Here is a 144,179-nt window from a genome sequence, read left to right on the forward strand (position 1 = left end):
GTGAGTGCGATTTCTGTGCGAAAACGTCACTCGAGGGGTTTTCACTTGATTTCTGCAGTAATCACACAGTGAAATATTCCCCAGGTACTTCCCATGTACCTCCTTTTCCTGTTCCTTTAAGGCTAGCCTTTTTCCTTTACCTGTGCCGTGGAATCAATATACCCCAGTCTCAATATACCCCAGTCTAAAGGGCAGGGAAGGCGAGGATCAGCCGGGTCGTTTCTTTCAATGGGTACCCGTTTCGCCCCTTCTGATCGTCGTCTTACCTGGCCCGCTGAGTGGTGGCAATCAAGTCCTCAAAAGACTTCGTTTCTGTTCCTTCACTGTTGATTCAGATCCCGGACGAGCCCCCATTTGTAGCAGCAGGTTTGTTACCCAGGATCAGATGAATGCAATCAGGAAGGAAGAGAAGGGAGACAGCAACAGATTCCAGGCTTTTTATTCAATCAGGCCTGATTGGGTGTTCAGAATACAATATCTGACACACACTGGAAGTCAGATTTGCTCCAGCATTTATAGCATGATTCTCAGGGTTACACATGCGCAGAAAAGTCCTGACATTTACACAATCTAATCAACATCCGTTTGTCCTCGAGGAATCGCAGCCAAGAACATTTGTTGGCAAGATCCACTATTTTCCCTTCCATCAGCTGACTACATTCCCAGAGGACTTACATAATCTTTAGAATGAATCATCATTTCATATATTTCTCTTCATACATATGTCTTCATATATATCTCTTTAATTTATCCAAAACAAGCATTTTCCTTATTAATTCTCCTTAAGTTCCCCCATAATACATTCACAATACATTCATAATATATTAGTTTTTTTTTCAATTGCTCCATTTAAAAGGTGTATTTAATTGCCTGCTATTTACATCAACCAGACAGGAGGTGGCGCTGTTATACCATATCTTCAGATGCTCGCTTCTTCCCTGGATTAATAATTATTAACTTTGTACTTGGCACTAACCCTAGTAACACATTTAGCTTCAACCTTGGCTTATTCAAATATTGACATAAGATAAACCAGCCTGAAAGGTTTCTGAGTCATCTGTAAAGTTTCCCTTCTACCAAAGATTCTGCTTTCCTTTTCAGACAGGTAACCCCTCACTTCTCATTATTTTTATTTCAAATTATAATTATTATTTTTCTTCATACAGCCACCACACAACAATCTTTATCAAGACCATTACTAACGATTATGTCTGGTTTGACAATCTGGATTATACGGCGCTGTAGAAGGGGCCTCAGTGTAAAGGATGTGAGATGTTTGCCTTTTGGTTTTCCTCTCCTCAACTGCATCCTAAAACGTTCAATAAACCAACAGTGAGATAGTGTAGGGTTGCACTCAGTAGATGTGCTACCATTTGGCTCTTTCATAAATGAAGTCACTACAAAATATTTTGTTCTTTTGGGGTGGTTATTGAAGACTGAATGCGAAAGGCATCCTGTGCTTGAAATTAGTTAAGCAATTCCCCAGATCTAATCATGTGTGACAGAAACGCCCACTTAATGTGTGCCAACTGACAAGAACCACACTAATTGCTTTTGCGAAATAAAGGGCATTTCTTGTTATAAACCTGGGGGTGTTTCCAGGAAGAACAATGACTGGGAAGTAATGCAAAGGTTACATTGCTCTTACTCTTTGTTGTTTTTGCTGTAAGAGACTGCCCCAGAAATCTCCCTTACTTTTAGCGGGGTAAATACTGTCAGAATTCAAATATGAAAATACAGTCAGTCCGCCACATTTGCTGGGGTTATGGGCACAAGACCCCCATCTAAGTGAAAAAACAGCAAATAAATCAATAGTTATTTTGTTTTACTTGAGAAAACAAATCTCTAGGTATTTCTAGGTCTTCCATCATGGAAGCAGGACATAGACTTACACTGGAAGACCTATAGATTCCTAGAAAGGTGCTTCCTCTGGTAGTCGCTAGGTCCCCAGCCATGACTGGAGGAGATTGACCACAGAGTCATACTGAAGAATCTGGAGATTTCTAGAGAGAACATTCTGAATATTCAGATTCCCAAAACTCAAAGCTGCAAATGTGGAGGGAAGACTGTACCTTGGAATGGAGAGCTTCTTTAATACTAATCTTACTCAAGTCATGCTCAAGATGCTCAAGTCAGCTCTTAGCCACTTGAACTGTCATGGCTCAATGCTGTGGGAGCAATTGCCTCTCAAGTTTCCATAGCATTGAGGCAAGGCAGCTAAAGTAGAGTGAAAGTGCACTAATTATACAGTGTAGATATACCCACTGAGTGCATCTAAATGGTGCAAAGTAGTAGTCGCTATTTATTGGTGGCCCCAGCTTGAGGAAATCAGCAAAATCACTCCTTAACAACCTCAGATTTCATTTATTCTATTTTCTGTCCTGAGTGTCTGTTATTTCATGTCTTTGGCCTAAGGGAGGTGGAGTGCCACCACTCCATGGGCTCTGTGTCATACAGGTATGCACATCTTATCGTCACCAGTGCAAACTTTCCCCCAAAAACGTGTTCTTGTGGGCTTCAAATGCTGCCAAAAGTTCTGAACACACATGTGTTGAAATCACTTGGAACGCAGACTCCTGTATCCAGCATTGTAGATAATCTACCTAATAGCTCTATGATTACAGACCACTGTCTCCACAATCTCTCAGATAGTCATACACCAGTCTGCAAAAATAATGCCATCAACCCTGTTTTTATTTTTTATTGATGACTGCTACTGATGGCCTTTCACTACATGGTTTGCCGTCAGCGTTGGTTTCAGCTTCTGTAAACCTTTTCATTTATCTTCACACATTACTCTCATCAATTGTCGTCTTTTGCTATACATATTTTTGAGCTTTCTGTGGATGGCGGCAGCAGTAAATCCTTTTTAGGTCAAGAACTCAATGAGTACTCTTTGTTTCTGCTTCATATTTATGATTATGCAACACCCAGAAGTATAGAAATTGTGTCATGCCATGCAGCATGAATTGCTCAATCTAGTGGCATTATGGCATCGCATTTGGATTAAAACTGCCAGAGAAAATGGCACACAGGCTTTGTGAAGGGCTAAACTGTGGAAAAACTAGTTCAACAGAATGCAAATCAAGTAAGCCTTGAAAGCCAACATGGAACAGTAGTGTGCGTGTTAGACTAGGACACTGGGACACCAGGGTTCAAACCTCTGTTCAGCCATGGAAACCCAATGTGTGACCTGGGATAACTCATACTCTCTCAAGCCTTAAAGGAAGGCAAAGGCAAAACCCCTTTGAACTAATTTTGTAAAGAAAAACCCAGGATAGGTTGGTTCACCTTCAAGGCACCATAACTCAGAAATGACTTGAAGGCACATAACAATAATGAATTTAAATCTTGAACTTGCAAGCTACAACTTCGTACTGGAATGAAAGCAAGGTTGCTTCTCTAATCCATTGGAAAGGAGAATCTTATAGATGCTAAATGCTAGGAGGAAGAAACTTATATTAATGCTGACATTTATGTATATAGCTTATGACTCGATCCTGTGAATTCGTTTGTTATATAATAGTCAATTTCTTGGTTTTACTGCACCTTGTCCTACAAGGCACTACTGTACTATATGAAAGTCTTGAACAGCTCCAACCACACATGATGGCCAGAGGAAGAGAGGCAAGCTGTGTATCTCAAGTCATTTCCGATATATGGTGACCCCATCATTGCGTTTTCTTGACAAGATTTGTTCGGAGTGGTTTGGCACTGAATTCCTCTGAGACTGAGCGAGTGTAATTGGATCTGCATTATGTGGTCAGTATATATATATTTTTTTATTAATTTTTATAAATTTTCTTATTTGTACAGAGAAAGAGTGGGAACAATATATTGGATAGAAAGGGTGGGAAAAAAGAGGATAAGAGAGTGCAAGCCGAGGCTTGCTTAGTGTGTGTAAAGAAGGGAAGGGGGGTGGGGAAGGTTGAGGGTGAGGAAGGGAAGGGGAAGAAGGGGGGGGTGAAGGTCATCTGACTCCCGTTCAGTCTGCAGGGAAACTTGAGTTGTCTGCGAGTCTACTTTCATCTTCCATATTCCTGGTTTTGCTTCCACTGTAGCACCTTATATGTCTAGTTTGATTTGTGTCTTAAGATACTCTTCCAATTGACTCCAATTTGTTTGTTTGGTTTTGTCATCTTGTTCTAAAGCTTGTGAGAGCTTGTCTAGATTCTTGAAGTCCGAGATCTTTTCGATCCATTCCTCACTAGTAGGAATTTCCTTGTTTTTCCATTTCTTTGCAATCAAGATTCTTGCTGCGGCGGATAGGTAGAGAAATATTCTTTCTTGATTCTTGTTAGCACTTATACTTATTATATTCAAAAGATAAAGTTCGGGTTTCATATCAAATTTCATATGTATTATGTTTTGGGTGTGCTTATGAACTATTTGCCAGAACTTTTTAATTTCTCTGCATAGCCAGAATTGGTGGTAGTAAGTTCCAATTTCTTTTCTACATTTCCAGCAGATTCCGTCGTTCTTTTTATTGTATTTAGCTAGGTGGGCTGGTGTTAGGTGCCATCTATAAAAGACCTTGTACCAGTTCTCCGTTATATTGGTGGCCTTCGTGAATTTTACTTTGTTTCTCCAAACTTGTTCCCACTCACTAAGTAGTATTGTGTGGCCGATGTCCTTGGCCCATTTGGTCATGTTTTCCTTAATCAGTTCTTTCTCATTTTTCCATTCTAGTAGTTTATTGTACAATATTTTTATTAATTTTTTATCTTTTTTCATGATAGTATCCCAACATGTGTCTGTTTCATTAAAGCCGATTTTTAAGTCCGTTTTGAAGTGTTCTTTGATCTGTAGGTAATGGAGCCAAGTCATCCCACTATCTATTTCCTTCAGCTCTTCTAGGGGTCTTAGTTGCCACTCACCATTGATCTTCCTGAGTAGCTGCTTGTATTTAATCCACTTGTTTCTGGGGATTTCCCTCTTGTGGTAAGCCTCCACTGGTGATATCCATGTGGGCGTTTTTTTGTAAAAGAAATTTTTGTATTTCGTCCATATTTTTAGCAGGCAAGATCTTATGTAGTGGTTCGTAAAATTCCTTTCAATGTTCGCTTTTTCATACCACAGGTATGCATGCCATCCCCTTCTGATATTAAACCCTTCGAGGGTTAATATTTTTTTCTGGTCCAGGGTGGCCCATATTTTTGTCCATGATAGAGCAGACGCTTCATAGTAGGTTTGAAGGTCTGGTAATGCCAGACCGCCTCTTTGTTTGGCTTCCGTGAGGTTTTGAAATTTGATCCTGTGTTTCTTCCCGTCCCAGATGAAATTCGAAATGTCTTTATTCCATTTCTTGAAACATAGCCCAGTTTTTATGATCGGGATCATCTGGAATAAGAATATTAGCTTCGGCAGCACGCTCATTTTGATAGCAGCTATTTTTCCTAATAGGGATAGATTGAGATATTTCCAGCTTTTTAGTTTTCTTTTAACTTCTTCCCAGACTTTTTCATAATTTTCTTTAAAGAGATGACTATTAGTTGAGGAGATCGCAATACCTAGGTATTTGATCTTTTTAGTTGTTTCTATTCCTGTATCTTTGTGTATTTTGTCTTTCCCTTCCTTGTTTACATTTTTTGTTAGGATTTTGGTTTTGTTTTTGTTTATTTTTAGTCCTGCCAGCTTTCCAAAGGTTTCTATCTTATCTATCCATTTGATGGTATTTTGCACCGGATTTTCTATTATGCATACTAGGTCGTCGGCAAAAGCCAGGACCTTGTATTCCTCCGATTGGATCTTCAAACCCATGAGTTCTTTATCTTCCCTGAGCTCTTCTAGTAGGATTTCCAGCACCAGTATAAATAGAAGGGGGGACAGGGGGCAGCCCTGTCTTACTCCTTTCTGAATTTTTATCCTGTCCGATTGCAGGCCATTGACTGTTATAGTCGCAGATTGTTTTATATGGATAGCATTTATGGCATTTTGGATGGAATAGCCAATATCCATTTCTCTTAGTACCGCTGAGATGAAGTCCCAGTTCGTGCGGTCAAAGGCCTTTTCCGCATCTAAGAATAGTAGGCCTATATTTTTTTGTGGGTTTTTCTCATAATATTCAATAATATCTGTCACTATCCTGATATTGTCCCTCATTTGCCTATTTGGAAGAAATCCCCTTTGGTCTTCTTTTATTCTTTCCTGTAGTAATTTCTTGAATCTCTCTGCTAGGAGACTTGTAAAGATTTTATAATCATAGTTCAGGAGGGAGATGGGTCGGTAGTTTTTTAGATTTGTAGGTTCGGTGCCTTCCTTGTGGATAAGAGTTATGTTCGCTTCGTGCCATGTCTCTGGCATTTCCCCTCCTCCCATGATGTTATTCATTATTTCTTTTAATTGGATGGCTATTTCTTCCTTGAAAGCCTTGTAATATTGGGCTGTGAGCCCATCTGGACCTGGTGTTTTGTTAGTCGCTAACTTGCTTATACATTTTAACACTTCATCATCGTCTATCGGTTTGTTCATATATTCCCTTTCTGAATCAGAGATTCTTGAGATGTTTTGCTTAGAGAGGAATACTGTTATGTCTTCTTTGGATATCGTATCTTTTTTGTAGAGCTCTTGATAGAATTTCCTGAATTGCTCAGCGATCTCCTTCTCCTTGGTATAGTTTATATTTCCTTCCTTGATTTGGGTTATAAATCTTTGTTGTTTTCTTTTGACTAATTTTCTTGCTAAATATTTCCCTGGTTTGTTCGCCTTTGCGAAGTGTTGTGCCCTTAGATAATTCATTTTTCTGGCCATTTGATCTATTTGTGTTGATTCGATTTCTTTTTTGATTATCTCTATCTCCAATTTTATTTTTTTGTTTCCTACTCTTTTCTTGAGCATGTCTTCTTTTTCTTTCAGCTTTTGGTCTAGCTTTATTACCTTTTCTCTTCTTTTCTTGTTTCTGATGGCTCTTTGTTGTATAAAATGGCCTCGCATGAATGCTTTGCTTGCTTCCCAAACAGTTTCAATTCTTGTTCCCTTGTTGAGGTTGTTGTCGAAGAACTCTTGTAATATTTTTTTATTATGTTTGATGTCTTCTTCTGATCTTATTAGTGAGTCATCTAGCCTCCATATTCTGGGATGCTGATTTATTTGCATGTCAATCTTTAGTGGGCAGTGGTCCGTGTGCGTCCTAGGGAGTATTTCAGCTTTAGTAGTTTGGACTATTAGGCTGTTGGTCGCCCAACACATGTCTATCCTAGACCATGTGTCGTGTCTATTGGAGTAGAATGTGTAATCCCGAGTTTCGGGATTTTTGGTCCTCCAGATATCTCTTAGTTGGAATTCTTGCTGTAAGTGTAGAAAATTTAGTGGTAATCTCCCCCCTTTGGGGTCTCCCCCTCTTCCTGTTCTTCTAGATTTGTCCATTTTGCAGTCTGCTACCCCATTGAAGTCTCCTATTATTATTAAGTTGTTATAGGTGGCTTCTATTATTTTCTTCTTTAGATATCTTACAAAAGTAGATTTAGCTCCATTTGGGGCGTAGATGTTACAAATAAGAATGTCGGAGTCCCCCGCTCTGATTTTGGCCGCAACTACTCTGCCTTCCTCATCCCTGAAGGCTAGCTCTGGGTTGAAATGATCTTTTATGTACATTGCAACTCCCTTTTTCTTTTTTTGGGAACATGAATAAAATAATTTCCCTAGTTGTTTGTTTTCAAGGTGTGCCACATGTTTTTGCATTATATGCGTTTCTTGAAGAGCAATTAAATCACATCTCAGACTCTTAAATTGGTTGAATATTAGTTTTCTTTTATTGGGGCTGTTAAGCCCATTCACATTATTAGATACAATCTTTATTTTCATCATCAGGTATTAAATCAGATAAGTCCTTTATGCCTTTATTTTTGTGTATTTGTTTAGCATAGTCTTCTGGCGACGTATGTCTAGCTCTCTTTTCACCTTTTCCTCTTTCATTAGCTGGTTCGAACTTTCCTGTTAGATCCATCTCCTCCTCCTCTGATTCCTTAGATTCTTTAGATGTCTCTCCTCCTCCTAGATGTCTCTTATATTGATCTTGTTCTTGCTCTTTTTTTTTGATCTTCTTATAAAAGTTTTTTGCTTTGTCAATTGATGTGATCCAGTGTTTTTCATCTTCATACATGACCATTATTCCTTCATATTTTTCCCAACGGAATTTGATTTGTCGCTTTTTCAGCTCATCCGTTAGAAAGTAATATTGCTTTCTTTTGGTCATCACAAATGGTGGTACCTCTTTTAATATCGTCACCTTCTTTCCTCTATATGTTGTCGATTCTTTTGTACTTTTTGCTAGGATTAGATCTCTCAGGCATTTCCTTGATAGGTGTACTACGGTATCTCTTGGAGTGCCGTTTTTTTTGGCATAGGTCGTCTGTACTCGGTATACCCGATCGATATTTTTGTCCATCTCCTCGCAAGGGACATCTAGTAGTTTGGCTGCTATTTCTGTCACTATGCTTTTTATGTTATCCTGTTCTCTTTCTTCAATATTCCTGATTCTGATTTGATATTCTGTTTCCCTCAATTCCATAGTTTCTTGTAGTCTCTTCATTTTGGATGTTAAATCCTCCATTTTGTCCATTCTTTTATTCACTTTGTCGACCGATTTTTTCTGTGTTTCATTTTCTTTTTTCATGTCGTTAACCTCCTTTTGAATTGAGCTCATGCCTGATTTAATGGTTGTGATTTCTTCCTTGATTTCCTCTCTCACTTTTCCCATCTCCTCTTTGATCATTTTTTGTAGTTTGGATTCCAGTTTTTCCAATTTCTCTTGGGATTTTTGTATTTTTTCCTGAGCTTCTTGCATTTTTTCTTGCGTTTCCACTATCTTGGTTAATTCTGCCATGATGTCTTTGGCTGTGGGTTCTTTGGGTGTATCAGATGTAGGCTCTCCCTGGAGTGAGTTTCTTCTGGGTGTAGGCTCTCCCTGGAGTGAGTTTCTTCTGGTTGGTATTCCTTTCACTAATTTATTGGGGATGTTCTTCTCCATTATGATTCTCCGCAGAAATTAGTTGTCTAGATGTATGCTGCTTTTGTGTAGGGAAGTCAGTTGGTCTTTTATATCTCCTTATTTACCTCTTCAGACTCTCATTTGATTGAATATTGCTTTGGTGATCTATCCTATATCCTGATGTGAGTTCGTCTGTGGGTTTCAATTTTACTTTCTCTCCCTTGTTGTTGTTGTTGTTGTTGTTTTTTTTTTTAATTTACTGGTTTGCAGCTGGTCCTTAGTTGGTGCTCTTAATATTTTTTATTGTAGCTTGGTATTGTCAAAGAAATCCGGAGTCTCTATTGGTGTCAGTTTCCTCTTAGCAGTACATATAGGGATGTATTATTACCATTGAAAAGTCAATATACTATGTTAGTGGTGAATTAACAATAGCTAACTCTGCTGTGATTACAGCTAATCCTTTAGTTGGGTATTCTTAAGTACAACTTACTACCAGATAAGGACTTACTTAGCACTCTACATTTACATAACACTCTAAAATACTTTACACTACTTTACAATATTTTGGCAGTTTAAACCATTTAGGTACTATATAACATGTAAATTCACATAAGTATATAAATTACCCTACTATTACAATGAAGGAACTTAATAAACTATAAGTAAAGTGGATATTACCGCGTTGCCAAGCTTAGGTTCAAATTGGTGAGGTTGTCTTTAAATACTGTCTTTAAATGCTATAAATTGTGAAGATTCTTTCGAGATACTAAATTATATAAATAAGTATAAGCACTCTAACTGTGCACTTTACCTTGGACGCTGTTTGGTTGCTATGTCCCTCCAAGTTTCTTGTTCTAGAATTAGGTTGAGTGATAAACTGGGTGTTAGGAGGGTTTCCTCGGTATTTCCTCGCTGCTTTACGGCGGAGTTTGCGGCGGATTGCGGCGTTTTGCAGCTTCTCTCGCTGCTTGGCGGCCTCGCGGCTTGGCGGCTTGGCGGCTTGGCGGCTTGGCGGCTTGGCGGCAGCGCGGGTTGGCGTTATGGCGGTGTTTGCCTCTTCTCCTTTACTCTCCTCTCGCCTCCTTTACCCTTTCGCCGGTTCCTTCTTGGCCCTTGTCCGCCCGCCTCTGTCTGGGCTTACCCTCGTCCAAGAGCAGCCTTGTGTTACTGCTCCTGTATACCCTGCTTCTTCCACTCTGTTCCTCGCTCGCCTCCACCTCCCGTCCTCAGCGAGCTCTCCTCGTCGTCGTTCTCCGCCTTCCTCCACTTCTCTCGGCCTCCTGATCTTGTCTCGTCAGATTCCTCTGCAAGGTGGGTTTAATTCCATACTTTATGTATATATCTCTTTAGGATGCTACCTTGATTGGGTTTGTTTTTCTTCTTTCTTTTCCCTGTTTCCTTTATCTTTCTTTGCTTTCTAATGTTAGTGTTGCTGCTTTCTTACATATATGAGGGCGGTAGGTTGCTTGCCGTTCTCTAAGAGGTCGGCGTCCTCTTCCCTGGGTCCCGTCGCAAGTGAGTTGGTGGGTTGGTGGGGTTCCTTACGGCCCCCACTTTCCCACTTGTACTCCCTGCGGAATTGTCTCCAACCCGGCCTTGTCCGTCGGTGTTGGGGAGATTGTTCGGTCTCCAGACCCTTTAGGAAGGGTATCGGCTTCTGGAGCTTCAGGAAACCGTTGCTTCCTCCATCTTGCCCTCACCGGAAGTCAGTAGTGCATTATGTGGTCAGTATAGACCAGGCATGGGAAAACTTCATCCCTCCAGGTGTCTTGGACTTCAACTCCCACAAGTCCTAATAGCCGGTAGGAATTGTGGGAGTTGAAGTCCAAAACACCTGGAGGGCCAACGTTTGCCTAAGCCTAATATAAACCCATATAATGCAGTTCAGTGCAGTTCAGACTGTATTGTATGGGTCTACCCTGACCATACAATGCAGATTCAATTCTATGGCAGGGTAGATCCCAGCCTCTGACTTGCCCAAGGTCACCTAATGGGTTTCCATGGCTATACCATGTTGTCTGACTAACACTGTACAAAACAAACATTGTAAATGGGATGGTTTTTCTTGCTCTGTTATTCACAAAGTGGTCTTTTCACCCTCGTGGCCTTGGGATAGAAAAGGATACAAAATAATATGCATTATTCTATAAGGTACATTTATACAAAAGCTGAAAGGCTTTCAAAGAAACATTTGAATGTGCAATTTTTTATTCGTTCTCTTTTATTACCACCTGATGCTTTCAAAAGAAACACAATATTTTCGACAGGTATATACAAAAATATCTCCCTAACTTTTGAGGTTAATGGATCCTTCCAACCAGACCAGTTTCGATTGAGACAAGGCATTGCGAAGATGCCATCTCTGAATTGCAGGAAGTATCTGGTATCAGTGGATTTTGTAGCAGATTTCAGACATACTTCCTTTCAGCAGACTTCATAATTGTAAATAACTTGAGATCACCTGGATTGAAAAGTACATTTTTAAAATGTCCAGGTATTCTAGGAATGTATTTATTTCATTCAGCCATGACAAGCAACTGTTCGCCAGAAGACTTTTCCCATCCGCTTGAAAAAAAAGGAAATAAACTCTCTTTTTAATAATCCCTTCTATAATCTTTCAAATCACATAGGATTTGCAGAAAATCCATAGTCAATATTTGAAATAGTAAGACTATTAAATATCCAAACAATACATGGAATGTATGCATTTATATAGATAAAAGAGATGAAAGTAGGAACTATATGAAGATAAACCTCCAATTTTAGAAAGTGAACTGGAAGCATCTGGGAGAAAGAGTTGCTTCAAGTTACAGAGACTGAATCTACTCTAGTCTTAACTAAAACCTGTCAACAAATTTGGAAAACAAAACAATGGCCCACAGATACAAAATGTAAATATACGTTCCAGTCCTCAAGAAAAAAGGCACCAAGGATTGCAGCAACCATAGGATAATTGCATTAATTTGCCATGCAAGTGATGCTAAAGAAGTACAGTATATGGAGCAAAAAAAATGTCAGAGGTCCAAGATAGGTTCAGGAATGGAAGAAGTACCACTGATCATATTGCAGACATATGCTGGATAATGGAAGGCACCAGGGCTGTATACTCTCATGCTACTATTCAGCTTATATGCAACATGCGGGGCTTGATGAATCCAAGGCTGGAGTTAAAATTGCTGGACAAAACATTAACAACTTTAGATGTGCAGCGAGGAGGAGCTGAAGAGCCTTTTAACCAAGGTGAAAGAAAAAAGTGCAAAAGCTGGGTTGTAGGTAAATATTTTTAAAAAACCAACATTAAGACAGCTAGATTAATTGATAACTGGCAAATAAAGGGAGAAAATGTGGAGGTTGCGACAGAATTTGTATTTCTAGGTGCAAAAATTACTGAAGACACAGACTACAGCCAGGAAATCAGAAGACGTTTACTATGTGGGAGGAGAGCAATGGCCAATCTTGATAAAATAGTGAAGAGTAGTGACATCACACTGGCAATGAAGGTCTGCATAGTTAAAGCAATGGTATTTCCTGTAGTAACCTATAGATGTGAGAGGTGGATCATGAGGAAGGCTGAGCGAAGGAAGATAGATGCTTTTGAACTGTGGTGTTGGTGTTGGAGGAAAATTTTGAGAGTGCCTTGGACCGCGAGAAGATCCAACCAGTCCATACTTCTGGAAATAAAGCCTGACTGCTCATTGGAGGGAAGGATATTAGACGCAAAAATGAAGTACTTTGGCCACCTAATGAGAAGACAGGAAAGCTTAGAGAAGACAATGATGCTGGGGAAAATGGAAGGAAAAGGGAAGAGGGGCCGACCAAGCGCAAGATGGATAGATGGCATCCTTGACTGGCTTGATCTTGAAGGAGCTGGGGGTGGATACAGCCAGCTGACAGGGAGCTCTGGCGTGGGCTGGTCCATGAGGTCACGAAGAGTCAGAAGAGACTGAACAAACAAACAACAACAACATAATAATGTATATAATAAAAAAGTATGGTCTACTCTTAACGTTATAGACATGCCACCAAATTAATTGCCTAATGTGTATCCTGTACTCAGGACAACAGGATATTATTAGAACAGAACAAATGAATAGAAAATCCGTGGTTTCCAATTGGTAAGGAGGCCAGGAAGGCTGCATTTTATTACTTTATCTTTTTAACTGGAATGTGGAATACATGATTTGTAAAGCAGGGCTAGACTCAGAGAAAGGAAGCATGAAAACCAAAGGAAACCGCATTAACGATTTAAGAGGCGTAGATGTCACCATAGCAAAGGCTTGGAACGATTAGTGAAGCAATTCAAGGCAAAAATGCAGATTTACAGCGGAACACGAAGAAAACAAAAATATTGGCTGCTGTTTATCTAGTTTAATGCAGATGATAAAAGATATTGGAAAACCAAATTTCCATGTTTTTACTTCAGTCGTTAACCAGAATGGAGACATCAGTCAACTCATCGGAAGACTAGGATTTGGCACTGTGTCTATATAGGAAGTAAGCAAGACCCTGAAGTGTAAATATATATAATTATCACACTACACCAGGCATGGGCAAACACCGGTCCTCCAGGTGTTTTGGACTTCAACTCCCACAATTGTCCAAAACAGCTGGAGGGCCGATGTATAGTTTCACTCCAGCTGCTATGGCAACATTGGGTGGAATCCTGCTTTTTACAATGAGGTTCAAGAACTTAAACTTCAAACCCTCCTTAAACTGCAAACCCCACCATTCTGTGCCATGTCGCCATGGCAGTTGCTGTAGAATAACAATGCTCTACGTCACCATTTCTCAAACTGTGAGTCGGGACCCCTGGGGGGTCACGAGGGGGTGTCAGAGGGCTCGCCAAAGAACATCAGAACACAGTTTTTTCTGTTCATCATGGGGGTTCTGTGTATGTGGGAAGTTTGCCCCAATTCTGTCGTCGGTGGGGTTCAGAATGCTCTTTGATTGAGTCCACAGTGCTCTCTAGATGTATGTGAACTACAACTTCCAAATTCAAGGTCAATGCCCACCAAACCCTTCTAATGTTTTCTGTTGGTCATGGAAGTCCTGTGTGCCACATTTGGTTCAATTCCATCATTGGTGAAGTTCAGAATGCTATTTGATTGTAGGTGAATTATAAATCCCAGCAACTACAACTCCCAGATGACAAAATCATTTTTTTTATTTTGTGGGGGTTGCGAGGGGGTGTCAGAGGGGTCGCCAAAGAACATCAGAACACAGTATTTTCTGTTCTTCAGAATGCTCTTTGATTCTGGTGAACTATAAATCCCAGCAACTTCAAATCCCAAATGTCAACGTCTATTTTTCCCCAAACTCCACCGGTGTTGACATTTAGGCATATGGAGTATCCATGCCAAGTTTGCTCCAGATCCATCATTGTTTGAGTCCACGGTGCTCTCTGGACATAGGTGAACTACAACTCCAAAACTCAAGGTCAATGCCCACCAAACCTTTCTGGTATTTTCTGTCAGTCATGGGAGTTCTGTGTGCCAAGTTTGGCTAAATTCTATCATAGGTGGGGTTCAGAATGCTCTTTGATTGTAGGTGAACTATAAATCCCAGCAACTACAATTCCCAAATGTCAATGTCTATTTTTCCCCAAACTCCGCCGGTGTTGACATTTGGGCATATGGAGTATCCTTGCCAAGTTTGGTCCAGATTCATCATTGTTTGAGTCCATGGTGCTCTTTGAATGCTCTTTGAATGGTAGGGTTCAGAATGCTCTTTGATTGTAGGTGAACTATAAATCCCAGCAACTGCAACTCCCAAATGACAAAATCAATACCCCCAACCTCACCAGTATTCTAATCCAGGTGTATTGGTTATCTGTGCCAAATTTGGTCCAGTGAATGAAAATATATCCTGCCTATCAGATATTTACATGAAGATGCATATCAGTAGCAAAGACAATAATGTTATGGTTGGGGGTCACCACAACATGAGGAACTATACTAAGGGGTCGCAGAATTAGACAAGTTGACAACCACTGCTCTCAAACGTCGCTCCTGGGGTGCGCCTATTCCTCCCTCTCTCCCTCCCCCTCCCTCCCTCTCTCCCCATGCGCAACAAGCGGAACAGGAGGTCAAGCCAACGGGGAGCCCTCCCATAGGCTGTTCTGCTCGCCATGCAAATAAGAGGGGCGGAGCCAAACCTTGAAAAGTGAGGAAACGCAGTCCATCTCGAGTACGCAGAATTTGAAAACTTGAAAGCGGGCGGAGCTTGGTATGTAAATGAACCCGTCGCTGGCTGAGCTTGGGAAAGAGGAAGGAACCTCTTGTCTCCTTCCCCTCCTCCCTTCCTTGGGTGGGCGGGGCTAAGATATGCAGATAGGGGTGGGCGGGGTTACGCGCGCGGCGGCGGCGGCTGGAGCCGCCGTCTGAGGTGAGCTCAGTTCTTGCCGGTGGAGTGAAAGGGTGGCGCGAGGAGGCGCTAGGAGAGGGGTCTTTGGGCTTCGGAGGCGCGCGCTGCGGCGGAAGTGCCCGCGGGACGGTTACAAACGGCGCTTCTTCATTCAGTTTGAATTAAAGTCGCCCTCGCGGAGGAGGAACATGGCGAGTGAGAAGAACGGGATGGAAGGGACCAGCGGAGGAGGAGGAGGAGGAGAAGAGGTAAAGCTGTGCGTGAGATGCGTACGTGTGTCAGCCGGCGCCTCCTCAGGGGTTAACGGGGATTTCGTAGGCATACAGAGAGAGAGAGAGTTGTAGATGTTTAGACATATATTATTCCCCCCTTGGTTCCTGAGGGGAAATAACGAACCAGCAAATATGTATATATGTAAGACACACACATACATATATACGTACATATATTTTGGTAGTTCGTTATTTCCCCTCAAGAAACAAAAGGGAGTAATATATAATTAGATAATATACATCTATCTCTGGGTGTATATATAAAGTTTGGAAAGGTTTCCAAACACAGCATAGTGACTCTCGAAAGCGCCCCTTCCTTTCATGAAGTAGTATGCCTGCCTTTATCTTGCAAGTATTGGCAGAATTTGTAAACACAATAATAATAATAATAATAATAATAAAATAATAATAAACTTTATTTGTACCCCGCTACCATCTCCCCAAGGGACTTGGTGCAGCTTACATGAGGCCGAGCCCAAAGTACATCAAACAAAACATCAATAAACACAACATCAATAAACAATATTTATTTATTTTGGGTACTTCTACCCCGCCCTTCTCAACCCCCCGGGGGGCGGGGGGACTCAGGGCGGCTTACAAAAAGGCACAATTTGATGCCTATACAAGATACACATACGTACAAAACAGCAGTTAAAACAATTATCACAGTTAAAAACAATCGGTACATAACACAATCCGTAAAACAATCAAATACAAATCATATAAATCACATAAACGAAAAACAATCAATAGTGACATAAACAATTTTAAAAATGGCTGGGCCAAATGTAATAGATTAAAATTGAAATTACTATTATTTGGTTCATCTACACTGTAGAATTAATGTAGTTTGACATCACTAGCAGCCATGGCTCAATGCTATGGAGTACTGGGAGTTCCATCTTCACCTCTATTGTTATTTATTGATTCCATATCTTCTACCATTCTCTCACTAGAGGTTAAGAAAAATTCCTTAATTTCTCCATGCGCTCCGTATAAGAGACATGCTGGTCAGTGGTCACTGGCATGACCAAATTCTGTAACTGTCTGTGGTCCTTAACCAACTGGTCAGCCATCAGAAGAACTGCATCTTTACTTTTTAAATGTGTGATATTTTTCTTTCGTTCCTATCTACTAGATTCTTTCTCTTCTTTCGATATTATTAATTACTAACTTGGATACAAACAACAAATCAATCAACACAATAAATAAAACAACATCAATATAAACTTATAATAACTAACCAATAATAACCAGAATGTAAGAACTTAAATCAACATAATATATCACATTACACACATCATAAAAAAACTGAGCACCTAACATGCAATAAAAATATGGAGTGGTTTACTGCGACCGACAGGGTTGAGATAGATTTTCAGTATCTAAACGAAGGTATATAATTAAGGTGTTCTAATCCTCCTTCTCTCCATATGCTAACATGCATAAATAGGTTTTTATTGACTGAGATGATGTGCTCCCAGGTTGTTCCTTGAATGAAGTCAAAGATCAGGTCTAGTGCTGTTCATGTCATGTCAAATGTTAGCAGCATCAAATGGAACAGAAATAGGCTTCCGCTGCTGAGGTCAAGGAGGGTGAGGAGAGGCCTTATGTTGGGAGCAGAGATGTTTCCTTCTGTTCGTTAGTTCTTTCTTTGTCATCCTCACTTTCTTGTACCAACAAGTGCTGCTGCTGGTCCTCCCATTTGGGAGGATGATAGAGTGGCAGGTGGTATTAGTTGTGCAAAGGTTGGGTGGATCTTGCTACACAAATACAACCTATGTGCCACAAGATGCAAAATTTGGTAGTCAGGACATGGGGGAAAAACTAAAAGAATGTATCAATAAAGAATTGGTTAAATAAGATGTGGGCTATAGCCCTCTCAGAAGAGCTAATCTATATAAGAAGGTAATTTAGTCAAAAAAAGGTAAGCATTAGAAAGAAGTAAATGTGGTAGCTTTGGATAGGATAGGGAAGGGTGAACACTCCTGTGGTGTTTGTTTTGCTGTCTGAGCACCTGCTTGGAAGATTTCACCTCACTTTCTGTCCCTGTATTTGGAAAAAACTGGCTTGTTGTGGAAACAAGAATTGGTGAGAAAGCGTCAGTGGAGACGTTTTTCTCCCATCATGATAGCTCTTTCAGGAGTGAATTTCCCTTCCGAGTGGTAGATTTCTCTCACTTCCTGTTGTCTCGCCCTCATTCTTAACTATCCGTTGTTAGTAAGTTGGAAGTTTGTAACTTGGGGACTGCCAATACAAAAATAATGGAAAATTCAAACCACCAAATGATCAAGAAAGATTGTAGATGAACAATTAGAAAATGTATTATAATAATTGTAAGCAATGAATGAAATTAAAATAAATAAAAGTAATAGAAATGACAGAACTGTATCTTTTAACGGTATGTGTATATTTTGGGGGGATCTGTATAAATCTGGGAATAGACAATACAAAGAAAAAGACTAGGAGGATACCTGCATCACATGGGTTCTAGGGAAACAATAACAGCAGCAAGATGAGAATTCCATCCTGTTGAGCATCTCTTATCCAAAATGCTTGGGACCAGAAGTATTTGGATTTGAGGATATTTGCAGGCATCTTGGAGATAGGATCCAAGTCTACACATTACATTCTTTTATGTTTCATACATACCTGATCCACAGAACCTGAACACACTTTGAGGCACAGTACAGCTTCAGAATCCAAAATTTGAAATTGTTTCAGAGAGGTGAATAAAATAGTGATATATTTCATTTCCAGTTCAGTATACAAAAACTTTGTACAAAATATTGTATATTGTGTGTATATATGCAACAGAAATAGATCTTAGACTTCGATCCCATCTCAGAGATATCTCATTATATATGTATATGCAAATACAATTATTTGGGGGGGGGGGGTCTCCAAAATCTAAAGTACTTCTAGCTTCCAGAATTTCAGATAAGGGATACTTTGCCTGTTTTTTAAACATAATTTTGTGCATGAAAAGTTTGTGTGCATTGAACCATCAGAAAGCAAAGGTGTCACTATCTCAGCAATTCATGTGGACAATTTTGGATTTTGGAGCATTTCCAGATAACAAATATTCCGCCCATATTACCGTTAGTGGAGCAAAGTAAAATGCATTGTGATGAATTTCGAAGCTTCACAGGCTTTACAATTCATCAGGTAGATACGGTTAAAGAATATACAGGAGAAATAAAATGATAATAGTTACACATGTTATTAATAGCTTATCTCACATTTTAAAAAATGAGGTTGAATGAAGCTAAGGTTCCTGAATTTCTTTAAAATATATGTATTTCAGAATTGCACAATAAGAATTAAAAGTGACCTGCTATGGCATCTTAATAAAGAGTAGGTTATATAGCTCCCTTCAGAGTGGGGGATGATGATGATTATAACAATAAGACATACTTAATGCCTCTTCTTGTAACTAATATTTTCAAATAGCAGGCTACAAACAGGAACTCACAGAATGATTCAGAACTTCTGCCTAACTCTAATTGTATGCTCGGGACAACCCATTGCTATTTAAGATGTAAAACTGACAATTAATACCAAGTGCTCTCTTTTGTGTAGATAGTGTTGTAAATGTCTGCCTAGAATACCTCTATGTGGACAGCTTCTTGAGGCAAAACTAACATAGCACTCCTTGAATTATGAAATACAGCACTCCTTAAATTATCACTAGAAATCATGCCTGGAGCAGTTCTAAGTAGAGATGAACCTGTTTTTTAAAATGGCCTGGAATGTCTCTTTTCACAACAGCTGTTGCAGTTTTAGTTTCTTATGGAAATAGAGAGCTGGAATACCATCTACCAAGACCACTTCACTAGCCCAATTCTTGTGTATCTTCAAGGAGTTACCAACTTGTAATGGGCCTAAGGTAAACCTATCATTGAGGTTTTTTGGCATAATTTGGGCTGTATCCACATTGCAGAATTATATCCGTTTTATATAATCTTAAGTGCCATGGATCAATGCTATAAAATCCTGGAATTTGTTGTGTTGTGAGATATTTATCCTTCTCTATTAGGAAGCTCTCATGCCACAATATCCTGCAAATTCTGGATTCAACAGGATAGAGTCATTGCAGTTAAAATGATGTCAAACTGGTATAATTCTGGGGTGTGCCTGGTCTCTTGATCTGGGGGGATCTGCCTTTGCCTTCTTCGGAAAATGAAAAAATATGACTTACCCAAGGGCACACAGTGGATTTCATGGCTGAGAGGGGAATTGAACATTGATCTCCAGAGTTATTATCCAGCACTCAAACCACTACTCAACCTGTGGGTCCCCAGGTTTTTTGGCCTACAACTCCCAGAAATCCCAGCCAGTTTACCAGCTGTTAGGATTTATGGGAGTTGAAGGCCAAAACATCTGGGGATCCACAGGTTGAGAACCACTGCACTATACCATGCTGGATTGCAAGTCTACATTTATTTATATGAACCCCATTGCCAAGATGATAAGCAACAAAGAGCAGCAGGAAACAATGCTTCTTGCTAGAGATCGTTTGCATAATTCAAAAGATGGTTTTGCAAACAATCTGGATCATTTGATCAAGTGACCCACATTTAACATGGAACCAAACATTGTGTACCTTTATCCTAAATAAGATGCCCTATTGGTTTTAGAACATGTATTGGGGGCAGTTTTTGTTGTTTTGTTTTATGTTCTGTCCCATATATGTGCCATCGCTGGTTCTCACCCAAGAACATTTAATTCAAAATGTGGCATCATGTATACTGTAACATTTATAGAGATGATACCACATTTTTGCTATATATCATATGTGGTTGCAAGGTAAGGTTGTGAATTTACTGCCTTGGGTAGTTATAAAATAAATAAATGGTCCTGTGCCCCATCCAGCAGAGTTGCAACATAAGTACTGTATATATATCTTCCTTTCTTTCGTGGCTGACAGCTCTTGCATTTCTTTTATTTAGTTTTACTGTGAACCTCCTTAAGCCTCATTTTTGTAAGAAAGGTGGGATATATGTCTATTCAATCAGTAAAAATGTGTTAAGGGACTTGTTTAAGCAAGAAAGTTGACTAAACAGTCATGCCCAAGTACCTTTTAGGACAGTGCACCTGACTTCCTTTTAACTTGGTGAATTATTTGGCATACTCCTGCAAGTTCTTGTCTGAAGAGGGATGATATTTTGACTGATTTTTTGGTTATGTGTGATTTCATCACAAACATTGCATTGCTTGGGTGAATACTGGATATTTGGAACTTGAATAATAATGCTAGTGTATAATGCAGGAATATAAAAAAGTAACAATAACAATATTAATTGCTTTAAAATTGTGGCCTCTGCATTACCAAACAAAATTGCTCTGTCAAGTTCTCTTTTATTCTATAAATAAATACAAAATGTATGCACCTTTGCACTAATTCACTGTATTCTGAAGAAGTTTATATGTTCTGTTCTCAACTGTGCTTCCACTTCAAAGGATCAGGTTTCTTGTGGGACTTCTCAGCCAGGAAGTTGAAGCACAACAATTTATCTTGTAGTGTATTCACAGAGCCAAGATCTAAATACATCCTTTCATCTTTCTGTGTCTGTTCATGATATATTTTGCTTTAGTTCTTAGTACAAATCTTTAGGATTGGCGTGCCCCAACTTGTTTTCTTCTTAAAATGCCTGTCTTCTTATTTCTTCATTTAGTGATACTATTGTATTATAGGGAACAGCATCTTCCCAAGCTTGAGTTGAGTTGGTTGAACTGAAGGTTTAACGTGAGCAGGGAAGTTGCACTCTACACATTTTTTAAAAAATTGTGAACCACTTATCCCAGTGCGATGGGGATTTTTTTTCTCTGTGACTCTTCCATGTTAGAAATAATCCTTATGATTAGAAAAACTGCTAAGATGAAATAGTTTAGTAGAAAAATAGGAGGAAAGGGGAAGATTTATTTCAACTTCCCAGTATTGTGACTAGTTTTAAATGACCCCTTCTGCTCTTGTGAAGTGGCACCAGATCCCATCTGATATTGGAAACTAAGCAGGATCAACCCTATTGATTGCTTGGGTGGGATACTTCTAAGGAAAACCAGCTCCTGAAGGCTATATTTTAGAGCAGGGATCCCAAACAAATGCCTGTGGGCTGGATGCAGCTTACCAAGATAATCCCCCTCCCGCCCTACTTAGGGTCACCCCAAGTCTGAAACGAGTAAAAGACACAGAACAACAACAATCCAAATTCTCTCTCTCGTCAGCCAAAAGCAGACCCACACTTCCCATTGAACTTACCCACAAGTAAATCAATGTTAGTTAAAATTGTTCTTCATTTTAAATATTGTATTGTTCATGTTTTTTTCACTACCTATAACATATGTACCGTGTGCATAGGAATTTGTTCATTTTTGTCAAACCATAGTTCACTCCTCCCCTCAGCAGTTTGGGGGACCATGGACCAGCCCTCTGCTTTAAAAATTTGAGAAGCCCCGTTTTAGAGGAAGGAACTGGCAAAACCACATCTTCTTATTCCTTCCCTAAGAAACCTCTATAAAAATTATTGGGGTTGAAGGTCTACTCACGTACAATATTATTTAAATTCAGTGGCCACCTGACTCATTGGCTGTGTTTGGTCTACCATATCTTTGCTAAGTAAACTGAGATTTTCCTGAGTTGTTTGCATGTATTACTTGTCCCTATGTTCCCCTTTCTTTCTATCTTCTTGATAAGCTCACCAGGTTTTCAATTTATAAAAGTTTTGTCTAAGCCATGGAACTAAAGTTTACATGTTTCGTACAACTAGGATTGTAAATTTGTTAACACATGGCTTGATGTTGTTTCCTACTTATGGCGACACTATCACATGTTTAGCTGGGTCTGAGAGTATGTAGCTTACCCAATGGGTTACCATGGCTGAGTAGGGAATTGAATGCTGATCTCCACAGTTATAGTTGAATGCTCAAACCACTACAGTGCACTGGCTCTATCAGATCCTAAAGATTTGATTTTTTGTTTTGTTTTCATAGTCATGGCTTTGTCTGAACTTGTTAAGCATAACTTCCTGGTTCAGATCTAAAAAGAGACCATGGTTGACTAAGATTTGCATGTTTCATAGAAGATTGCCAGAAAGGGGCTGCATCTGAGGTTTGGTATATTAAATGAAGATATACTCTTTTAGATGTGGCCAGAAACACAACTATGTCCCCATAAAAATCTAGTTTGACTCCTACCTTAACAATAAGAAAGATTGCAGTCTGATTTTTTCCAACTTTAGTATGAATACTTTTTTTTAACACAAATGAATTCTTCGAAATAATAAGTTGCAAACTTATTCTCAGGATGGCAAGGAGGAGGTATTTATAGAGTTCAGCTGTTAATGTGAATTTAAGAGATTATATCTTTCAGGGCGGGCTTTGAGGACACCAATTGAGGCAATTACAGAGTCAAAGTAATTAAATAATAGTTACCAAACAGATACTGTGTTACTAAGAATTAAATTTATAATATCTTGGGGAAAGGTGTAACCAAATTATACATGTACACGAACCCTTCAGGTTCACTTACAGGGAATATTATTTTATTGGTCTTTTTCACATCAATAACACATATAAATTTGTTCAACAACAGATTGCTCAAATATTCATATGTGTCTGATGTTTATTTTAATTGATAGTTTTTTTTAGGAGTAAGGCTATACATTATATGTAACAAATCCTCAGCTTTAAAATGAAAAATAGCTTTATGTCAGCAACTTCTGTAATCTTATTTACAAAGCTGATCATAACTGCAATTTATTCTTAAGAAGCAAAACATCTTGCAGGACAGAACTTGGAAACACTTCAGTCTTAGTCCAAATATGAGTTTTTGTGTATTTGCCTTCTCTGGCTTGTGTAAACCTCCTCTGGCCATGCCTCTTTCTTCAGACTATACCTCATGTAGCTGCCCAGCAGTCACTTCTGTCTCTCCCAGGATTCAGAGAAGATGGCAAGTCTGGGAAGTAACAGCAACTCTCTATCCAACAGCTGATCATTATACTTTGAGGCTTGGAGAACAGCTGTGGCAAGATAGTCTGGACAATGACATTTGGACCCTGGGAAGGCACGAATACAAATGGTACCAAATCCATCTGAACAAATTTTACAGGAATTGAAAAAAAGTGCTGAGGGTATTCATTTTTTTGGCTATAAATGCATTGTTCAAACCCTGTACCAAAGTGATTTGATAGGTTTCAATAGTTTTTTTGATCTGTACATAATCTCCTAGCCAACAATGTAACTGCCACCTATAACTCATTTTCCTTTTGTTTTTTATTTGGTATATTTTAGAAATGAACGCCACAAATGTTTTTGTTTGTTTTCTTTAGAAACCAAAATAATTTTAATGTCTTCATAAATATGTGGTTCAACTGCTTTCTCTGAACAAAAAATTAAAAAAGTTGGCTGTAAGCAGATAGTAATAAAATATAACTATTTTAATCCGGTTGTGTTGTTGATGCAACTTTTTTGATGTTTACATTGTGGAATTTTTTTTATTTCTCTGTATTTGCCATTTTGGCACTTTTTGTAAGTATTTTTAAAACTACTGTACCTGGAAATATGTTATGTTACAAACCCGTAGACAATAAATCAGGGCATTATTATGAATGCAAGTATTCCAATAATTGTGTTACTGATTTTATTCCTTTAAAGAGTTGTATGTGAACCCATAAGATCTATCAATTTTACACTGCCTTGAGCACAGTATTCTCATGAGAATTTTAAGTATTCTGTAGCTCTGGTTGTACTTTTTGGGGTTCATCTTATAAAATGAAGCCGTAGAATATAATTGTGCACACATCTCTTGCTTTAAGTCAGTTTCAAATGAGGCAAAAAGGTTTTTGTTTGAAATCAAAATCATAGGCTAGTCTGCCCCAAAAGCCTAACAATAGGACACAAGGATCCTGAATAGGAATGAAAGAATACTTCAAACAGTATTTTTTAAAGCAAAACTGGATATGCAGTTTTCTTTTTCACAGGAATGGAATTTATAGACATTTTCCTAAGCTGAATCATAACTGACATCTCTCATTCAGTTGTTCTCAGTTGTGGGCTGACAGCAAAGCAGTATGGCTTTTTGTTTTGTCTGCAGGATACAGCTCCAACTGTAGCCCTGCATGTTGTGCTTGTCAGGTTCTGCCCATCACATTGTGATGCCACTTGTTTATGCCATTTTACTATCCCACTGGAATATATTATTTGCTTTTGATCTATGCCAAGCAATTCAAAGAAAGAGATCAATAGAGACTAGCATGGTTCATTTCATGCAATGATTGGCAAGGGAAAAGTCTAGTTCTAACTCTTGCAAAATAATAAAACTCATTCCCCTATCAAAAAAATAAACATCATCAGCCTGTTCCAAAATGATGCTATTCATTTTTCGACGTTTGCTATTCAATTATGAACTTTATGGGTAATTTTTAAAACCCTAACATGTAAATAATAGGTAGCAAACATAACATTCTTCATATTTTCCTACCATTCCTTTTAATGCATATTGTATTTACGTGCAACCTATATATATATATATATGGAAATTTCAAGAAAAAAGAAAGTATCATGAAAATAATGAAGGTAAAGTCAAGTAAGAATGTCAGAAGTTTAGTTCATGATAAGCTGGGAAACCTGCAGAAAACAGACAGAAAACTAGTTGAGTCGAGTAGTAAATAATAAACCATGAGATGATAGAGACAAGGAGATCGGCAAAAAGATGAAAGTATGGGAATAAATTGCCATTAAAAAGATCGGAATCATGATGAATGCATGATATAATACCTGATTAAGAAGTGTTGCAAGTCTAACATGAAATAATGTTTTTAATTAAACAGGGTGATTTAAATGTATTACTTAAACAGAACATTAATAGATATGATAGTAGCTGAAGTGGGATATTCATATCTAGAATTTTAGTAAAAGATACAAGAAGTCCACAAACACACAATGTATTAGCTCTTTTTATTTTAGTCACTGAAGAGCATGACCAGAACTTCGGGTGCATACATTTTTGCTCTTGCCTTTCTGTTCTATGTAGAATTGTCCTTTAGTAGAACAAGTTGGTTTTACTAGCTCTAGGTTAGTGGGGTGTGACTGTATGGTAGAATTACTGTGGTTTGGCACCACTTTAATTGCCATGCTAAATACTATGAAATCATGGGAGGTGTAGTTTGCTGAGTTACTTACATTATTTGGCAGAGAAAACTAAAGACCTTGTAGAATTACAACACCCATGATTCCATAGCACTGAGCTATGACAATTAAACTGCATTAATTCTACAGTGTCAATGCATTCTAGGAAAGTTGACTGCTGAGGGAATAATACATGATATGGGCAGAACTTAATTCCCAGGAGTTGAGCACAGGTAGTCCCCAAGTTACAAACATCCAACTTACAAACAACTCATAGTTAAGAATGGGGGCGGGGGGGGGGGCAGGAAGTGAAAGAAATCTACCTCTCAGTAGGGAAATCCACTCTTGGGGGAAAAGTATCTTCTCTGAAGCTTTCTCAACAAACCTTGTTTCTACAACAAACCAAAATTTATCTGATGATCTGACGATCATGGGGACAAAAAGTAAGGTAAAATTTTCTGAACTGGGACACAGGCAGCAAAGCAAACTCCACAGAGGTATTAACCATTTTCTGTGCTATCTAAAGCTTGTGTGTGTGTGTGGCTGGAGTTACACACTGTTCTGACTTATAAACAAATCTAACTTAAGAACAAACTTCCAGAACCTATCTTGTTTGTAACTTGGGGACTGCCTGTAGGTATCTGGATGAGCTTGGTTAAAGAAGTAGACCAGCTTGGGACACAGAAGAGGGCTAGGAGTAGAAAAGACCTGAAGGTATAATGGAATTATTAAATGGTATACTCTATCACAGGTACAACTATCTCAGACTATAGTGTAGTGGATTGCTAAAGTTTTGAGTTTAGGAAAACGATACATGGGCTAAAGATGTACAGTTGTGTCTACACTAGAAAAGTCTTTTTAAAAGATGTTCTTGTACCATGAATCTGGCACTTCAGTCATATCAGTTCTGACTTTTGCCTGTTGTGGTCTTTGTAACCAATATCCTGCTGTTCAATAAATCTGTCCTTTCCTCTTGCTCATGTTTCATCCCATACGAATTACAGTACTGTAATGCAGAGAAGTATTTCCACTTGTTTAAGATAATAGAAAAAAATGCCTTATGGAATGAGAAGAGCATACCTGGAATTTGAGCTGACAGAAACTTGGGACAGTATTTAATGCGGAACAATGATGATAGGCATACTTCATATTCTGAGCATGGCACAATTAATTATTCTCCTACCTTGCTTTTAGTGACGATAATGGTCATTCTGTAACATATATTCCTACACATGGAGAATAGTAAATATATAGTAGAAGGCTTTAGCAATGTTAATATATTATAGACTTTAGTCATTACTAAAGCAAAGATTTTGTAAGATTTATTACTACAACAAATAAGGCATTGTATTGTCGAAGGCTTTCATGGCTGGAATCACTAGGTTCTTGTGGGTTTTTTCGGGCTATAGGGCCATGTTCTAGAGGCATTTCTCCTGACGTTTCGCCTGCAACTATGGCAAGCATCCTCAGAGGTAGTGAGGTCTGTTGGAATTAGTACAATGGGTTTATATATCTGTGGAATGGCTGGGGTGGGGCAAAGAGCTCTTCTCTGCTGGAGCTAGGTGTGAATGTTTCAACTGACCACCTTCATTAGCATTTGAAGGCCTGGCTGAGCCTGGGAAAATCTTTTGTTGAGAGGTGTTAAGATGTGCCTGGTTGTTTCCTCTCTGCTGTTTTGCTGTTGTAATTTTAGAGTTTTTTTTAATACTGGTAGCCAGATTTTGTTCATTTTCATGGTCTCTTCCTTTCTGTTGAAATTGTCCACATGCTTGTGGATTTCAATGGCTTCTCTGTGTAGTCTGACATGGTGGTTGTTGGTGTGGTCCAGCATTTCTGTGTTCTCAAATAATATGCTGTGTCCAGGCTGGTTCATCAGGTGCTCTGCTATGGCTGACTTCTCTGGTTGAAGTAGTCTGCAGTGCCTTTCATGTTCCTTGATTCGTGTTTGGGCGCTGCGTTTGGTGGTCCCTATGTAGACTTGTCCACAGCTGCATGGTATACGGTTAGGCATTGATTAAAGGGCATTGATTAAAGGGATTAGTTGCACATATTAGAACTAATTCATGTCCAGCATTTTAAAAAAAATTAATCATTACATTTGGCCCGACCTTAGTTTTAAATGCGTCGTGGTGTTATTGTTTAATGTTTACTGCTAGCATTTTAATGTTTAGTGTTTTGTTTTTATGAGTTTATTTATTGTTGTATTTGTTATGCTGTTGTTTTATTGATGTGTTGGGCCTCGACCTCTTGTAAGCCGCACCGAGTCCTTCGGGAGATGTTAGCGGGGTATAAATAAAGGATTAATATTATTATTGTTATTGTTATTATTATTATTATGTTTGAAATTGTATTTTTGAGAGATGTACTTCCTCCTTTAAAACAGAACCTTTATCCTCAAATGTTGTTGGATAAAGCAAAATAAAATATTAATTTTTGTGAAAAGTGTAAGGTTCTAATTCCTAACAAAATTGACTTGCCTACTCTTAAGACCTTTTTTAAAAAAAATGAAGCATCATGGAAGACACAATCAAAAGCACCTAGGCCATATAGGAAATTACCCATGAACACTGAAATTGAAGTACAAAAAGTGTCCCCTACACTGAAATGGAAGTATAAAAAGAGTCCCCTACAAACTTATTCAAATAATAATACTAAAAGATTAAATACTTGGTAGGTCATGTCAATTCACACAAAGACACTACCCATCTCAGGCCCCATCTACACTGCCATATTAAATCCAGATTTTCTCCTTTGAACTGGATTATATGGCACCATAGACTCATGTAATCTAGTTCAAAACATATAATCTGGGTTATCTGCTTTGGTAATGTGGGATTATATGGCAATGTAGAAGGGGTCTCAGACTTTTCAGTGTACTGTGCCTAAATCTACTGTTTTTTTTCCATATGGTAGCTAAGATTGACCTGGTCTTTTGTTTAGACAGGGTGATCTAAATTTGTTGCACTTGAGACACAGAAACACATAGAAGAGATATGTTTATTTTCATTGATTTAGTGTGTTTCCTCTAGGTAGGTCTGTGGCCAATACCAATGTAAGTAGGCAGATTTTATGTTATTCACTTACATTTGTTTCCAAGACTAGATTCTCGTACTTTAGCAAATTGTTGCTCATGGAAACTATATGGTAAAAAAAATCTCCTATTTAAAAGATACATCTGGAAAGATGGGAGCTAGACCTAAATAACTTCTATTTTATGTTCAATGTGTAAATAAGAATTTCAAAAAAGAAAATGATAAACAACTCTTAGATACACCATTCTCTGTTACAATAGTCAAAACACACAAGATAATCGCTTCCAAATGAAGAAGAAAAAGAAGAAGAAAAAGAACTTTTTCTCCCCTGCTGCCATCTCCCCGAAGGGACTCGGGGCAGCTTACATGGGGCCCAAGCCCAAGGCAGAATACAATTAAAAACAAAGCAAAGACAATTAAGACAGCATAAAACAACATAACAATAATAGCAACAACAATAACAGCAGACTAATTTTGGAGGGGGGGGAAGAAGGAGAACAAAATAGATGGAATTACAAACATCAGAAAAAAAGGCAAATTGCCATTACTGTGTGAAATAGGGTCAAAGGTAAATGACAGGTCAAGGAGGGGCAGGCTGAGAATAGAGTGCTAAATCTGTGCTTTAGAAAGGAAGAGAGGTCACTGTTGCGCTGAGGCTCAGCATTTGATTACTTCTCACCTGATGTGCATTGTAAATTTTTCGAAGTTTTTTCTGTTTCAAATTATTTTGCTCCAAGACTACTAGGTTAACCTCACTTTCATATTCTCTTCTTCTGTTCAAATTTGAAAAACAAATAAATTGTATATTATAATGTCATTTGACATTCACAATGTCAAATACTGTGAAATACTGGTTTGATTTAGATTCAGGATGCCTCAATCTTTTATGAAACCATAGCCTCCTTTCTTAGGCCCAGAACATCAAATTTCTCAAGGAGTCTCTGTGTTGCTACATTTGGAAATGCCTTTAAGTGCTGTCTAGGTAAAACTTCACAGTTCTAAAAATTAGAATTATTGTCTCATACAGAAAACTTCTTACCTTTTCTGAAGGCAGAAACCTTAAATCGTTATGTCCTCATGCCTATATCAGGGCAGCAGAACTATCACTTTTTTTATCTTTCAAGAAGCTCAGCACAATATAAAGATGGTAGTTTTATGCCAATATTGTCTTTTGTAGTCCTTTTAAGTTGGTCAGTCTGTGTAACTCATTGGCTTATGTGACCATTCTTTCCTGCTCCAGCAGCATTCTGATATTTCTGGGAGTGAAATAGAATGTATAGTTCCATTTGGAAGCTAGTACAAACATTTGATGCCTTGAGAATGTTTTGAAAATGGCCCTCTGTAGAGTACATCATTATGTCAAATGTACATTTTCCCAGTGCAGCAAGAGAGGTTTCACACTTTCTTAATTGGCCTTCAGGGGATTTTGCTGCAATACAACTGTGAGTGGCTTGGCATAAAATAATTGGAAATCACATTGAACTGTACTCTTCTGCCTTGGTTGAAAATACACATATGCTGGCCTCTGGGAGTTGTTATTAAAAGACTAGTTCAAGATTTTTTAAATTTTATTTTAATGAAGGCTCTAAATGGTGCAAACGGTATCCTTCTGTGTAACCAAGTCAACATTAAATGAAATGCATATTTACTAAAAATGAACAAGTCACCTCTTTGACTTTGGTGAAAGTTGTAAGTCACCATTGTAGATTTAGAACCCATCACAACCATTATAAAGTAAAATTCAAAATATAAAGGACCTTAATGTATTAAAGGAAGATTGCATGACTATGTAAGGTATATAAGGCAATACTATAAGCTACACATAGTGCTGGTTAGACAGTGATACTAGATCAAGAAACTTTCATGTAAATAAACATACCTCTCCACATGATACTTTTTTCTTGTTTAACTGAAATAAAAATGTCATGACTTTTATTTATCTATCCTTTATACTATCCTTTAAACCTGACAAGATGCTCTCTATAGATAGAAATTCTGTACTTTTGTGTTTGGAAGAAACAAAAAGCAATCTTTCATGACACTGGTTACTTTAGTTATTGAATCATAGAACCATAAAATACTAGAGTTGAAATCTGTGGGAGACAATATTTCAGGAAATCTAAGAACTATCTCCTTGCAACTGGGTTGGGCAACTTGATAGAAGCCAGTCCTCACTGGCCTTGCATTCAGCAACACTTCAATCAACATCATGTAATATTCAGTTTCCATTTTGTCTTTTTTTTTTTAACTTTTGAAGGTCAGAGGGCTTGGTGGTGAGAGATATAGGGAGATTCTACATGGAAACTATCCTGGGGTCACTCCAGAGTGTCAAATTCTGGATTGGTCCTAGAATGGTTCTTACTGTCAGCCCGTTCTCCTCCAGTTCCCCTCCAAACTCAAAATGGCTTGTGGTCTTCATTCATCACATTGACCCGGGGGAGGAGGGGGTGTGTGAAAGGATTACTTCCTTCTTTCTCTCTTTCCTCACCAATCACCCTTGCATTCTGGCTGACATCACTCCAAGCAAAGAGCAACTGTCACTAGCCACTTCTCACTCAGTGTCTGCCACTACAATGAAAACAGGAAGGGTTTGTAAGTACTATCCGTGTACCCAGCCTGCCTGAGCCCAGAGAATATCGGATGGCCACTTAAACAGTTGTAGCCATTCTGTCTTCTGTCTTAGAACAGGCCCAATGTTAAGATAGGCCCAGAGTCTGGATTTTTCAAATGTTGTGGAAACTCTGGAGCAGCCCATTAATTTCGTTAATACAGTTCAAAGCTACATTAAGCAGCCTTAGCCCTCATTAATACAAATCGGCTCTGTGTGACATGCAGCTGCCACAGAGCTGATTTGCCTCCACTTCGGGATAAAGTGTCCATGTAGATGTGCCCTTTAACAGTTGTATTCGCAGCAGGTTCAGGGTTCTTTTGGCCAGTTTTGCTGTTTTGGAGTATTGTGCAGTGGTTTGAGCATTGGGTTGTGACTGTGAAGTCTAGAATTCGATCCTCCACTTGACCAAAGAGAGCACTATAGGGTAAGACACACACTCTGAGCCCCAGAAAACTCTTTTATGGCTCAGGATTGCCATAAGCTGGAAATGACTTAATGGCATACAACAATAACTGGGAGCGGCATATGAAACAAGTTCCCCAATCCTTGCCTTAGCCTACCCCAGATACGTTTTTTCCCATCTAAGATTAAGTTGGGACTCCTTTCTTTGGAAAGTTCATCTAGTTCTCTTGCTTTATAGTGCTGATTTGAAGGGTGTGAATTATTGAGTCGGTGGAAATGGAAACTGCTAACATGTAGGGTCAACTGTACATCTTAAGAAGTATATATGCCATAGTATTATTGCTTTGAAAGCTGGGCAATGAAGAAAGCTGATGGAAAAAAGTCAACGCATTTGAAATTAGATGTTGGAGAAGAGTTTTACAGTCTGAATACCAAAAAGATAAACCAATGGGTTCAAGAACAAACCAAGCTTGAATACTCACTAGAAGCCACAAGAATTAATCTGAAGTCCTCATACTTTGGAAACATCACAAGACAATATCACTCATTGGAAAATAAGATAATGTTTAATAAAGTGAAGCTATTAGGAAAAGATGAAGATGATACCAGGGAAGCCATGCCCCAAGTTTGCAAGACCTAAGGTGGGCTGTTAATAACAGGGTTTCTCGGAGATCTCTCATTCATTAGGTTGCCATGAGTAGAAGCTGAATTGATAGTACTGTTAGCTGTTTTTAATGGAAGGTAAATGAATATGTCTAACATGGATCAACAATGGAGTGTTGAACCCCTAAAAAAATAGAAAATAATATTTCAGCAAATTTGGAGCCAAATTTTATCTTTAGACCTAATCAAGAAACCAACACTAGATCTCAAATATGATAAAATTCTTGATTTATTAAATATATGATCACACATAATAGCAAACTAGCAGAAAAATAAGAAGATCTGGATTATATTATTTTACAGTTGCATAAATAAATATTTTTCAATTGGCTTTGGATAGTTTTTGTAATGTGGAGTCAAAAACATATATCTTTCCCAGACAATTGCTAACAGCTCTATGTTGTCCACACGTTAGATAACAATTTAATATTAATTATTCAAACATCTATTGGTAACCTAGTTTGTTCTTTCATTTAAAATACTGAATTTTTCCTTTTTTGTATGGATAAAATATATCCTGATAAACAAGGAAATGCAGAAATATTATATTTGCTACCAGTCGCAGAAGTACAAAACAATTAACAAGACATAGTATGGCAGCAGGTCTGGCTTGACTTAATACTGTATAAGAAGATAGTGTACGATCAACATGGGATCCCAGACACCTTCACAAGTGCAGAATACAGCACTGTAATATACTGTGTATGTATAATCAGAGGACTGTAGCTTATCCTGTGCACACTTATCTGGGAATAAGCGTTACTGGTCATAGTATGATTTACTCTGTATATATAGGCAGTGGCTTGGTCCAAACAGCTATAGTCAGAAATCTGCTTCTGGTTGTGGGCCCATTTGTGCCAACTATTGCAGCTCTGTGTCACAATTGTGATTTTCTTCTTCTTGAATTGCATTCTTTAATCTCAAAAGAAATGATCTAATTAGAACATTTTGAGTTAAAAATTTCTGAAATTGCCTTGATCATTTCAAGCTAATTCTAATATGCATAATAGGAAACCACTGTGGTCTGGTTATAAAATTATATATTTTAGAGGAGGAATTTTCTTTCAACAACACAAAATATGAATGTGTGCCCATAAATATTTTGCATTAACATGCATGCTCATCTCTTGGTGTAGCTGAACTAAATTTGCCAGTTCATGCTCCATCTCCAGCTTTTTTGTTGTGGCTGGTTTATGTGCAAAATATTAATAGCTGAGCATATTTTATGTCGTTTCAAGGAATATTCAAGTTTTATCATATGGTTAAGAAAATGGATATAAATCACTTTTGGAAATCATGTTTTAAGCATGAAATTCAGGATATTACAGTTTTATTAGAGAATAGACTTGTTTTTCCAAGAACTGTCAACATAATTGCAAGAGGAACGTGTGATTGGATCCAGAAGCAGATGGCTGACAGTGTAAATATCAAAAAGGCAAATCCACATCAAGCAAAGAGAAATGAACTCTTATCAGACTGACATTGTACATTGAATGCCTTTAAAATCAACTAGTTATTCTGTGTTGTCTCTTGACAAAATCAAAGCTGTGTCCAGATATAGAGCTTTAATCCAAATTACATTAAAAGACACAGACACTGAGCTGGAGCCATCCCTTTCCTCAAGGTTTTACAGAGACTTTTAGGCTTAACAGAACAGCTTAATAGTGCCAGCTACTTTAGTGCTAAGTGTCAATTAGTTGCACACAGGCAGGTAAGTTTAACTGGATTTTTACAGTTGCATATGCTCTTCATACTGATTGTCTTCCACTTGCCGAATTCAGACCATTATAACACATTATTCGATAATAAATGGACTATATTTTAACATGTAGAATTTAATACCTTCATTCCTATTACATTAATATTTTTGAAAAAGTGTTTTGAGCAAAGGCTATGTTCAATCAGTTCTAACTCAACAACCTCTAGTATACAGACATGGGCTTCATGATAAAACTTCTCAAACACGTGTTTTATAATTTTAAAAAATGTCAATAACGAATTTAACCACTCTGATGTTGATCCAGTTGAATGTAATCCAGTTTTGAAATCTCATTAGAATTAAACACATGCCCAAATCCCTCCCATTGTTGATCAGTGGGGCTTAAAAGCAGAGCCTTGCAGTTAAGTCTACAACAGTAGTAGCCCACACATTTCTGCTAGTCCTTTAATACATTCCAGCTGAAATGTGAAGTGTAAATATATGTATACATTTTAACTTCGGTTTAAAATGAAGTGGCAAAAAACAGCCACATGTTGTCTCGCTTCTTATCTAAGGCATCAAATAACATGCCACTGAAAATCACTTTGCCCTTAAAGATGCTATTTGCCTTGGAAAAAACTTACACCTTCTAATTGTGAAAGCACATGCAATAGTAAATAAGATTTTTCTTTAAGATACCATTTCTTTCTCTTCATAATTCTTATGGCTCTCTTTGGAACTCTCCCCAATTTTCAATGTTCTTCATAAACCTTTACCAGTTTTGAATACAAAGTTGAATATATATGCAGAGCAAGTATACAGGTTGGTACATCCAGTGCCAGAAGCTGGTTTCTAGTGCCTAAGTCAAGTGTTCCAAACTGAAAATAATGCCTTGTAGTTTGGCTGCTTACCTGATCTCTTGAAATCAAGTGATAGACATATATCAAGTATTTTGCTATTTTTGCTATAAATATATCCATAAATTAACAGTATATTTTGTAACTTGAAAAATAATCATATCTCAACATAACTCAAAGGGTCAGACAAGTGAAAGAAGAATGTTGCCAATGTCTGTCTAAAGTAACAATTGGATATTGCCCTTGGGTGACACAGTCATTCAGCTGCTGGCACGCCAAGAAAAGGTATTCATAACAGATTGTGTCATTGGTCAAGTTCTTAGAATTGCTCCTCTTTTTAGTGCATGTGGCCTAAGTTCACAAGAGGTGAAATGGAGTCTAGGTAACAGAGCAATGCATTATCCTATTCTGCCTTTAAATACAAAAGCAAACAAATCCCAGATTAGTTGTGTGTCCTTAGCTTGGTATTCTTTCATGAAGTAAAAGTGGGTTTAAGCTAGAGACCTGTGGTCTAAAACAGTAGACATTGGCTTTTTGGACCGGCTATCGTTTGTTATAAACTTTCAATTTCAATTTTCAGGAATTTGGAAATGATACTCTGTGAAGTATTACAGTAAACCAAGAACTTCACTTTTCTTCTTCATTTTTTTTAGTTTGAATTGGATGTGTAAACATTCCCACTACTTAACTGCATATTCTATGTGAGTTTAAATAAGATCTGTTGATGTGGTCTGAGTATTCATATTCTGAACTTTAGGGATACTTAGTACTGGTGGCTTGAACTTGTTTTCTTAAAATGTTAAGGATTCAGCTACACTTTTCTTGTACAAAACCATGTTCCTCAAACTCTGTTCTAGGTAATGTGAATGAGGAGACATGTTGGTACCTATCTTCAGGTTTTTTATTATCCCAGTTCCTTATGACTCTACAAGTTTTGGAATCTTTTTGTTTTGTTAATGGAAATTTGAATAGGTAAACATATGTAGGCATAACATTTCAGATTTTAATCAATTTATAGAATCATACTTGCTTTATTGAATTGCGGATCTATAATAGACCTTTGTTTGTTTTTTTTAAAGAATTCTTTTGAAATTATCCTCTAATCTGAAAGGACTTGCTTGGATATGTTGCATGCTGTTTTCTCCTGCTTACACAAATTCAGAGTCCCATATTCTCTTAACTATAAGGGGCTTGACTTTGTCCATATTTGGCCTTTTGTTTAATAAGCAAAAGTAAAAGTAATAAAAAGAGCCCATATAAGTTAATAAGCAACTTATATCTGCATCACCAATAAAGATACATATTTCCCCAAATAATAATAATAATAATAATAATAATAATAATAATAACTTTATTTATACCCCACCACCATCTCCCTGAAGGGATTTGAGGCGGCTTATATGAGGCCAAGCCCATCAAATACAAATACAACAATACATCAACAAACAAGCAAGGAAATAAAACAATATAAATAATACAGTTAGAACATATAAGCAATGACACACAAAAGATTTTAAAACATTATGGCAGGGCCAAATGTAGATTAAAATTTAAAAACCCTAGGCATGTACAGAGTAGGATATGTCTAGGCATGGGGTTTTTAAAGAGTGATGGGGGGGAATCAATCCAGTGGATAGATAAAGTGCTTCAGAGGACATATAGAAGGAAATTTGTCAGATCAGGGATTATTTCCTTCATTCAATTAGAGGGGGAAAGGTGTTTTTTAAAAGTAAATGGATATTTTCTCTTGATTTTCCTCTTTCTATAAATCTTCTTTTAAAAAAATATCTCACTTCAAAGCATTTTCTGTTTATATCAACGTCTACTAATATATACAAAGGAATAAAGGATACAGTATGATACATTCAATGAGTGTTTGCAGTATTTTACTAGATGGGATCAAAATATTTTGTTAAATGAAAATAATGCAATATACTTTTTACATTGCTACCACTATTTGTTGTATTTATTAAAATATTTCTACCCCACCATATATTGGACAGATCTCAAGGCAGGTTACAAATAAAATATCACACATTTTTACACTTAATATGATACTTTCACTCAATTCACACTGGAAAAAAAAAGCTTTTGTGTGAATATAGTATATATACACAAAAAGGAAAAGTACATTAAGTGTGGATTTAGTCTGTTGTATATAAAGAAAATCTTGGTTAATTCTTTATGTAATAGCAGAATGATTCACATACATATGTATTTTTAGCTTACTAACTATGTGTTCTTGCCATTTTTCAGGAGAACTTTGAAGATGCCTTTGAAAACATCCCAGTGTAAGTATAATTTTATTATCCCATTCTTCCAGCAGAGATGAGGGTAAGGAGGGCAGAAGTTGGAAGTGCCATAGCATTAAATGCAGTTTGATCTTTTCTGTTTTCCCCACATCCTTTGTTGCCAGTACATTCTTCTTTTATAATAAAAATGTCCAACCAATTATTTGGGTTGAATTCTGGGAGCTGAAATCCAAAACATCTTGAGGGCCACAGATTATGCAGGCCTGTTCTAGAGTAATACACAGTCAACCACTGCATCCCTATACCAATAACAGCTGATGTATGTGGAAATAAATACGCATCTGCAGTTGGGCACTCCAATAAGTTTGAAGTCCTTCATGTCACATACCCAACTCTTTTTCAGAGTATAGTCTTTGGCATGCTATCACATTCATCACAACATTTTAGGTGCAAAACATTCTTGAGTGCATTTCCAATATGCTGGTGATAGGCAAAACAGATACAAATGTCTGTTTACATCAAGAAAAGCTTTTGGTCACCCCAAATCACATATCCAGACAACCAGGCGAGGGACCTCTTCGAGATGTTGCAGCATTGAATTTGTTCCAGTATTTCATGGATTTGAACGCATGGCATGCTGCTTCCACTAATTTTAAATTATTAAGAAATTAATGTATGCAGACCAGACTATGCACTGATATTGTTAGAGGACTGAACATCCTGTTTCACTATATAGAAAAGCAGAACATTGGCATGGAATAAACAAAACACATTTCCATGTTGCATTTCTTCTAGCAATGGCAAAGGCCTCAAGGCATATTCCTGCTAATATCCTGATGCTATTGACAGTTTTAGTAATTTGGAGTGATAGAATCCAGTTGTTGGGCAAAGTAAATGAACAGCACCTATTTGGGGGAAAGTCACAATGCTTGATGAATATTTCATCAGCACAAAATATTATTTCTCAGACAGAATGAATTAGGTGCAGAGTTCCAATTAATTTCAGTGGGTCTACTCAAAGAATGAGTAAATGAAGGTTTAATATGCATCATGTATTTGGGAAGACACATATTAGAACAGGTATTTCATAGAGATCCAGAGCTACCAGCTCTTGGAAAACTTAAGTTTTGAAAGGAAAGCTTAATAGTCATCTATAAATTGATCTTGTATATAAATCAAGGGTAAGTTTTTGGGCCAAAATTACAGATTTTGAAATTTTCTGTCAAGGATCCTTCTGTGGAGAGGGGAAAGCACCAATACCGCCTGAGGGGATCTGTTACTCTTGGCTGCTGCTGTTATTTCCCCAGCTAGGCATTCATAAAGGTTAGAGGCAGCATCGTGGTACAAAGAGTAGATGGAATCAGTGTTTCTTTTAGGACAGACCAAACTCTTGCCTCCTGCCACTCTGCTCAAAGAAGGGGATGGTTACTTTTTAAATAAGTGTTATTGTATAGTATTCACATGGACCGTTGATAAATTGACCTAGGTTTTTTTATTTAAAAACCACATAATCACTTATACATAGCGTAAATACCATTGGAAAGTAAAGTGAAGACAATTGAACATGCTTTGTAAAAGTGCTGTGGACTGATAGTCTATAACTTTAAGAAGGCAGGTAGAATCCTATGTTACTGTCTTCAGTTATGTTGTTCTTGGCCATCATGAGGGAGCTATTTTCAGGTATTCAACTTGGATAACAGTAGTGACATAGGGTCACAGAATGAAAACCCCATAATCCGTACAAATATCCAGCTTTTCAATGAAGAGTATTAATAAAATATGATCATTACTATATTTTATTATTAAAATACTATGTGTATCAATTTGAATATATTACACATGTATTTGCTAGCTTATTTGGGGGCTGTTAAAGTTTGGTGTTAATATTATTGTGAAATAATGCAGATTCTCCCACACGGACCAAATTCTTTCTTGCCTCAAACAACTAGCCTAATCAAAAGTTCTTAAATAATGCAGATTCTCCCACACTTGAAATGGTTGCATGCATTTTCTGGCCTTTGGATTGTCCCATTGTTGCTTTTGATATAAATTATTTTTCAATGAGAGTGTTTTATATTTTTAACAACATGCTTTCCAGTTTATTGGTATTATCAATTTCACTTCAGCTATTGTATAAACCAATCTAAAGCAGTTGTTCAAAAGGATGTGCTTGGTCTTAGATCCCTGTGTTCAATAATTTCTGGTCTTTTTCTTTGCTTGGAAAGAACTTGGACAATTGTATTAAAGTATTAAAGTCTCATGCTACTAAATATGTTCACACAATATTTAGTTGTGTCTCACACAAGTAGGAAAACAGCTTTTTGCTCACAGACTCGCAAACCTCATTAGACGCACTTTAAACTAGGTCCACCGGGGGAGGGGGACAACAGCCTTGCGAACACTACTTTACCCACAATATCTGGGAATCGCCAGAAGGCTAAACGGAGGGCTGCACAAACACAACAAGGACCAAGTACCCAAAGCACAATAATCCCAATTAAACAGCTCAGGGGAAGATCTCAGGGGCTCACATGTCTTTACACTAATGCACAGAGCATGGGAAATAAACAAGACGAACTCCAACTTTTAGCACAACACCACAAATATGATATCATAGGGATCACTGAAACCTGGTGGGATGACTCCTATCGCTGGAATGTAGATATCGAGGGGTATAACCTCTTTCACAGAGACCGAACAAAGGGGAGAGGAGGCGGAGTAGCCTTATATGTCAAAAACTCTTATGCTACAGAAGAGATTCAAGACAGCAATCTGGGAAACCAGCTTGAAATCATCTGGATAAGAATCAAGGGAACTGGGACTCAAAAAGATGTCGTTGTAGGCGTCTACTACAGACCCCCAAGCCAGGAGGAAGAACTTGATGAAGTCTTCTGCCAACAGTTGACCAAACATGCACAGAGAAGAGATGTAGTAGTCATGGGCGACTTCAACTATCCCGATATTTGCTGGAAAACAAACTCGGCCAAGAGTACAAGGTCCAACAAATTCCTCACTTGCCTTGCAGACAATTTCATGGTCCAGAAGGTAGAAGAAGCAACAAGGGGATTGACTACTCTTGATCTCATCATAACAAATGCGGAGGACCTGATCGATGCGGTCGAAGTGGTAGGATCCTTAGGGGCAAGTGACCATGTGCTCCTGCAATTTGAGGTACAAAGGAAGGCCGAAACTAAGACAAGTCAAACCCGCATTTTGGACTTTAGGAGAGCTGATTTCCAAAAAATGAAGGAAACGCTGAGCAGCATTCCGTGGACACAGATACTAAAAGACAAGGGAGTTACGGATGGATGGGAATTTCTCAAGAGTGAAATACTCAAGGCGCAATTGCAAACTGTGCCAACAAAGAGAAAAAATAGGACAAGTGCAAAGAAGCCAGAATGGATGTCCAAAGAACTTCTAACTGTGCTAAGACACAAAAGAGACATGCACAAGAAGTGGAAAAAGGGAGAAATCACCAAAGAAGAATTCAAACAAATAGCCAACACCTGTAGGGAAAAGGTCCGCAAGGCTAAAGCAAAAAACGAGCTCAGACTTGCCAGGGACATTAAAAACAATAAAAAGGGCTTCTATTCTTATGTCAGTAGAAAAAGGAAAAACAAGGAGGCGATAGGACCTCTTCGAGGAGAAGATGGGGCAATGCTGACAGGGGATAGGGAAAAGGCAGAACTACTTAATGCCTTCTTTGCCTCGGTCTTCTCACAAAAAGAGAGTCTTCAACCTCAGCAAGATGGAGTGGATGAGGGTTTGGAGGACATCCAACCCCAAATTGGGAAAGAAGTCGTCCAGGAATACCTGGCCGCTCTTAATGAGTTCAAGTCCCCAGGGCCAGATCAACTACACCCCAGAGTATTGAAGGAACTAGCGGAAGTCATTTCGGAACCATTGGCAACCATCTTTGAGAGTTCTTGGAGAACGGGAGAAGTTCCAGCAGATTGGAGGAGGGCCAATGTGGTCCCAATCTTCAAGAAGGGAAAAAAGGACGACCCAAACAACTACCGTCCGGTCAGCCTCACGTCGATACCGGGCAAGATTCTGGAAAAGATTGTTAAGGAAGTGGTCTGCAAACACTTAGAAACAAATGCAGTCATCGCTAATAGTCAACATGGATTTATCAAAAACAAGTCATGTCAGACTAATCTGATCTCTTTCTTCGATAGAGCTACAAGCTGGGTAGATGCAGGGAATGCCGTGGATGTAGCGTACCTGGATTTCAGTAAGGCCTTCGACAAGGTCCCCCATGACCTTCTGGCAAGGAAACTAGTTCAATGTGGGCTAGGCAAAACTACGGTGAGGTGGATCTGTAATTGGTTAAGTGGACGAACACAGAGTGCTCACTAATGCTTCCTCTTCATCTTGGAAAGAAGTGACAAGTGGAGTGCCGCAGGGTTCCGTCCTGGGCCCGGTCCTGTTCAACATCTTTATTAATGACTTAGATGAAGGGCTAGAAGGCATGATCATCAAGTTTGCAGACGACACCAAATTGGGAGGGATAGCCAATAGTCCAGAGGACAGGAGCAGAATTCAAAACGATCTTGACAGATTAGAGAGATGGGCCAAAACTAACAAAATGAAGTTCAACAGCGACAAATGCAAGATACTCCACTTTGGCAGAAAAAACGAAATGCAAAGATACAGAATGGGTGACGCCTGGCTCGAGAGCAGTACGTGTGAAAAAGATCTTGGAGTCCTCGTGGACAACAAGTTAAACATGAGCCAACAATGTGACGTGGCGGCAAAAAAAGCCAATGGGATTTTGGCCTGCATCAATAGGAGCATAGTGTCTAGATCTAAGGAAGTAATGCTACCCCTCTATTCTGCTTTGGTTAGACCACACCTGGAATATTGTGTCCAATTCTGGGCGCCACAATTCAAGAGAGATATTGACAAGCTGGAATGTGTCCAGAGGAGGGCGACTAAAATGATCAAGGGTCTGGAGAACAAGCCCTATGAGGAGCGGCTTAGGGAACTGGGCATTTTTAGCCTGAAGAAGAGAAGGCTGAGAGGAGATATGATAGCCATGTATAAATATGTGAGAGGAAGCCACAGGGAGGAGGGAGCAAGCTTGTTTTCTGCTTCCTTGGAGACTAGGACGCGGAACAATGGCTTCAAACTACAAGAGAGGAGATTCCATCTGAACATTAGGAAGAACTTCCTGACTGTGAGAGCCGTTCAGCAGTGGAACTCTCTGCCCCGGAGTGTGGTGGAGGCTCCTTCTTTGGAAGCTTTTAAACAGAGGCTGGATGGCCATTTGTCAGGGGTGATTTGAATGCAATATTCCTGCTTCTTGGCAGGGGGTTGGACTGGATGGCCCATGAGGTCTCTTCCAACTCTTTGATTCTATGATTCTATGATGTTGTTGGGAAGACAATAAATTACATCTTGACATTGTTCCATAGTTCATGGTAGTGGCAGACCATTTTTTAAAATAAACTTGATATGTTTACATTTTTTGAAATTTAGCCTAAGTGTCATTTGGGATTGAAATTAATTCTTCCTTCATCATTCCTGTTTCCTCATTGCTGATATCTAGGAATGAATTGATTACCAAGTATGATATTTTAATAAAAAAATCCTGGGATCTATATTATATCTAAAAAAGTACAGCAGAAAGGAATTGCCAGTGCCAGTGTCAAACACATCAATGGGTCGGTAAATCTGAAGATACATTTATATAGCATCCAATCTTTGGCTGTCATCCTCCCAATTGAAGCAGCAACTTCCAACAAGTTTGTCTTAGCAGGAAGGCAAGAGTTCTGCTGGGCCATAAGAAGCTAAAAATCCCACGATATCCATGTCTTCTTAAAGGAAAAGACCACTCCCATCCAACATTTCCACAGAGACGTAGATGTGGAACCAGTACAAGAGTGGGTTCCCTTTCCCTTTGTCACTCCCTGATCCTAGGGGTTTAAAAGATTTTTTCCTCTCCCAGGGAAGGGGAGGGTCAAAGAGAGAAATAGACCAGTGGTGGGAGCATGGCTTCTTTTAGCCCTTCATCATGAAGCCGGCAGGTACCACCCAGGGATTGGTCGACCGTAAGCTGTAATATCCGCCTCTCCTCCTCCCTCATGTGGATTCCAAAGACAAACTCCCCTTCACATACACTTGTCTGACCTACCACATTTCACCAGTCCTGCTCCCTCTTAGTGGACAGTCAATACCTCTCCCTTCAGAGTCCTCCTTTTTTATCTTTTTGTGATTCCTTGCTAATTTACACACACAGAGCCAGGAAAAAGAGGACTCTGAAGAGAGTTGCACTAACAGCCTGCTTCAAGTTATCTCTTTTCCCTTTTGGATAGTGGCAAGAGGAAGACATGCTTTTCTTACAGTCTCTTTGCTTAAGGAGGAACACCCTGACTCCTCTCTCTGTTAGGACTAGAGCCAAGAGAATGTGGCAGTGCCTCTTAGACCCCTTGGTTTTGTTTTGATAGGGAGGCAAGCAGGAACAAGAAACTGACCAAGTCATAATCATTGCTGCTGCTTGCCAGGATGAACCTAACTGCTCTCCCTCTTGCTGTCTTGCATTATAAAAACCTTTGAGGACTTGCTTTTGAAATCATATTTTATGGTTTTATAAAGATGTTGTTGTTCTCTCTGACTTACGACAACCCTATAATGGAGTTCACCCCAAGATTTATTCAGAGGCCTTCCTCTTATGGTGAGAGTGTGAATTACTTAGTGTCATCCAGTAAATTTCATTGACTGAATGAAGATTTGAACCCTAATCAGCTGTAGTCCTAGTCCAACACCCAACCATATTGGGTCTCTAACCCTGATTTTAGCTTACCTTGTCAAGAGAACCATGGGTGTGGGTACAAGTCAAAACCTCAAGCAAGAATGCAACTTCTCTACCACTATTATCCAGGTGAACAATGCTGCGATGTGTATATTCATAACAATATTTAGCGTTAATGCATGTGCTAGTTTTTCCTTTGTGTCTTCTTCCCCATAGGAGTTTTAATGAGACCTCAGAAACAGTCTAAAATAATAACTGCATAACCATTTGATATTTTTATGCCAACAAATTTCAATGAGAAGGAACCTTTACCCTTGAAAGGGTAGATTCAAAATGCCTTACAAGACAGTATTTCTCCTGGCTAATTTTCATACTTATGTCCTTCCCATTGCTGTTATGTGAAAAGGTACTATAAAAGTTACATTAATATTTTTGTAATGATTACTAAGAGTGCATATAAGGCAGTTTCATACTTGAAGAAATGTGCAATATAAATGCTATTAGCCTTTATTTCAAAACCATTTGATGTAATAATTTATGAGGTAGAAATATAAGTATAATTCTTCTAAAATAATGGAATCTCCTGATGATTACAAATTTCAGGAGTTGGTGTGAAGACACAACAGTAATGCCCTTCCTTCCCTGTATTTCCCCTTTCCACAAACTGAAGCTGGATATTCTTAATCCTTGATCCTACCAAAGCTGCTCTGTCTGGTATTATTGCAGAGATGAAAGCCAGAAGTATTTAGAAAAGGTTAGCCTTTTAATCTCAAAACTGTGGTTAAAGATTTCACTATTATCTCTTGATAAAGGTGTACAGAATATAATTACAATTAAGAAATTAAAAGAAAACTATATTTAGAGAGTTCTCTCAAAAGTATAGAAAGTAAGTAGTTTAAGATGCCAACAGAGATGACTTAACATTTTCTGTCTATAATTTAAAGTTAAGGACCTTGTTCCCTGCGTCAAAGGTTGTCAGTGAATTGCAAAGATGTGGCAAGGGACAAGATCCAAAAATGGATGAAATCCCCTCCCCTTTTCCAGACATACTGCCCAACTGCTGTTCTGCTACTAAGATTAGAGAGAAAAATCATTCAGCTACAGTATGTGGAGGTCTTCAGTTTGTTCCAATGTTCCTCGACATTTTCGGGGTGTACTGTGGGTAGATGGTCCTTGAGTGCTGTTTGGAGATGGGCTCGTCTGGAGGGCTCCTGAAGGGCTTGGGTGTTCATTTTGCGCCTTGCCTTCCTTCCTTGGAGTCTGCGCTTGGGGGCAATCTTGAGAGCCATCGAGGATCGAATTAGCCTGTGGTCAGTCCAGCAGTCGTCAGCACCTGTCATGGCTCTTGTGAGGAGCACATCACGGCGGTCTCTGGCGCGTGTGATTACATAGTCTAAGAGGTGCCAATGCTTTGACCGGGGGTGCTTCCATGATGTCTTGAACTTGTTTTTCTGGCGGAAGAGCGTGTTGGTGATGACAAGGTTGTGCTCTGCACATTGGGTGAGAAGCAGGATGCCATTTGAGTTGCTGTTTCCAACCCCGTCTTTTCCGATGGTCCCTGGCCACAGGTCGAAGTCTCGCCCGACTCTTGCATTGAAGTCCCCCAGGAGGATGATTTTGTCCTCCTTAGGTATCTCCGATAGGACGGTATCCAGATGACAGTAGAATTTCTCCTTGATGTCTTCGTCAGCATCTAGTGTTGGTGCATAGGCACTTATGATGGTTGCCCGTTGGTTTTTGGCAAGATCGATTCGGAGGGTTGAGAGTCGTTCGTTGATGCCAGTGGGTGCTTCGGACAGATGTTTCACCAGATCATTCCTGATGGCAAAGCCAACTCCGTGCATTCTTTGGTCTTTTTCGGGCAGTCCCTTCCAGAAGAAGGTGTAGCCTCCTTTTTCTTCCTTCAGCTGTCCCTCTCCTGCTCTCCGGGTCTCCTGAAGGGCTGCTATGTCGATGTTGAATCGTCCCAGCTCCCTTGCAATGATGGCAGTTCTGCGTTCGGGGCGTTCACTGCCACTGTTGTCCATCAGAGTCCGTACGTTCCACGTACCGAAGTTCATTTTCCTTTTTTGGCCGCAGGGTGGTGACCCCACTGGACGCGGCAGTCCAGTCAGGGATAAGTGAGGCAGACTATGTTTAGGGCACCTTTTCTAGCCCCCTCCCCATGTGGGGTGAGCAGAGTGGGTCCTCAATAGGGCTGCTCAGTCACGGATACAGCTGCCGAACTACTCAACTGCCTCGGACCTTGAGGTAGAACGACTGAGTCCGTACTCACCGCCCATGTGCCAGTCTGTGACTAGGGGCTTCCAGATTTCACAGTCCTGCCCCCGTCGCCACTCGCTGATCGCCATGGGACTTTGGTTGCTTGGTTTTTGTTTTCTTTGGAAGACGCCTGTGCGTGGGTTTTTTTAATGTGTGGAGGTCAGTGCACAACTGATCAACACACAGACTTCACAGAGTGAGGTTCCACTGGTGATGTAGTTTAACACAATGACCGTGGCTTCTCAGTCTGTTGCAGCCTTCTTCCGCCTTCGCAGCCGTTGTAACATGTGCCATGTTATCCTCCGCCTGCTCCGCCGTTGAGGTCTTTGGGTCTTCGGACTGTGCTTGGTCTGGAACCTCCCCCGCGGCCACTCCTGGGAGTGCACGACTCCAGTTGTTGTGCCTACAGGTTCATTGGAACGCGCAAGCCCCCTCACCACGACAAGGTGACAGTCCATCGAGGGGGCTTTAATACTTTATAAGTATTAAATACTTATATTAATATTACTTATATTAAATAGTTATATTAAATACTTATTAAGTATTTAATAAGTATTAAATACTTATTATTTAATAATAAGTATTAAATAGATAATATCAGTGTTGCTAAAAATTAATATTTCTCAGATTGCATTGACTGAGCATTTGCTTCTTGGCAGTGTGAATTACTTTTGGCCAGTTCTAGAAATCTTCATCTCATGGATAGCATGTAATTGAAAGAACCTGCAGCCTTTACAGATGGAGTGAAACTCTCAAAGGCATCTGCATGTTCAGTGTAATTAACTTAAAATGTTATATTCTGATAAGAAAAAATCTGTCAACTTCAGTTGTGTGGTTATTAGTATATTTATTTATATCCCACTTTACCTCTCTAGAAAGCAACTCAAAGTAGCCAACAATGCTAAAAACTAACTTGTACAATTTAAAACCCAAAACATACAAACATTAAAATTGAATTGAACACAGACTTATTTAAAATACATAGTTACCACAATAAAATCATGCTAAAATCTGTTAAACTGACCGCATCTCGGCCTATGAACCCACCAGGACTTTGAGATCTTCCGGGGAGGCCCTGCTCTCGATCCCGCTGGCCTCCCAAACACAGTTGGCGGGGACGAGAGATAGGGCCTTCTCGGTGGTGGCTCCTAGGCTGTGGAACGCCCTTCCTACAGACGTTAGGTTGGCACCATCTCTCATGGCATTCCGAAGAAAGTTGAAGACCTGGATGTTTGTGCAGGCGTTTGAGTAATTTAGTGCAATCTGGTAACCAAACATAGGAATGGAACAATGGACGACGAACTTGGATCATGCATGAATGATAGGGCGATTGGGTATGGGTTTTTGTTTTTTTTGTAATAGTTGTGTATTGGGATTGTTTATTAGTTGTTAATGGAAAATGTGTAAGTTAACTGTCATTGTTGTATGGAATTTGTACAGAAGTGTTTATAGTGATATGCTTATAGCTGTATTTTTGTTTGCATTGGTTGCCCTAAGGCTGGAGCGGCCTAGCTGTGAGAAATGTGTTACCATGGAAACGAGGCAGAAGAGGAGGTGGGAGGAGCTTAGAGAGAAAAGGTTTTAAAAAAGTGACAGTTAGTGTCAGTCAGGGGGGAGACTCTGAGAGAGCAGCAGAGTCAGTTTTTAGACTCTGAGGAGTGAAGAAGTGAAGAGTCAGGTTTTAGTGTTCGTGAATAGTAGAGATTTCTTCAGCTAGGAAGCTGAAGGGGAAAACCTTGTTAGTTGCTTTAGTTAGAAAGAACTAACAGAGGCTTGTTAGGATCGCTAGTCGGGGGAAGACTGGAGATCTGTGATTTGATCAAGTATAGATCAAACAGAGAGAGACTATTCACTGCAGGGAACACTGGTTAATAAAGCGCTTCACCACAGCAAGAGTTCATAAGTTGTAACATCGAAAGTCTGAATTGTATCGCAACCAAGTTACATGTAACCATCAAGTATTTGCCAAGCTTAACATCTTCATACTGCAACCATACGCTTTGTTTAAAAATAAACTTGTTCTCTTTGGTTTTTAAAACTGCCTCATCTCCATTAATTTTACGTTCTGTGCACCCACTCTACCAAAATTACCTCACAACACAAACAGAGCCTTTAATACCAGAGCCTTTTACAAATCAGTGGCTCCTCTCTCCTAAACCTAGGCGCTTCCTCACTAGTTGGTAGCGTCTCTCTACAATTGGGTGGCAGCTTCATTACCAGAGGCGGAGGTTCTTTACAATTTTGGTGGCAGATGACGGGATACGTTTAACAACTGATCAAGTGCCTTAAGACTATTTTAAGAATAAGTTGTGAGGTAAAAGTTATTGGAATATGGCTACCAGGCGACAGAGAAAGCTTGCTGAGGAAACAGAGGGAGACCAAGAAGGAAGTTCGGGCTCTGAGGTGGAAACGGAGCCAGGGCCTGTGTCAGAAATGGCTTATAAGTACAAACTAGAGATGAAACGATTGGAGATGGAGAGAGAGGCGAAACAAAGAGAATTTGAAGAAAGACAGAAAGAGAGAACAGGAGATAGAATTGAAGAGAATGGAATTTGAGCTGCAGAAGCAAAGATTGGCTTTGTCTCAAACATCCAGTGACATCCAGGAAGGGAGATCTGGAGTGGATACCCCAGATTTGATAAAGAGATTCCCTAAATTTACCAAGGATGACGATGTAGAGAAATTTTTGATCTCTTTCGAGAGATGTTGTAAAGATTTTGGGGTTGCTAAGGAAAAATGGATGATATATCTAAGGCCACAGATAACTGGAAGACTTTTACAGATTTATGGAGATTTGCCTGAGGTGTCTTATGGAGATTATGATTTATTTAAGAAACAAATTCTACAAGAGTTTCGATTAACTCCTGAATTCTACAGATTTAAGTTCAGGACCCTAAAGAGAGATAAAACCCAAAGTTTTGCTCAGGTGGCCTCTAAATTGTCTCAACTGTTTGATAGTTGGCTAAGGACGTCTGAGGTGGAAGATTACCAACAGCTGAGAGAACTTTTAAAGTTGGAACAATTTTTTCAATTAGTGCCTTATGATATTCGCTGGGTGATTCAGGATCGCAAACCATCCACTATAGTAGAGGCAGCGGTTATGGTAGATCAAATAATAACCCTAAAAGAAGGATTCAAAAGGGAAGATCTGCCAAGTGATAAAAGAACAAACAGGCAGCCATTTTACCAACAACAAACGCGCCCACAGCAAGAAAAAGGTTCTGACATAGAAAACACCACCTGGAGGAGGCAGGGTGTAACCAGACAAACTGCTCCTGAGGGAAAAAGAAGGTGCTTCCAGTGTGGAAAGTGGGACCATATAAAGTATCAATGTCCCCTGTTAAGAAAAGAGAAAACAACCCTCTTTGTGAATAAAGTAAAAGAAACACAAAAAGCAGAACCAGATACTTTGTCAAAGGAGAGTTCAGAATCAGAGCCTCAAGAGAAACAATGTTTGTTCATCTTGTCAAACAACCCATCTAAAGATTACTTAGAATCCATTTCCATTGACAACAAAGACGTAAAAGGACTTTGAGATACAGGCTCCGAAGTGTGTATAGTACATCCAGAAATAATACCTCAGAAATTTCAGCGGCCTACCTCTGAAATAAGATTAAAAGGTTTGGGACCTGCGATACCAACAGCAGTGGTGACTTTGCCAATAGAATATGGAGGATGGAAGGGCATGTGGGATTTTGCAGTCAGTCCTGACATACCATACAGATGTTTAATTGGAAATGATCTGGCTAAGAAGATTGAAAACTGGAGGATGACGTGTGAGGAGGAAGAATATAATAACAAAAGCCCTGATCAAAAAGCCATGTGTTTTGCCATACAACAGGATGGGGATGAGAGTCCGGAATCCAGCGCTACGGTTGCTGAGCTTGTTAAGAAGACGGGAGGAGTTGGAGAAATTCGGCAGGAACAAGGAGCCGATGAATCTCTAAAACCTCTGTTCGCTTTGGCTCAAAACCCCACAGTATCGGCAAAAGGACAGCCCTCCGAGTTTGTGTTAAAGAATGGTGTCTTATATAGAGAAACCAGAAATGTGAAGTCAACAGAAGGATCAGTGACATGTAATCAAATTGTAGTGCCTCAAAGTTTTAGAGAACAGCTGATGAGGGTGGCACACGAAAACCCTCAAGGTGGACATTTGGGTGTGAGGAAAACCACAAAGAGAATCACTAAGAACTTTTATTGGCCTGGCATGTTCCAGAAGATCAAAGAGTTTTGCCAGTCTTGTGATATCTGCCAAAGATTGAGTATTGGAAGGGATAAAATTAAAGCTCCTATGATCCCTATGCCGATAATTGGAGAACCATTTTACAGAGTGGGCATTGACATAGTGGGTCCTCTTTGTAAGCCAAGCAGACGTGGTTACAGATACATTTTAACCATGATTGACTACGCCACAAGATATCCAGAGGCTGTAGCTCTAACTAACATCGAGACAACAACGATTGCAAATGCACTGTTATCTATTTGGGGAAGAACTGGTTATCCTAGAGAATTGGTTTCGGATTTGGGAACTCAATTTACTTCCAGACTTATGTCGAAATTGCTTGAGTTATGTGGAATCAGACACCTGACTTCAACAGCTTATCACCCACAGACAAATGGACTAGTTGAAAATCTGAACAAGACTTTAGTCAAAATGATAAAGTCTTACAGTCAAAAGAAGCCATACGACTGGGACGTCAAATTGCAACAACTGTTATTCGCCTACAGGACCGTCCCTCATGACAGTACTGGCTACAGTCCATTTGAATTGCTATATGGAAGGAAGGCTCGTGGTCCATTAGACCTGATAAAGGAATATTGGGAGGAAAGTCCGGCAACAGATCCAGTTCCAGTGTCGGAGTATTTAAAGGATCTTCAATCAACAATGCAACTGGCTAGGGACATGGCACAAGAACATTTTCTTGCGGCTCAGCAGAGACAAAAAGACTATTATGATTCTACTGCTAAACGAAAGATCTTCAACATCGGAGATGAAGTTTTATTTTTATCTCCCAACAAAACCAACAAACTTCAATTGGATTGGTCGGGACCCTGGAAGATCACCAGGAAGCACAACCAAATAAATTATGATATTTATGATGAACATTCCAATGTAGAAAGAAGAGTTCATGTAAACATGTTAAAGACTTATGTTGGAAGGTCTGCTAATGTATGTTTTGTTGTTTCGGAAGAAGAATCCGGTCCCTTCTCTTTTTGGGAGGGTGATCGTGAACAGTACAAAAATTTGGATCGAGTAGAAATGAACATAGAATTGTCCCAACCACAGCGAAGAGAGGTTGTGGAAGTTTTGAGTAAATATAAAGACATATTTTCAGATTTGCCAGGAAAGGTCCAGGGAGTCCAGCATCAAATAAACACCGGTGATGCAACTCCTATAGTATCTCCACCCTACAGGGTCACGGGGAGAATTAATGAGTGTATTGAAAAGGAGATTAAAGAAATGTTGGACCTAGGTATCATTGTTCCATCAATTAGCTCTTGGGCTTCACCCATAGTGTTAGTACAGAAGCCAGACAAGACAATTAGATTTTGCGTGGATTATAGGCGGTTAAATAAAGTAACCCAGACAGATACTTATCCTATGCCACGTTTAGATGATCTGCTAGAAAGGATGGGGAAGGCCAACTTTATTAGTAGTATAGATCTGACTAAAGGATTTTGGCAAGTGCCCATGGCACCACAGGATCAACACAAAACCGCCTTCCGGACCCAAAGTCGGTTATTTGAATTTTCCGTCCTTCCCTTTGGACTAAAAAATAGTCCAGCCACATTTCAGAGATTAGTAGACAGAGTTTTAAGTGGGCTGGGGTCTTTCTGCGTGGCTTATATCGATGATATAGGGATTTTCAGCGATTCATGGGAAGCTCACCTTGAACATTTGGATCTGGTGTTAAGCAGGTTGAGAGAAGCAGGGTTAACTATTAAAGCTTCTAGGTGTAAGATAGGATACAATATTACCAAGTATTTAGGACATTTAGTGGGAGGAGGTCATATTCGACCTGACCCTACTAAAGTGGCAGTTATTCACCAGTGGCCAGTGCCTAAAACAAAAAAACAGGTTAGGACATTCCTTGGATTGGCTGGATACTATCGCAAATTTATTCCATCTTTTAGTAATTTGGCAGCCCCTCTTTCGGATCTTACCAAAAAGAAGAACCCGAACCAGGTAATTTGGACTCCAAATTGTCAAACTGCCATGGATCAATTGAAGAAATCCATTACATCAGATTCTGTCCTAATGGCGCCAGATTTTGATAAACCTTTTATTCTAACATGTGATGCATCAGATACTGGGCTAGGAGCTGTCCTAAGCCAGTTAGATGTAGAGGGTGAGGACAGACCTATTTTGTTTTTAAGTAAAAAATGGCATTCTAATGAATATAGTATGTCAACAATTGAAAAAGAATGCTATGCCATCATCTGGTCAGTTAAAAAACTAAAACCATATTTGTGGGGGAGAAAGTTTACCTTACAAACGGACCATGCTCCATTAAGATGGCTAGATAATGTGAAAGGTACGAATAACAAATTGTTGAGATGGAGTTTATGTTTACAGGATTTTACATTTGAAATTAAACATGTTTCAGGTAAACGGAACATAGTTGCAGACGCCTTATCTAGAATTTCGTAAGGTTAAAGGTTTGTATGTATGTATAAATTGTAATGTATTTAACCATAATATGTTTGCCTTTCAGAAATGGTGTGTATGTATATATTGTTGGATAATATGTGGAATTATTTTTGCCATTCCGGGATTGAGAATGGTCCAAAAATAATTTTTCTGGGGGGGAAGGTGTACAGAAGTGTTTATAGTGATATGCTTATAGCTGTATTTTTGTTTGCATTGGTTGCCCTAAGGCTGGAGCGGCCTAGCTGTGAGAAATGTGTTACCATGGAAACGAGGCAGAAGAGGAGGTGGGAGGAGCTTAGAGAGAAAAGGTTTTTAAAAAGTGACAGTTAGTGTCAGTAAGGGGGGAGACTCTGAGAGAGCAGCAGAGTCAGTTTTTAGACTCTGAGGAGTGAAGTAGTGAAGAGTCAGGTTTTAGTGTTCGTGAATAGTAGAGATTTCTTCAGCTAGGAAGCTGAAGGGGAAAACCTTGTTAGTTGCTTTAGTTAGAAAGAACTAACAGAGGCTTGTTAGGATTGCTAGTCGGGGGAAGACTGGAGATCTGTGATTTGATCAAGTATAGATCAAACAGAGAGAGACTATTCACTGCAGGGAACACTGGTTAATAAAGCGCTTCACCACAGCAAGAGTTCATAAGTTGTAACATCGAAAGTCTGAATTGTATCGCAACCAAGTTACATGTAACCATCAAGTATTTGCCAAGCTTAACATCTTCATACTGCAACCATACGCTTTGTTTAAAAATAAACTTGTTCTCTTTGGTTTTTAAAACTGCCTCATCTCCATTAATTTTACGTTCTGTGCACCCACTCTACCAAAATTACCTCACAACACAAACAGAGCCTTTAATACCAGAGCCTTTTACAAATCAGTGGCTCCTCTCTCCTAAACCTAGGCGCTTCCTCACTAGTTGGTAGCGTCTCTCTACAATTGGGTGGCAGCTTCATTACCAGAGGCGGAGGTTCTTTACAACTATTGCTGTTTTTATTGTCTTTACTCCTTGTGAATCGCTGTGAGTCGCCCTCGGGCTTGAGATACAGCGGTATATAAGCATAGTAAATAAATAAATAAATAAATAAATAAATAAATAAAACTACATAAAACACAGCACCCCCTGACTCAATTTTAAAAACATTGTTATTTAAAGGCCTGTCTGAAAGGAAAGGTTTTAGCCTACTGCAAAAGGACTCCCTCTTCTCTGGCCAGCTATTTTGGAGATATCCCACCTTTCTTTGATATCCCACCAATAAATATAAGCAATGTTTAATTCTGCTGCCACCATACAATGTAAACGAATGAATCCGTCAGGCAAGGGTATTTGAAATATCTTTGCCACTTTTTCTGCTCCTTTAAAGTAGAGGTTAGAAAGTGAGAGAGACTTTGCTTAAAGTAAAACAGTAACTGTTGGTTTATTTGTTTCCTTTTCGTAACAAAAGCATGATGGTTTCAGAAGTATAAATGCTTGGTGGTTACAAATGAGGTAAATATTCTTTTATGAAGATGTTACAAAACAGTGTTTTAGCGTGACTTTCATTCAAGCCTTTCCTCTTTCCTAAAAGGCTTTTAGTTTCAGGTAACACCCCTATTGGAGGTTTGTTTCTTTGTCAACCTTGTTACCACTGCGAGGAATTTTGCCACTCTGAGAGTCACCTCCTGTCTGGTTCTTTGTATATGTCTTGCTGGGATAGCAAGATAAGTAAAACTGTCTTTATGCCATAACCAGGCCTGAAACCAGATTAAAACTGATTTACTTGCAGAAACCTTGGAGTTGGGAGACTGTTGAACTCTCAAGTAGCTTATTCAGAAATAGAAGATTGGAGACTGGTCTATAATTGTCCAGGAATGTAATTGCTGTGTTTTTTTAAATAATCAGCATCTTAATGTTTGTTGTCATTGTCTACCTTACTGATGTTTGACTTGGTTGAATTTAATAAAAAGAAAAATATCACCCTTTCCACCACTATTTTAATTTTGTTTTTTTCATAGAAAATCACAGAATCTGAAAGTTGGAAGGGGCCACAAAGACAATTTAGTCCAAAATCTTTCTATACATGGAGTGTATTTGTTTTATTCAAGTTCGGTTAGAACTTATTTGTGATTAAGCCTTGTTACAATTTTGAGAATGCCACAGTATGAAAGTAACAATTCTTTAATAATGCTCAAAGATAAATGTATTTCATGCCCCTTGATTGCGGGCAAACAGATTAATCAGAGAACGATCCCTTCTGTTCAGAGACAGTTGTTTCTAAAACATCTATTTGTAGTGTTGTATGTGAAGATCCCTTACCTTGCCAGCCTGGGTGGCAGGGCCTAGGAGAGACAGGCTAGTTAGTTTCAGCTTAGAAGGCCTGGCAGAGGGCAGCAGGAGCCATCTTAGTTTAGGGAAAACTCCATTTCAGAGAGGGGGAGTGGCCTAGGCCTGAGCCAGCCTTGGAGCAGCCAGGATTGGTTTGTTAAAGGGGGGCGGAGTTGGACTGTTTGGAGGGAAAGAAAGAAGCTGTTTTAGTGAGTTAGTCTGGTTGATGTTAGAGTTAGAGCAGGATTACAGTTTTAGGAGTTCGTGATTAGAATAGGCAGTTTGCCTGAAGTTTGCCAGCCAAGTGAGCTGTGGCAAACTGGGTACAGCTATTTAGAGAAGGAATAGCTGGGTTTTATATTTGTAACCAAGAAGGAACCATTCTCATGTAACCGTTACGCTTACAAGAACAAGAACATTTTATCTGTAACAGCCAAGCTTATTAAACTGCATTCACTTCATTCTGTACTATATTTAAATAAACTTTCCTTGTTTTTTTGAAACTTAAGCCTGAGTCCAGTGTGCCAGTTTGTGGCTATAGTCTTTTCATTCAACCTCAACTTGTTTTCCTTCAAAGAAGCCCTTTTAAAAGACACAGTGTTTGGGTGGTCCTAGAAGTAATTTTAATAGTTTAACCAGCTAGAGGGATCCTGTTCATTTGGTTTATGGTGGCAGCGAAAGTTTAAATAGAGAGACATCTCCTCAAACGTTCTATAGATGCCAGTGAAGTCTTTATTTTAGAGGGACAGGTGGTGGGATTGTTTGACCCCCTGCCCAGACAGCCATAAAGAAGTTATTATATTGTACAACTGTTCAATAAAAAGGCATATGGATATAAACATCTTGCAGCTTTTATCCATAAATTAAGTATGATAAGATTTTAAGAAGTAGACTACTTTTAACCTTTCATTTTAACTTAATGTAAAATCTTTGTTGCTTTATAAGATGATGCAATTGTAATGAAAGATTATTGTTGGTATTAGTTTTGGAGGGTATTGCATAGTATTTACACAAAATATTTCCAAAATATTTTGGGGTACCATTCATTTGGAGGGATATTTGGACCATCTTTTAGTTTTAAATTTTTAAAGAAATAAGTAGTTATTGACACATTAGTAAGCTGTTACTCATAAAGTAATGAATGAATTATTAATTAGGTAGATTATACAGTAGAACCTCTAACATACGAATGTCCCAACATAAGTACATTTTAACTTACAAATCCTCACTCAGCCTAGAGTGATGTTTTGACATCCTGTTTTGACCTACGAACAGTGCAAAAAAGGCCACTTTGCCCCCTAACCCAGTTCTAACAGCAAAGCAGAGAAAAACAAAACCTGGACTGGATTCCTAGCTGGAGTACCTCTGGCTCTTCATGCAATGCAGAAACTCCAGCTCCATGTGATTGCTTCCCCTGAATGTTCTGGGAGAAATCCAATCTGGAGATTCCACTCCAGATATTGCAGTCCACCCTAGTGTATGTAGCAGAGCCGCAGCCTAAACAGTGAATACAGGGTTTCCAGGAGACTGGAGCAGCCATTGTACTTTGTGGCTCAGTTCCTTAACCTGCGTGCCTTTGCCTGCGTGCTCTTCTCCATTTTGGGAGATTGTTGTCCACTGAGGAAATTTGGGTTAGATCACTTGTGTGCTTTTTATTCCTGGTACTGTATGTTTTGCTTCAAGGAGAAAGAGAGAGAGAGAGAGAGAGAGAGAGAGCAAAAACGAGAGAGGAAAGAAAGAAGGCTGGCATTACAATATGATGAAAATGATGCTTTTTTGCCTTGCTGTCACAGTGGCCAACACATATTTTGTTGCCTCAAATGTCCTTCTTGTCGCAGTGGTTGTATGAAACCAAGCACTGCTTATCTTTGAACATTTTATACATTATTTATAATTTATAAAGTACATTTTCTTATTTAAAAACACATTAAAATGGGGTGGTGTTCAGGATGCCAGAACGGATTAATAGCAACCCAATGCATTTAAATGTGAAAAATTGCTTTGAGATAAGAATATTTTGACTTAAGAACATAGTCATGGAATTACTTTCTTAAGTAAAGGCGTTACTGTATATAATTATATTTTGGGGTAATATGTGGTGTGTGCTTGCTCTAGGAAATAGTAATTGGATACGGCTTCTCACATGCCAGTCTTAGGAATAGATGTCAAAAAATATCTGCAGATATGTAACTATTTGCATATAGCAAACTGTTTTGCATTTTATCATGCTTTGAAACTACTTTTAACGCCTAATATTGTATATTATATCAAAATCAGGTTTGTTTATTCACTAATGTTACTTAATGTTTAAAAATATTGCAAACTTTACTAAATCTTCATTTGTAAATATGTGCTTTCGATATAGCTATTGAGCCCAATGAGGAGCTGGGCATGTTCAGCATAGACAAAAGAAAGTTTGAGAGAGGACATAATAAAAAAAATAAGTTTCCCAGTTTCCAGCAGACCTCACCTCTGAGGATGCTTGCCATAGATGCAGGCGAAACGTCAGGAGAAATGCCTCTAGAACATGGCCATATAGCCCGAAAAAACCCATAAGAAGTGAGTGATTCCAGCCATGAAAGCCTTCGACAATACAAAAAAATAAGTATTTGAAAGGATGGCACATTGATGAGAGGGCAAGCTTGTTTTCTACTTTTCTAGAGACAAGGGCACAGAGCAATTGATTCAAATTGTAGAAAAAGATATCCCAACTGATGGTATGACCTGGTCAACCATGGAATATCCTGCCTTAGAGTAGTGGAGTCTTCTTCTCTGGAGGTTTTTAAGCAGAAGCTGGATGGCCATCTTATTTTTGTCAGCTGGGATCCTGGAAGGGACGTTGAAGCAGGAAATAAAAATTGGCATAGAGGGAATGAGCAAAGGAACAGGAATTGAGTGTGACAATGTGTACATATACACATACCTATACAATATTTATTCCACTCATAACATATTATTCCTCTTGGATTCCATGAAGTGTAAAGACTGTCATTATTTTAAGTCTTACATACTTCCACAAAACTGACACTGTGCTGTCTCACTTGGGTGGTTGAGAGAGGTTCAACGAAATATGTTTTCTCATGTGACCACCTTGAGTAGTCTCCTCAGAGGTATTCAAAATGGCCAATATTTTAATCTGCTATTTTTTTCTTGTATTTTAAAATAAGCTTTTCGTTTTAATACAACTAAAGACTTGGCAAGTTCATGCACACACTCACAATTTTGTGAAGGCAAAGGAAGGGAAAATACAAAAAACGTAAATATTTTCGAAATGCTTAATTCCTTGACCATATATTGCATTTTTCCTTACTTCAACTGCTAGATATTTTCTAAAATGCATTGGTATAATGGCTAGAGTTACACAAGTGGCAATGCATGAAGAAGCAGAAACGATGATAGAAAAATAAAGATAAGATGAAATAAAGGAGAGTTGGGAAATGATAAGATAGTAAATGCTGTTGTCAATATAGAAAGCTCACACAAGAGAGGTCTGAAGGTAAACAAAATATGAGGAAAGGAAGAATTTAACTGACTAAAAATATATGATGACAGGTACCATGATGCTAAGTACCGCAGTGCTGGCTTCCCCTTCTTCTGCCAATTTCATATAAGTTGCCCATTTCTCTTTAATTTTTTTCTCTTTTGTCCTCTTGTGAACCTTCTTGGGTTATACATGCAATAATATCTGATTGCACCTGCTCAAATAAATAGTTATTCCAATTTTCCATATTCCTTTTTTTTTCACCTCTCCATCGTCAGGCTATTACCGCCTTTCCTGCTAAAATCATTGCTTTAAATAGGTCTTGATTCTTCGCAGCAATGTTTTTATTCCCTGTAATTGCCATCAACATAAATTCCATATTAACTTGAATTGTTATTTTGAAAAGTTTCCCCATTTTAAAAATGATCTTATCCCAAAAAGTTGTTGCATTTAAGCAGTCCCACCACATGTGTGCATGCCAGCCTTTCTCTACTTTACAATGCCAACACATTGGGTTTAGTCTTGTTCCCATATTTGCTAATTGAGCTGATGTCCTGTACCATTTCCAGAGATTCAATCAAAGCTCAGAAGATTTCTTGTAAGAAGAATAAACATAAGATTCCAAAGCCACCCATAAGTGAGCAACAACAAGATAAGATTCTAGGACTCAAAGCATAATTCCACCATTGCATAGTCATGGATGGCACTTTATTATATTCTGGAATTTTCCAAGCTCTGGATGCAAGAAGCGGCTGATGAATCACCTTGGGTACAGAATATTATTTGAGAACACAGAAATGCTGGACCACTTTAACAACCACCATGTCATACTGTACAGAGAAGCCATTGAAATCCACAAGCACGTGGACAATTTCAACAGAAAGAAGGAAATCATGAAAATGAACAAAAATCTTGACTACCAATATTTTAAGAAAACCCTCTAAAATTAGGACAGTAAATAAAGAACAACACTAAGAAAACAGGGGAATTCCAGACATGAACATCTCCCCAGGCAGGAAGCAGCCAGTCTTTGAAGCTGCAAGGCCATTCAGTGGTAATCAAGGTGGCCAATTGCAACATTCACACCTGCCTCAAACAGACAAGAGTTCTTTCTCCCACCCTGGACGTTCCACAGATATATAAACTTCGCTTGCCTAGTTTCCAACAGATCCATCAACCTCTGAGGATGCCTGCCATAGATGTGAGTGAAACGTCAGGAGAGAATGATTCTGGAACATAGCCATACAGTCTGGAAAACACACAACAATCAGTAGCAGCAGCAGTAAAGATGTGGGTGGTGGACTGTGTGCAAACTCATGAGCCAATGTATCCATAGCTGTAATCCAAATTGTGCTATTCATATTCATCTTGATCACAATCTAATAACCACATATCTAGAAGGGATCTCTTTTGAACAGAAGAGAAATTTCTGATTAGACATCGTAAATAATCACAATGTGCAATCACAGAGTTCAATTATACTTTTGTCTTTTAATTTATACACACACACACACACTTCAAAACAGTATTTTCACTCAAATTCCTTATTTTTGCATGCTCAGGTGGCTTAAAATGTACCCATTTTGACTTTATTCTTCACATATTAATGACATAATATTTATATTCCCAGTACAAAACTTTATTGGCCACCTTATATTTTAGTTTTAGAGTATTGCTTATAACAGTCATTGTCAGCCACAGTATCTGTGGCAATTCCTCAGTGACTCTCACAGTGTCTGCAAAGCATGCGTGTTTAGAGCATGTACCAAATGGCACGAAAGAGAAGGGAAATGTTTTTTTAAGTTCAAGGAAAATGTAAGGAATAAGTGTAGCAGACTGAATTTTCAAATGACATTTGGTGTTCTCAGTTTATAAAAAGCTATAGAACATTAAGCAATTAATCTCTGAATAGCAGCGTTCCTCGCTCTCTGTTCTTTTAAGATAAACTATAAATTTAGGCTGCCTCACCTTTTCATTAGATTCAAAATAACTGAAGCACACAATTCTGAGCTAATTTTCCTTTTCCCCCTCTCCTTCACTGAATTACTTTTGGTCTCCATTTTTCTTCTTTTGTAGTTAGGCGAGGATGGATTAGAATTAGGTTGCAGCACAGATTGTGAAAATCTCCCAGCATCCTCTTCCTGCAGAGGCATCATCTACCAACAGTGCTTTAGCTGCAGCAATTCAACTGACATTTCTTTTTACATTCTGATATGGAAGACTCCCGTGATGACAGCTCCTGCCGTCTCAACTTTTAACTATATATTTTCCAGTTTGATAAGCAATAAGCTTGTGGGGACAGTGGAATAGAACAAGGAAATGGAATATTCTCTGGAATTGTTTTTGTTCATTTTTATGTGTCTAGAAGAAACAATACACATCTGAAAGAGGCATAGATTCCTATAGCAACTGCAATTATTCATCCAAAGTTACCTAATTTAATTCTGTGAGTATATTATGTCTTGTCTGCTAATTAGCTTCTAAAGTGGTTTGCATAAATCACTGCATTTGCAATAATTTTATGGAAAAATAGCTTTGTGTGGTTAGTTATTAAAGCATGTATAATGCTTTGTAATGAAATGTGCAGGTCCAGCATGTCTTTGCAGATTTATGGGGAAGATTAAGATTCTGAATTATTTCAGAAATGATTTATTTTTCTTTTGCCTTATTGAACTGTTTCTTGTCCTTGTCAGTGTGCGCCTAGTGATGTCAATGAATGACATTGTAGATTGCAGAATACTGTAGGATGTGTATATTTGGGATTTCTTTGTGAAACGGTCATAACATAAAATAAAATTGTTTGTAGTTAGATACATTACACACTCTAAAATGATAGTTTTAGAGTGTGTAATGATTGTGATATTTTTGGTTTTATTTGCATGTGGTCTCACTTATTCATTATGAATCTGTGGTCTGAAAAAATAGTAAACTGAGATAATACTTATAGGTAGGGGGGTGTGTGTGTGTGTGTGTGTATATATATATATATATATATATATATATATTATTCGAGGTTGTTGTAATGGTTACGTAAGCTTCAGGTATAACAAACTTCCTGTGATTCCCCAGTAATTTATATGAAGCCCTAGAAAAACTATTAATCATGAATCTGGATCTGAGCCAACCTTCGAATGACGCAGTCCCAGTACCATGAACATCTGGCCTGGTTTTGTAGCATCCTGTGCTAACGGGATTTTCTTCCCTTTAAAGAAATTCTGACATGAGTTGAGCTGTGAGAATTTTTCCTTCAGAGCTGTTCATCAATATTAATGTAAGCCTGCTTTTGTTGTTTTAGCTTTATTCTTAATTTTCTGTTATTCTTAATTGACATACTAAGTTTGCATGTAGGTATGTTGTTATTGCTGAAAATGTTTGATACTGGTTGGGTATCCCTCATCTAAAATTATTGGGACCAGATGTGTTTTGGATGTCGGATTTATTCAGATTTTGGAATGTCTTTATTTCCATATCTGTACATAAAGAGAGTAATTATATACATAATATTTTGATCATTTTGTGCATGAAGCAAACTGTGTACATTGATCAGAAAGCAAAGATGTCACTATCTCATTTACACATGTGGACATTTTTTGATTTTAGAATTTCAGTTAAGGAATGCTCAACCTGTATTACTGGAAGATAGACAGTTTTTTGTGCAATTGGTCCTGTAACAATTGTTTGGTCTCTTTGTTGTGGTTTAAAGATCAACAAACCTCTGTGTGTGTCTTCTTCTATGTAATGAGGGCTACAGAACTCACACAGCATTATTGTCACTAAAGAAAGTGCTAAAGTAATACTAGTGTTGTATGAAAATATTTGAGGAGCTCAGACTTTGTGGACTGACTTGACCAGTACCATTCAGGCTAAAATACAGACCAGAATGTAGTTTTCCAAAACATCCTGAATTGCCTATAGCAGGAATTCTCAAACTCTTTCAGCCGTGGAGCCCTTTTTGAAACAAAAATTTCTTGTGTGGCCCAAGAAATGTTTATATATTATATTATATATAATGTATATATATATCTCAGGCATGGGGTGAGCCACCGACAGATGGATGGAGAGTGTTTGCATAAACCGCCCTGAGTCTGTGAACCTGCCTGAGTAAATTGTGAACTGTCCTGAGTCCCCTTCCGGGTTGAAAAGGGCGACATACAAATATCGCAAATAAATAAAAATAATAAATAGAATAATTCACACAGTACAAGAAGGAAAGAAAGAACAATACAATATTTAAAATGAACAATTTTAGCCAACATAAACTTAACAGTATTTCAGTGGAAGGACCCCTGGGGCCATCCAGTCCAACCCCCTTCTGCTATGCAGGAAAAACACAATCAAAGAACCTCCAACAGATGACCATCTAGCCATAATAATAATAATAATAATAATAATAATTATTATTATTATTATTATTATTATTATTATTATAGGCGACAGCAAGATTGAAGAGAAACAATTGGAAAAGCTGACACTACCTCTGGCCTTTTTGATTTATTGGGTGGGAAAATGGCAGCAGCAGCTACATTGGCACTTTCCATTCTCCTTGGAATGATCCTCAACTTATGCAGGGGTCATATCAAAATCTGTAATTTTGGCCTCAAAAACTGCCATCGCCTTATGCGTGAGGTCCACTTATACACAAGTATCTATAGTAAAAGATAATTTTCCCTCTCCTCATGCATTCTCAAAACATGGTCTGGAAGGCTAGTATGCCATTCAAAGCAGGTTTTCAGCTGGCCCAGAGAACTGCAGTGAGGGAAAGAAAGAAAAGTTAATCATATTTAGTAATGTAACATTATTTTCTTTTTAAATTAAAGGTTATGAATATTGAAATCCCAGAAATTTAGGGCACAATCTTCCCTGGTTCAGCATATCACACTATCTTACTCCCCCACAGCCATTCTGTACCTGGTTGAGAGTGTGCATGAGGGTTCAGGTTAATTGGTTTATTTTGCTATAGTCAACCATGAACAGATTACATCATCTACTGAGGTCCTCAGGGATCATCCAGAAGTTTCAGTTGCTGATGTAATCATTTCCCATGTAGCTACAGGGACATAACCAAGTGCTTTTGCAATTTGCATGCTCAGCTGCTCTCCAAGCATTGAATGGCCATGTGTTCAGTGAGGGGTTTCAGCAGTTCTGCAAAAAGCCCAGGGAGAGAGGAAAACGCAATATAATCTCTGTGGTGACCAAAAATAGACATATACAGGCATATGGCTAATGGGATGCCTGCCTTCTGTGTCATGTCTTCTTCCTGTTTGTGATATCTGTTCCACACACAAATGTGTTTGCATGTGTACACAGACTTCATTTGGAAAGTTCTAGAGGTGAGTAGCCTGGAGGTGAACCTGCCCCCTGCTGCCTGTCACACATACCATGTATACATCTATACATTTTAGTTTTTTAAAAAACCAAAAAGCCTAGGATGACTTATCCATGAGTCATTGTTAGTACTGTAATTTAAGTCTTTTCAAAAGGAATCATATTCTCTCTGAGTGGTGAAGGTAAGAACTTAATTTGCCACAGGAGAATCTGAAATAAGCAGCACCTGTACCCACTCTTTCCATCATCGTGCTGCTTCTGGCCTTTTTGAATGCCTGGTGGGAAAGTAGTAGTGGTTTTTTTTGTTTGGTTTTTTTTTTTTTTTGTCGTGTCAGGAGTGACTCCTGGTGTGAGAGAATTGGCCGTCTGCAAGGACATTGCCAAGGGGACGCCTGGATGATTTTGATGTTTTTATCATCCTTGTGGGAGGCTTCTCTCATGTCCTCGCATGAGGAGCTGGAGCTCATCCGCCTCTCCCCGGATTCGAACCTGTGACCTGTCGGTCTTCAGAGTTTAACCCACTGAGCCACCAGGGGCTCCTATAGTAGTAGTAACAACCAGGGTAACAATCTGAGGTGGCATTGGTGCTTCTGTGGAAAGACCCTCAGTGTATACAAAGGTTTTGGATCCTAAACCTGCTCTTGACTTGTACATGATGTTGACCTATACATGAATATAGACCAGTCGTTCTCAACCTGTGGGTCAACTCCCGGAAATCCTAACAGCTGGTAAACTGGCTGGGATTCCTGGGAGTTGTAGGTCAAAACACCTGGGGACCCACATGTTGACAACCACTGATAAAAACTATATTCCAACCCACCTATAGAGTTAAGATATGCTGTTCTCCAGGTACTTCAGGGAAGAAGTTGCTCACACTTGACTTTATACTTGCAGAAACTAAAGAGGTTCCCAGAGTATTGTCTTGATAGGTGTTCATGGGATCAGTTATTGTGGATGGGGTAGTATGTTAAGGGAAGGTTCCTCCTGCCTTGGAAAAGATGGTGGTGTGTCCTTCCTTGAAGAAGACCTCTGTTTCCAGGGGTATGTGAGAGCTACTATCTGCTTGCAAATTTTCCCTTTTAGGAAAAGTGCTTGAGTACATTCAGGTGTTCTTGGAGGAAAAAGATTATCTGGGCCCATTTCTGTCTAACTTGAGCTGAGAATACAGCACTGAAACAACTGTATACTCAAACTGATAACCTACTCCCGAAGTGTTACTCTGTTGATCTACCTGAATCTCACAATGGCTTTTGATACCATTGTTCATAGTATCTTACTGGACCAGTTCTGTAAAATGGGATTAGGAGGCATTGTTCTTCTGTGGTTCTTTTCCTATTTGGAGGGCCTGTTCCAAAGAGTTGCATTTGGGGATTCCTGTTCAGTACCATGACTGTTAAGGTATGAGGTGTCACAGGGTTTCAACTCATCCCCCATGCTGTACAGTATCCATATGAAGCAGCAGGAGGGAGATGCCATTGGGTGGTTCTTGAGTCATTAACTGGGTCACTAATTGTCTTGGATGAACTACTCCCCATGAGAGAGCAGGTTTGGAGCTTGGGAGCGCTCCTAGAGTTTAGGACTGATACCCATCCATGTCACTGGAGGCCCAAGTGGTCTCTATTGTATAAAGTGTAAGGCACTGACTGGTGCACCAGCTATTGCCATTACTCGATGGAGATAACCTAGCCACAGTAATCCATGTTGGACTGCTATGATGCACTCTATCTAATTCAACCATTTAAGACTATGTGGAAGCTGCAGCTACTGCAAATTGCAGCAGCTCAGTTTGCTGATTGTAGTACGACATTGTAACAACAACAACAACAACAACAATTTATATACTGCCCTGTCTCCCTGGGGAGACTCAGGGCGGTTTACAACAAAAGTAATAAAGGGACAAACATTCAATACCAAAGCGAACAAACAACAAATCAACTGGAGCTTCCGTGGCCTGCTGAAGGCTGACGACGAGCCCTTCTTGGACCCGGCCTGCTGAAGGATGATGGCGAGGCCCTCCAGGGCCCAGCTTGGTGGAGGGCGATGACGAGGTCCTCCTTGGGCCTGTCCTGGTGGAGGCCGATGATGAGGCCTTCTTGGGCCCGGCCTGGTGGAGGGTAATGACGAGGCCCTCTTGAGTCCAGCCTGGTAGTGGCTGATGATGCGAGACCTTCTTGGAGCCGGCCTGCTGAAGGGCAATGATGAGGCCCTCTATTGTAGCAGTCTTTAAATGAATTGCATTGGCTGCCAATATATTTCTGGTTCAAATTCAAGGTACTTGTAATGACATTTAACACCTTAAATGATTTGAGACCTCAATATTTGAGGTCCCCATATATGCCTGTCATTATTGAGTTCCAGTGTATTTCAGGATTATCAGTGGTATAGTGAAGAAGCCCCCTGTGGCGCAGTGGGTTAAACCCCTGTACCGGCAGGACTGAAGACCGACAGGTCGCAGGTTCCCTCTGTCAGCTCCAGCTCCTCATGTGGGGACATAAGAGAAGCCTCCCACAAGGATGATAAAACATCAAATCATCCGGGCGTCCCCTGGGCAACGTCCTTGCAGACAGCCAATTCTTTCACACCAGAAGCGACTTGCAGTTTCTCAGGTCGCTCCTGACACGACAAAAAAAAAGAAAAAAGAAAAAAAGAAGTGAAGGGGTTATATTTGTTGTTGTTGTGTGCCTTTATGTTGTTTCCGAATTATTGCGATCCCATGGCAATCCTATCATGGGGCTTTCTTGGTTAGATTATTTTAGGGGAAGTTTACTTTTGCCTTTTTTTGAGGCTCAGAGAGTGTGACTTGGCCAAGGTCACCCAGTGGGTCTCCATGACCAAGCAAGATTTCAAACCATGGTCCTCAGAGTCATAGTCCAATGCTCAAAATATGCTACCATGATGGTTCTCTTACAGTAGTTTGGAAATTCAGAGTAGACCACAAGATCACATACATCATTGCAACCCTTCCTATACGGAACAAATTCCCTCTAAATGTGAGATATCCTGTTTTGAAATCATAAGAAGTGAAGTGTTCAGACTTCAGTGTGATTAAATAGTTGCAAATGCCCCGTACACATTTTTGCAACACACCCTATATGGAACAAATTCCCTCTTAATGTGAAATATCCTGTTTCCAAATCATAAGTGGGAACCCTGTTTAGGTATCGATGTAGTTAACACTATTTCAAATGTAATGTTTTGCGGCTATCAAGTAGCAAAGGAAGGTTGTAGTCTTAAAAATACCAGAAGATGGCAATACCATGGCTCACATTTAGTCTCACACAGCTCTGGTCTCAACCAAAAAGTAAAAAAAGCTTCAAGAACTGTTAAGAATTTCCACTTTTTTTGTTTTGACTTTAATTGTATAATCCCAGATTTGTATCCAAAATCTTTCTTAAAATGTCCCAAATTTTCTGCAGCTTTCTTCACTTTGCTCTTCTTCCTCTCATGCCCGCTGAGGAATTGTCGCTGCTGTTGCTGCTGTTGTTAGTATTATTACAGGTTGAGCGTCATTTTAGCCTGCAAAGGTGGGAGTCTAGTGTCTGGATCCAGGAAGGACATGCTTCCCCTCTGCTCTGCCTTGGTCAGACCACACCTGGAATCACACTGTGTCCAATTCTGGGCACTGCAATTGGGGGGAGACGTTGACAAGCTGAAATGTGTCCAGAGGAGGGAAACTAAAATGATCAATGAGGAGCATCTTAAAGAGCTAGGCATGTTTAGCCTGCAGATGAGAAGGCTGAGAGGAGACATGATGGCCATGTAAAAGAGGGGCCGCGGTGGCGCAATGGGTTAAATCCTTGTGCTGCTGAACTGCTGATATGAAGGTTGGCTGAACTACAAGATGGGGTGAGTTCCAGTCTGTCAGCTCCAGCTCCTGCCAACCTAGTAGTTCAAAAAACATGCAAATGTGAGTGGATAAATTGGTACCACTTCGGCGGGAATAGGCAAAAGAGACACTCCAAGCAATCTTGCCGGCCACACAATCAGGAGATGACAACACAGGCTCCTCGGCTTAAAAATAGAGAAAGCACCTCTGCAGAGCCAGAGATGAGCACTACCTCCAGAAGCTGGAAATTAAAGGAGAAGCCTCTGCCTTGGTTTGTGTTTGTGTGTCTCATTGTATATTATTGTAAAGGCATTGAATGTTTGCCTATGTATGTAAATGCTGTAATCCGCAGTGAGTCCCTTAGGGGAGAAGTGCGGAATATAAATAAAGGCTGTTGTTGTTGTTGTTGTTGTTGTTGTTGTTGTTATTGTTGTTGCTGTTGCTGTTGCTATTGTTATTGTTGTTCCAAATTTCAAAATATTCCAAAATTGACCACATAGGTGGCTGAGATAGTGACACCATTGTTTTCTAATGATTCAATGATGATTCAGGTCCCTTCCAGATAGACCCTAATGTATATCCCAAGATCTGATCCCAGGTTTTTTGCTTTAAACTGAATTATATGAATCCACACTGCCAGATAATCTGGAATATAACGGGCCCTCAATGACACAAACTGTGTTTCATGAAAAAAAGTATTTAAAATAGCATTTCCCCAATTGTTTTGTGGAATCGTAGGGTTCTGCAAAAGCATTGTAGAGCTTCTGTGAAAAATCTTAAAATTTGAATTTAAAATTAATTTTTAATTAAATTAAAACCACACGAGGCCAACTATTTTATTTAAACTCTCTGTAATAGCTATTTTGTACTACCAGATATGTAGTTACTGACTTCTCATTTCAACATTTTATTGATTCACATGTAGAGTTTTCACATTTCTTTTTTTATTTTTTCTTTCTTTCCAGTTTTTGAGATGAAAAAAAAAAGAGATACTGAGATATTATCCATAGTAGATGTTATATAATTTCCTGTATATTGGGAAATATATTTGAATGAGCATAAAATGATCTAGAATATAAATGTTAATTAAACAAGTCAGGGGTAGAGTTAGCGTTCTATGGAAAATAAAAGTCTTCAGAAAGGCTCCATGAAAAGGTTTGGGAACTGCTGATTTAAAGTATTCTATAAAGTGTTCCTCAATTATTTATGTGTATGTGGTATACACACACACATATACACACATACACCAGAATAAAAATAAATAAATAAATAAAACTAAATCCAAAGCACTTCTGAGCATTTCAGATGAGGGATACTCCGCTTGTCTTTAGACGTTACAGTGAAAGTATGACCGTGTTTTAGAGACATTCACAAATTAAACATGGCATCATTTTATTTTGGTGCAATCATTCCTCTTAGCTTTGCTTGATCTCTGTTGAATCAATCTCCTGGAAACAATTGTAACATTTTTTTTTTTTACTGGAGGCTGCGATCTAGCTAGTGCTGGAATAATGCAAATAGACTGCCAGTATTTTAGAAAATACCCAGATTAATTTAAACTGGCTGGTGAATCATAGAATGATAGAGTTGGAAGAGACCTCATGGGCCATCCAACCCAACCTCCTACCAAGAAGCAGGAAAATCGAAGTAGGAATGGAATTCCAGAGTTTGTAATGCCAGAGTTTCCAGGAAAATATATCAGTATGAAGAAAACATTTATTAGGATCTCCAAAAGAAAAGATATGTATACAGGAGCAAATCTGATACTTCCGTGAGTTTTTGCTTGTCAGGAGAAGCCCTCCCCATCCTGTCTTAATTGTTGTTTAGAAGGGATTCCTTATTTAAAAGATCTGAAACAAAATAGTATATTTGTGAGAGATGGTGGAAATGAGAACGGAGAGAATAAGGAATGTGACTATAAGTGAGTTCAAGCAACAGCTGTTGAGTGAAGTATTCCAAGTACAATATAAGAGTGTTTTTCATTTTTTCCCAAAATTGGAATTGCTTTCTTAGTGCCCAAATTACTCAATTTATCTATCAAATAAGTGAATTTCATTTTGTAGTTAACGTCTGTTGTAAATGATTTAGCTACAGTGATACATTTATTTATTTATTAAAATCTATTTTACTTGTTCATCAAATGTAGAGAACTGAGAAAGATTACAAGGGCCTAATACTACTCAAGGTTATCTTAGAATATAGTAACAAATACACACAACTCACCAGCCCTTGGAATAGTGTGTATTTTCTGGAAGGGAAGACAAAGTGAACCTCGTTCAACTACTTGTCTTTCATCCAGGTTCCCAGTGATTATATAGACTTTCCCCAAGATAAGTTCTGTAGGTTTCTTCTTAAACTGAATTTGTATGTAAGTTGGAAAAGGTAAATTTTTAAAGTGTTACTCCAGCCACATACACACACAGACACACACACAAGCTTTGGATGGAATAGGGAAATGTTAACACTCTTGTGGTTCTTGTTTTGCTGTCTGTGCCCTTGTTCAGAAAATTTGTTTTGCTGTCTGTGCCCCTTGTTCACCTCACTTTTTGTCCTTATGATAATTGGATATTGAGAAATGTGGCTTCTTGTGGAAACAAGGATTGGTGAGAAAGCTTCAGTTGAGACATCTTTTCCCATGGTAACTCAAGAGTGAATTTCCCTTCCTAGGAGTAGATTTCTCTCACTTGCTGTTGTCTCACCCCCATTTTTAACTGAGTTGTTGGTAAGTTGGATGTTTGTAACTCAGGAACTGCCTATATATCCCGAGAGATAGGAGATGACCTTCCAGCCCCCCTTGATACTGTGCCTGATGGCAAAAGCAAGAGTGCATTTTGTTTCAGCTTGGTTTGGCAATCTCACACCAGGCAAAATGAATGCATTTCTTATAGGGGAAGATGAACGCTTATGGAATCAAAACAATCAAACTCTACAATTTTCCACACACTGATTGAAAATCTATTTTCAACATACTAGTAAAATTATTCCCTATTTGTTGTTCATTCGTTCAGTCGTCTCCGACTCTTCGTGACCTCATGGAACAGCCCACGCCAGAGCTCCCTGTCGGCTGTCACCACCCCCAGCTCCTTCAAGGTCAGTCCAGTCGCTTTGAGGATGCCATCCATCCATCTTGCCCTTGGTCGGCCCCTCTTGCCTTCCACTTTTCCCAGCATAATTGTCTTCTCTAGGTTTTGCTGTCTCCTCATGATGTGGCCAAAGTACTTCAACTTTGTCTCTAGTATCCTTCCCTCCAATGAGCAGTCGGGCTTTATTTCCTGGAGGATGGACTGGTTGGATCTTCTCGCAGTCCAAGGCACTCTCAGAACTTTCCTCCAACACCACAGTTCAAAAGCATCTATCTTCCTTCGCTCAGCCTTCCCTAAGGTCCAGCTCTCACATCCGTAGGTTACTACAGGGAATACCATGGCTTTGACTATGCGGATCTTTGTTGCCAGTGTGATGTCTCTACTCTTTACTATTTTATCGAGACTGGACATTGCTCTCCTCCCAAGAAGTAAGCGTCTTCTGATTTCCTGGCCACAGTCTGCATCTGCAGTAATCTTTGCACCTAGAAATACAAAGTCTGTCACAGCCTCCACATTTTCTCCCTCTATTTCCCAGTTGTCAATCATTCTTGTTGCCATAATCTTGGTTTTTTTGATGTTTAGCTGCAACCCAGCTTTTGTGCTCTCTTCTTTCACCTTGATTAGAAGGCTCCTCAGCTCCTCCTCGCTTTCGGCCATCAGAGTGGTGTCATCTGCATATCTGAGGTTGTTAATGTTTCTTCCAGCAATTTTCACCCCAGCTTTGCATTCATCAAGCCCCGCACATCGCATGATGTGTTCTGCATACAAGTTAAAAAGGTTGGGTGAGAGTATGCAGCCTTGCCGTACGCCTTTCCCAATCTTGAACCAGTCTGTTGTTCCGTGGTCAGTTCTTACTGTTGCTACTTGGTCCTTGTACAGATTCCTCAGGAGAGAGACAAGGTGGCTTGGTATGCCCATCCCACCAAGAACTTGCCACAATTTATTATGATCCACACAGTCAAAGGCTTTAGAATAGTCAATTATTCCCTATACTCATGTCCTTAAAAACATGTTTCTCAGCAAGTTTGTAAAATGTCTTGGAATGTTGTCTTCAGTGTATTTCTTATATCTATAGACATAGATTTGACAATATATGTATGTAGAACAGAGAATTAAAATCTTTTAACATCAAGCAGCTGAAACGTTCTGTAGCAATTGAATGCTGAAGTGGTTGTGTAAACATAATATAAAATCTAAACTATTTTCCCCCACTGTGTACTTTATTAGGGCCACTAGCATGGATCTTAAGTGTGCTTTGGAAGAATGTTCAATGGCACTGAATTTATTTCTAAACAACAAATTCTCAGAAGCTCTGGAATTGCTGCGTCCATGGTGAGTCCGTTTTCTTGCACAAGGCTGTACAGAAAGATGTTGTAAGACATGCCATCTGGTAGCCGGAGATTAATTTAAGGCTTTGAATTTGCTAGCCATTGCTGTATTCTGTTTCTTTTCATGTTCCAAAGCAAGTATTTGGTAACTGTTTCTTTAACCCCCCCCCCCCCTTTGAGTGACCTATATTTTTACTTCGGTAGAATTTGGACTGCCTTATTTAAGATTTGATGTTTAATTTGTACTCAGAGAATAGAGAGACCTGGCATAAGCTCCATCCATTATAATATTACACAGCCCAACCAAAAACAAGTTGTGGTGTCTTGGTTTTTAGGCTTATTTCTGGGGTTATTTGAGGTGCACTAATTCGGAAAATCACATTGGATAGACCGTATCAGATTTAGCTTCTTAGATATGGTTATCATGGGGTGTTTGTGGTTGGCATCTTCAGGAAACCACACAACACCCCAGTGATTCCAGCTGTGAAAGCCTTCGACAATACATGGTTGTCATAATTTTCTTTGGGCAAGCAGATGACAACTGGTATATGGCATATGTTCTGTAGCTCAAAAACTAGAGCTGATGGGAAAAACTGGTGCCATTTTTTAAAATCAGCAGGTCAAATATACCACAAAACAGGTCTAACATTTGACACACCAAAATGTGTGTTCGCCAGCGTGACTGGGTACCAAAATCAAGAGTTGTAAGGCGTTTTACAAAGAAATGCAGCTCTTTGGGGGGTGGGAGTGAGGGGGGAAACAGCTCCCTAGTCTGCACAATGTATTGATCTTTATCTTTGAAGAATATGGAACTTTAAAAAAACATTTTTATTTTTGTTTATTTAATTTCAAAAAAGGTCTAAAGGCAGTATGTACCACGCACTGGGATATAGCACTATTTTAGTCATGCAGGCTGCGATGACATTTGAGCAACAGGATATCCAAATGGGGATTGCTACTATGAAAGAGGCATTACAGACTTGCCAAAAGTAAGTATGAAAAAGTTTTATGTTTTTAAAAAGTTTTAGCATTTTATATGATCACGTGTATGTTCATCAAGGAATAAGAGGGAGCTTGCACCTATTCCACCATGTGAATATCTTCCTTGAGTGGTGGTGCCCTGAACTGAATGCAATATTCCAGATGAGGACTGACCAAAGCAGCATAAAGTGGTACTATTACTGTTGATGCAGTCTGAAATTATATTGGTTTAACATTGTTGACAAATTAATTAATGAATGAAATTTTATTTACTGTATACTCTGCCACCATCTCCCCAAAGGGCCTCAAGGTGGCTCACAATGCACTAAATTGTGCACCAACAAGAACATAACAAGAGCATAATACAACAAGAACATAATAATAATAATAATAACAACAACAACAACAACAACACTTTATTTTCTGCCCTTCTCACCCCAAAGGGGACTCAGGGCGGTTTACAGTACACATACACGGCAAACATTCAATGCCGCTTTTGTATAGACAATACAGTGACAGACAGAACAGAACAGGAGGTGTCATGGAAGGTTGGGCTTGAGTCCAGGTGGTGCTGTTGCTCCATCCTCTATGACGAAGAGCCGTCAGGACTTCCTCCTTCCTTTTGGTCACCCAGCATTCTCTAATCTTCCTTCTTTATGGCGTCGTAAAACACCATTGCTGCCTGCGCGTGCAGGAAGTATTACCACATGTGTAAATTCACAGGCTACCACTCGGGAAACTATGTTTACAGGTAAGCAACCTATATTTCCTTCTTTATGGCGTCGTAAAACACCTCACCCGCATTTTTTAGCGGTACCTAATTTTTCTAATCACAGCTAAAGCTGTTTTTGAATTGCTTAGGTAAACAATGAGCTAGGGCTGACAGTTGGCCGCTCAAGCCAACGCACGGCTTTGAACTTGCAACCTTTTGGTTGATAGATCTTACAATTGCTGATATTTTACCAGCTGTGCTAAACCTCTTACAATACAGTAAGATGCATAACTGACCTTCTTTTCTGGGAGTTCTAGTTCACCCACAACCAGAGAAACTATGACCTCCATAGATGATGAACCTGGTCCAAACTTGGCACACAGAACCTCCATGACTAAGTCAAGCTACTGGAGGGGTTTGAGGGAACTGGCTCACCATAGTGGGAGTTGTAGTTTACCCTACAGCCAGAGATCATACTGAACTCCACCGATGATACATCAGAGCAAAGTTGCCCAACATAACAAACTTTAAGTACTGAAGGAGTTTTTCAGGGTTAACCTGGCATGATGTGAGTTTTAGTTCATTCACAAACTTATGTATTTTGTACAATTAAAAAAATCAACTTTTTCAAATAACCCAGGGAATGCTAGGTATCCAAGCTAGTAATTAATAATATCAAAAGAATAGAAAGAATCTAGCGGATAGGAAAGAAAGAAAAATACCACAAATCTTAAAAGATCCAGTTCTTCTGATGGCTGGCCAGTTGGTTAAGGACCACAGAAAGTTACAGAAATCTGTCATGCCGCTGACCAGCATGTCTCTTATACAGAAGGCATGGAGAAATTAAGAAATTTTTCTTAACCTCTAGCAATAAAATTGTGGAAGATATGGGATCAACAACAGAGGTGAAGATGTACTCCCAGTACTCTATAGCATTGAGCCATGACAATTTGTGGTGTCAAACTGCATTAATTCTACAGTGTAGATGCACCCAAAGTTTCCTAAATTTGGTTCCAAATCCCATTTTAAAATTACAAATTCTAAGTCAAAGGGTAAACCAGGCTTCACTTTCATCAGCAGCTTTAGTTGAGCACGAGACGAGAACAAGGAAACAAGGAATTTAAAGGGCATGCTTCAACAAATGGAGTAATTGTACATACCAAAGAAGCATAAGACACCACCATTTGTGGGATATTTAAAAATAAGTTAACTAATCAGTCAAGTGTGGAATTTGTTAAAAGAGATTTGCATGCACCAGGATTGCAAAATTCATCAGATAAGTAGTAGTCTCCAAGTACAAACATAAGAGATGAAAAGACAGTATAAACCCCTAGAAAACAAGTGTCTTACAGAATAGAGATTCCACCTGAGATATTTAGGAAATTAATGGAAAGTGAATGTTTAACACCCTTAAACTCTAAAAAGTTACTGTCAAGAACAGTACACTTTTAGGTATAGCTTTCAGTAGATTGAGGAAGAAATGCAGAGAGCTTTGATTATTTAAAGAACCCTTCTAAAGGTTAAGCAAGAAAGGGCTCATGTAGTATTAATAGCATAGCACTAGCCCAAATGACCTTGGTATATGCTGCTAATTCAGTTGTCAGTGGAACCACCAAAGAGGGTACCAAAAAGGACAAACATACTGGCACATAGCCCAATGTGTTGTCCAAATCCTGTATGGTTGAATTTAACTGCATGGATATTGAAAGGAAGGATTTAGAGTTATGAGACTACTTGGAGGAAGTTGTGAACACTTATTGTTTCCAAAAGGATGTCAGCACAAACTATTTACAACACAATGTGGAAACCATTTCATGAATGTTTTTTTTAAAAGGTATTAGTGTCTATTAACCATATTGCAATTCCCGCATTACAATTTGCAGAAGGAAAGAAACACAAGCCATCAAAGACCTCAATTCAGATCCAGAATTCATCGTTCTCTCAGCAGACAAGAGGAATGCTATGATAATAATGAAAACAGAACAATACAAAGAAAAAAAACCAGACAATTCCTGGATTCCACAACATACAAAAAACTAAAACAGAATCCAACCAACAAAATCAACAGAAAAACCAATACTTTAAGAACTCCTCAATTCATCTTAACATACGCCAACATCTATGCAAATCAGAAGACCTCTCTCCTAGGTTTTATAGACTCCCAAAAATCCAGAAGGACTCCATTCCGCTCAGACCCATCATGAGCACCATTGGATCCCCCACATACAATTTGACAACATTTCTGGCCGAACAACTACAAACCTATATTGGGATCACTACAATTTACATTAAAGACTCAGCCCACTTCATAGAAAAATCAGCAATCTCAAACTCAACACCAGTGACAAACTGATCAACTTTGATGTGGACACCATCACATTCATTAACCGGAATTTCCCTGAAGACATCACAGCCCTGTTTCAGTACTGCCTCACCACAAGCTACTTCCAGTGAGACAATGAATTCTAGGAACAGAAAGATGATGTAGTAATGGGGAGCCCTCTTAGCCCTGTCATAGCAAATTTTTATATGGAACACTTTGAGAAACAAGCCCAGAACACAGCACAAAAATCCCACTATATCGTTCCGATATGTGGATGGCACTTTCACCTTTTGGAACCATGAAGAAGAAGAACTAAACAAGTTCCTAGACCACATCAACAACATCCACACAAACATCCAATTTACCATGAAAAAAGAAAATGCAGGAAAACTACCATTTTTAGATGCCCTAGTTGTCCGCCAACCAAATCAACCATTGGGCCGCACAGTTTACAGAAAACCTACACACATTGATAAGATAGCTACATGAAAACTCCAGCCATCGCCTAGGTAAAAAAGAAGCAAAATTAAAGCCCTGGTAGACTGTGCAAACAGGATTTGCGAACCCCACCTCCTCCAAGGTGAACTGAACTACCTAAACTGGGTTCTATATGCTAATGGGTATTCCACAACAGACATCAGAAGAGCAACAAGACCAAGAACAAGTCATGAGAATAAAGGCAAAGATCCGCCAAGAGGAAAAGTGTTCTTACCATACATCAAGAGAACCACTGACTGCATAAGGAAGTTGATGAAGAAACACAACTAGCAAACAATCTACAGACCTACCAAGAAAATACAACAAATGCTACGTTCAGCAAAGGTAAAGGTAAGGTAAAGGTTTTTCCCTGACAGTCCAGTCATGACTGACTCTGGAGGTTGGTGCTCATCTCCATTTCTAAGCTGAAGAGCTGGCATTGTCTATAGACACCTCCTAGGTCATGTGGCTGGCATGATTGCATGGAGCGCCGTTACCTTCCTGCCGGAGCGGTATTTATTGATCTACTCACATTTGCATGTTTTTGAACTGCTAGGTTGGCAGAAGCTGGGGCTGACAACAGGAGTTCATGCCGCACCCTGGATTCGAACCTGCAACCTTTTGGTCACCAAGTTTCAGCAGCCCAGCGGTTTAACCCACTGTGCCACCGGGAGCTCTAAGTTCAGCAAAGGATAAGAGGAATCCTCTAACCACTGCAGGAGTCTACCATATACCATGCAGCTGTGGACAAATCTACATAGGGACCACCAAACGCAGCGCCCAGACACGAATCAAAGAACACAAAAGACACTGCAGATTAATTCAACCGGAGAAGTCAGCTATAGCAGAGCACTTGATGAACCAACCTGGACACAGAATATTATGTGAGGACACAGAAATGCTGGACCACTCTGACAACAATTATGTCAGACTACACAGAGAAACCATTGAAACCCACAAGCATATGGACAGTTTCAACAGAAAGAAGGAAACCATCAAAATGAACAAAATCTGGTTACCAGTATTAAAAAGCACCAGAGTTAAGACAAAAAATAAATAATACCATTCAGAAACAGGAATAGTCCAGATAGCAAACAATCTAGTGCCAGTTAACACCTCCCAAACAGAGGATGCCTCCAAGCAACAAGGCCCAGGCTACCTCTATGCAGATACCCTCACTGATTGACTTTACAGCTTCATAGCTACTCAGTTCTATTCAAGCTTCCTAACTGCAACATTCACACTCGCTTAAACAGACAAGAATTCTTTCTCCCACCATGGAGAATGCTACCCTTATGTATGGATTCTGTTAAATTCCAATAACTATCGATTGCTCCTCCATCTTAAAAATCAGAGGTTGTGAGCTTACTTTGAAAATTTATTCTGAGATGGCAGGTGGAATAATGGGTATCCACAGTACAGTCTCGCTCATCCAACATAAACAGGCCAGCAGAAAGTTGGATAAGCAAAAATGTTGGATAATAAGGAGGGATTAAGGAAAAGCCCATTAAACATCAAATTTATGTTATGATTTTACAAATTAAGCACCAAAACATCATGTTTTACAACAAATCGACAGAAAAAGCAGTCCAATACATGGTAACATTATGTAGTAATTGCTGTATTTACGAATTTAGCACCAAAACATCATAATGTATTGAAAACATTGACTACAAAAACATTGCTAAAATTGTTTTTGTAGTCAATGTTTTCAATACATTATGACATTGCTAAAATTGACTATAAGATAGAATTGCATAAAATGAACTTACAGTAACAACCTTGTTGGAAATTAAATCTGTAAAAAGTTCAATTCTGTGCCACTTGTTTGGGAGCGTGGCTGCACTTTTGTTGTTGTTGGGCTGGGAGGGGCAAGATGTGGCCGGCGCAGACTTTTCCTGTCGAGCACAGCGTCCAGCCTGTGCTGGTTGTGTCTTGCCCCTCCTGGTGGGTGCCCAGCGCACGGAGAGGCCTGCTGCGTGTTGCTGCCTAGAGAAACACCTGTGGATCCGGGCAAATCAGCAAAGCTTGAGTTAAGCGAGACTACTGTATATAGATGGGTTGGGGATCAGCTGGTTTTCCCTGTAGTAGGCAGTAAGAGCACCTAGAGCTTCGGAGAGCTTCTGTTCTACAGTCTCAAAGCTCCCTGCTTGAGCAGTAATGGCACGATCATCAGCATAGATGAGACTCTCTGTCCCTTCTGGCAGTGGCTGGTCATTTGTGTAGATGTTGAACATGGATGGAGCAAGCACGCTCCCTTGAGGCAGGCCATTCTTCTGTTTCCGCCATCTGTTTCTCTGGCCCTGGAACTCAACAAAAAAGCTCCTGTTTTGTAGCAGGTTTCCCTGCCTACTACAGGGAAAACCAGCTGATCCCCAACCCATCTAAAACACAGACATGTGCCTTTCATCTCAAGAACAGAGAAGCATCCCGAGCTCTGAAGATCACCTGGGAAGGAATCCCACTGGAGCATTGCAGCGCACCCAAATACCTGGGAGTCACTCTGAACCGTGCTCTTACCTACAAGAAGCACTGCCTGAACATCAAGCAAAAAGTGGGTGCTGGAAACAATATCATACGAAAGCTGACTGGCACAACCTGGGGATCACAACCGGATACAGTGAAGACATCTGCCCTTGCGCTGTGCTACTCTGCTGCTGAGTATGCATGCCCAGTGTGGAACACATCTCACCATACTAAAACAGTGGATGTGACTCTTAACGAGACATGCCGCATTATCACGGGTGTCTGCGCCCTACACCACTGGAGAAATTACACTGCTTAGCCGGTATTGCACCACCTGACATCCACCGGGAAGTAGCAGCCAATAGTGAAAGGACCAAGGCAGAGACATCTCCAGCTCATCCCCTGTTTGGGTATCAGTCAGCACGCCAACGACTTAAATCTAGACATAATTTTCTAAGATCTACAGAGACACTCGCTGGAATACCTCAGCAAGCGAGAGTCCAAAAGTGGCAGGCTCAAACCAGCACCTCAACCAATGGCTGATACCAAATGAGAGACTCCCTCCTGGGCACACAGAAGACTGGGCGACTTGGAAGGCACTGAACAGACTGTGCTCTGGCACCACGTGATGCAGAGCCAACCTTCAGAAATGGGGCTACAAAGTGGAATCCTCGACATGCGAGTGTGGAGAAGAGCAAACCACTGACCACCTGCTGCAATGCAACCTGAGCCCTGCCACATGCACAATGGAGGACCTTCTTGCAGCAACACCGGAAGCACTCCAAGTGGCCAGATACTGGTCAAAGGACATTTAACCAACTACCAAACTCACACGTTATGTATTTTTCTGTTTGTTTGCTTTGTTATGTTAGAAATGTAATATAATGGACTGGTTGCTCTGACACGACAAATAAATACTGTATATAGATAAAGGCCACATTTTAGCAGGGCTACATAATTTAACTGTTGAAGCAGGGGAGAGACCCAAAAGTAGAAAGTGGTCCTACTTAATTTGATTGGGAAGCAGAGATGGGCCCAATTGTGGTAGCTCACTCTCCTTGCCATGCCAGAATCAAACTTTATCATTAAGTCTACCCTCTAATTAACACAGATACGGAGACGTTTTGCTGTTAGAATAGTACCAGACACTTTTTTGCATTGATGCTAGGATTAGTGCAAATGATTTTGTAAATTTTGAATATATCAATACAGGCATTATTAGAAGTTGTTGATGGAATAATGTTATACCCTGTTTTGTTTAGAGATTTGTCTGTTTGGAGTTGGCTTTTTGTTGTTTCTGAGGTTCCCTTTTTTCTTAGCTTCAGCAAAGTTTTTGTGATATATAATGTTAATGATTCAGTTCCTTTAGTTAAAATGCTTGTCTCTTTCCCGTTCCTCTTAATACAGATTCAGGAAAAGAAACACAGTGGTAGAATCACTGTCCAGCTTAGTTTCGAAGCAGACTGTCGATCAGCTGAGTGAAGGTAAGAAAAGCAAAAAGAGTGAAATGTCTTCTTTCAAAAATTATTGTAATTGGTGTTAATTTGGTGAAAAACCTGCACAGTTTATTTTGTGTGAAACATTGTGGGATGAAAGAGCAAGAGTGTTTGGTTTTATTATCCTTCAAGAGATTATACTGCTAAAGGAATCTGTAATAGTATAAGACATTGTTTAACTGAAAACATTTGACTGAATGTTCTTGATTGTCATTTTTTGAAACAAGGGTTTCCTATGGAAATATGAATGGCATACTGCTCTTTTACCTTCATAAGCTTATTTATTCTTGTTTTCTAAATGTTTAAATACAAAATCTCTGAAACGATCCCATTTTCTTGAGTTAATTCTTATTTATACATGTGGGTATGTTTTCTAAGTTTTTCCAAGACATGGAGTTCCTGGTATAAATTTTGCCTCAAATTCTATTACTAGCTGGCCTTAGATAAACCACTGTTCTCTCACTCCTAATCCCTCACTTGGTAAAATTTTAAAATTATCTTTGAATTTATTGTATTTTGAAACTGCCTTTCATCCTGCAGATAGCAGGCTGGTGTCCAGGAATATGATGAAAGACCCCATTCAATATTTCACAAAAACAATACCATCAAATAGGGCAGTAAATACAATAGACAAGTTTGAATGAGATGTTTTGATTAACAACTGGAGGCAATGATAGTGGACTAATAATGAAAAATAAGTTAAACCATTCGGCTCTTTCAATGAACACATATGGTTGAAGGGCTGATTTCGATGTTGGAGGATAGATCAGGTGTGGTCAAACTTTGGCCCTCCAGGTGTTTTGTACTTCAACTCCCAGAAATCATCCAGTTTACTGGCTGTTAGGAATTGTAGGTGTCGGTCCATAACACTTGGAAGACTGAAGGTTGCCCACGCATGGGATAGATCCTACAGAATGAATGGGACTTGTCACAACTAACTTTTGTTGTTTTGAATTCAACAGGTCTATTCTAGGTAGAATTAATGTTGGATTTAGTAGTAACTATGGAAATGCTTTTATTTTGTGTTTGGGCATTTAATCACATTCAATGCTATTGTACTGGTAATGTATTTTTTATTACATCAAGGTTTTTTCTTGTTTAATAGAGGAAATGCATGCAGAAATCTGTTATGCTGAATGTTTACTACAAAAAGCAGCACTGACGTTTGTACAGGTATGTTTTATATATCAACAGTAAATATAGGGCTTTTAGTAATGCTGGAATACATTTTATTCATCTTATGTTGTCACCTGCAAATCTCAAATGAGCTTGCACTTATATTGAGCTTACACAACCTATTTGGAATCTTCCACAAGATGATAAAGAAAGAGATCCAGAATCGAGATGTGCAATGTGCATAACAATGAAATATCTTTTCCATGCGCATTATGCAATTATCTGATTGTCTTTATCATCCCTTCTGTTACCAAATGCTGCAGTGCTGAGTGACATGAATCTTTTTGCTTAAGATTATCTCATTTTATATATTACATTGCAGACAAATATTCCCACCTGTTTTTCTCTCTCTTTTGAGATGAGCATTCATGCCTAAGCAAAACAGATCTCTAAAATGTTTTAGAAAGTGTAGTCCCCCCCATAGTAAAGGAATATATTACATCTCTACCACTGCAGCTCTTGCCTTTCTGTTTCTTAGCAGTAATCATATATGGAAATACTTTTGCTCTTCCATAGCCTTTTGGGATGGGAAAATTGCAGTTAACTGCCACATTTGTTATGATGTGTTACAGCAACATACATTTGCTTCAAAAAGAGTCATGTGATTTAATCTCTGTGGAGAATTGTAAATGCCATAATTGTTTCTATCAGAAAAAGTGTATAGAGTACAATCAACCCAGAAGACTCCAGAGAGCAGTTTTGGGAGACAACTCATGAAAAGACTAACACTAGTAGAGAATGACTAGTTCAGTGCTCATTGAACAGTATGGCAAGCATATAGTTTGATGCTAGTTCAGCTATATGACTAGCATACCTATGGCTTTGTTTGTACCAATTAACTCTAGCTGAATAACTGCTCATCTGAAACACAGAGTGTGAATCACTGTATGCTGCAACTTGGCAGCAGCAGAAATCTATTTGATTGAAATGGGAAAAGTAGCAACAGGCCAAATTCTGGCAACAGGTCAGAATTTTTCTCATTCTTAGCAAGTATCTTAAATAATAACTTAGTGGATTGTGTTAAAACAGGGTTGTTGATTTTTGTGTTCTTTGGAAGCTGATGTTTAGTTAAATTGCAAGATAACTACAGGTTGAGTAGCTCTTATCCAAAATACTTGAGAACAGAAGCACTTGGGATTTCAGATTTATTTTCAGATGTTGGAATACTGGCATTTGCATATACTTTATTTATTTATTTATTTGAAACCTTTATATTCTGCCCTTCTTACCCTGCAGGGGACTCAGGGTGGAGTCCCCTGGCATATGGTTTTATGCCAGGACATAAAACCATAAATATACACAAACATTAAAATTGCTTATATCCACTTTAAAATCAGTTGCTTAAAAAACATCTCAGGATACCATTCATCCCACAGCATAATGAGATAACATGGAGATAGCCCAAACACAAATGTTTCATGTACATCTTATACACATAGTCTGAAGGTAATTCTATATTGTCAGCTCTTATAGCCATGGATTCTGCATTCATGGCTTGAAAACATTTCTTTTTAAATCCTAAAAGAAAACTTTGATTTTGCCATTTTATATAAAGAATACCATTTTTAGTGCTATTGTACACAATGGGATTTGAGCAGTGGGAGAGCCTAGGACCAAAACTTCAACAGATACTAAAGGCTCATAGTGCACAATATTTTGAGGAAATTTATGCATGCAACAACATTTGTACACATTGAAGTGTGCACAAATTTTGTTAAGAAAGGTGTCACTATCTCAGCCATCCATGTGGACAATTTTGGATTGGGGAGAATTTTGGTATTCATGAAGAATACTCAATCTGTATTAATACCTATTGACTTTTTTGAATAGTTTATTAAAAATAATGAACTTGTGCTCCTCCTTATGCTGCTGCTCTATAAGCCATTGTATAGTTACTTCTCTTGGGCACTATATAGTATATTCAGCAGTGCATGCTAGAGAGTTACATAAATTGACATTTTATATATTACTGTAGGTTGTTGTTGTTGTTGTTCATTCGTTCAGTCATCTCCGACTCTTCGTGACCTCATGGACCAGCCCACGCCAGAGCTCCCTGTCGGCCGTCACCACCCCCAGCTCCTTCAAGGTCAGTCCAGTCACTTCAAGGATGCCATCCATCCATCTTGCCCTTGGTCGGCCCCTCTTCCTTTTGCCTTCCACTTTCCCCAGCATCATTGTCTTCTCCAGGCTTTGCTGTCTCCTCATGATGTGGCCAAAGTACTTCAACTTTGTCTCTAGTATCCCTCCTTCCAGTGAGCAGCCGGGCTTTATTTCCTGGAGGATGGACTGGTTGGATCTTCTCGCAGTCCAAGGCACTCTCAGAACTTTCCTCCAACACCACAGCTCAAAAGCATCGATCTTCCTTCGCTCAGCCTTCCCTAAGGTCCAGCTCTCACATCCGTAGGTTACTACAGGGAATACCATGGCTTTGACTAGGCGGATCTTGGTTGCCAGTCTGATGTCTCTACTCTTTACTATTTTATCGAGACTGGACATTGCTCTCCTCCCAAGAAGTAAGCGTCTTCTGATTTCCTGGCCACAGTCTGCATCTGCAGTAATCTTTGCACCTAGAAATACAAAGTCTGTCACGGCCTCCACATTTTCTCCCTCTATTTCCCAGTTGTCAATCATTCTTGTTGCCATAATCTTGGTTTTTTTGATGTTTAGCTGCAACCCAGCTTTTGCGCTTTCTTCTTTCACCTTGATTAGAAGGTTCCTCAGCTCCTCCTCGCTTTCGGCCATCAGAGTGGTGTCATCTGCATATCTGAGGTTGTTAATGTTTCTTCCAGCAATTTTCACCCCAGCTTTGCACTCATCAAGCCCCGCACATCGCATGATGTGTTCTGCATACAAGTTAAAAAGGTTGGGTGAGAGTATGCAGCCTTGCCGTACGCCTTTCCGAATCTTGAACCAGTCTGTTGTTCCGTGGTCAGTTCTTACTGTTGCTACTTGGTCCTTGTACAGATTCCTCAGGAGAGAGACAAGGTGGCTTGGGATGCCCATCCCACCAAGAACTTGCCACAATTTATTATGATCCACACAGTCAAATGCTTTAGAATAGTCAATGAAGCAGAAATAGATGTTTTTCTGAAACTCCCTGCCTTTCTCCATTATCCAGCGGATATTGGCAATCTGGTTCCTCTGCCTTTTCTAAACCCAGCTTGAACATCTGGCAACTCTCACTCCATGTATTGCTGGAGTCTTCCTTGCAGGATCTTGAGCATTACCTTACTGGCATGAGAAATAAGGGCCACTGTACGGAAGTTGGAGCAGTCTTTCGCATTTCCCTTTTTTGGTATGGGGATATAGGTTGATTTTTTCCAGTCTGATGGCCATTCTTGTGTTTTCCATATTTGCTGGCATATGGCATGCATCACCTTGACAGCATCATCTTTTAAGATTTTAAACAGTTCAGCTGGGATCCCGTCGTCTCCTGCTGCCTTGTTGTTAGCAATGCTTCTTAAGGCCCATTCAACCTCACTCCTCAGGATGTCTGGTTCTAATTCATTCACCACACCATCAAAGCTATCCTCGATATTGTTATCCTTCCTATACAGATCTTCTGTATAATCTCGCCACCTTCTCTTGATCTCTTCAGCTTCTGTTAGGTCCCTGCCATCTTTGTTTCTTATCATACCAATTTTTGCCTGAAATTTACCTCCAATGTTCCTAATTTTCTGGAAGAGGTCTCGTGTTCTTCCTATTCTGTTGTCTTCTTCCACTTCCATGCATTGTTTGTTTAAAAATAGTTCCTTGTCTCTTCTGGCTAACCTTTGGAATTGCGCATTTAACTGGGCATATCTCCCCTTATCCCTGTTTCCTTTTGCTTTCCTCCTTTCTTGGGCTACTTCCAGTGTCTCAGCAGACAACCATTTTGCCTTCTTGGTTTTCTTTTTCTTTGGGACGTACTTTGTTGCCGCCTCCTGAACAATGTCTCGGACTTCTGTCCATAGTTCTTCTGGGTTTCTGTTTACTAAATCTAGTCCTTCAAATCTGTTCTTCACTTCCACTGTATATTTGCTAGGAATGTTAGTGAGATCATATCTGACTGGTCTGCGTATTTTTCCTGATCTCTTTAGTTTTATTCTAAATTGAGCAATAAGAAGTTCGTGATCTGAGCTACAGTCAGCCCCAGGTCTTGTTTTCACCAACTGGATGGATGTCCGCCACCTTTGGCTGCAAAGGATGTAGTCAATCTGATTTCGGTGTTGACCGTCTGGTGAAGTCTTTTAGGTTGTTGGAAGAGAGTGTTTGTTATACACAGCGAGTTTTCCTGGCAAAATTCTATCAGCCTGCGTCCTGCTTCATTTTGTTCTCCCAGACCATGCTTGCCTGTGATCCCAGTTGTCATTTGACTTCCCACCTTGGCATTCCAGTCTCCTGTAATGAAAATAATGTCTCTTTTTGGTGTATTATCCAGTAGATCCTGCAGATCCTCATAGAACTGATCTACTTCTGCTTCTTCAGCAGCTGTGGTTGGGGCGTATATTTGGATCACTGTAATGTTGAAAGGCTTTCCTTGCACTCGAATTGAGATCATTCTGTCATTTTTTGGGTTGTATCCAAGCACTGCTTTAGCGAATTTCTTATTAATTATGAAGGCTACTCCATTTCTTCTATGTTCCTCTTGTCCGCAGTAGTAGATCTGGTGGTCATCTGATGTGAAGTGGCCCATTCCAGTCCATTTCAGTTCGCTGACCCCCAGAATGTCTATCTTTAGTCTTGACATCTCACCAATAACAACATCCAATTTGCCCTGGCTCATAGATCTTACATTCCAGGTTCCTATGGTGTGTTGATCTTTAGAGCATCGGATTCGTCGTTCACCTCCAGTACCGTCGGCCGCTAGCCTTCCTTTCGGCTTTGAGCTAGCTGCGTCATCACATCTGGGGCTAGTTGAACTTATCCTCTGCTCCTCCCCAGTAGCATTTTGGCCATTTTCCGACCTGGGAGTCCCATCTTCCAATGGCATACCGACATATCTCTGGTTGTACTGGTCCATTTAGTTTTCTTGGCAAGGATACTGGGGTGGTTTGCCGTTGCCTTCCCCAGGGATCACGCTTGGTCTGACCTCTCAGCCACGACCGTCCCGTCTTGGGTGGCCCTTCACGGTTTCGCTCATGACATCATTGAGGTGCTCAAGCTCCAGCGCCACAACAAGGCGGCGATCCTTTGCTGGAGATTACTGTAGGTAGGAGGCATCTATGGACAATGCCGGCTCTTCGGCTTAGAAATGGAGATGAGCACTACCACCCAGAGTTGGGCTCAACTAAACTTAATGTCAAAGGGAAACCTTTACCTTTATATATTACTGTAGATTTATCATTAAAGACTACTGTAAATTTATTCCCCACAATGATAGAAATTTGGTGTCCTTTGGCAATTTTCCATTACAACTTCCATCAGATTGATCCAGTGTGGCCAGTGGATTATGGGGATCATTATCCAGAATATCGGAAGGCACCTATTCTTGATATAAAGTTGCTACCTGACTTTGTAAAGTTGTTTGCAACCGCTATTAATGTACAAATTATAAAACCAAGTTAAATTTAGAAAAGTCTAGTGCCATCCAGTGGTGACTTATTTTGATTTGGTTTAATATAGTACTGTACAATGTTTTTAATTTGTTGAATTAATTCCTTTCAAAATCATGTTTTATAGGATGAAAATATGATCAATTTCATCAAAGGGGGCCTGAAAATCAGGACGAGTTACCAGATTTACAAGTATGTTCCTGTGACATTTGGCTTATGGTGTTTGCATATTTCAACAAATTAGTGTTTTGCTATAACAAAGATTGTTAATTCCCACATCTTCATATTTTGACACCCCTTCTTTCCTCACAAAAAAGGTGTATCTGATATGTGCACAAACCGGCACCAAGATAGCAGAGGGAGAAGTCATATGACCCTTGTGGTTTCACATAACATTATCTGACAAAAGTATGTCCTCTCTAGGAATTTTCTGGGTCCTCCAGCAAATTTTATGATGTATTTCTTGTGTAATTTACTATAAACTCTTGCTGAAGGGCTTAATACATTCCTAGAGAGAATACCTCTCAATAAATTTTCTAAGTCCTCTAGTGCAAGGCTTGAAAACATTTTCCACTCAATAAATTTTATATGGCCCCAGGTATATATACATTTAAAATAGGTAAAGTTTCCTTTTTGTAGAGTACAGCTGAAACATTTCTGCAGACTCCACCGCAAACACTGTACATTGTTGCTAACAGATTCGTGTAAATAGGTGGCATTCAGAAATCTTTTACTGTTACTAATTTTTTCATGAACGTAATATTCTCAATAAAGTGTTTTCCGAGTTTCACCATTCTGAAAGGCTAGGTTGATGAGCACATGGGTGTGATTTCTCATTAACAATATCTCAAGTGTGAAACACCTGTCAAGGGGAAGTCAAGTTGGCCCCATCCATGTTGAGCGTAGGTAAGGTTGCCAAAACTGTACTATTTTATTTATTTATTTATTATTTATATTTTGAATGGTCTTTGATTTGTAAAGATGTTCAAAAAGCGTTTTGCCTGTTTTATTGAATATCATTTTGAGTGTGCTAGTGAGCTGAAAAGTGATAATAAATACTTTTAATAATAAATAAATAAATACTCCACATTCCCAGGACCTCTTAGGCTGCAAACTTATATACATTTACTTAGGGAAAAGCCCCATTATACTACATTTTCTTCTGAGCAGCCATTTATAGTGATTATTATCCAGCATTGTAGGTGGATCCTATGTTGACTAGATAGCAGGACTAGGTAGCCTCAGGAATTGTTCTAATGATCATTCTGTGCTTGAGATGTATGCAAAAGGATGCTTTAGTTCTCAGTTGTTCTCAACCTTTGGGTCCCCAGATGTTTTGACCTTCATTTCCCAGAAATCCTAACAGCTGGTAAACTGGCTGGGATTTCTGGGAGTTGTAGGCCAAAGCACTGGGGACCCACAGGTTGAGAACCACTGCTTTAATAGATGGGCAATTGTTAGTGTAAAAGGTATAGGATAGAGGCATTTGTGCTTAGTTTCACCATGAAGGAGTTCTCAAAACACTCTGAAGGGTTACATATTCTGCTAATGGTAAAGATGTCATATTTAGATAGCACCGCCTACTTTTGAGAATATCTGAAAAGGTACAACAGCTTAGTTGTCTAGAAAATGATTACAGTTGTCCCTTTTCATTTTCAGGTTTGACTTTTGCAGATTTTATTATTCATAAATTTGATTTAAAATGTTCTCTCTAGGAATCTCTAGGTTTTCCAGTGCAATTCTGTGATCAATTTCCATTGGATTTCCATGAAGGTACAGGAGGACTTAGAGATTCCTAGAAAGGTTTTCTCTTAAGTTAAAAAATACTGTTTTATGTATGGTTTTTCCATAGTCACAGGGCCCTAATCCCAGTAAATGTGGAGGGCTCACTGCTTTTATAAGCAGAAGTTATATAGTGAACTAACTGTCAAGATAAAAGTCAGGTTGGTATACTTTAGTTTCTGAGCATTCTTGTGTCCCCACCCCTCTAAGCATTCAGAAAATAGATCCAGCTATTACTATTTTGCCACTGAAGGAAATTCTCAATAAGAAAAATATGTCTTCTTTAACTGAAAGGGCATTACATTTGTTAAATCAAGCTATTTTGAGTGCCCATTTCTTCTTAAACAAAGAATGTGTTTATGTGTATGCTAGCATGTTCACAGTTTATAATCTGACAGTGTGTTAGGACAATGAATGGCTCATAAGAGTTGATATAAAAGGGTAGCTGGGAAAACTCTTATGTAGAAGAATAGGAGTAGATGACTCAGTATTTACTGATAGCTGAACACATCTAATAGGAACCTGCCTGGGACGTATTCCTGCCTGTTTGCTGTTACTCTGTAAATTACCAACAGTGCTGATGGCACTCAGTAAATAATGTAGAACATCTGAGAAAAATACTTTCCAGGAAACTAGATTTAGACAAAAGTAAAAGCTATTACACAAGAAATCTCTAAAGTAATTACAGTCAATTTATAACATCACAGATGCAGTTCTGTTCTACTTACATTATTTGTATGTTGTTTTTAGCTTTGGTTCCCGTCAGTCCATTTAGCTGCTGCTGTGCACTTTTTCCACTGATCAGATTTGGTCTATGGACTGTATTAAAGTTTTATGATGATGATAATTTAACATGAAAATGTATTTTTAATCAAAAGAGAATGTCATCAAGTCCTCCAGATGACCCAAGACAACAAAAGCAGGAATGAAATCTACCACCAGTTTGAAGGAGGTGTGCAACTAGGAATAGGAGCATTCAATTTGGTATGAGTACTCTACTGTATTTTAATTTTGATACACATATTTCTACAAAAAATGTCACTAATGCTGGAATTAGTAAAAAACAAATGTAGTTATAATAATAATGTTGGAGTCTTGCTTATAACAAAACAATTTGGGGGAGGATTACTGTTCATACTTCTTCTGCCATTTAACAATTACAGTGTTCTCTCACTTATTGCAGGGGTTATGTTCCAGGACCACCCGCGATAAGTGAAAATCCGCAAAGTAGGGACACTATACAGTATATGTACAATATACATATGTATACATATGTCCCCCAACCGCCCGCCCTCTGGAAGATGGCCCCTCTCTCTTTCAATCAATCTCTCTTTCTCTTTGGCGTGCATACCCACTGTTCCTTCTTGGGGGGGGGGGGGGGGCAAAAAAGAGGAAAAGTGAGGAGGGAGAGAGTTCTCCCTGGCCGGCGCTGATCTTGAGCTGGGATTGGCTGCTGTCTGGGTGCTGTTTTACCTCCGGCTCGAGCTTGTGCCCAGCCTGGGCTCCATGGCACATGTGCCATGGCGGCACCGCTTGGGCAAGTGAGGAGAAGGAGGAGGAAGGTAACGAAGTCAAGGAGCCTGAGCCTATGCCGCCACTGCCACCGGCATCACCAGCCCGGCCTTTCTGCTTGGGCTGGATCCAGGCCACGCCGAGGAGGAGGAGGAGGAAGGTAAAGGGGGCGAGGAGGCTGAGCCTCCGCAAGGATCCATCCATCTATCCGCCCCTCCTTCCTTCTCCACTGTTCCCTCACTACTTGTATACAGTACTGCATTTAAAATTCTTTTTTTAAAACCATGAAACAACGAGTCCGCAAATAGCGAACAGCGAAGTAGCGAAGGAACACTGTATATTGTTTCAGAGTTAACTGTAGTAGTACTTATGTGATCAGGTTATGCAAATGTTATGCAGCAATAATTTGAGGATTTAATTGTTTTTGTTTCTTTTTCCTGAAGATTTTGGTGTCGAATGTTCTGTGAAAAATTGACGTAATGCTTATTCCTCTTATGTTGTAGATGCTGTCTCTTTTACCAGGAAGAATCCTTCGGCTTTTAGAATTCATTGGATTTTCAGGCAATAGGGTATTTGACTTAAAGCATTATTAATTTCTGGATAACTTAGACGGCAAAAGTTATGGAACAATAAGTTGATTAACATTGATATTATGCATCCTGCCAGTCTTCAGCTGTCACTGACTAAGATGCTTTGTGCTCAGATGTCATTGACACCACCTAAGCTTCCTCCGTTAGTGCCAAGTGAAGAAAAAGTCAATATTGCCTCTTTGTGCTAACTAGGACTTGTTTCTAACTTTCTTACTGAATTTGCAAAAATATCACACAAGTCTTTAATTCTCCCAGCAATTTAAAGGCCAGTGGACCCCTTTGACATTCTGGGCTATTCCTATGGATGGCTGCAATAGCATAGAAGAACTGGTGCCAATCACACTTAACTGGTTCTGAGTCTATGGCCCCATCTACACTGATCACTTATAGAGGTAGATCAGCCTCATAGCAGCCAACTGCCTCATGTTAGTCGCAGCCTTAGGCTTGTGGGAACAGTTGGGCTGGTTCTGAATTGGAGCAGGGAGTAACTGTCCTCATTGCCATCCTGCTGGGCACTACCATGACACAGGATGGAGGGGACAATTAGGGTCAAACAGCATTTGGTACAGTTGGGTGGTAGGAATTCCCTTCCGCCTCCACAGTGGCTGGGAGAATCCCTGCCTGGACCATATCTAGGGCTGATCAAACCTGGGGCATGCCAGATCAGCCCCGGGTTAAAGGACAGTGTAGATCCACCCTTCGAAGAGGAGGAGCACAACATAAGGAGGCATTTTCCTTTTCCAAATCTGTCATTGTTGAGTCTGGGTGGTCTACAAATTTTGGATAAAGGCCTGTGATAATATTTGTGGGTGTCCTCATGAAGAAGTACAAATACAAGAAGTAGGGCTGCAATTAGCCTGGAAACCATGTGTTCTGTAGGCCAAACATTTTTTTCAGGAAGTTCCCTCAGCTAACAAAAAAACAAAAGGAGAAAATCTATGGAAGATAGATCAACATTTTTACTAAATTAAAATAAACAAGTTCTATCATACTGCTCTAATAATGTAATATTTCAGCATATATTTACAATGTATTGCAAGCATACTAAAGGATAAGGCTGTCACAATAACTACTTTTCCTTAGAAGTCATTTTATTCATTCTGATCTTTCTCTGTAAGTAGAATAAAATTGGTATTGATAGAGATATAGAATATTGTTTCTTACCTTTTTTAAATACTGTCATTGCTGACAGGAACTAGGCCTCCAACAGTTGCGGGAAGGAGCTTCTGGTGCCACTCTGCGGGCCATTTTGTGTACTTTCACCTTGCTGCTCTACCACACTTATGTTTCATTAATCCTTGGTAAGAACTCAAAACATCCTGGAAATCTATGCAAATATTGTATATTTTAATCACATTGCATATATAATATTTTGATAGGGTATTCAGTAGTTTTGTTACATAATTGAGAAAGGCTCCCCCCCAGGCTGCAACCAGCCTGGCCTTAAAGCTACAAGGCCATTAAATGCTAAACAAGATGACCAATTGCAACATTAACACTTGCCTAAAACAGACAAGAGTTCTTTCTTCCACCCTGGAAATTCCACAGATATATAAACCTTACTTTCCAAGTTTCCAACAGACTTCACCACCCCTGAGGATGCCTGCTATAGATGTGGGTGAAATGTCAGGAGAGAATGCTTGTGGAACATGGCCGTACATCCCGGAAAACTCACAGCAACCCAGAGTTAGCAACCGTAAAACTTGAATGTAGATATTTTTAGTGTTAAGTCTCAAAGTGGAATATCACTTTGAGACTTAACATTAAGAATGGGGGGACGCATGGCTCGAGAGCAGTACGTGTGAAAAAGATCTTGGAGTCCTCGTGGACAACAAGTTAAACATGAACCAACAATGTCATGTGGCGGCAAAAAAAAAAAAGGCAATAAGATTTTGGCCTGCATCAATAGGATTATAGTGTGTAGATCCAGGGAAGTCATGCTACCCCTTTGTTCTGCCTTGGTTAGACCACATCTGGAATATTGTGTCCAATTCTGGGCACCCCAGTTGAAGAGAGATATTGACAAGCTGGAACATGTCCAGAAGAGGACAACTAAAATGATCAAGGGTCTCGAGAACAAGCCCTATGAGGGGCGGCTTAAAATGCTGGGCATGTTTAGCTTGAAGAAGAGAAGACTGAGAGGAGACATGATAGCCATGTATAAGTATGTGAGAGAAAGTCATGGGGAGGAGGGAGTAAGCTTGTTTTCTGCTGCCCTGGAGACTAGGATGCGGAACAATGGATTCAAACTGCAAGAAAGGAGATTCCACCTGAACATTAGGAAGAACTTCCTGACTGTAAGGAGAGCTATTCACCAGTGGAACTCTCTGCCATGGAGTGTGGTGGAGACTCCTTCTTTGGAGGCTTTTAAACAGAGGCTGGATAGCCATCTCTCAGGGGTGCTCTGAATGCAATTTTCCTGCTTCTTGGCAAGGGGTTGGACTGGATGGCCCATAAGGTATCTTCCAACTCTATGATTCTATTACTTTGAGGAGTAATATTTTGTGTTTTGCTCTGTTTCTAGTACAGCCGTGTGTATTGATACTAGATTATATCTCATTAAAATATCATATTACATTAAAATATATTTTGAATATATGAAATAGAATAATTCCCTTGAAAAGCTTTATATTGATTCTGCCAATACTGAGAGAAACTTGTTATTTTTACAGGGACAGGAGAAGCCAATCTTATAGAAGCAGAAACCCTTCTACAGCCTTACCTTGAGAAGTTTCCAAAGGTTGGGAGTCTTTTTCTCCTTACAAACTATTTTATTATTTACTCTTCTTACAGGTTATAATCTTTCTTTTTATTTTTCTCAAGGGTGCCATCATTCTGTTTTATGATGCCAGAATAGACATATTGAAAGGAAATTTTGAAAAGGTAATATTTCACTTTTCTACAATGAAATCTGAGTTTTATGTTTCTAATTTGACGGGGTGAGGAAGCAAACACAGGCACCAGCGCTTTTAATTATAAAGTTCTTTATAGACTGAGATCCAGTACGCATGCTTTCAGAAGATAATTCTCTCTGCCAATGTACTTAGAAGACCATTGACAGAGGTTGACCTTGTCTCCTCACTTCGTCCCTAACTGAAGTACAGCTTTGGAGGCACACAGGTGACTTTACCTGCCCTTGTTCATTGGTGGCGAACGGGGGGGGGGGGGGGGGGGGCGCGACAGGACAACAGCGCAATTTGCACCCTTGGTGTAAGGCTCCATTTTCTTCCATGCTTGTGTGAGAGCAGTCAGAATTATCCCAGGTTCATTCCATAGCCAAATAGCAGCCAGGAGGATAGAATTTCACCCTAAAGTGTAACAACTACAGCAAAAAGCACCAGGAAAAGATATTGGATATCTTTTTGTTCAATGCACATAAAAGTGCATATGTTGGCATACTCAAAGGTTAACTGGCAGATGTAATTTCTAGAATACTAGCCTAAATCCTAGCAACCTGAGTCAAACATTTGAAAGGGGCAGAGTGCAACAGACAGTTGAATTCTTTTCAGAACAAGTGAAATGGATCCTGTTTATGTTTCTCTCTTTCTTTTAGAATAACATGGTTGTTATCAATTGACATCAGTTTTCTGTAACTGTTAACTCTGTAAGATGACACAAGATAATGCTTACATTAGTATGAAGTATGTCTCTAACCAGTTAAGAGAGCTGCGAATGACTGGATTGTTTAAAAAAATCTTCACTCAGCTTAAGATAGGAATTTGACATTTTAAAAGACTGTAATTCTCATTTCCAAATGTACAAAATTATCAAATGGAGGAACCTTGAAAGAAAACAGTTGTTTTATGTTTTTGCAGAGGATCAAGCATTAATGATGCCAAAGAATAATTTGGCAATATTATCAAATATTGACAATATTAATAGTTATGTAGGACAAAATGGCAAAATGCAAATAGGTGAGGGGACAATTGTCTCTTTTATTTTCGTAAAATTAATCATTGTTACAGCAGGCAGCTAGAACTAAAAAATCTTGAGATGACAGCACTAAAAGATGCCCAATTTATAGATATAATTCTTTATAAATTTTGGAACAAAATGCAGCTCTGAGATACTAAAACATCCTGAGAGTTAAAGGACACATAAACTTTTAATGCATTGTACAGTGTTCACATTAACTTGATCTGGGAGGTATTTTCATACTCAAATTCTATACATTTGATTAATGTATGTGCTTACATTTTCCTAGTGAATCAGAATGAAAGGTCTCTTTTCCACTTCACCCTTGGTTCTCCAATGCAAAATATAATATATTGTAAGCCCATATATTATTACTGCTCATTAGTCACAAACATAAGTAGCTTGCTAACCTTTACAGCCATTTTCTGTCAAATAAAAGCCCATCTTTATATGTGGAAATTGGTTCACACTTAATAGGGTTCATGTTTCTGTAATTTTGAATTCTAGGCTCAGGTCACATTCCAGGAATGCATTAAAGCACAGCAGGAGTGGAGGCAGATCCATCACCTTTGCTACTGGGAGTTGATGTGGTGCTACTCCTTCCAACAGGACTGGCTTCAAGCATATCGGTATGCAGATCTGCTTTGCAAAGAAAGCAGGTGGTCAAAGGTAAATAGGGAATCAGATACCTTTATGAAGTGGTGAGAACCACTTCATATTCCCACCAGATACTAACATTCCCAGATTAGAGGGCTAATGTTTTGGAAAAGGTTTTCAACATACACAAGTATATATGGTAGTTTCGAAAATACCGTACAGAAGTAAAATTAATAAGGGAAGACATGACAACTTGGAACATGTACGTAGACAACTGGAAATCATTTGTAAATTTTGCAGTATCACACCTTCTTATCAAAAGATCACTCATAATAGATCCATGAATAGCTGTGTTGCAAGAAATTATCAATACCTTTGGTATTTGGTTTTATTTTGTGCAGGCAATATATGTATTCCAGAAAGCTGCCATTTTGTGCATGCTTCCAGATTCCGATGTGAAAACAACAGGAGAAGACATTGTTGCCTTGTTTAGGTAATTTTGTTTTATTTGGTTATTTGAAGCTGAACATCTTATAATGGAACTCATGTATATGAAACTAGGTGGATTTTTGCATATTTTGTTTACTTCTATATCAGTGTTTTAAAAACATGTGAAAAAATAGCATAAAAACTTGGTCTTCTTATCCAATGTTTGTCCACTTACTGTTGCATAGAACTAGTGTTAAGATACATACAGTACTGGTTTCAAGTTTGGAAATTGCTGGCCTAGAGGGGATAAGGTCAAAGCTTTCAGGAATATAAGATTTAACTTGTATTATTGGTTTTGTTACTATAATCCAAGAAATTCATCTTATTTTTCCTCTTGCAGGCAAGTAGAAAGTCTAAAGCAAAGAATCGCAGGGAAATCTATTCCAACAGAAAAGTTTGCTGTGAGGAAAGCCCGGCGTTATGGGGGCGCTCAGCCAGTGAAGCTAATAGTTCCCGCTCTGGTATTTACAGCAGACTTACTTCAGTCATCTTTTGAGTGACAGAGTAAATATGAACTTGTGTGTATGTTTCTCAGTGAATAAAGTAGGATGAACACATTTCCCCTTGGCCTTATGGGAGGAAAAAACCCTTGATGTATACCTTTTAATCCGGCTCGTTATTATTTACCCAATTTCCATACTGCTCCTTGTGTCTGTCAGTGTCTCTTTTAAGCTTTCCTTAAGTGAAAGATATATGTAGGCAACTTTAATGTTGTTGTTGTTGTTGTTCATTCGTTCAGTCATCTCCGACTCTTCGTGACCTCATGGACCAGCCCACGCCAGAGCTCCCTGTCGGCCGTTACCACCCCCAGCTCCCTCAAGGTCAGTCCAGTCACTTCAAGGATGCCATCCATCCATCTTGCCCTTGGTCGGCCCCTCTTCCTTTTGCCTTCCACTTTCCCCAGCATAATTGTCTTCTCTAGGCTTTCCTGTCTCCTCATGATGTGGCCAAAGTACTTCAACTTTGTCTCTAGTATCTTTCCCTCCAGTGAGCAGTCAGGCTTTATTTCCTGGAGGATGGACTTTAATAGAAACTTTAATAGAAAGTGAAAAGGCAACTTTAATAGAAAATGAAAATGGAAGCTGCCAACTATTGAGGTATTGTGTAACTCCATGGGGAATAGGTTTAGACACAAGCAAGCCATCTTTGAATAGGTACAGTATGAATACTTCCTGGTGGATGAACTATGGATGATCCCTTCTCTGACAGAGCTGTCTTAGGTAGATACCACACATCATTTATTCAGTTAGGTAATTGAAGGTTCAAACTCCAGTGCAATCATGGAAATTCATGTTTTCTTTGTCCTAGAACAGTGGTTCTCAACCTGTGGGTCCCCATGTGTTTTGGCCTACAACTCCAAGAAAGCCCAGCCAGTTTACCAGCTGTTATGATTTCTGGGTGTTGAAGGCCAAAACATCTGGGGACTCACAAGTTGAGAACCTCTGTCCTAGAAGAAAGCAATGGTCCTCTCTGACTAAATCATGCCAAGAAAACCCTGTGATGGATTAGCTGTAGTCTTACTGTAAGTTAAAAAATGGCTTGAAAGCAACAACAACAATTGGGTGCCTTTTCTTATTAAATTCCTAAAAGAGTTATCATGGGGAAAATGTGCCTTCACTGATTTTTTTTTCTCACCAATCCTTGTTTCCATAACAAAGGCACATTTTTCAAAATCCAGTTCTCACAGGGACAGAAATTGAGGGGAAATCTTCTGAACAGACAGCAAAACAAACATCACAGGGGTGTTAACCCCTCCCTGTGCTATCCAAAGCGCTCTATCTATGTATCTATCTATATATCTCTATCTATATATATATGGCTTAAAATGTACTTACAATTTAAAATGTACTTTTTCCAACACATATACATGCAACTTAAGAGCAAACCTATAGGACCTATCTTGTTCGTAACTTAGGGACTATTTGTACACGGTGCTATCAGTTCTTGTGGTATATGATTAGGAATGGTTGACTGCATGCATGGATAGAAATGAGGATGCTTTTATTATATAAACACTAATATTTGCAAGCCACTTATTTTCAATTAATCCTAAATAAATTGTCATAGTGATAGGTTAATAGCTGTTCTATAATGCCATGTTATTGTTTCTTACAAATTATCAGAACATTATCGCAGGATATTCTTAATGTATTTTGGCTAATTTAAAATACACATTTAATAAAACATGAACAATCTAGTGTTATTTAGAAATTGAATGAAAGGAATTGGTTTAGGTATTCATTTATTCAAAGGCCTTTGGATTTTGTTGTTGTTTTTGTTTCAGGAAATGATGTATGTTTGGAATGGCTTTTCAATTGTTGGCAAGAGGACTGATCTCACAGAAAATTTATTAGTAACAATTGAAAAAGAAGAAACCACTTTAAAAAATGAAACTAGTAAGTAATATTTTAAATGTGATATATGGGAGCATTTGTATAGATTCTTGCTGGAACATCTAAATTGGGGCAGGAATCATGTGGTCGTTCAAACGTTATTGGGCCTCAAATTCCTGGGGTCCCCAGATGTTTTTGGCCTGCAACTCCCAGAAACCCCAGCCAGTTTACCAGCTGTTAGGATTTCTGGGAGTTGAAGGCCAAAAACATCTGGGGACCCCTGGTTGAGAACCACTGCCTTAGTTCCAATGGATTCAGTGATGAGGAATGCTGCATTACTCCCAAGCCTGTTATAAATATCACTTATTAGAAAAAGAGGATTTGTGAGCTGGTAATATGTCATTAAAGGTAAAAGAGTGATAATATATTTCTTAAAAGGGAATAAACTAGTCAGAACTAAAAAACTATTAGAGTGGAAGGTCTGTGATTAGTTTGATTAGTAGATTAGTTTTTACCTTTGTTTGTCTGTCAAGAAGCTATATGTATACCTACCAAAAGAAAAAAACAAAACACCTGTCATGGCCACTCTTGACATTTAACAATCTTTATAGATAGTTATTGCTTGCATTTAAAATTTGATGCCATTTTATTTTAAGATCACAACGAATACTTCATGGATGACACCTGTCTACTACAACTGCTAAAAGGGCTGTGTTTGAAACATTTAGGAAGATTCTTGCAAGCCGAGCTCTGCTTCAATCAAGTTATACAAAGGTAAATTAGGGGAAACAGACTGGTTGAATGCCATTGCAACATCAGTAGACAATAAAAAATAGCTTTTACATAGGTTTTGCACTTAGATCTAGGGTGGGTAATTGAATTACAGTTCCATATTGTCATATTTTTTGTATTATTTCTTAACAGATATTTCTTTGCCATTAGGCATTTGGGGGAAGATGAGGGGCACACTGCTGGGGAGATTGGGAGGGGGGATCCTTGGGGAGGGGGGATCCTTGGGGAGGATATGTAATTTTAATTGTATGAGTATTTTTTGTATCTTAACAGCATTTAAACTTATATTCATGGCACAAATATTTAATTGCTTTTTAAATTGTTGTTAATTTTGTATTTGCCATGTTTTTAAATGTATTGGATTGTATCATGTTATAAGTCCCCATGAGGCGAAGGGTGGGGTAGAAATAAAGTAAATAAATACAATAATAAATAAATTATTGAATTCATTGGTAAACACAGTTTTAACTGATAACTTGTAATTAACATGTTACAATTTCAATTTAGGATCTGTTTTATATTTTTCAAAATAATGTCATAATCTCCCTTTGATTTCTTAGTGAGAAGCAGCTGAAGTATGATAATTATCTAGTTCCATATTCAATGTATGAGTTGGGTCTTCTATACAAACAACAGGATGAGAGAGAAAAAGCAATAAGATGTATAGAAGCTGCAAAGTAAGTGGTAATTCTTTTTATTCAGTTAAAACATCCATTATATCCTTATGCTAAAAATATCTGAGGAATTTCTTGATCAGAATAATTGTACTGAAAAAGTGCTTTGGAGTATCACTGCTGCTGGCTTCCTTTTCCCAATTCTACGTTATTGTTAAATGTGATGGCACTGGCAAAGAGCAGTCGCTATGTTGCTGTGAATTTTCCGGACTGTATGGCCAGGTTCCAGAGGCATTCTCTCCTGATGTTTCATCCACATCTATGGGAGGCATCCTCAAGAGATTGTGAGGTTTATTGGAAACGAGGCAAGTGAGGTTTATATATCTGTGGAATTTCTGAGGTGGGAGAAAAAACTCTGGTCTTCTGGAAGCAAGTGTGAATGTTGAAATTGACCACCTTGATTAGTTTTTAATGGCCTTGCAGCTTCAAGCTTGGCTGCTTCTTGCCTTGGGGCATCCTTTGTTGGGCGGTGTTAGCCCCGATTGATTCTTGTCTGGAATTCTCCCCCCCCCCCTTTTTTTTTTTAGTATAGCTCTTTATTCACTGTCCTGCTTTTAGACGTTTTTTACAATACTGGTGGCTAGATTTTGTTCATTTTCATTGTTTCCTCTTTTCTGTTGAAATGGTCCACATGCTTGTGGATTTCGATGGCTTCTCTGTGTAGTCTGACATGGGGGCTGTTAGAGTGGTCCAGCATTTCTGTGTTCTCAGATAATATGCTGTGTCCAGGTTGGTTCATCAGGTGCTCTGCTATGGCTGACTTCTGTGGTTGAGTTAGTCTGCAGTGCCTTTCATGTTCCTTGATACGTGTTTGGGCACTGTGCTTGGTGGTCCCTATGTAGACTTGCCCACAGCTGCATGGTATACGGTAGACTCCTCACTTTCCTAGTTTCCAACAGCTCTCACAACCTCTGGAGATGCCTGCCATAGATGTGGGTGAAACGTCAGGAGAGAATGCTTCTGGAACATGGCCATACAGCCTGGAAAACTCACAGCTGCCCAGTGCAGTTGCTATGTTTGGAAACATGAAGGCTAGACCAATCTCCTATCTGTGTATTAATGATATTGAACATGTGCACCTCAGAGGTTCTTGGAAAGTGTTTTGACATAGATCTCACATAGTACAGGAAACAAGATAGAATGCTGAAAAATCCTATAAACCCTGAAGTACCATGCCAACCCCTCCATGTATTTATTTCTCTTTCTTCTCCCCAACCGCACCCCCTTACTTGAAGGAAATCTTTTGTTTTGTTACTTAAAGATTGCATCTTAATCTTCTTGTAGATTTTGGCTATCTAAAAGCTTGACATTGCCATTTTATATAAGGGACATCGTTTTACTACACCTTATATATCACGTACATCATAAGATAAAATAAAACAGAGAATAAATGGTATTGGTGGACAGTTTTCAATTTATTATTCTCTTTTCCAGAAACAATTATAAGGAATACTCTATGGAGTCCAGGTTACACTTCAGAATTCATGCAGCACTTAACAGTATGAAAGTGACTCCTGCTCCAACGCCTTGATGTTATCCAAGGGTGAAGTGTCTGCACATTTTTCTTGGAAAGCTCACAAAAATCATGTAAATGATGTAACAAAAAAGATGTAGTTTATATTTTCTATCATTTGTGATATTTAAATGGTAGCCATCCTTTTGAGCAATTTTTTTTCCTATGGTGCATTCCATGTCTGCTTGACATTTTAGAAGAAGACCTTATATTTTGTTTATAAGAGGAATAATTTCATGATTGACACGAAAGAGAAGTATTTTAAAAAAATTGCTGGTGCAATAAAGAGTAACTCAAACGCTTTATTTTTTTATGAGAAGACTAATATTGTTTATGCATGAAACTGTGTGTTGACTCTACTCACAGTTTCACCATTAAATAAAAGCTTGAATTTCTGCAATACGTTTATTATAAATCAGGACTTTTAAAAAAGTTGGCTGCTGGTAGCCCTAGTTGTGTTGGTGGTTAGATTTACATACCAAAGATCTGATTTGTTATAATGTAGCCAAAAAGAATGAATGGCTTAAAGTCATTTCATGAATGTTAGCTTAAATTCAGTGCAATATACTGATAATATATGTCTGAACAAAAGTAGAGTAAGGAAATATTTTGCCCCATAAAGAAATTTTAAAGATATATTTTATTCTACTAAATAATGGTAGCAATTCAATTGGTTGTTCTGCTATATGTATTTAATTTACTGATGTTACTGTGTAGTGAATGGTATAATAATAAGAAAAAAACCATAATCTCCAAGGGCCTAATTGGGAACCTTTGGTTTTGACTTCCAAAGGTCAGTAAGTTTTATGTTCTTTCTCTTGTACACTTTCAAAGAAGGTGTCTTGAAATTCCAGTTTCTTTAGGAATATGTTTGCAGAAAATGTATACCCAAAGTGTATACATGGGCTATTATCACAGAAAAGCATTTTTACACAGTGGTATTATAAAATGTTGAAACTTTCTTAGTGTCTAACTTACTCCTTTTTAATATCAACATCCTATGTGCACAAAATATTTTCATGCCATTGAGCCTGCAAACAGAGGCACGTTTCCAGAGGCGTGCTCATACAATTCATTAAGGCAAAAGGATAAAACAGAGTTCCAGGAAACATAAATACATGTTGTGTAGTTGCGCCTGCTGGAAGCAGAGAAAACTAAACAACACAGCAGACCATTAATCTTTGTTTGCTGTTACAGGCAAACTGAGAACTTCGACTTATTTCTCCCCCAGCAAGCCAGAACGATAAATCAAGTACATGATTGCAATATGGCTGGGGAAAACAAGCAACAATTCCCAGTTCATACATTATAATAAACAATCATAGATAGAAGGGTGCATAGTTTGTTCAGCCAAGTAAAAATCAGAAAAGCAATCTGAACTCGAAACTTTCACAATAAATCAATACAACCATTATATTAAGATTCTGGTTTTGTACAATTTAATGGAAATGTAGCAGAAAGCAAGAATCACTTCTGTTGTTTCAGACATGAAATCTATCTATTTGTTGTGACTATTTCTCAGCTTCATATTTTTCATATGTTTCCATAGCTCCACTATGTATTAATAGTACATAGTGTTATTAGTATCAGTTGAGGCTGTGATTCTTAGGCACTCGTTGTGAATTATGAGGTGCTAAATAATAAAAAAGTTGGGCCGCTAGAGTTTTAATTTTTTAAGGTTTTGTCTTGAAATAATTAATTATCACAATTATGCTGATGGAAGCTGCACACAAATTCATACTCATAAGCAGCAGTAGTGCAATATATCCTATATTTCTTAGTACATGTTTGCAAACTAATAAATGGGCATTTTGACTCATAGATTGCTGACATTTATGCCCAACAGCCTTCTTCTTCTATTTCTCACTATATTTTATTCTTCGATACCTTTCACTGTGCATTCTTTTCCAGTTGCTGGCACCCTCCATGCAGGAGTAGAGGAGGCATTTATCTCTTTATCTCAGAATCAAAAGATCATTGTAATAGAATATCAAGGAGCAGGTCTGCCTTGTTAAATTCAAATTCTAAGGAAGCACATTTGTGCCAATTTGAGAGGACAAGTGTCACATTTCCAGATATGAGTGTTAATTTTTCTAGAAAAGCACTTACAAGATGATGAGTATATTCAGTATTTTGCTTTCAGTCGCTGTGATAGGATGCATGTTTAGGACATTATTTAAGTTTCAACATGAGCTTGCAGAGAAGGAGGTTTTGTAAAGTTTCTCTTCTTTACTGCCTGGTGACTGTTTTAAATCTTGTTTTTAAATACACAGACCACAAGTGTATTTGCAGATTAGAATTCTTTTATGTGTCCATGTTTGCATGTACAGAACTTCTTTAATGGCACTGGATTATTTAGTACATGCTTTTAGACAAGAACACGGTTAACATGTGGGGCCACTTCTAGATTTAAATAATTGTGATAGGGTTTTTTTCTTTTTTCTACTGGCTCTGCCACATACTCCTTCACTTTATACACACTCTCAAGCTGTTGTCGATCGCTGGCTCTCATAGTTTTGCGGGTCTTGAACACCTTCCTTGGAGGATTTTCATTCCTTTCCATTTTGACCTCGCTTTCCCAAAGCACACTCTCGAAGCGTAATGTTAAATATTGGGATGCGGTTTCTCCTTGTGCTTAACTCAATCTCACTCCTAGTTATAATTTTGCATTGAAATTACTACATCAATTATATCCTTATGCTATATATTTAAATGTTGTTTCTTTTAGTGATATGTTGCTTAAGTATATATCCATGCACTGCATTGTGCTTTTAATAAATGGCAATGGTTTCCACCGTCTAATGAGAATGTTAATGAGAGATGATATGTCATGTAGAAGGGAGATTATTAAAGGATTTCATTTGTGTAAATTGTCCTGGTTATGGTTGCCAGCTGTCTTGTAACTGTATCAAGGCCAGAGAATAATATGGTAAATAGATTTAGAGCATTTTGCCAGTTGCACTACAATGTTTGACAACTATCCTATATCAGGAACAAAATCATTCTCCAGTTCTGGTTCTAATACTAAACTTGACTGTGAATGTAGTTTTTGTTCTCCTATTGCCTAGCTTAAAAATTAGTTATATTTGTATTAGTTATTATTTTTATAGTGTTGATTGCATTTTATTTCACCAAGCTGTATAAGAGGGGATTCATTTTACCAGGGTATATTTAAAAGAAATGAAACAGACTGATAGTCCAACCTGTACAAACATGGTTGGAAGCAAGTCTGGCTTTGGTTCAGTGGAATGTACATCCAAGTATCTGTGCATACATAGGCTTGCAGCTTTAATGTGCCGCTTGCAGTGTAGCACAAATTTGTAATGCTGTAACTAATCAGAATTTGGACAGTGATGATAGCCATATCTTGGTGTGAATTTGTCACATAATTCTGTTATGTTTTCTTCCTATGATAGAGGAAGGGCAACAAAATAAAAATTTGCATTTAAAAGAATATTGCAGTCATGGCTATTAATGTCTCAACTGGCGAAGTAGCATTCCCGTCAATTGTTAAAGAATCACAAATGCAGGGAGACTGGTAGAATAAGATTGTGTTACTTTAATGCTAAAGGAGAAGCCTACCAATCATGAAAACCTATATATATCAAGAGGAATGATAATATCTCCCCCCTTTCATGGAATGTTGTTCTTTTAATTGCAATAATTAAAATATTATTACATTAACAGGATGCCACGAAGATTCAAAAGAAATTGTATTAATATAAGAATTTAAGCCATATAACCCATCCTAGATATTTTGTGAAATTATTGTATAAAATGAAATTCCCAATATGCCATTGATATCTAAGAATCTAATCATTTTGAACTCTCCATTCAAAAATAGAAAGCAGGGATCAGAATTTCACTATGTCTTTTTGAGTGAAAAATGAATCTTTTCTTGCTATGCTTCCTTTACTGAAATGCGTTTTAAAATATTTTTAAGGTATTGCATAAAATTACCTTCAGGCTAAAAAGGCATTTATGAAACAAAAAAGGATTTTTTAATTTAGCTTTGCATCCCATCTCCAAGATAACTCATATGGTATTTCAAAACTACTGGTACAGTAGAGTCTCACTTATCAACATAAACGGGCTGGCAGAATGTTGGATAAGCGAAAATGTTGGATAATAAGGAGGAATTAAGGAAAAGCCTATTACGTCAAATTACATTATGGTTTTACAAATTAAGCACCAAAACATCATGTTTGAAATCCAAAACACCTGGAAGACCAGAGTTGGGAACACACTCATATACTGTAGATCAGGGGTTCTCAAACTAAGGCCCTGGGTCCGGATGCGGCCCTCCAAGGTCATTTACCCGGCCCTCGCTCAGGGTCAGCCTAAGTCTGAAACGACTTGAAAACACATAACAACAATAACAATCCTATCTCATCAGCCAAAAGCAGGCCCACATTTCCCATTGAAATACTAATAAGTTTATATTTGTTAACATTGTTCCTCATTTTAATTATTGTATTGTTTTAAAGTGTTTTTTACACTACAAATAAGATATGTGCAGCGCGCATAGGAATTCATTCATATTTTTTTTCAAATTATAATCCGGCCCTCCAACAGTTTGAGGGACTGTGACCTGGCCTCTGTTTAAAATGTTTGTGGACCCCTGCTGTAGATTAACCATCTCTAAACTCTCATATTGAGCATAGAGGAATGACAACACTGGAAAACCAAAGTTTGCTAAACACTTATATTGATCAACTGTCTCCAGAATCTCACCTGGAGCTGGGTGGCTCTGTGTTGGGAGGGCCTGGCTTGTGCCTTCCAGCCTAGCAGAATAGGGCTTGACTGGATAGCCTATTAAGGGAGGGGGTCTCTTGCATTTCTAGGATTCTATGCCTCTAATTATCCTTGCTTGGGTTAGAAGAGAGGGAGGAGGAGGAAAAGGCAAGAAGTGCAAGTTGCTGCAAGGCTGTCAGAGGTAAAAGAGAGGAGGAGGAACAAGAGAGAGCGCATGGGGGAGAAAAAAGAAGGGAGAAGAGAGGGAGAGGATCTGGAGCAAAGGGTGTGTGTGTGTGTGTGTGTGTGTGCAGGGAGAAAGGGGGATCCTCCACCCACCAGGCCAGGTAAGGGGATGACAGAAGGCAGCCAGCCCCCCGCCCTGCTCACCAGCAGCCAGGCCCACCGCCTTGGCTTCTCTCCCCTGCCTTCCTTCCAGCCACAAGCCCCCCCCCCCCCCGATTTGGAAACAAGGCTGGGTTGGAGAGAAGTCTCCAAAGCAGGAGAGTGAGGCTCTGCACACGCTGAGAGAGAAGAAGAGTGTTTCCTTTTTTCCTCCTCCCTTATTTTTTCCCTCCCACCCCTCTTTCTCTTTCAAGTCACCCCCGCCACCTTCACTCCCTTTAGAGATGCACTTTCCTCCTCCTCCTCCCAGTTTTTGCGCACAGAAAAGAAAGCCACACGTTCTCATGAGCACATATCAAAGGGTGCAATGTTTCCAATCGGCCACATGATGGAGTCAGATAATACAGAGTGTCGGATAAGCGAAGGTCAGATAACCGAGACTCTACTGTGTTTCAAAATCTGAAAAAAAATCCATATTCAAAACATTTTGGAAAAGGGATAGTCAACCTGTATTTGTTTTTGAATCCTGATTAATGCTGTACTTACGTTTCCTCAGCAGGTGGCATTGTTCACAAACTGTGAAGCTACATTTGATGGTTTTGTCCTAACCTTCCAAAGTTGGGATATAAATGAAATCCATTAGGCTCTCATTACTCTGTAAAAAGAAGGACCAGTTTTTCGAACTTCCTGAGATTTGCAGCAGGATTAAGCACATCTTGCTTTGGAAACCTATACCATTCCAAGGCTTGCAATATATTTTTACCCATGTGCATAAACCCATGTGTACATTTGAAATCTGAAAACTGCTGTCCATCCTACCAACTTGTTCATCTTCCAACAAGATAAGAGTGTTTTCAGTAGAAGAAGTTTGAGGTGGTTTGATGAAGAAGGGGTCATTGGGGAGACTACCTATATAGGTTGGTACTGAATTATGCCATTGAATATAGCTACAGATTTTTACTAGACAATTTGAAATTAGACTGACTTGCGTCTCAGAGGGCCTGTTTCTCCAGGCATGCCGCAGACACATTTTATCCTTTGGTATGAGAACTGCTGTGGTGGTGCAGTGGGTTAAACCACTAAGCTGCAGAACTTGCTGACCAGGAGGTTGGCAGTTTGAATCCTCGGGATGGCATGTGCTTCTGTTGTTGGTCCCAGTTTCTACCTACCTAGTAGTTTGAAAATGTGCAAATGTGAGTAGATCAATAGATACCGTTTCAGCAGGAAGGTAACTACATGCACTCATGCTGGCCACATGACCTAAGAATATATCTACGGAGAATCTTCGGCTTAGAAATGGAGATGAGCACCATCCCTCAGAATCAGACTCGACTAGACTTAATGTCAAGGAGAAACCTTTACCTTTACCTTCCAAAAGCCCCTTTTCAGCTACAGCCTCATAATATCCCTTGCAAGTTTGTAGGTATCTACTTGTACATGCTTAGGGAAACTGGCTTACTGCAGGGATCTAGTTCTAACATTGTCCACCTTCCTACCTTTTTGTTGTATCTGAATGATACAGTAGGGAAGGACAGAGTATGCAAACAGCGCCTGACCCTGATCCAGCAGTTTACAATTACTCTTATATCCAGCCATCATAGTAGGCCTCAGTGAGTTTTGGAAGTAGACACAGAGATGTATCATCATCTGCATTGGCTGCATACATGGAATTCTATTCCTGTGGATTTCCACAGAATCCCTTGCTGGATTCAAGTGACAGTGTCAAAATAATATTAATAAAAGCTGAAAGATAGACTACAGCTATAGCTCTGTACAATACATGAAAAACAAATTGGATATGCTACCTTTTATCACACAGAAAAGCTTGTATAGCTAGAAGTTGGAGTAGATCACCTGTTTCTCTTAAATTGTGAGACCGTGAGAACAGGAAAAGACAACGAACATTAAGAATGATAAAGATGGTTATGCAACTAAAACAGCTGTTGCAGCTGTTAGGCTTAATTTTCAAGATGTTTAACTTCAGACAACTAGTCCCTCTGGCATATCTTATGGACAGCCTTGAGCACATTCCTGGGGAAACGTTTTTTAGGAAGGGAGATGTAATACACTTGTTAGCTGACTTTCTATAAATCATCAAGTTTCCCTGACAAGTTTTTGGTACTGAACAGCATATTTCCTTTTTGAGACATAACTTCAGAGTTTATATTGCTACAGTATTGTGACATTGTGGCATTTCTCACCACTGTGAAGTGGTGAGAAATGCCAATTTAATGGATTAGATGTTGTCTGCCATAAGGAACTTATGTCTCACCCAAGAATGCCACAAAAATAAATATGCTGCTCTCTTTGTAAAAGATAAACCAAGTGTTGTTGGGAAATGGCAGGATCAAGCCAAGACGTTTTTCGTGATACCAAAGTCAAAGTGCACATGCCAAATTAATTCAGCATTGGATTCACACTGGACATGTGTATTCAGCAGTAGAGTAGCAAAGCGCAAGGGCAGATGTCTTCACTGTGTCTGGTTGTGATCCCCAGGTTGTGCCAGTCAGCTTTCATATGATATTATTTCTAGTGTCCACTTTTTGCTTGATATTCCAGCAGTGCTTCTTGTAAGTTCGAGCATGGTCCAGGTCCAGGTATTTTGGTGTGCCGCAGTGCTCCAGTGGGATTCCTTCCCAGCTTGAGATGCTTGTCTGTTTTTAAGGTGAAAAGCATACGTCTGCGTTTTAGATGGATTAGGAACCAGCTGGTTAAATCCATGGGTGATATCAAATGAGAGACTCCCTCCTAGGCACACAGAAGACTGAATTGGAAGGCGCTGAACAGACTGCGCTCTGGCACCACGAGATGCAGAGCCAACCTTAAGAAATGGAGCTACAAAGTGAAGTCCACAACATGTGAGTGTGCAGAAGAGCAAACCACAGACCACCTATTACAATGCAGTCTGAGCCCTGCCATATGCACAATGGAGGACCTTCTTATAGCAACACCAGAGGCACTCCCAAGTGGCCAGCTACTGGTCAAAGGACATGTCAAGTTTTTAAACTTTGTGTTTTAAATACATTACAACTGTACCCTCAATTCGCTTCTGACACGATAAATAAGTATATGATACAGAAAACCTTCCAGACCCCTCTCCCTATCAAAACAAAAAAAAAAGTTAAATAAATTGCAATGTAAATAAAAGAAAATAAATGACAATAAGCTGCCTTTACATGACTCCGGAAACCAGCTGCCTCACACTGCCTAATGGTAGAGAAGGCCCACAAAAATGCTGCCTGGATTTGGTGGACCTGTGAGGTCAGATATTCTTCCCCCACAGAATTGTACTATGTGGGGTTCAAAACAACTATTTGTGTACTAAGGGTCATTTCTCATCATCCCCACCCTCCCCTCTTTCCATTTATTCGGAACACTTAAAGGCTGCATTGGATCTTGTAACTGGGTCATAGGAACTATTTCCAGATGCTAATGCGAAACATATTTAGAAAGAATCCCTTCTATTCCCTGTTGAAATTATATACAATCCCTGTTTTTTAAATGGCATTTTTACTACTAAACAGGTGGTAAGGCTGGATAGGTATCTAACACTTAAGCACAATATGCCAGAACTCAAAAGTGCAAGTTCTGTTTGCTTAACTTTTTAAAATAAAAGCTCGTTTATTAAAATTAGATCTTCAGTCAGTTTCTACTCTTGCCTTTCTCTTTATTTTTATGATTATGAATGTCTAAAAACACAATAACAATCATGGAGAATGCTAAAATAACAAAAGTCTGCTTCAAGTTAATCTGTTAGGATTTTGAACTAGAGGTTTAAAAATACAGATATGCTCTGAAATCAACTTAAGGAATCATTACTAAAAGGGCTTCCCTGAATACTGACCCCCATATTCACGGAACCTGTATCTGCGGTTTCACTTTTTCATGTATTCCCCTATTCAGTTATCCACTAAATCCACTGTACAAGCTACACTTTTTCTCAGTTCTGCAGCCCATGGAAAATAATAGGGTTCACTATTATCCACAGTTTCATCTATCCACGCAAAGTCCAAAAAGGTATAATCTACAGATATGGGAGTTTGTGCTGTACGTTATATAACTCAGTGGTTTCCCTATCACTAGATTTACATATACAGTAGAATTAATGCAGTTTGATGCCATTTAACTGCCATGGGTCAATTATATAGGGCCCTTCCATGTAACCCAGAATATCAAGGCAGATAATCCACAATATCTGTTTTGAACTGGATTATCTGAATCCACATTGACATATAATCCAGTTCAATATGGATTTTATACAGCTGTGTGGAGGGTGGCATAGAGTTACAGGAGTTGAATTTTTCAAGGTCTTTAGCCTGCTTTACTAAAGAGTACTAGCACTTCACCAAACTACAACTCCCAGGATTCCATAGCATTGTGCCATGGCAATTCAAATGGTATCAAGCTGCATTAATTCTGCAGTATAGAATTAAGGCATACTCGGGAACAACGGATGCAAATTCTTCTTTGCTCAAAATCTATACAACTTTTAAAAGCATCTGGAAAAGTTTGAAATTTATGGTCACCACTTGAAAAACCAAACTTGCTTTTCAAGTGGTATAGATAGTCTGCACGCAACATTCTTTTTGTATTCTAGTCTGAGACACTGAAATTGTTCTCAGTTACATATGGTTTCATTGCTTTTTTATAATTGCTTGCTAAATTTGGCAAAAATGTTACTATATTCTTGTGAGTTCTAATTTTAATTTTCCCCTGTGATGCAGGAAATGTGGGAGTGCATACATGCTGTTCACCCCCCCCCCCCAGCCCATTTCAACAATAACCATATTTTCGTACAATGGTGCACAGAAGAAGTGCTCACAATCACACAAAAAAGGATAATAATAATAATCACGGATGCTGGAGGGAAACCCAGGATCCAGCTCTCCAGTGTTCCTATCAGAGTCTTGAAAAGTTAATTTGTTTTTTTATTTATCAAAATATTTATACCCTGCCATAAATTCAGAGATCGACTTACAACAAAATCAGCCTGGACTGATGGAGAAATCCTAGGTTTTGTTCATATTACTTCTGATTTTATTCTGACCTCCAGTGCTGGTATTAAAAACCCTCTGGTTGTATTGGGAGTTAACAGTAAATATTCTGGGATAAACAAAATATGTATGGATCGTCAAAAGAACATCAAAAGGAACAAGAACAAAATCTGGGATTTTGGGGACTTTTTACTCAGTCTAAATGTGCTCTAACAATAGCCGGCCCAGAGGTACACATGCCTAAGCTGTGCAATACACATTTCAACATCCTTCTATATGCCAACGATATGATTTTACTATCATATTCGCAAGTTGGGCTACGTAGACTGCTGAGAAGGTTTAATTCCTATTGTCATAACAACGCTCTAACTATTAATAAATCAAAGTCAAAAACAATGGTATTTGGCAAACGACGTAACAGACACAGATGGTTCCTGGATGATGAACCAATAGAGCAAGTTTGCACTTTCACATATCTGGGAATTGTCTTTTCTGAGACCGGCTCTTGGCTACCACACCATCAAAAAAGCTCAGTTAGGGCAAGAGTACGTGCAAATCAACTACTTAAACTGACAAATCACAACCAACCAGGATCCTTAGACCCACTTCTCAAAGTATATAAAGCGAAGGTTACTCCCATGCTCTTGGATGGAGCTGAAGTTTGGGGTCTAAACCAGGTACCATTATTAGAGCAATCACAATCACAGCACTTGCGAAGTTTCCTAGGAGTGGACAGGACGACCCCAGCTGCCGCAGTAAGAGCGGAACTGGGAGTACACACAGTGAATGGCTTATCCAAAATCAGGGCCTACAACTACTGGGCAAAACTGATGGCCATGGAAAATGATAGACTCCCAAAACTGTGCCTGTTAGAGCAGATAGAAAATCAACATCAGACCTCTTGGTTAGTTCTCCTGACAAAATACATTAGGAGCTGTGGACTTCCGACTCGGTATCCGAATCTCTTAGAAGAGTTAGACCCAAAAATAGTTGCTCAACGAGTATTGGATATAGAAGGCCAAAAAGACATCGCTACCCTCAGTAAAGCTGGCTCACTGAAATGGTTAGGCCGCTTTAAACATACCTTCCAAACAGCTCGATATCTAAAAACAGAAATGCCTAAACACCTTAGGAGGGTATTTACCAGAGCTCGTTTTGAACAGCTGGATACAATGGACAAGCACAGAAGGTTTAATCAAGTCCCATACAACGAACGATTTTGTATTTGTGGAGCACCAGAGATGGAGGATATCACACATGTATTGTTCAACTGTGAGCTGTATAAGAAAGAGAGAGACCATTGCCTTGGACCATACATTATTCAAAAAACACACTGGGACCCATATATTAAAACCTCATTTTTGTTGGCCGGCCAGAACCCTAGAATAACACACAAAACAGCCCTTTTTCTATTCAAAGCAACACAGCTGAGAATTGCACATTTGGAATCGATTGGGGTAAGCTGTGGAGGTGACGCAGACATTTGACCTGAACGAGATCTTGTTGACAGCTTGTTTATTTTAACTTTTATACCGAGGGTTGTATGTTGTATGTATGACTATGTATGACTATGTGTTAATTGTGTTATGTGTTAAATGTTTTGATACGGCCAATAGGCCAATCAATAAAACGTATCTATCTATCTAACAATAGCTTTGAAAGATTGAGGAGTGGGGTGAGCTCCCACTGTTAGCCCCAGCTTCTGCCAACCTAGCAGTTCAAAAACATGCAAATGTAAGTAGATCAATAGGTATCACTCTGGATGGGAAGGTAACAGTACTCCATGCAGTCATCCTGGCCACATGACCTTGGAGGTGTCTACAGACAACACTGGCTCTTCAGCTTAGAAATTGAGATGAGTACCAACCCCCAGAGTTGGACATGACTGGACTTAATGTCAGGGGAAAACCTTTATCTTTACCTTTAGAACCAGCCCAAGTCTCTGTGAGGAATGCCACCCACAGGAAAGCTGTGATGACTCAAAAACTCTGTGCCCACCTTTAAATCTGGGAGTGGGATGGAGGAGAAGGGTGGCTGAGAAGAGGGAGCAGCATCAAAACTGGAAAGCAGTGATGACCTGAGAGCATGATGTGTTGCAGTGCCAAGGTGAGAAAGCGACATATGGGCTGAGGTATAGGCAGAAAAGGGAGATGAAGAAAAGGACAAAGAGAAGGAAAATCTCACTTCAAGATTATTTTGCTGAAGTGTCATCATCTTAAGAGTAAGAGGGAAGAGGCTTGTAGCAGCAGAGGAAGCTACACATTTACTTACGATCCAATGAAAGGAAAACCCATGAAGGGTGAGGGCCAACAGTACTGAGCAAAATGTAAAATGGTCCATAACCTTCCAATACAACTCAGTTAAAAGAAACAAGCCTTGCAATAGGCAGCTGTAAGAGTTGTAAAAATTGGTACTTCTTCATAATATTTGATGTCACTTGCACATTTTTACTATTGTACATGACAGAAACAAAATTAAAAACATGACTGGTTTAGTTAGGGTGCTGTTAGTTCTCCATTTTATGAGTTGTTCGATCTCATTTTTGAGCTTTATTCTGTGTCTGGAAGTACTGAATTTTTTTTAAGAATATCAAAAGAATACAACCGAGTGTTTGTGCATTCAGTTAACCAAGTAAGACTTGCAGTGAATTGATCTTCTTTGGATGTCACACAGACTTTGTGGGGCTGTGTGTGACAGAGCTTTTTACATGGACTGGCATTTTCCACATGCTTCCCTTTCATACAGCTGCATGGTTTTGCCTTTCTGTTTTCTTTCTTCACAATCAGTTCTGCATATCACAGCAATTTTAACATCAATCCATGCCGTCTCCGGTGCCTGCGTGGCATTTCTAGAGTCAAGATATGACTGCTGATCCCCAGCTGCTACTTTCTGTTACTCAGCAGACTAGCTGCTCTACTCTTAACCAGTGTAGATGGGGTTGCTTGCCATTTACAAGCAACATCAGAGCTTCGTTATATTTTCTCCAGTATTTCTTTGAGCTGAACTTTGCATACCAAGAATTATATGGGTAATTACAATTGTTCAATAAACTTGAGATTGTTACACATTTATCTGAAAAGTGTAATTCCTTTGTCAACTTTTAATTGACCTATTATCTGGGTTGTTGTAGGTTTTTTGGGCTGTATGGCCATGTTCTAGAAGCATTATCTCACAACCTCTGAGGATGCCTGCCATAGATGCAGGTAAAACGTAAGGAGAGAATGCTTCTAAACCAGGGCCATACAGCCAAAAAAACCTACAACAACCTAGTGATTGAGGCCATGAAAGCCTTTGACAATACATTGACCTATTATCTGCTCTTTTGATAGATACTTTTCTCTTTTCAAAAGCTTTACTGGTCATGGCAACATCCTATGGAATCTTGGGATTTGCAGTTTAGGGAGGGTAGTTAGACTTTTTTAAAAACCAGAGAGCTCTAGTCCATCTCTATAGGGAACCATTATAGCAATTAAAATCAAATAATAGTTTCACAGAGTTGGATTGTCCACAAGGGCAACATACTCCAAACCCCTGCCATGAATAACTGTGTACTGTGACAAGGCCTCTGACCTCACGAGAATGTTACATTACCATGCAATTTGTATTTCCCCTTCCAACAAACCCCTGTCAATTAGTTTAGTATTTTCAGACTGAGCTGAAGTTTGATCCTGAAATGTGGAATTGTGCATGACAACAACAACAACAACAACAATAGTAGACAGAATACAAGCAGAGACATAACACAGTTGCTCAGATGATTCATTAGAACTTGGGCCACAAATATCATCTACTTGAGACAAAGAACTGGTGGAATCACAAGCCTGAAAAAGTTACAGAAAATGAAGACGTCAAACTACTCTGGGACTTCCGAATTCATAATCCGATGTGTGATTGAATACAACGGCCAGCAGAATAATCTTGTTTGCCGTGGATTCATCTTGTTGTGTTTCAAATAACAACAACAACAACAACTTTATTTTATATCCCACCACCATCTCCCCATCATACGTTAAATTGGTCATTTTTACATGTGTTACTTGGGGAATTAAAAAAGAAGTTGACTGCCAATCGACTTAGGAAGTGTAGGAAAAAACACTCTAGAAACTCCGAAATACCTGGGACACATGGTACGAGCTTGCATCATATGATGGGCTCTCTCGGTAGCCAATTCTTAAATGTACAGGAATGCTGATTTTATTGTGTGTGATGAAGTCCTAAGTGCTATGGCTCAATGGTATGGAATCCTGCGATTAGTAGTTTGGGTGAATTACCAGCACTTTTTGGCAGAAAATTCCACAGCATTGAGCCCTGGTAGTTAAAGTGGTGTCAAACTACATTAATTCTACAGTGTAGATGCATCCTGATTGCCAATACGGCTGCAACAGAAAAGTGTTTGCTGGGATGTTAACTTCGCATTCAACAACTGACTCGATGTATTTTTCATAGTTGGAACTAACCAACATGGATGAAGTCCATATTGCATACAAGTTATGGTGTTCATGGAAGATCTTTGACAATTTCAGAAACAACATTTCTCATCCAATGTGCTGTTGTTCCTTGGAGTTGACAAGGAATCAGCTCAGCTGCTGCTTCTGTCCTTCCCTTTTTCTTCTACTTATTTGGAAGCAGAAAAACAGTCTAGTTCGAAAAGAAACAATTTTCTGACAATGTCCAAATTGGGAAGTTATGATTTCAGAGTTTCCTGCAACAAATAACTAATCCTAGGGAAGGATTACAAAATTGAATTCCTGCTGACTGTAAGTGCATCATGCTGTTTGTTACATAGCTGCTTTCTGTGGATGGGGGGATAGATTTATTTTGCGGGCAAATCTACTTTGTAGTGTGTTTCAAATTGCATGGAAAGAGGTTATGGAATTCATAAATCTTTGTGTATGAACCAGTCCTTCTGGAGATTATGGAATTAATGAACCTTGTATGGTACATATTTCAGCGGTCAGAAGAACAAGGAGCAAATTGTGACTTCAGCTTTTTGAACTCTTTCTTCTCATCTGTCTCCCATCCACAAGACAGAATATTGGATGCATGTCCCATACTGACAATATTTTTTTCTTTTCATTGCTTCACTGAACAAGAAATCACAGGAATGTTTTCCTTTAATTAGAGTGTGTTGATATGGTATTTGCTTATGTATTTGGCTTGTCCTAATGTTGCATGACATGTATGCATATGGGAGTATTTTTCTTTCTTTTCAGCCATACATTCCATCCAAGTATGCAGGGAAATATTCTTTCCAATTTGACCTTGTGTGTAAATAATATTTTAAACATGAGATTCATTTTGTGGGGAAGGCCAACAACTATGCAAAACAGATTAAGGGGGAGAATGTTAATAATTAGAATTATGCATATGAAAAAGCACTCCCAAATTGAAAATTCCTATGCATGTCTACTCAGGAGATTAAATCAAAATTAATTCAGTCAGGTTTAATCTTAAAGAAGTGCATGCTGGATTGCAAACATCTCTTTACTGCACAATGTTTTTACGATGGGATGAATAGAGCAGATACACTACTGTGATGGCATGCCTTTGGGAAAACTATAGTGTCTGGCTTTACTTGGAGGCTATCTGTATACCTCCTGTTAAGATTAAGACCCTTTAACACACAGAGGCACTTTAGGCAAGGTGAAAGATAACCAAAATGAATTTACTGCAAACAAGATGAATAAAGAGTTAACTCTACCTGGGACTATCATAAGGTAACTTAAAACATTACATCACAAAAGGACCTTTGCTAGCTGCGGCCATCTCTCTGGAGTCTTCTGCCTCTGGTTCAAAATGATGGTTATAAACTATCTCAATCTTCTTTCTTGTGAAGCATAAGCTGGTCATAAGCTTCTGTTGTCCTTTGGACTGCTGGTATAAAAATGATGCTGAATGCAGGTTCTAAGGGTGCCTGTTTGAATTGCTTGGGCCTAGGATTACCAGACAATCCCAAATCTAAGTCACAATAGCTCTGCTGTAGAACAAAGGAGGAGTCCAGCAAGAGAGCTCTATACAGGGAAATGGAATAGACCAATTAAGGCTGGCCTCTGGGGGGGATTTTAAGCTTCACCCAAAACTAATACAAAGGAAGGTATCTACACTATTGGGGAAACCTATGAACAGAAGGAACTAAAGCAGAGGAGAGGAAAAGACGGAGCCAAGACTTCACAACTACTCTCTTCAAAAGCCCTCCGGATAGCTTATACCAGCAACTGAAAAGAGATAGGGTTGTTTTCCTCCCAGTTCCGAGAGCTTACTTTTATGTTTAATTAATTATGATCTTTAGAAAAGAGGGGGCATGGGATCCAGTTGTCCAGACCAGTGGTACCCAAACTTTTTTGGTCATTGAACCCTTCAGAAGACGTTTTTTCATGGAACCCTAACCCAATGGTTCTCAACCTGTGGGTCGCCAGATGTTTCGGCCTTCAACTCCCAGAAATCCTAACAGCTGGTAAACTGGCTGAGATTTCTGGGAGTTATAGGCCAAAACACTTGGGGACCACAGGTTGAGAACCACTACCCTAACCCTTCCCCTGATGTTCCTGTGAACCCCCCCCCCCCCCACACACACACACACACTCTGTCCCTAAGCATTATAAACCCATATAAAGAGAAAACATTTAAAATATAAGCACACCTTTATTTTATTACAAGAAAATATCGGATTCACACCTAAAATGATGAATGAAATTGTTTAATTTTTCACACTTAAAATAGTTTTTAAGTAGAGTTTTTTGGCTGCTGGAAAGGGACCCCATTGATCCTAGTGGCTGCTTACACTGGCCAACACACATTTTGGCACCTCAAATGTTACACCTGTTTTTTCGTATGTTTGACCTACTAATTCAAAAAAAAAAAAAAAGCACCAGTTTCCCCCTTTCAGCTCTAGTTTTTGATATAAAGAATAAATGCCATATACCACTTCACTCTGCTCTCCCATAAAAAAATCAGGATATTTTAATGTAGTGTTCAAATTAATGTCTTTTAAACATCAAGGAAACATGTTACAAATTAAAAGAAAAGTGTACTATATAAATTAGACTTATTTCATACCAAAACCACAGACTTATGTTACAAATTTTCCAGTCATATCTAGAATTGATGCGGCCTATCTAATGCAGTTTTCTGAATTAGCACCCCAATAATCCCAGTAACGGGTCTAAAAGCCAAGACACCAAAACAATTTTTTTCGGCATATTTATCAATAAGTGGGGTTTGGGCAATTTTAAGTAAAGGTAAAGGTTTCCCCAGACATTAAGTCTAGTCGTGTCCGACTCTGGGGCGTGATGCTCATCTCCATTTCTAAGCCGAAGAGCTGGCATTGTCTGTAGATGTCTCCGAGGTAATGTGATCCCTAAATTAGGGACTTCATAGGAATTGTGCATATGTGCATTTACAAATGTATAACTAAATTATTAATTCATAACTGGACTCCAGGCATGGTTTGGGGGAGAACTTCCCTTCCTTCAAATAGAAGGCGAGGGAACATTGATGCTGATTGTATACCATAAGCTGTTTGGGATAAAATTTCAATGGCCTGGCTCTCCTCTGCACAGATTCAAACATATTGACCTATGATTGTTGGGTGTTGCAATTTTTGCTTCCCAAAATTTAGATAATCCAATATAACAACAATATAATGAAGATTGCATTAGGAGTCTGAAAGAAAGGAGGACATCAGACTGGGTCCTGAACATTACTTGATCTGCAGCAAATATATACTGGGATTTTATCCTGATAGACTAAACAGAGACTTAGCCTAATCTTCCCAGACAAAACCGAGATATTTGGAGAAGCTTAATATGGCAGCGACGCTTAATTCCCCATTAACAGATTTGTAATTGCAATCATATTTCTCACTATTTAAGTGCACTGACTAATTAAAAATCTAAAAACACAAGGGTGTATACATAAGCCTGGTTCTTTCCCTTATGAGCCCTGCTTCTTTGGAACTAATTCAGTTTAATTGTCAAATTGTTAATTAATTAATTAGCTTTGTTTATTACACATCCTTGTATAAGGTTAAAATAGTATATATTGATTCCTTTGTCTAACTGATTTCAGCAAGATGTAGATATGACTAGTTTACTTTGAATTAAGGCCCAGATTTCTGAATAACAATTTGTATCAATTATTGTTTTATCCATGAACAATGACTGGCACAATTATAATATGACTGATCGAAATTTATTAAATTGCGGAAATTGACACATTAATTGATACTGGATGGAGGGCAAATTACTGGTATTAGCAGATAAATTGCCATTGTTTAATAATTGAATGTAGGTTCTAAACACATTGCATTACATACTGTTTAGTTTAAATTTTAAAAGTGTTATGGCAGTGGTTTCCAACCTGTGGTCCATGAACCACCAGTGGTCCGCAAGAACTAAAATATGATCCACGGCCTCCCCATCACTACACCATTGCAACACCTCATGGACCATGCTCCCTTCCTTGTGGCCATGCACCCGCGGCGAGGAGGAGAGAAAGTTGTTAGGGACAGTTCCTTGGGTATTGCGCTCAGCTGTTTGTATTTTTTTCAGCTTTAGCCTCCTCCCCTTCTTTAATTTAACATGAGTGTTAACAAAATCCACAGATAATAAAACAGCCCAACCATTTTTTTCTTGATTTCTTTGTTTTTAGGCCTGTTCCTGGGGTTATTTGGGGTGCTGATTCAGAAAATTGCATTGGATAGACCACATCAGCTCAAGATTATTAAATATGGTTTTCTGTGGGCGAGCAGATGGTGACTACTGGATAGCATATGTTCTGTATCAGAAAGTAGAGCTGATGTGGTCTATCCAATGCAATTTTCTGAATCAGCACCCCAAATAACCAAACTGAATCTAAAGTTGACTAAAAACCGATTAATAATCCTTTTGGTACTAATGTTGGAAAGGTCAAAGTGGTCCCTGGCCCAAGTGGTCCCTGGTCAAAAAAAGGTTGGGAACCCCTCTGTTATGGGAAGACTGTAAATTTTCAGTTCCAGATTTATATCTCAGCTGCAGCTGTGAAACCAGCAAGCTTATTCTTCTAATTTAGAACCGAAATTTTGGGTTCTCTTGAAAACATTTCTCATGAGCCACCCAATTACTCATAGTACTGGAGTAAAGTTTGGCACTGTACGTCGATAGTCCCTGAAGTTGTGTGATGAAGAATGGCTAATTTTATATTCTGGATGCTTTAAATTGCTTTTACATGTATAGACATGGGGTCCCGAAATAATTGGCAATGGTAAAGGTTTTCTGAATGCCACCTAGTGGCTGTTTTAGATATTTACATGAATCTGTTGTGCAGTGTTTACAGTCGGCTCTCCAGAAGATGCATCAACTGTACTTCATAAAAAGGGGAATCAGCCTGTTTAGCAATCCTTGCAAATGCTGAATTGTTGACTGCCAATGTTTGGGTTTTATACCTATTTTATATACCGAGATACTTGGGATTACTTAAACCAGTGGTTCTCAACCTGTGGGTCCCCAGATATTTTGGCCTTCAACTCCCAGAAATCCTAACAGCTGGTAAACTGGCTGGGATTTCTGGGAGTTGTAGGCCAAAACACCTGGGGACACACAGGTTGAGAACCACTGACTGAAACATTTCTTGGGCCAAAAAAATCACAAGTGGAAAAGTTTGACAAACCCTATTTTCGAGGCACTGTTACCCATTGCTCTAATATAGCTATGTCTGTACCATTGTTTAACATAATTCACTTCCTTCCCTCTGCCCCCTCTTAATTTTTTGCCATATGGATTGCTTGGGATAGATCTTTTTTTCTCGTCTGTAACATCCTTAGAGTGATTTGTTCAACTGAAATTACATGTTTTCTGTCATCTTCAAGACAAGTGAAACAATCCAAAACAATTGCCAGAAGCCCTGAAGGGGAGCTTTGTGGCTTAGTATGTTTGGCTAGATCTTGTAAGGCTTTTTCTGCCTTTCATCTTTCCGTTGCCTCCTCCTCTAAGCTCCTTTTGGGAAACGCTTTATCATTTGCAGATGGACTCCATGGGGCAGCATTTCAAGTCCAACTTTTCATAGCTTAAATCAAGGCTTCACAACTGCCATATCCGTATGGTGTTATGCGCACAGTTTGTGATCAAGGACAAATTGGCTTTTTCCTTGGTAAAAATAACCATCCGTGGGAAGTGGTGTGAACCTTATATACTCTTATATGCTAAGATCATGTTTTTGAAACTCCCATCCATATTGAAAATAACAGCAGACCACACATGAAGAGAAGATGCCAGCATTTTTTTAAATTACTAAGGGTGCAGCCACACTGCTAAATTAATGCATGTTGACTCTACTTTAACTGTCATGGCTTAGTGCTATGGATTCTTGGGAACTGCAGTTTTACAAGGTCTTTAGCCTTCTCTGCAGAAGAGTGAAGATGTCTCATCAGACTACAACTCCCATGATTCCACATCATTGGGTCATGGCAGACAAAGTGGTTTCAAGATGCATTAATTTGACAGTGTAGATATACCCCGGGGCCCCTTGGTAGTGCAGTGGATTAAACCGCTGAGCTGCTGAACTTGCTGACCAATAGGTTGGCAGCTTGAATCCGGGGAACGAGTGAGCTCTCACTGTTAGACCCAGCTTCTGCCAAGCTAGCAGTTCAAAAACATGCAAATGTGAGTAGATCAATAGGTACCCCTTTGCGGGAAGGTAACGGCACTCCTTGCTGTCATGCCAGCCACATGACCTTGGAGGTGTCTACGGACAACACTGGCTCTTCGGATTAGAAATTGAGATGAACATCACCTCCCAGAATAAGACACAACTAGACTTACTGTCAGGGGAAGCCTCTACCTTTACCTAGATGTACCCCTAAGCCATAATTTTATTTATGAAAGTCAGCACATGTTTTTTCGAGCCCTGTGGAAATCCAATTAGTATTGAGGAAAATCCCAGGGTTATAGCTGGGTCTGTGTGCATAAAAAAGAGGACTTTGTTTCCCAAATAAAAAAATCTGTACCCATGAAATTTTCTTTTAGTCCACAATTCCTAGAACTGTAATAACATAAAACTACAATTGAGCAGATACAGTTTAGAAAAGGGGCAGGCAAAGTTACCAAGTGAATGAAGCCATAGCAAGTTTTAGCATTTGAGGTGTGAACCATTTTCAGTATCTTACTGTCTGAGCCCATCACTGAGCTTGAGACTACAGTCAGAAGAATACTTCTATACTATAGAAATAATTCAGCTTGACACCACTTTAGCTGCCATGGCTCAATGCTTTGGAATCCTGGGAGGTGTCTTTATATGAGTTGCAGTTTGCAAGCTCTTCAGCTTTCTGTGCCAAAGAGTGCTGTTGCCTCACCAAACCCCAACTCCCATGATTCCATAGCATTGAGCCATAGTGGTATCAAACTGCATTAAATGTTAAAGTGATATCAAACTGTATTATTACTACAAAGTAGTGGCATCCCATGTCTACTTCGCGCGCACACACACACACACACACGTACACACCAATGCACTCACCAGTGTGAATTGGGCACGCTAGCATGTTATTTCAGAAAGACACAAAATGATAGAAACTGTGAAGTTTTGGTTCTGCCTTCTCCTCTCCTCTGCTTTAGTTCCCCCTGTTTATAGGCCTTCCCAAGACACTTTCCTTTGTCTTAGTTTTTTTGGTGGAGCTTAAAATCCCCCCAGAGGCCAGTTTTAGTTGCCAGGCATGTAGCCGGGGAAGGGGGGGGGGCTTGAGGGGCTTCAGCCCCCCCGAAATTCTCATGGTGGTTTGTGAAAAGGCCTTACTGGTGCATTATTTAAACTGTTATGTTTATTCATATCATGATCTGATCACCATACTCAATATATCCCATATGCATGGGGGTATTGGGTAATGATACAAAAGGTTTGCTAGGCTAGACCCTCTTTCACTCAGACTCAGCCCCCCCGAAGCTCACCCCCCCAAAAAAAAACCCTGAAAAAAATTCAGCCCCCCCCTCCCCGAAACGAAATTCTGGCTACGGGCCTGAGTTGGTCTATTGTATTTCCCTGTACAGAGCTCTTGCTGGACTCCTGCTTTTTTCTGCAACAGAGCTACAGTGGCTCTGGTAACCCTAGGCCAAACAATCCAAAAACAGGCATTCTTAGCACCTGCATTGAGCAGTGTTATTATACCAGCAGTCCAAAGGACAACAGAAGCTTTTGGCCAGCCTAAGCTTCACAGGAGAGAAGATTAAGACAGTTTATAAGCAACAACTTATAATCCTTCGCTTTGCATCAGAGGCAGAAGATTCCAGAGAGATGACTGCAGCCAGCAAAGTCTCTTTTTGTAAGTTATGTTTTAAGTTACCTTATGATAGTCCCGGATGGAGTTAAACCTTTATTCATCTTTTTTGTAGTAAACTCATTTTGGTTATCTTTTCATCTTGCCTAAAGTGTCTCTATCTGCTAAGGGTCTTAATCTTAACAGAAGGTATCAGATAGTTCCCAAGTAAAGCCAGAAAATATAGTTTTCCCAAAGGCTTGGACAGAAACACATATTTCATGGTCATGAGATTGTGTGGGATGTAATTCTGACACGTTTATGTGAGGGGATCATGTTACAGGATTGAAACAACCCTCCCAAAATCTTCCTAGTGCCAAGGAGCCCAACTCTCAAGGCCAAAGAGGAATGGAGGGAATGGGAGAATTTACCAAGGTCTGATGGACTTCCAAGGGAGACAGGGCCTGACGAGGTTGCATATGTTTTATCGTTCTTGGCAGTACCATAATCTGTTGGTTGTTTTTGTGATCCATTTGAAAAGCTATGATTTTGAAATAATAATGTGCACATTATCATGTAAATATTTTAGCCCATCTCCTCTTGCTGTGTGTGCAATTTTCGTTTGAACCTGCTCTTGGCAGCACTGCCTCCTCTCCCAACTTTCTTTCAAATATAAGACAAAATGACAGGACAGGCTATGTAACATTTTTGGTTTGTGTAGGATTTCTTCACATTTATCATACATGCACATGCATTTGATTACAAACTTATATATTATCCACATGCAGTTTTCAGTTTGCTTCCTTGTTTTTCCCTCTTTTAAATCAGCTTACTTAATAACAAAAACTGGCCACTCGTATTACATTCTGCAGCCCGGTCAAAAATTTACTTTGACTTCATTTCATGAGTACTGGCTTCTGGTATTCCTTTTCCAATTTCATTAAAGTCAGATTAAAAATCAACCGAGTGCCAACGATTGTTCATCACCACCCTTGTAGTTCCGTAAAGGCTTCAATTTAAAAGTTATTGGACCTTGGTTAAAGGCAGTCCTTTTCTATGATACAGAACATAAACAACGTGGTCTGAAGGAGATACACTGGTCCTTTCAAGCATGAAAAACACAGAACTTTTCCAACACAACTCTTTTAATTAAAGTGCAGAGCAGTAAATGATTAACATTTTATCTGACTGTCAGCTTGGTACCAATGGTTGTTTTTTTTTTTTTTTACTTTATGGCTTTTTGAGGAGTTATACTATCAGGAAGAAAATGTATTTGGTAGAATTTGTCGTACGTAAATTATAAACTCTTGAGTTTAGCTGTTATTTTTTGCTGTTCTGAGCAGTAGGCTCTGAGAGGAGCAGGCGATGTTCATAGCAAGTAAATAAGGACAAGTGAGCTCATGGGAATCATCTGCTAAGCCCCACAGCTGCACAACCTCCACTTCTTCCAATTATAATTATGGACACTGTGCCAAACTTTCCTATGGGTTTTCCAGCCTTAAAGTAGGAAATACTTTGTGTTGTCTTTGTCACTTGCAGAGATCCATTTACTTCCACAGAAAACACAGCAAAGTTCAGAACTTATAAAAGTTATTCCCAGCCACCCTCTGCTTTTCTTGTCCCCAACTAGATAGATAAAACCTATCAATAGCTCATCATCTCTCTAGAATCCCATTACTTACCTTACTGCAATGTGTCTCTTCCACTTCTGTAATGGCATGCTAGCTTACTTATTTAAGCGATCCCTCATTGTCCAAGTAGGATAGTCTTCCAAGATCAGTGTACTGGTGGGTCCGTAGGTGACTGTGGAGTCCTATTCTTGGTCTGTATCTTCTCCCACAGTGAAGGCATTGGTTTCCAGATGGAAGGCGGTCTCAGTTGGGGTTGGCTTGATGCACCTTCCTCTTGGCACGTTTCTCTCTTTCTCCCTCCATTTGTGCCTCTTCAAATTCTATAGTACTGCTGGTCACAGCTGACCTCCAGCTGGAGTGCTCAAGGGCCAGGGCTTCCCAGTTCTCAGTGTCTATGCCAGAGTTTTTTAAGGTTGGCTTTGAGCCCATCTTTAAATCTTTTTTCCTGTCCACCAACATTCCGTTTTCTGTTCTTGAGTTCGCAGTAGAGTAACTGCTTTGGGGGACGATGGTTGGTCATCTGGACAACGTGGCCAGTCCAGTGGAGTTGATGGCAGAGGACCATCGCTTCAATGCTGGTGGTCTTTGCTTCTTCCAGCATGCTGACATTTGTTCGCTTGTCTTCCCAAGAGATTTGCAGGATTTTCCGGAGGCAACGCAGATGGAATTGTTCCAGGAGTTGAATGTGTCGTCTGTAGACAGTCCACGTTTTGCAGGCGAATAGCAGGGTTGGGAGGACAATAGCTTTATAAACAAGCACCTTGGTGTCCCTACAGATGTCTCTCTGCTTCATTCGGAAAAATGCTGCACTCGCAGAGCTCAGGCGGTGTTGTATTTCAGTGTAAATGTTGATTTTGTGGAGAGGTGGCTGCCAAGGTATTGGAAAGGTAGCGGTGCCCTACCTTAGCATGCTAGCAGTCCCATGATGTCAGTGGGCAGGATTCAAATATATTTCTTTGCCAATCACATCAACATTTAAATAATTGCAAGGCACTCTGGGTAGGGAATAGTGTGAAGTTATGGAAGGAATGCAGAATACAGATTTGCTAAATGGCACAGATGAAGAGAAATACAACACTGAAGGTGCTCTACTTGGGATCATATCACACAGTAAAATACTGCATCTCTAATGCCCTGTGCATACTGGTTTGTTGTGTGTTGATACATCCATCTGCAGTTCATCAGTAACTCGCCCTCTGTTAACGGATCATTGGGTTTGCATGGCCAGAAGTTGTTTGTGAGTTTCTCATTGAAAGAAGTGGATTAACAGATCGTGAGATTTGCATGGCTAGAAGTAGTTTCCCATTGAAAGAAGTGGTTTAAAGACCATCTATGTTTAATTTGTTACAGTTGTTACGATATTGGATTTTCAAGTACTGTAATATCAGAACTTTTTATAAAAAAAACTAAGTTTTTCCATTTGGCTAGAGGTCACAAATATATGTGGTTGTACAAGATCTGCCCTGCTACTCCCAAAAGAGAAGACAGTGATATAAGAGAACATCCCACTGATCAGGAGAACTCACCCCTTTGCCATGTGATAAGTCAAAGGCGCATCATTTTTTAAGATACTGGTTGGAGAGATCCAGGTGTGAGGGGGTGGGTATGTATCAAGTATGTATGAGGTCTTGGATACATACTGGATACATAAAGTCCACATCAAGCTTTCTTAAATCATAGGTTGCCTATTTTAAAAGCATTTCCTTCAGTATGTGTATGAGATAAGGTCTTCAGTATGTACCTGGTTCTGGCTCAGCCTACCTGTTTGAACATATCTCCCTCTACAAACCCCCAAGGACCTTAAGATCACCTGGAGAGGCCCTGCTCTCAATCCCACATCTATCGCAGTCGTGTTTGGTTGGAATGAGAGACAGGGCCTTCTTGGTGGTGGCCCCTCGGCTGGGGAACTCCCTCCCTAATGAGATCAGATCTGCCCCCTCCCTCATGACCTTCCAGAAGAAGCTCAAATCCTGGTTATGGGATCAGGATCAAGCTTTCGCAGAATAGATTGTTTTAATGGACTGTTTTTAGCTGACGGCAATTTATTGATTTGGAAGACGTGAAACGGCAAACTGTTTTAATGCATTTATAATTGTTTTAATGCATGCTAAATGTATATTATGCCTTGTTTTTATTGTTTGGCACCAAATGGTGCCTGTTGGTAGCCGTCCTGAGTCCCTCTTCGGAGGTGAGAAGGAAGGGATAGAAATGCTCCTAATTAATAATGATAAATATCATTACGCTAACATAACTATTGTGGCATAGATGGTTGGAGTGACAAAATCCATGATGAATAACCATGTTGCTTGGGGGGATTCTGGAAGCTGTAGTCCAAAAAGAACTTTTCTAACCACTGGGAAATGTTCGGGCAGAACTGTATACTGCAAGAAAATGGCAACCACATGCTTTACACACACATACTAACCATAGCATCTACATATATAAACACCATGCTATTCCTTTCTCCACATTTATCACTTGTTGTCTGCTGTTCTGGTTGAATGTGGGGCGATGGGGACAGGACTCTACATATTGATATATGGACAGTGATATGTGGACATCTGGACAATGCAAAACAGGAAGAGGACTTCCAGCTGTGGCTGCTATTTTAGGCCAATGTCTCTTTCTTCCAACTAACAACTGAGATAGCAATCGACAGGGCACGTATCCAGTGACTCAAACTATTTATAGGTCTCTTAGCCACATTTGAAGTAACAATTTCCAAATGAGTAGCTGTGTTAGGGCCTCATCACACTTGAGCATGTTTCCACTTGGATCCACTTCAGATGCTATGACCGCCTCCTGCAGAATTCTGGAGTTTGTCGATTAGGGAGGGGCCTTTAAACTACGCCTCCGGAGAAGCTCTGGACTTCCCTAAACTACAAGCCCCAGAATTCTGCAGGAGGCAGTCACAGCATTTAAAGCGGATTGATGTGGGGAAATGCTCAAGTGTGATGATGTCCTAGGTCTCTTGTAGGAGGAACTACTGACAATTTTGTGGTGCCTGAAAAATTTACAACTTATTAAGTCGTGGGTGTGTTGTTTGGGGGGGGGGGGGGTTGCTGATATTGAAGCCTATTTGTCCAGCACATGCTATACTTGTTATTTTCTAAGATGACCCTAAGCTCTTTTGTTCTGGTTGCTTTTAAGGGTTTTTCATTTGTTTTTGTTGAATGAACACAGGATTGGGTTGTTGTAGGTTTTTTGTGCTATATGGCCATATTCTAGAAGCATTTTCTCCTGGCATTTCACCTGCATCTATGGCAGGCATCCTCAGAGGTTGTGAGGTCTGTTAGAAACTAGGAAAATTGGGTTTATATATCTGTGGAAAATCCAAGGTGGGAGAAAGAACTCTTGCCTATTGGAGCTAAGTGTTAATGTTTCAATTGGCCACCTTGATTAGCATTTGATGGCCTGGCAGTTTTTAGGTGTGGCTTGTTAGTGCCTGGGGGAATCCTTTGTTAAGAGGTGATTAGCTGTCCCTGATTGTTTCCTCTCTGGAGTTCCCCTGTGTTTGAGTTTTGTTTTACTGTTACAATTTTAGAGTTTTTTTTTAAAATGCTGGTAGCCAGATTTTGTTTATTTTCACAGGATTATTTTACAGATTCCAATGGAGCTAAAATTCATCCAGATTGTTGTAAGTCTTCATTAACAAGGTGGGGTGCCTTAGTGCCTGGGTCCCAGCTGCAATGTCTCTTTCAGTGCTTTTAGGCTGTTTGGCACCTTCTTTTTCTTGGTGGAACGTCAGCCCATTTTTACAACAGATGTTCCATAACAGTATGTGCCAGCACGTAAAACTGCAAAGGATCAGTTGTCACTGAGTGAACAGCTTGTAAATCTGCTTTTTTAAATCTTTGCTCCCTGATTCTTTCATACAGAATCATCACTTGCCATGTTGACTGCAGGTTTCTGGAAGCTGTGGGCCAAAAAATTTAATATCCTCAAACATTTATCAGGAGATACAATATATCATATCTTCCAGTCTTTCAGAGATTAAAACTAGGATACGTGGCCCAGGAAACATCAGATAATGAGTGAATGGCAAGAGTTACTAGGAAAAACACACAAGAAAGGAGGGACTGCAGCAGGTTGCTTTAGGCTAACTAACCACTTAATCACACTAGAGAATAACTCCACTTTAACTCCACTTGCTGCCTCCTGCAGAATTCTGGGGTTTAGGGAGGAGCCTTTAACAGCCTCACCAAACTACAGACCCCAGAATTCTGCAAGAGTGGATTCATTCTCTAGTGTAATGAGGTTCATAATAGTCTACCTGGCAAAGCAAGTTTCTATCCCCCTTTCTCTTCCTTCCGAATTATCTAATCAAATGCACTTTGATCTTAGCTTGCAGCAGCTGAAATATATCCACTCTGGATTGGCTCTAGGTTAAGTGATCTGTGTAGAACCACCCTTTGTTTGCAACCGATGTAAGCTTAGGACAAAACAAGAAAATGGGAGGAGAGAAACGGATGTTTTTTAAGCCAGTTGAAAACATGGGGCATTTGAAATTCAATCACTACTGTCCTGCCAAATCAAAACACTTGGATATGGAGTTGGCCCTCTACACCTGTGGCTCTGATTTCTGCAGATTTGATCACTTGTGGGTTTGATTTAATTCTACAAAACTATTGTGCAACTCTATGCTCAGCTTCTAGCAGAAGTGGGCCATAGAATTGTGCTGAAGGACTTAGACATTCCTAGCGAGATGTTCCCTTGAGTAAAAAAAATAATGCAATTTTAATCTATGTTGGGTTGTTGTAGGTTTTTTTGGGCTATACGGCCATGTTCTAAAGGCATTTTCTCCTGATGTTTCGCCTCAGGTACCTCTGAGGATGCTTGCCATTGATGCAGGCGAAAAGTCAGGAGAAAATGCCTTTAGAACATGGCCATATAGCCCGAAAAAACCTACAACAACCCATTGATTCCGGCCATGAAAGCCTTCGACAATACATTAATCTATGTTTTTTCACTTTTATGGGGGATCCTGTGCTCCTAACCTTGATGAATGTGGAAGGTAGACTGTATGATCTACCCTGCCTGCCCAGGGCACTAAACGAGAGCACAAGTTTTCCTTAGTCATAGCATAGTTATGACTCCAGGGATCAGACAAGGAGGTTGTGGTCTCCTCGTAATCTGTCTGGGTTTTTCTGATCCTTTGAAACGAGGTTAAAAAGGCATCTGGGAAGACTAAGCTATATGGTTTTGAAATGTGGCCATATATCCTATGATCAAAGGTGAATATTTGCAACAAATCTCTATACCAGTGGTTCCCAACCTTTGGGCATCCAGGTGTTTTGGACTTCAACTCCCAGAAATCCCACCCAGTTTACCAGCTGTTATGAATTGTGGGAGTTGATCTATACAGATGTTACGAAGAGGTGGAAAAGCTGGATTTGCTGCTCTGCTTCTTTCTCATCTGCTTTGCAACAGGCCTTTTGCAAGCAACAGTCATTGTTGGGTGTAATACTCCAGGGATGCTACTCAAGGAACACCGAGAGTTTGTGAGAGATGAGACTTCTCCCCATCTGCCTCTGGACATGTACTATGTTGTTGCCAGGCTGTGAGATTTCACACCCCAAACTGAAGACCTCATCAAACTACAACTTCCAGGATTCTATAGCATTGAGCCACCGCAGTTATATGTGTCTCAAACTGCATTAATTCTACAGTTTGGGTGCAACACTAGTTCTTACAGCACTTTCTATACCTAGGTCAACTCCCAGATATCCCAGCCAGTTTACCAGCTGTTAGGATTTCTGGGAGTTGAAAACCAAAACATCTGGTTGAGAACCACTGCCCTACTGAGTCCCTATATCTGCATTTGGATTTCAGCACTCATCAATCCTATCCAGAATAACCAAGGATGAAAGGGCTGATGGGGACTGTAGTTCAGCAACACATGCTCCATCCTGGCTGTCATATGCCTTTTGGTTACAATAAAGTACTATTTACTTTATTCATCCTCAGAGTGAATTTAGTCAGCAGTCACTGCATTTTCAAATATCAGCATATGTATTCCCACTGCCTTTGTGATGCCATGATTGTCTGGTTGTGGAAACATGTCTATCTATTCCAGGTGCTGCTAAAACAGATTATTTTGCTCTATTGCAGTGGTTTTCAACCTGTGAGTCCCCAGGTGTTTTGGCCTACAACTCTCAGGTATCCCAGCCAGTTTACCAGCTGTTAGGATTTCTGGGAGTTGAAGGCCAAAACATCTGGGGACCCACAGGTTGAGAACCACTGCCCTACTGAGTCCCTATATCTGCACTGCAGAATGATGGCAATTTGACAATCCATTAACTGCCATGGCTCAATACTTACCATTTTCTGCCGGAGAGCTCTGATGTAAGAACAAACTACAAATCCCAGGATCCCACAGAATGACAGTTCAAATGGTGTCAAACTGCTATAATTCTGCAGTGTGGATGGCTTGGTAGTTAATAGCAAAGTGTTCCATAGTGAAGATGTCCATGGACAAAAGCAAGTATGAAAACAAAACACCTTTCAACTCACCCCTGTCCTAAATCATGCAATTGCCAAAGAAATTACAAAATGAATATTGGAAGTAAGCAAGATGTAGTCTACAGTCTGGCTCTTAAATGTGTGCAGCTGGATTCGTAATTTCACAAATTGGCCTGAACCAGTCACGTATCCCTTCAAAAACGCTTCAAAGCCCATTTTGGCAGATGCAGTTTACATACGGTTCCATGAGACAGTATCCAGAGGAAGCGAAGAATGTAAACTTCAGTTTCTGCCTGGGCTTATCAGGGTGCGGCTGATTGCAACCATCTGTCACAAACTGGGATTTTAAAAAACTCCTGCAGCAACAAGGTCACTGCCGCAGAGAGGCATTGGGAAACACTCTTATTTACAGAAGGCTTTCTAGATGTTTTTGGATGAGCAGAATTAACGCGAAGAATAAATACACACTTTTGAAGGAAACGGTGCATCCACTGTGTAGAATTAATGCAGTTTGACACCACTTTAACTGCCATGGCTCTATGGTATGGAATCCTGGGAGCTGTAGTTTGGTAAGGCACAAATGCTCTTGGGTAAAAAAAAAAAAAGGCTAAAATCAATGTAAAATGACAACGCCCATATTTCCGTAACATTGAACCATGGCCGTTAATGTGGTGTCAGACTTCATTAAGACCGACTCTGCTTAGCTTCCAAGATCAGATGGGATCTGGGCACCTTCAGGGTATTTAGATTTAGTTCTAAGTCATTCCCAGCATCCCAAGGCTGGTATTTCACACAGTTTCAGCTGATTTGGCATCCACTCAAGTGGCCCTTGACCATCTTGGCTACTTTCAGATTACTCAGGGTTCAGTAATGCAGTGTGGAAGGGCCATCCAGTTTTGGAAAGGCCATAGGACTTGCTGGAAGTGCGGTTTTCTGAAGCACGTGTGACATCATGGGTGGAAAAGGAGGAAAAGACATCTGGTGATTGGCTTCAAGCAATAAAACATCCTGGTTTGGAGCATCTGGCAATATACTGTACAGAGTTTCATGTTCAGCAACTGTAGTATAGAAAGTGGGGAGGAAGAGGAAGGGGGAAAAGAAAAAAACAAGCTGGTTTTAATTTTTGTATGAGTAAATATATATAAAAATAAAATATCTACAAAAACTCATGCAAAACTAAAAACATGTTAAAGATGCTGCTACATTTCTCCCACTTACTTATGCGTTTTGATGCCATTAATATATTGTTGTTGTGTGCCCTCAAATAATTTCTCATCTGATGTATGATGAACCTAAACTGAACCTACCATAGAATTTTCTTGGTGAGCTTAGTTCAGAGAACACTTGCCTTTGCCTTCCTCTGAGGCTGAGAGTGTGTGACTTGTCCATGGTCACCTAATGGGTTTCCATGGCTGAGCACATTCAAACTTTGGTCTCCAGAGTCCTACTCCAGCACTTAAACCATGCTGGCTCTCTTGGTAATATATATAGGCAGTCCCCAAGTTACAAACACCTGGCTTACAAACGACTCATAGTTAGGAATGGGACTGAGACAACAGGAAGCGAGAGAAATCTACCCCTCAGAATGGAAATCCACTCCTGGAGGAGTTATCCTGGGGAAAAGGCATCTCCACTGAAGCTTCCTCACCAATCAATTTTTCCAAAATAAGTCACATTTATCAAAATCCAGTTTTCACAGGGACAGAATAAACATCACAGGAGTGTTAACCCTTCCCTATGCTATCCAAAGCTGGAGATACACACACACAACAATAAAAACATACCCCATTAAACTATAAAACAATTAAAGCACATGAGCAAATAAAACACATAGAACAATAAAACAGATTAAAACATATAAAGTGTCAAGTCTTGATTCCATACTTATTGATTAATCCATATTCACATTGTACAAGCTGAAACCCGTAATACTTTATTCTCCAAATGCCTGCATACAGAGCCAGTTATACAACTGAGGGGGAGAGAGTTCTACAACTGAGGGGCCACCACTGAGAGGTCCCTGTCCCTCATTCCCACCAATTGCACTTGTGAAGGGGGTGGGACCGAGAGCAGGTGATCTTAAAGTTCTAGTTGACTCATTAAGGCAAGATGCGTTCAGACAGGTAAGTTGGACGAGAGCTGTTTAAGGTTTTATAGGCCAAAGCCACAACATGAATTGGGGCCAGGTAGCAGACTGGCAGCCAGTGGAGCTGGCACAACAGAGAAGTTGTATGCTCTCTGTATGCTCTCCAATAAGGAATATGGCTGCCACCCATTGGACTACTTGAAGATTTCAGGTTGTCTTCAAAGGCAACCCCACATAGAGTGTATTGCAGTAGTCTATTCAAGATGTAACAAGAGCATGGACCACCATGGCCAAGTCCGACTTCCCAAGGTATGGGCACAAGTGGTGCACAAGTCACTCTTTAAAAAATTATCTGCTCCAACTTACATACAAATTCAGCTTAAGAGCAAACCTACAGAACCTATCTTGTTTGTAACTTGGGGACTGTCTGTATTTCCTTGGAGAGTGGAGCCTTTATTGCGATTAAAAACCATCAATAGGCTTATTCCTCATGAATTTCCTACCTTCCAGAATCTGAACAATTCTCAGGACAGCATTTAATGCGAGTTGCTTCATTGAATTAAAAGCATTTGCTCCCCCCTTTTCACAAGCTCAAAGCATAATTAGTGAGAAAAACAAGGACCAAGAAAACAGTGAAACTCAGTGTGCTGAAAGGAAAAAAAAGGAAAAAAAAGGTTGAGAGTCATTGCCACACGTAAGAAGTCTTTGATACTTGCCTTGTGTAATTCTCCTTCATGTAATTACATACCTGACTTGAGTCCACGACTTAAAAGGATCAAACTACAGTCTTTGGCTAGACTCTTAATGTGGGTTTTGTTGCCGTCTCAATCAGGGTGAGTTAATAAAATTACTGGCTTGAACGCCAAATACTTCATCAAATTCCACTGGCAAGTTGGCAAGAAGAAAGGGCTCTTAGATTATTTTGTGCAACCAGTTACTGAGAAGTAAAAGACACATATTTCATAGGGAGTGGCACACAAATAAATATGTTTGGGATTTATCATGTCAGAAACAAGTTGAGAGTACAGTTAAAATGCATTTAAAAACACAAAGTTTTTAAAAAGCTTGGCATTATGTTAAATGTCCTTTGACCAGAAGCTGGCCACTTGGAGTGCCTCTGGTGTTGCTGTGAGAAAGTCCCCCATTGTGCATGTGGCAGGGCTCAGGTTGCATTACAGTAGGTGTCTGTGGTTTGCTCTTGACCCTCGCATGTTGTGGGCTCCACTTTGTTGCCCCTTTTCTTAAGGTTTGCTCTGCATCTTAGATTTAGACGTAAGCTTGTTCAGAGCCTTCCAGGTTGCCCAGTCTTCTGTGTGCCCAGGAGGGAGTTTCTCACCCAGTCTCAGCCACTGATTGAGGTGCCAGGTTTTTTCCTGCCACTTTTGGACTCTCGCTTGCTGAGGTGTTCCTGCAAATACCTCTGTTAATTTTAGGAAGCTGTTTCTTGATTTAAGTCATTGGCATGCTTGCTGATATCCAAACAGAGGATGGACCGAAGACGTCAATGCCTTGGTCGTTTCATTGCTAGCTGCTACTTCCTGGCAGATGTCAGGTGGTGCGATACCTGCTAAACAGGATGCATCCTTTAAAAGAATCTTTAATTTGAGGGGTGTGCATCATATCCATGCACTGCTACGTCTAAATCTAAAGTAAGAACTGTTATTTGTTCTTGGTTAATCTTTCCTTCAAATGTCTGTGGCGGGAATTCAGAACTCAAAGAAAATGCATTATTGCTTAGCAGCTTCAGAATGTGGAGTTTGTTTCCATCTGAACAAACTTTACACAAGAATAATAATAAAAAAATATGCTGAGGATATAAATACCATTTTCCAAACCCTGTACCAAAATGATTTGACACATTTTGATAGTTTTGATCTGTGCATAATATTCTACTTCTAGCCAACGATGTGCTGCCACCTATAACTCGTATTTTATTTTATTTTTAATTTTTTGGATTTGGTACCTTTTGGAAACAAACCCCACAAGTATGTTCAAAGGTGTAGCCCTTTTTTTATCATGTCAGAAGCGACTTGAGAAACTGTAAATTTGTTCTGGTGTGAGAGGATTGGCCATCTGCAGAGACAGTGCCCAGGGGACAGCCAGATGTTTTACCATCCTATGGGAGGCTTCTCCCATTATGGTAACTTTGGGAGCATAACCAATTGATCTCTCTATCTAACGTCCACATAGTAAATGCTGAAAAATAATGTTAAACTTGCAGGAAACAATGGGACATGAACACCCAACATCGTTTTCTATGTATCTGTGAAGAAAACATCCCCGATGTTTCACAATAAGGTGCAATACTGAAGAACCAAGGCTTCAAAGTTAATCTTGATGCAATTATTTTTTAAATGACCAAATGGGATTTAAAGATTTTTGAAAGTACTTCCTGGTTTTCAGGGAGGTGGGATTTCCACTTTTAAGTCTCAGAAATGTCTTCCATTTTCTCAATTAAATTGTCATCTCAATAAAATCTTGGCTAGGTGCCAGGTTATGAAAATCCCTGGAAATTAATCTTTTTAGAGGATTAGGATAGATCTAAGATGCATTATTAGATTGAAACTTTAGCATATCTCCCAAACAGCAGTGTTATACCACTGTTAAGTTTGTGCAAAAGTATAGAGTTCCAGGATTGTCTTCCAAAGATGTAAAGAGATAAAAAGGCCTTTTTTTGAATGAATAACTGAAAAAATTATTGTTGTTTCTGTTGTTATTGCTATACCACTGTAAAAACTGGGTCTGTCTCAATCCAACTAAAATCTATCAATCCCTTGGACTCACCCTTTGAGCTGGAATCATATAATATAGCATGAATCTCATAAGGCTGCCAATTTTGTTTAACAGAGACTGTGCCTTTAACAACCTTGGGATTACCTGGGAAGGAATCCCACTGGAGCATTGCAGCACACCCAAATACCTAGGAGTTTCCCTGGACCGTGCTCTAACTTATAAGAAGCACTGCTTGAATATCAAGCAAAAGTGGGTGCTAGAAACAATATCATATGAAAGCTGGCACAATCAGGAAATCACAACCAGATACAGTGAAGACATCTGCCCCTTGTGTTTTGCTACTCTGCTGCTGAGTATGCATGCCCAATATGGCTCTTAATGAGACATGCCGCATTATCACAGGATGTCTACGCCCAACACCACTGGAGAAATTATACTGTTTAACTGGAATTGCACCACCTGACATTCATCAGGAAGAAATCAGGATTTCCAAGCAGACTGATTTTTTTCCTTTTTGTGGGGGTACAGTTGAAGCATTTTCTGCAGAGTCCATTGTAAACACTGTATACTGTTGTGAACAGATTTGTGTAACTGGGTGGCATTCAGAAACCTTTTACTAGTGCCAAGTTTTTGGGATCCTATCACTGAGCTAAGGAGATCCCATTTGGGATCAGGACCCACAGTTGAAGAAGCAGTGGTGTAACGGCTCTGCAGAACTCCAGGTTGGGAAAGAAGATACAAAGAAGTACGCTATTTGCATTTTCCTAGCTGACATAACCCCACTTGGGAACCTCAGCCTTCTTTTAGAACAATCTTTTGAACAATGATGGTGGTCCTTCCCAGAAAATACACCAGTCTCTTTTCAGCCTTTCCTTCTGTTGTAGAGGGATGGGAACATTTAACGTCAGTATTAGATTTTACAACATTACAGACTTCATTAATAAAACTGATTTTTCTCTTGGCTTGGGAATACAGCTTCCTTGATCCACAAACAGACCTACTATTAAAGTTTGTAGCCCTGCAAAGAAATAATGTATGTTTCCAGTTTTCTCTCTCAATTGACAAAGCCTGCGGGCACTGGAATTTTATACTCTTGTTGTTTTTGTTAAATATATGGTGTTTAGAAGTCCTGTTAATTATTCAAAAGCTGTTAAAAGGCCCAGCCCTTGAAAGACAAAGCTTGCCACACAGTGCCTGGGGACCACATTTCCCTCCCTAAAAGGCATTTCTGAGCCCACTCTGCTTTTGGAAACTTTCTCATTGTAAAGTGAGGCATAATATTTTCACAGTTCTTTGGTCTCCTTTGATCTTTCCGGGACAAAAGGCACAAAGGCATAAAGGAAGTTTGACTAGAATGACTGTAAAGTTGTCCTCTTGCATTCTGAAACTTTGAAAAGAACGCAACACCTTTGTTGTGAATGGGGCACATGCTGCTGTTCAGAGGTTCCACTCCAAAATGCTGGCATGAGTCAGAATACCCCACAAAGAATGGAGAATGGTGGATGCAAGACTGTCACAAAAACTATGAATGTGAGCATATATGGCAAAACCAACTGTCTCAATTTGACAGGGAGGCTTCAGATTAATTCGGTGTCCTTTCAGTCTTTAAACTGCGTTTAAAATTTCCCGGTGGGCTTGTCTGGTCTTCCTGTTCAATAACCACATTGTGATGTTGCTTGGCTACACATGTCTCACTGAAGTGTTGAAGGGTATGGACAAAATGGTTGTATGATAGATGAGAACAAGGGAAGGAAAGTGAAGGAGGGAACTTGAGAAACTGCAAGTCACTTCTGGTGTGAGAGAATTGGCCATCTGCAAGGACGTTGCCCAGGGGATGCCCGGATTATTTGATGTTTTTTTATCATCCTTGTGGGAGGCTTCTCTCATGTCCCCATATGAGGAGCTGGAGCTGATAGAGGGAGCTCATCCGCTTCTCCCTGGATTTGAACTTGCGACGTGTTGATCTTCAGTCCTGCCGGCACAGGGTTTTAACCCACTGCGCCACCAGGGGCTTCCAGCCATGAAAGCCTTCGACAATACAATTCCTCTTTTCTTCCTTCTCTTCTTTCTGTTGCTAAGATTAATATCTCTCTCTCTTAAAAACAGCAGAGGAATGCAACCAATGATGAGCATGCATACTGTAGCATGTGCCAAGCAGGTCATAGGCTTGCCACCGATGAAAAAGAATCACTTTTCATTCTGGCCAATGTTATTGTAAAGATGGTGCACTCATCTGATCTCAGGATCACTTAGACCCTGCCAAACGCTGCCAAACCATCACTGCTCTGGAAACTTTCAAAGTTTCTAAAAGTGCATTTGATTAAGTTGCTAGTTTTTCCAGCTTTTAAAAGGGAATAGTTTTGTTTATCTGATTTTGAAAAACAATGGACAACAAAGCTGAAATACAGAATAACAGCAAATCACAAATCATAATAAATATAAAAGCATGTAGACCAAGTATTTGCAGATTTAACTTTTGTGGATTTGATTAATATGATCTCTCTTGGAAACTCTAAATCCGCCAGTGCCATTCAATGGACATCTTCCAATGCTGGAGGATCTAGAGATAAGAGGTTTGTTTGGGATTCTTTTCATGTCAGGAGTGACTTGAGAAACAGCAAGTTGCTTCTGGTGTGACAGAATTGTCTGTCTGTAAGGATGTTGCCCAGGGGATGCCCAGATGTTTTGATGTTTGACCATCCTTGTGGGAAGCTTCTCTTGTGTCCTCGCATGGGGAGCTGGAGCTGACAGAGGGAGCTCATCCACGCTGTCCCTGGATTCGAACCTCTGACCTGTCAGTCTTCAGTCCTGTTGGCACATTGCGCAACTGGGGGCTCCTTGAGATAAGAGTTATTCTCTAAGGTAAAAAAAGATATCAGCTTTTTATATACATGCATTTCCCCACTTTTGTTGGGGTCCTGTGACCCAAACCCCAGTGAATATGGAGGTTTGCCTGTAGTTATAAAATAATAACAAGGAAAGTGTACCATTTTATATATACTTGCAATGTGCAGGATGTATATACCAATAGCTTTCAAATCAGCTGTCTTCAGCCGTGCAAACTGTTGTTCCAAAATGTTACTTTGAATTTTGTGCCTAAGAGATGATGTATTATTTTGCAGTAATTAGAAAATAGGTTGTTAATAGGTTTATTTTCCCCCAGAGAATAAAGCATGCTTTTCTGTTTTGCTAATGGAAGTACATGCTTGCTTAAAACTCACTTTACACCACAGTTATGTGCCTTTTCTTTCCCAGGAAAACACAACAGTCATGGGCCATGAATTAAGAGGTCAATTGTTTTGTCACTGAAGCTGAAAATCACATCCCTGAGGCGAGGTATTTGAAACAGAGCCTTTAAAATGTCTCGGTAACATTAGTTCTTTGAAAGGAATGTTTCTGATACTTATCAAGGAGGAACCATCAGTGACCTGTTGAATTATTGCCATCGGTAGATGGTCCTTTTGCTGTTATTAGTGAAGAACAAGGGTAGGCATACTGTGATCCTTATCTATTACTCTAACAAAGATGAAACGTTTTTGACCAAACCATGTTAAGGCAAGAGTTCTGGGAAATCTATACTTTCTCCACTAGCTCCACGGCCCCAGAAATTTAGACTTATTTATGCTGTAGTAAATAGTGAAGTAGCCAAAATGTCTATGAGACAAATCCTAAAATCCATACAGGGATAATACCTTTATTAAGCTGATAATCTGTTCAAGTTTTCAAGATCTGAGTTCCCCTTTTTAGACATGTGCCTACAAATCTAGGAATGGACAAGCAAGGGTGGGAGGATGAGAAGATGGGTCATGCATAGACTTCAGGTTGCATGGAAAGAGAATCTTGGCCTTGATCATGTTGTTAACTGCTGTCATGTCAGTTTTGATTTTTGGTGACCCCATGAATGGAGGATCTCCAGGCCATCCTGGCATCACCAACACTGCTAATTATGGTCTTTTTGTACTTCCTTCTACTTTACCAAGCATTATTGTCTTTTCTGTCAGTCATGTCTTCTCATGCCAAAAAACAACAAGTCTCAGTGTAGTCATCTTAGTTTATAAGGAGAACTCGGTTAACCTAGTATCCATTTATTTCACTTTTTAGTAGCCCATAGTATCGAAACAACTCTTAATGTTTCTAATGAGTTAATATTCTTCCTATCAGATATTTCACTGTTCACTGTTCATGACCATACAGAGAAAGGGGAAATACAATGGCATGGTGAATCCTAACTTTAGTATTTGATTTCTTTCAAATTTCAAATATTAATAACAACAACAACAACTTTTTTCTTGTACCCTGCATCCATCTCCCCCAGGGGACTCAGGAAGCTTTTCGTAGAGGCTATTTCAGCCACAGAAAGTAAGGAATACAATGGCAATGTTTTACGTCTATCCAGATCTATCCAGATTTTTTGTGTGTGTCAGGAGTGACTTGAGAAACTGCAAGTCTCTTTTGGTGTGAGAGAATTGGCTGTCTATGAGGATGTTGCCCCGGGGATGCCTGGATGCTTGATGTTTTACCATCCTTTGGAGGCTTCTCTCATGTCCTGCATGGGGAGCTGGAGCTGACAGAGGGAGCTCAACCTGCTCTCCCCAGATTCAAACCTGTGATCTGTCAGTCAGCAGTCCTGTCAGCGCAAGGGTTTAACCCATTGTGCCACCGAGGGCTTCTGATCTAATATGAAATTGGATTTGGGGCATAAACAGTTTTTAAAAATTATCTACTTATTGATCCAGTGGTTGTAGTGCTGAAGCCACAGCTGGGCACTTTTGGGTGGCCTGGTTGTTTCCTTATATATTTGGGAGAATATGTAAAAGAAAAGGGGTCTAAGCTTGGTTTTTAACAAAAAAAGAAACAATCTTTTCTGTTATATATCACAAGCTAAGTCCACAATTTTAATAATTCCTTATAAGCCTTCTGAAGGACTGGTGCTACATTGTCTGTTGACTGCTCTGTCTGCAATCTAGCCAAGTACTTCCTCTTTGTAGATTATTCTTGAGAATTGGGGTTGTCAGATCTGAGAGAGAGAGAGAGAGAGAGAGAGAACGTTCTGTATTCCTCTTTGCTTCTTCTGTGTTCTTGCCACAGCACTGGGGGGTAAGACACCCCCCAGCGCTGCGGAGGCGAGAGTGAGTTCTGACCATCCAGTGGTGCTGAATGCAGCTCAAATTGCCACCCTTATTGTCCCCCTCCCATTCTCCATGTAACAGCTGTGACATGGGTTTTCCTTGTTGGCTGTCACCCACAGGAATGTTGGTTGAAGTGACAACAGAGGGAAGAATCGCTCCCTTCTCTCTCCCTCCCTCCCTTCGCCCATCACTCCATAATCACTGCAGATTATGGCCAACCGATAGGACCCATGTTGCAGCTAGAGACCACTGTGACACAGAGAATGGGAGAAGACACTAGAAAGGACTGAACACTTCAAAGTAGCCATTATGGAGGTCTTTTCTCATCATGTAATTAGAAACAAATGGTGAAGGCTCTCTTCATGATAAATCCCAGAATCCGCAGGGACCACCCATGGGCACGCCCTCAAAAGGGACGCCACAGCACAGGGGACAGAATACTTACTGTTTTGTCAATCACACATAAAAGCAGCTCATTTCATGTGATTTATATTTTAAAATGCTGTTTCCGACACCTTTTGCACACGGTTTCCAATGGGTTGACGGCGACATTCACATACAAACGAGGTCAGAAAAGGACTACTGCATAATGTGATCAGGTCCACAGTTGTTCCCACACTCTGCTTGAGATGCAAACTGTTTTTTAAAAAAGTAAGAATTGCATCATCAGAATACTAAATAAATATGTTTGGTGTTTTTAATGATGGCCAACATCCATGAAAATAACTATGTCCATGGGCATGAGCAACACAAAAATATTTTTAGTCCCCATTTGGTCCATATTTCTAATTCTTTTATTTTTAGAATCCAGTGCAGCTTTCCTATCCTCTATGAATGATAGCCTATGGTGAAAACTGTCAATATATTAAAAAAAAAAAGATATTTTTTTTAAAAAAATCTATTGGACACCAGTGAGTTGTTTTCATTAACTAAAATTATTTCCTTTTTACTCTTTGTGGAAGTAATATATTTTCTATCTCCAGGTGAAAAGGCAGTCATCTGTAAAACTTATAACCTTGTTAAGAAAGCCCTAAGGTAAGATGCTTGTCTTCAAAAGGTCTCGAGAAAATCCTCTGTTTATTTCCAGAAGGATTATCAGTGGCCATCCATCCTATAAGCTTTTGCATTAGATTCTAGCACTAGCATAGAAAACTTTGATCTTAAATGAGTATTTTATAGTCAAGACAAATTCTGACTCAAATCTGATGGTTGAACCCGTCTGCCGTGCAGAGACTTGATACTGATTACACAGCCCAACCAACCAACCAACCAACCAACCAATAAATAAATAAATAAATCAATCAATCTTGGCATTTTGGTTTTTAGGCCTCTTTCTGAGGTTATTTTTGACACTAATTCAGAAAATTGCATTTAATTGACAGCATCAGTTCTAGTTTCTTAGATATGGCTATCATGATTTTCTATGGGAGAGCAGATGATGGCTAGTATATGGCATATGTTCTGTATCTCAAAAGCTAGAGCTGATAGAGGGAAACTGGTTCTATTTTTGGAATGAGCAGGTGAAATAACCAGAAACAGGGCTAATATTTGTGGCACCAAAATGTGTGCTAGCCAGTGTTATCAGAGCTTAGAAAAGTTCCTTTTTTTGATTACAGCTTTTCAAATTCGCATTGAGTAGCAGAGTGAGAGCTGTAGTCAAGAAAGGGTCTTCTCCAAGCTCTGCTGAACATAGGGTTTAGGCTGCCAAGTCAGTCTGCTTATTATTTAGGTACTTATGTGACTGCCATTTGAAAATGGACTACATGATCGAGTCTTCTTGTGATATCCCACAGATTCCAGTCGGTACTTTTGTATTTGCTGCTGGATCCAGAATCAAGGTATAATGTAGAACAACAGGAGACAGAAGTGACAGAAATATGGAGTGAAGTGGTGAAGGAGGAGAGGTCATCAAAATCTATTTGGCACTCCATAGTGATTTGAGTGTTGGACTATAATCCTGGCATCTAGGATTGAAATCCCTGCTCAGCTATGCAAATCCACTGAGTGATCTTGGGAAAGCCATATTCTCTAAGCTTCAGAGGAAGATGCTGTCAAATCCTTTAGAAGATGTTTTGCCAAGAAAACCCATGATAGGTTTGGGTCACCATAAGTCTTAAGTGAAATGAAGGCATCAGATGCCATCTAATCATAGTATCTAAGCAGGGGCAGCTAGTACTTGGATGGAAATATGCCAATGGATTCCAGGTGCAGTAGGCTATATTTTAGGAGAAGGAACTGGTTGTCTTGACACAACAAACATACAAACAA

General features: G+C 39.4%; 1 protein-coding gene across 6 annotated transcripts; it reads left to right on the forward strand.

Annotated features, from left to right (window-relative positions):
- Nucleotides 1-15,273: 15,273 nt before the first annotated feature.
- TTC39B (tetratricopeptide repeat domain 39B) lies at nucleotides 15,274-105,028 on the forward strand. Of its 6 annotated transcripts, none has more exons than XM_060762404.2 (19): nucleotides 15,275-15,540; nucleotides 37,213-37,247; nucleotides 72,112-72,216; nucleotides 73,070-73,201; nucleotides 80,579-80,655; nucleotides 81,773-81,840; nucleotides 87,505-87,569; nucleotides 90,038-90,143; nucleotides 91,175-91,240; nucleotides 92,454-92,562; nucleotides 93,934-94,001; nucleotides 94,085-94,144; nucleotides 95,684-95,845; nucleotides 96,175-96,266; nucleotides 96,603-96,723; nucleotides 98,547-98,658; nucleotides 99,252-99,369; nucleotides 99,948-100,064; nucleotides 101,496-105,028. In XM_060762404.2, the coding sequence occupies exons 1-19, from the start codon at nucleotides 15,481-15,483 to the stop codon at nucleotides 101,590-101,592; spliced, it is 1,770 nt and encodes a 589-aa protein (XP_060618387.1). In that variant the 5' UTR covers nucleotides 15,275-15,480; the 3' UTR covers nucleotides 101,593-105,028. The 6 variants fall into 6 exon arrangements, with proteins under 6 accessions (XP_060618390.1, XP_060618387.1, XP_067320477.1 ...); XM_067464376.1 differs by having other exon boundaries at nucleotides 37,216-37,247; XM_060762408.2 differs by lacking the exon at nucleotides 15,275-15,540 and adding an exon at nucleotides 19,403-19,453.
- Nucleotides 105,029-144,179: the final 39,151 nt, after the last annotated feature.

The sequence above is a fragment of the Anolis sagrei genome, chromosome 2 (assembly GCF_037176765.1).
Source record: "Anolis sagrei isolate rAnoSag1 chromosome 2, rAnoSag1.mat, whole genome shotgun sequence".
In the NCBI taxonomy this organism is placed as follows: Eukaryota; Metazoa; Chordata; class Lepidosauria; order Squamata; family Dactyloidae; genus Anolis; species Anolis sagrei.

Bases quoted from the DNA above. Each gene is read 5' to 3' on its own strand.
- TTC39B (XM_060762404.2), top strand. From the start codon at position 15,481: ATGGCGAGTGAGAAGAACGGGATGGAAGGGACCAGCGGAGGAGGAGGA. The intron at 92,563-93,933 runs GTAAGAACTCAA...TTATTTTTACAG, and splicing joins TTATGTTTCATTAATCCTTG to GGACAGGAGAAGCCAATCTT. The intron at 96,267-96,602 runs GTAATTTTGTTT...TTCCTCTTGCAG, and splicing joins GACATTGTTGCCTTGTTTAG to GCAAGTAGAAAGTCTAAAGC.